This window comes from Manacus vitellinus, unplaced genomic scaffold, assembly GCF_001715985.3.
Source record: "Manacus vitellinus isolate BGI_N305 unplaced genomic scaffold, ASM171598v3 scaffold_5_pilon, whole genome shotgun sequence".
Taxonomy (NCBI): Eukaryota; Metazoa; Chordata; class Aves; order Passeriformes; family Pipridae; genus Manacus; species Manacus vitellinus.
In genome coordinates, this window is record NW_021940682.1 from 6,459,726 (window position 1) to 6,586,361 (window position 126,636).

General features: G+C 45.3%; 2 protein-coding genes across 2 annotated transcripts; one reads left to right on the forward strand and one right to left on the reverse strand.

The window, feature by feature from the left end:
• Nucleotides 1–6,012: 6,012 nt before the first annotated feature.
• On the forward strand, nt 6,013–53,920 carry NINJ2 (ninjurin 2). Its single transcript, XM_008920516.2, has 4 exons — nt 6,013–6,105; nt 50,247–50,478; nt 51,864–52,047; nt 52,917–53,920. The coding sequence occupies exons 1-3, from the start codon at nt 6,079–6,081 to the stop codon at nt 52,025–52,027; spliced, it is 423 nt and encodes a 140-aa protein (XP_008918764.2). The 5' UTR covers nt 6,013–6,078; the 3' UTR covers nt 52,028–52,047; nt 52,917–53,920.
• Nucleotides 53,921–55,842: 1,922 nt separating this feature from the next.
• B4GALNT3 (beta-1,4-N-acetyl-galactosaminyltransferase 3) lies at nt 55,843–120,735 on the reverse strand. The gene is made up of 20 exons (XM_029963392.1): nt 120,471–120,735; nt 81,145–81,248; nt 80,409–80,486; nt 73,856–73,951; nt 73,198–73,288; nt 72,235–72,335; nt 71,805–71,872; nt 71,204–71,282; nt 70,705–70,771; nt 68,810–68,953; nt 68,291–68,400; nt 67,532–67,632; nt 66,213–66,289; nt 64,610–65,615; nt 63,198–63,496; nt 62,653–62,806; nt 61,867–61,939; nt 61,268–61,421; nt 60,428–60,554; nt 55,843–59,623 (listed from the first exon to the last, which is right to left on the reverse strand). The coding sequence occupies exons 1-20, from the start codon at nt 120,733–120,735 to the stop codon at nt 59,515–59,517; spliced, it is 3,303 nt and encodes a 1,100-aa protein (XP_029819252.1). The 3' UTR covers nt 55,843–59,514.
• Nucleotides 120,736–126,636: the final 5,901 nt, after the last annotated feature.

Sequence of the window (126,636 nt, forward strand, 5' to 3'; positions counted from 1 at the left end):
TGAGCTTCTAACTCTGGGTCTCTGGGAAAATGTCATACAGGTGAAATACCACATAGGGAACTGGGCAGCATTTGTTCACAGCGTGCAAAACATGCTCGTGGCAAGATCTGCTGCCAGGGTCAGAGCCAGGGAATACTATGTTCAAGCAGAGGAATGGCAGGACAGGTATCAATACAGAAAGGGGCAAGAGGAGAATGAAAATCCTTATTTTTCCTAGTGCCCAAGGGTCAGATTCAGAGACTTTCAGAAGAAGAAAGGAGCTTATAAGAGGGAGTCTTATTTAGATGAGCTTTCCAAGATTTACCCTGGAAAATGGTTCTCAAAGCTGCCAGGCACAGCAAGGCTGGGAAATGCTGCTTAGTCCAAACTCAGATATGGATCAAGGCCATAAGCACCGAAGTCAGTAGAAATATCCACAAGGAAATTCAGATATCAGCAAGTTTTACATTCAGAAGTATCATGAAAGATGTTTTGGTAATCACTTGAGGACTCAGGAAAAAAGTATGTAGTATGGCTCACTAAAAAACCATGCAATGTTAACAACCATCATGTAATGAAGGGGGGTGTGCCTCTGTGTGTGTGTGTGTGTGTAGGCACACACATGTGTGCCTTCTGACCCACTGGTGTTGAAAAAGTTTCAAGTATGAGACTGTCTAGAGCTAAGAAGACGAAAAGAGAGCATGAAGCAACCTGTAATTTCTGTAGGCTGTGGCTGAGCTGCTAAAGGGAGGGGGTGTATGCTGGAATGCACATAACCCTTTTCTAACCTCTCACACCTTCCCGTGTTGAAGATAAGGACTGACATGGGAGTTATTTGTCCACTCGAGCTCTCAAAGAGCTCAAGGAACTGCCAGTCAGGCTGTAGTCTGACTGAGCTCCCTGTTTCTTGTGTGATATCTTCTGCTGGTGTGAATTAATATTCTTAGTTTATATTTCCAGTGCAAATTTTTGGCTAAGGAAGACAAAATCTAGCAGTGAGAAAAAGCAAGTCTGGGCTGCTAGGATTTCTGGGAATTATCAATAGCCAGTTACGTGACCTTGGACTCCCTACAGCCTGACCCACCTTCACTCTCTTCTCACTCTGACTGTGGCTTACCACAACATTTTAAAAAGTTTAGGAGTGCTAAAAGAATTTTTTTTTCTAGCATCTGTCCTGGCCTTCTGGAGGAAAATAGTGATTTTTTTCTCTCAAGGGCAGACAGAATCTTGTACTCAGTCAGATCCCACAAAAATTACAGTCTGTGCTCCAGACTCCCATTATTAATCCAAATACACAGACGATTATTCCTCTATTATTTCTCTCACTTGCACCCCTATGACCATTTTCACCTGTGCAGACTGCAAACAGTGCAAAACTCTCCAATAATTCAACAGGAAAGAGTTCAGAGAGGAACAACAGCACTCAGAGACCTGTGAAATATAACCTATGAGGAGACAGCAAAGGAATTTTTGTTTTCTTAAATATAGAGAAGACTGAACAGAGACATGATAACAGTCCTCAAAAATGTAAACGACTGCAGCAAAGAGGAAGGAAATAATCTCTCCTCTCCCACGTGGAGAGGATAAGAATAACAGCCTAAAATTGCATCAGGGACTTTTTTTTTTTATTAAATATTAGCAAAACCATTTGTGACTGTTAGGATGGCGTTACTGGGATCAGTTGCCTTGGAATTGACCCCTCTGGAGCACTTTCAAAGCAGGCTGGATTCACCTCTGTGCTAACGGGACAGGTACCACTGACCTGCTGTGCTCCTGGAGCAGGAGAAGGAATTGGTGATTCCTCAAAATCCCTTCTAGCCTTGCTTTCATATAACCTAATGATTCATTGGATAAGTACATGTTCATTTATGACCCTCTAGGGAGAATTTTAGAAGTACTACTTGCATGTGTGTGTTCTTTGTCTCTAGAGCCTTCCTTAAGATTATTACTCTTCCAAACACTGGGCTATGCTCTGTGGTTCTCTCCCATAAGAAGTGAAGCTAGTCCTGACAACCAGGACCTATAACCCTACCAATAACTGGAAGGACTAATATTCCTAAAGAAATTACAAAAAATGGGCCTTTGCCTGCCTAGTCCCTTGCCTTCATTTTGCAGTAGCATGTACTACAGCATTGCTGAGTTTTGCTCTTCCAAGTCAACCACCAGCGAAACACAGAAAATAGGACCTGGGACAAGAATGGTTGGCAGGGTCAGCCCCTGGCTGTCACAGGCAGCCGTATCAGGCAATCTTTTTGGCAAACTCAGCAAACTCCATCTCCAGTCTGGTTGGGTTTCTTGTCCTTGCTACTCTCACTGGTTGTCTTCTTCACCACATCAGCATTTAGGCAGCCAAAAACCTTTCTCTAGTTTGTAACCTAACATTTTCTCTTGGCCAGTTTATTAATTACTTCCAGTGCTAATGCTGCACTTCCATCTCTCTAGACTTTTCCAGTTTAGTGGATTTACAGTTGGCATCAGTATCGCTCTTGGTTTTCATTTTGTAAGAATAAACATGTCAAGCTGTATTCATATCCTCTCAGGGAGTCAGGTGAATGCATCCATAATTGATCAGTAGTGCACTTGTCTCCTGATATAGAGAGGAATTTGCCTAGAATTACAGGGTGCAGAGAGAGTGTCTTAAAACCACAACCAAACCACTTTTGTAATACAAGATCAAGGCCTTGGAAGAGTTAAGAAGTGAAGTTGACCTGCTAGAAGTGAAGTCGTCCTACAGAAATTCTTGTGATCTTGGATTCTTACTTAAGTTCTGCAACAAATCTGAGAGTGGAGGGGAAGAGCAGTTCTTAGATCAGTCTCCACACAGCATGCCCTGCTTTCTGCTGCCAGCTGTCTCTACTGGATAGAGCTGAAACCCAGGAACCTCAGCTCTTCTTCCCATGTCCCCTTTTGAAGGCCAGCCCTACTGGTGGCACCGGCACTGCAGCACTGTGCTTACACATCCAGCAGCAATGCTGCTTGAACCGGCTTGTCCCCACCCTCCTCCACTCCCAGCTGCTTTTTCCATTTCCCGCCGGACGCCCTCCCTCCAGCCAGTGGAAGTGTTTGTGCAGTTACGTGCAGAACCAGGTCAGGGATCTGATCCCAGCCAAAAAAACAGCCTGCAAATTTATATATATTTTTTTTTTCCAGCTGGAAGAAGTTCTTCTGTCTGGTTTCTTGGGTGGCTGCCCAAGCACTTTGGCTGGCATAAGGGAGGGAAGAGGACAGAGGTGGAAATAAGCAACTTTGCCATGCATGCTCCTCCCAAGTGAGTGTGGCTGATCCATGGAGCCTCCCCTCCACTCTCAGCCAGCGTGGGCTGATCTCGCAAGGAAAATCACACACTTGTTTTTCGTCATGCCCCAGATGCTCCCCACCCTCCTTTCAAGGAACACTGCTCTTTCCCCATCCATCTCTAGCAAGCATGAGCAGAAAGATTCTCCCTGATCAATCAACAGCCATTAGAACAACCAGGTTTTGAAGGTCTCCCACTTTTCTTATGTTACACAAAAGGCTGGAAGAGAGCTCAGGGGCTCTTTAGTCTAAAACTGTTGAGTGCTACCACTCATGTGACACAATCCCTTCTAGAAGCTGGGCTGCATTCTCTATGCCTGAGTCTTTGGACCTTTACAATGGTGCATTCTTGCATCATAATTAACAGTTACTAGAAAGATAGTTTGAAAAATTTAGTTCTTTGCAATCACATTTAGAAACAAGTATATCTAAATAAGTTCATTGAGGCACTCCTTTCTTGGGCAGCTGTTATAATCCAGCTTAAAATAAACCCACTCCCTTCTCTTCTCCCATTTTTTGGCTCTGAGCTTTGCTATTAATGACATAGAGAAATCAATTCCAAGAGAAATTTTATTATTTGAAGTTTTCTCAATTTAATGTGTTTGGCTCCTGACACTTCAAGGAAGGCTGGTACAGCTACTAATACACTTTGCAGAAAGACTCCTTCATGTTGTCCTGAGAGAGGGCAATGAGAACCTGGTTTGATTGAAATACCTACAAGGACACAAGTGTTGCCATAAGTTTTGGCTGGTTTCTCTAGTTATTCTAAGGACACAGTAAAAGATTACTACTCTTTGCAATACCTCTCTGGAGAGTATGTTAAAAAAAGAATAAAGTTCCTAGCATAGCATTTAAATATACTAAGAAGAAAAACAGTTTTTAAAAAGGAACATTGTTCTGTATCATGCAGTCCTGCCTGAAATTTTTGCACTGGTGATATTTATTCATCTGCTAAATAAAATCACAGATACTTCATTCCTGTCTGATCACTAGAAAATATTCTGTAGCTGTTTTCATGCTTATGTCACATATAGAAACTCAAAAAACTTTGACCAGCCTTCATGGGTTGTTTGCTGGAAGCCTGTTCACAAAGGACTTGCACAACATGAAGTCCTTTTAACTCCCAGGAGTGCCTCAACAAACACAGTGGGCATCCACCCAGTGTAAATAATCTATTAATAAACAATTTACAAATTGATCAACCATAACATCTTTTTATAGACTAAAAAAATGTAAATAGAGACAGGTAATTATCTACATTAACATCTGTGCAATAGTATACTCACAGAGAGTTTTTAGTTAACATACAGGTTCCCATCAGGAGGGCAAGTCAACAAGAGCAGCAGATGGCTGCATTTTGGGTTAAATGCTCCTTAAAAAAAAAAAAAAAAAGGTAAAAGCCAACAGGTGCAGAAGAGCAGCAATGAATTGCCTCTTTCCGCTCATCTCCACCTCCTTGTAGAATTCAAACATTCACTTCAGTGATAGCAAGACACAGGGATCTTAATTTTCATTCAAAAGTAGGAACCTTGATGGTGGCTTTTGTTTGTAGAATCAGCCTCATGGTCCCTGATTGGCATTCAGCCTTAGGCCAAATCCTAAGGATGAAATGAGCAGTATCCTAGCCCTGTTTTCCTGCATACTGCTAGCCCAGTCCCTAAACATATCTCACTGCTTCATCTATAAGTTAAAAAAAAAAAGCTGTTTAAGAGGAATGCAGAGAGGCAGAGAGGCTAAATTCATCAGTGCTTTGAAATGAACTTGTAGAACTAAGCACTGATATTTTCACTGCAAAATGAGGCGTTTTGCTGGGAAGCATCAATGCAACAGGATTGTCTACTGACAGACTTGTCAGCACTTTTAGGCAGGCTGGAGTATTAGAACATGCATTTGGCTGAACTGTTTAAACAGATTACTTGCCATAAATTTTCTATGCTACTGTAATTACAGAAATTCTCCTTCAAAAGCCAAACATGGCCACCTGATCTGCAGGTAGTACGGAATAGCAGCTTCTCTAAAATCTAGAGAATTGTTTCTGATTTTTCTGCCTGAGGAATCCACCTAATAATAATAGCAACATATTTTTCTACTCTGTGACTTGATTCTGGCTGCACGCGTTTCCATTCCAGCGTCATTCATAGTTGTTTTCAACTTCAGCAAAAAGCAAGATTCAATTTCAGCTGAGACCAGACATATCAAATTCAACTAAAAAAAAAGTGTTGGGGAGGGGAAAGGAAGGGCATTTTGGCTGGGGAGAAAAACGAGGAAAAGGGACTGTAAAAAGAGCGAAGTGCAAACTTTCTCTGAGATGTAACGGTGTCTTTGCTGCGGCAGCAGCAAAAAGCAGGCACAACTCTGTGGACCTCATCTCTTCATCCCTTAGTTTTCCATCCGCACGCTCCGCTGTGCGCTGGCAGGAGACGGAGAGATTGGGATCGCCGCTGTGGCCGCAGAGCCCATGCCAGGAACCTCTTGGTACACTGGCTGCATCACCACATCCCTGCCCAAGTGAGCTCATGGGGCTCAGCTGGGCTCGCCGAGGTAGCACAGACGTGTAATGAGCACAACTGTCATGGAAAGTCTAAGAGGGGCGCTTGTTCCGCGGCCGCCCGGACAATGAAGAATCGGCGTGCCACCCCCGCTCTCGCCCCCCAGCCGATGCCAAGGCGGGCGGCTGCCGGCAGATGAATAGCAGGTCTGTTCCAGCAGCTGCGCGTCCTGGTCCAGTGGGGAGAGAGTCTCCGGGAGCGCGGAGTGCTCCGCTCCCTGCTCCGTCTGCAGAGGGAGAGACCTGGGGGCAAAAGGATGGCCTCGGAAGGGGAGAACATTCAAGTGAGTCCATCTTGGGGAAACACCCCATGGGAGGGAGAAGTGGGAGGGAAGATCCCCAGTCTGGGGGAAATATCCACCGCTCCTGTCATTTGCTCCTCAGCTTTGACAGCCAATTTCCCTTGAAAACTCAGTTCTGCTTTTTTCCGCTGCTCCCCTTTGAAGAAAAACTAGTGGCAGGATCTCTGTTGTGTTCTGCCAAGAGCAGTTACAAGTCTTTTTCAAAAAGAAATGAGGGTAAGAAGGGGGATATTACTAAAAAGAGATGTTTTTTGGGGAAGGAGGGGCAGCAGGGAAAGAAATTAGCCTTCAGCTCTCAGGAGGAGGCAGCGCATACTCTACAAGCTGCAAAAATCTGATCTGCTCCGCATCTCACAAAGCCTTTCTCTGTTTGGCAGAAAGTGCTCTCAATCTGGAGAGGAGGAAAAGAAATAAATACAGCAAATACTGAGGGAGTGCAGAGGCCAGGATTTCCTAAGTAGGGTTTATAGAGAAACACAACTTCTTGGTGAAGCTGTTTCAGTTCTCTGTCTTCCTATTCTGAGTGTTTGTGTTTTTTAAGAAGGGTGTTTCTTGTGCTCAGCATGTGTTCTCATAAAGGGCAACTACCCAAGGGTTTGGAAAAAAGAAACTGTTAGAGATGAAATGGAATCAAAAGCCCAGATCACAAACACCCATCAAACCTCAGAAGTTCAAGTCCAGATCTGCACTTCAGACAACTGTGGAGAAGGGAAGAATACAAAGCATTGCCTAGGGCACAGCTTCCAGCCCTGAATAGGCTGGCATCAGGGTCCAAATTTTGCAGCCAATTTTTCTGTCTGGAATGGTCTCAGCCATCCTTAGACTTGACAGTGGGCAATTCTGTCTGGGGTCATGATTTTTATTTCTTCGGCCCGTGTTAAAGCAATTAAAATGGAAAGATTTGTGTCCTTGGAAATAATCAGGACGATTATCCTTAACTAGAAAGAAGGACTGAGACTCTCCAAAGCTGCAGAATGTATCTCCACTGAATGTGAGGTGCAGAGCAGTTTTTGAAGACCTGGGAAAACTATGCTCAATGAGAGACAGGAGTGAGGAAGTGAGGAAGATGCCCAAGTAGCTGTGACAGTTGGTAAACATGTACTCTATTTAGGATTGAGAAAGAGAGAGTTTAGTCTTTCCTAGAACTAAATAATAAGGGGGAAAATATAGAAATCAGCAAGCCAGGAACTGGGGCCAAAGGGCAGAGGTCAAGAAAATTATTCTAAAGAAAAAGTCAAATTAACTCCTTGTGTGTTAAATCATACACCCAGTGGAAAGTTTCAGGTCTATTGTGGATTTGAAATCCAGGTTCCATAGATGAAAAAATCAGCTTCACTGATTAAAGTTCTCGTAAACTTCTGAAAAATCCAGGGTTTAGGTTTTTATCTTTCAACCTATCTTGAGGTTAAGCAAAGAGCCAAAAGTGATCCTCAGCATCTTCAGTCTTTACAATATGCAAATAAGTAAGTCCAGAAAGTCAAAGGTTCCTTGGGTTGCAAAACTGAAAGGAGCATACCTGTCTGTTTCTAGAACAGGAAGGTGTGAAGTACTTCCATCCACCTCTACTCAGGTTGCCACAAGAATAACCACTCTACAAAGATTTCCTTTGTGACACCTTACAGGGAAGTGACCAGGCAGCACAAAATGTAGGTGAATGCACACAGATCCTCACATGCTTACAATACACAGTGCTAGCAGGGGAGGGAAAGAGTCTTACATACTGTGTCACATATGATGGATGCAACCCCTTAACCAAACTAGCAGCAGTTTGGTTCAGGCTCTGAAGGATGTGAGGGAATAAGCTGTAAATGGATGAAGGACTCATCTGGTTTCAATCTGCTTTCTGAAAACCCACAAAGAAGCAGAGTTGACCCAGTGAGCATCGATGCATATGGTCCTGGAACACCAATCATGCGATTAACACATGAATAGCAGGTGGCTTTTCCAAGACTCATTTATCAAGGAACAAAGAAAGTTGTGGGTACAAGGAGTCTCATGCATACCTTTACTATCACACGTAATTTGACTACAAGCCAGCCACTTTATCCCATAAATAAGACAGCCTGAGTGAGCCTTCTTTGAGCTGCTGGCTAAGCAGCCTGACTGCATGGCAGTGACCTCCCCTCGCACTCTCAAGTTTGCTCCTCAAAGCAGAGAAACCTTTTACCAGCAGCATATCTTTGGTAAGTGATTGATATTGCACATAATCTTGTAGTATGGTAGGTGTGATTTGTGCTTTGGTAACCTTGATTTTTTTCTTGGTAACTCTGACTTGTGCCTTGGTAGTTTTGAATCATTGTTCAGATGATTGTGCTGCACAGTAGCAGAGTGAACCTCGCCATCGAACTTTGCTAAGTCACACTTTTACAACATCATATTAAAACAACTTTCACAAATATCTCTGATGGTGACTCGTTAAGGGGTCATAGTTGGCATAGTTGGCAGGGTCTGAATCAGGATTCACGGCACAGAGCTGAGACAAGCAGAGGGTCCTGGCAATGACGTGACTTGACCAGTGAGAGGTGAGGGGAGGAGTGATCAGCGGCAGAGAAGAAAAAAAGTTTTTCAGTTGAAAGTACATTTAAAAGCCTCTTTTGAGTCCCTGCTCTGAGCAGTGAATGCAGAGCAGGTGTCTTCTCGGAAGTTTCCAGCTGTGGGCTTATGAAGAGCTTGTGGGAATGTGCACAGCATGCTGTGGGGTGGTAATGTATGACTCACTCCTCCTCAAAGAGCTCCTGGATGGAGTAGCAGAAACAGTCATGAAAGTTAACTATGACCCAATACAGAAGTAGGAATTTTTGTTTATAGGGAAAGGGTCCTGTGCCTGAAGTAGCTGCAGAGCACCTACAAGCATTTCTCATACAACATTTACGTGGCCCAGCTAGACAGGTAACTATAGAATTAAAACAATGTAAACCCCTGGCCTCATGCAGGAGAGAGCTAGAAAAGATTTAAGAGGGCTCTTAAGAGGACTGATCAGTCCCCAACAATTTTTGCTTATTCTGAAGCATGAGAACAGGAGCTCACTCAGCAAAATTGAAAGCCTCTGTAACAGGAGACACTCCCTTATCCAGCGTGACATCAGCCTGTGGAATTTGCCATCTCCTGGAGCAGGTTAGAAGGTCAAATATTGGAGCAAGCATCGAGAAGAGGTCAGGAGGTCCAGTAACAATATTTACAGTTATGCAAGCTAAAAAAGGTACCTTCAAATCCCATAAGCCAATAGCAGGATAAAAATAAATATGCTTTTCAGTTCCCTAAAGGCAATGGCACAATTGCTGACCAGACTACAAGTGGTATTTGCATTAGAGAGGTTATACACCAGCTCTCCATAAATGAGACCCAGGACTGCTTCTTAGCAGCAAGAGGTATCTCCCACTAATCCACTTTCTCCCTTACAAAAATTCTCTTATTCTGTGTGTTTCAAAGAGGTCTTTTTTTCCATTCTGACTTCTAGGAAGACCAGTAAAACCTCAAAGTGTGCACAGAGAGATGCTAAAAGGAAATTGTACTGAAATGGAAAAAAGCCACAGGGCTGTAGAGTAGCCTCACCAGATCTGTGCCAGCCAGTCAAGTGCTAAGAAAATATGTAAACTGGAATGAAACTATTTTAATTAAAAATAGTAATTTACCTATTAAAAGATGAAACTTTGATATTAATTAATTTGAATGATGCATTTTTCTCACCAGACATCTCTATCTGTGGCTTCTAAGTGAAACTTTCACCTTCCTCTATTAAACACCTGCCAATGATGAAAAGCCTGACAGAAACCAGCAGACGAGATACTACAGAGTACATCCTGAGATAGCTGGGATCAGAAAAATACTTTTGGGATAGAAACAAATAAAACAACCCAACAAGATCCCATCACCACTTTCCTTTTACTTTGGGAAACAAAGCTTTATAAATTAGAAGTATGGCATTGATAGAAACACTCTGGCTGATTTATCTGCACTTCTTTATGCTACTGTTCCCCCTGACTCTTGCCTCCAACCCATCCATAGAGATTTGCAGTGGGGGAGAGAGAAGGAGGGAGCCATAGAGGACGGTTCTTTTCAGCAGCAAAAGACCTGTTAAATCTGTTTAGCTGTGTACCTCAGCTGCTGCAGTTCACGATCTGGCATCTTAACACAACCCTGTTTCATTGGTGATTTAAGCCAACGTGCCAGACTTTGAATGGGAGCGACTGAGACAACATCCGCTCCACCACTCCCACCACAGCAGCAGTAACCAGGGGAAAGTCTGTGGACAGCTGAACTCAGGAACACTCACACATATTGCCACAGCTAAGTCTGTCAGAGCCCCAGATGAATATTGCAGAACAGAGCGAAGATTGAGGCTGATACTAAGTGGTTCTACAGTTTTATCAGGTTTATATTTTTATGTTTTCTTATTCATGAATGGGTGTTATGTTCTGTATAAGCGGCCGTAAGGGATGTGCGTCGGATGAAATGTCATCCCTATTCGTATTGCAAAAGAGGCTATATATTGTATGTTGTGTCTTTCTTTTTATAGTTTCTTACTCTTTGGATAAAAAAAAAATTTACAATCCTCTGGGATAAGAAGCAGAAGTAATACCTCACCATTTAGGGAATCATTCATACTTCAAAAGTAAAAAGAGTAAACAGCTAAAATAATCATTCTGGAAAACGGACCCTACACTGAAATTTTTTGGCAGAAGCTGCTTGGTGAATACCTTGAATGGAAAATACATCTGTGGAAATAAAGACAGGTTTGCAAGCAACTTGCAAGGAAAAAAGATTTTAAATAATTGCATAGTTTACTTCCAGTGCTCAGTTTTTGACCTGATCTTAGGCAGATTTTAGACAGGCAGATAAATAGCATTAGCTTCAGGCATAACAGTGTGGACTTTTCCAAAATGCCCATAAAACAGTTGGAAAGTTCCCCTTACCACTGTAAATTCCGTCTCCCACATCCCACTTTCAGTGTAGACCTGATGAGGGGATACGGCGAGTGTGTTCACAACTGGGTTAGACTTTCAGTTTTTCGGGGGTTTTTTTGTGGCTTTAACTTGTGCCTCAGGGCTATGATGCACTGTACAAGTTCCTGATTTGGGCATGTATTTGCCTGTTTCTGCAGCAACAGCTAGCTCATACTTTCTAGTGCTCTAGGACCTCTACTGTCCTTCAGTAGTTTCCTAGAATGGTGGCAGTCTCATACGACCAGCAAAGCAATGTCCCTGCCCCAGTGGGCTTCAGTAGAGTTATCTGGGTTCTGTAGTTTGGGCTTGCATAGTCTGCACCAAGAGAGAGAAAGAGACTTTCAAGAAAAAAGTCTAAAATGCTTCAGAAAAATCCATTCCTGTGGCATCCCTGTATGATATGTAATACAACTCAGTCATCAAGAGTCTGAGGAGCTTATCTCACTTTTTTAAGTTTGTTTTTAACTCAGCTAACTCAGTTACTACAGCCCTTCCAACAGGATTCCACTCCCCACTCCCAGGGGTACACTCCACCACCTGTGCTATTCATTTGGCCCTGGTAAAGCTGGTTCAGAGACCTAAGGTCAAAGAGAACTAATCACTTTTTGACAGAGTTAATGTTCTGGTTTGCTGTCCTGCAGTGGTTCCTGGGAAGATCAGACCATGTCAATGACTAGGACTTCATGGCCATGAGAGCATGTAGAGGCAACAGAATCTCTCCTTTCAGTGGCAGCCACCCCTCACTTCAGAGCAGTAATCCTAAATCTGCGTGTAACCAGCAGAAGCAGAGAAGGCCCTAACAGTAACAATGATTGCTCCCACTGCAAGATTTCAGGCTGCTACTTCAGAGTAAAGCCTTTACAGGGTTACCTAGAGGCTTGGGCAGAGAGATTCGCTGTGCCCTAGGTGGTCAAAAGACAGGTGTGAAATAGGTTCTCACACCTAGGAGCAAGAGTGATCCTATACTTTTCTCCCCCAGCTGCAGGGACTCGTAAGTCTGTGTAGCATTACCTGTGTTGCTCCCAGAAACCAGCAGCACTCACAGTAGAAGACAGACAAGTGTGACCACAGCATGCTGAGAAGAAGCAGACTGTTTCTTACAGCCAGTGCTAATCAGTCCTTTGTTATATAGTCAGATGTGGCATTTCTCCTCTCCCCTAAACGTTCCTTTCCCACTTAGGGTGATTGTTCACTCATGCCCTTTCCAAACATGGGGATAGTATTTTTCATTTCGAGGAACTGAACCCCAGGTTTTAAGGTATCTGGGTAAAGCGAGGCACATGTGGAGTTAAATATACTCTTGGAGTTAGTCCATGGCAATCAGCATCCTTACATCAGCGGTTGAGCTGGTCCCTCACACTCCACCTCATTGAGGGACAGTAAAAGACAAGTATCAATGTCTTTCTGAGGGAAGGAGCCCGGTCCTACGCTGTACACTGGACATGTCTGATAACCACAGCACAGCCAGAGCTCAGGTCACAGCTGGGAGCAAGGCCCAGGAGGCTCAGGGTCTCCCTAAGTGGGTGGGAAGGGGGTGAAGTGGCACAGGACCGAGGTGACAGGATGGTGCCTGTGCAGCACAAGGGCTTGAGGGGTTGCTCATGCCCCACTGAGAGTGACAGCAAGTCAGCATGGCTACACCCTGTTTAGAGGCCAAAGTCAGCCAGTAGCCACACCAAACCATCCTGGGATAACCCTCCTGCTGTCCCTGTGCTGCACCACCAGCTTGGCCTGGCCTGCTCATCAGCCACCAGCAGGACTTCCCTTGTTCCACCACCTCCTCCTCAGCCACAACCTTCAGGGGCACCATCTCTTGCCATGCACACGTTTCACACGTTGAGATACAGATACATCTCGCTCAAACTTGCACCTTGCAGATTTGAGAGCACAAGGAGTGGATTTTAATGAGTAATCATAAACCTGGTTAGGTCATGGCAACACACTGTTCTTCTGGCTGGCCAACAGCAAAACCTCCCACTGACACATCTTTGTGAACAGGAGTCCTCTGCAACATGAAATACCTGTTAAACCACACCTAAATCGATTTTTGCATCTTTTGACAAGTAGTCCCCCCACCTCAGCTTCGTTCCAGCCTGTGGTTGAGAGCTGAACCATGCACCTGCTTCTCTCTGCCCTCAGCTGACACACAGGTGTGTCACACATCTCCACTCATTTGGCTTCCACTAAAAATGGAAGCCTTCAGTCCAAGTCACCATTTCTCAGCACTTCCTGTAAAATATGTAATAATTTGTTATGTTTCTCTTCTGAGAACCAAAAATGGGCAGTGCTGCAGGCATACAGTAACCACACACAGAAGTGTGAGCTTCTCCAAGCACAAAAGGGCGAATGGGCATTTTCACTGCCGTTTCCCCATCCTTGGCTTGTGAGTCAAATGTTTATAAAACTGCCTCTGAAAAAAGACAATACAAGAAATGAGCTCTACTACTGTAATCTAGACTGCCTCGGGTTTGTAAACACACAAGAGACATTTGAATTGGACACCAGAATGAGGGAAGAGCCCATGTGCAGATGCTGCAAGATTCACATCACCAGTTACCATACACCTTGACACACTCCTTTGAACTAGGCAAGCTGTAATTCCTTGTCAAATTACATGAATCAGATATGTGACTCTGTAATTACAGCTGTGAAAACCATTATACTCAGGATCTTAGAACTTTCTAGCCAAAATAACCCTTGGGGAAGAAATTTCTCGTGAAGCTGCTTGGGTCAAGGTTCAGTGAGTGCTGGAAATTCTTGGGGAATCCTGCTGGCAGATTTAGAAAAATGAGAACAAGAGAATGAGATGATGTACTGGTTTGTGGATTGTTCAGGCTTTCTTTTTTTTTTTCTTTATTCCCCCCCAGTATTTATTCTTATTTGCTGGAGTTTTCTCTTGCAGTCATGTATCTCCAAAAAATATTTTGTGAGATTTAAAAAAAGGCCCAAATTCACCACAGACCGTCATTATGTGAGAAAAATAACTGCTCCTACCAATCTAAGAAGAGCCAAAGGGCAGCCAAGCATTATTCTGCAACCTATGTTTTACTAAAAGAATGTTTCTGCAGAAAATAACAACACAGCAATACTCTACCAGAACTTGTGTGAGAACCAAGTTCTGCTGCCCCTAGTTCTCCAAGCATGTTATAAATATCAGTGAATTTAATTTCACAATCTCTACGTGGAGCAAGAGGTGTTTTCCTGCCTATTTTACAGATATTAAATCAAGGCAGAGACAGCGAAATGACCCAAGAACACACAGGTGTGTGACAGAAGCAGGAAGGAAGGACTGAGCATCTCTGGATGGGTGGATTGATTCTTAATCCATTATATTTTGAAGAAACCATTAAAGATTGATTTAGTCATCAGAGACCACTCTGTTACTTCACAAAATGTAAAGAAGAGCATTAACTGAAGCTGTCAATAAGAGACCACACACAATTCTTTCCCTGCTGAATGTTAACTTCAGCATCAATTTGGGAACAAATTTTGACACACTTTAAAGAGTTTAGGCACACAGCTGTGTTTGCACCTCTGTCTTGGTGGAGCCAGAGTCATCCTCAACCACCTTGGTGTAGGACACAAACCCCAAAGCCAAAGTGAAACAAGCTAAACCACGTTACACACAAATTCTGACTCAGAATGACCATAGAGGCTCTTGATGCAACTCTTCAACTTGAACTTTGCACCTCCTTCTGGCTGAATCAAGATGAAATGTTCCTGCATGCCCCTGTGTGATTTCAGGCTGTGGCCACACATTTTTTGCTGACTGAAGCTGAAACAAGGAGGTTTGTCCTCATGACCACCATCAATTATTATTACTGCCTCAATGCAACTGCTCGAAGTAATCACTCCATCAAGACTGTCTGGGCTAGGAAACCTCCATTATTGAGTGTCTAAGCTAACCCAGATCATTGTGAAAGAACTTGTTTAGGGAATATGTCTGGACAGAGACAGAAATAGCAGCTCCTTTAGACAGGCCTTCACCCATCTTATTGCAATGGGATAATTGCTCGGATTCTTGAATATTTCTTGGCTAGTTATGTTAGCTGAAGATCTAGTTATCCTGTGATTATCAGAAGACCATGAGATATACAATCTGAGTTCTTCTTAACTTAGTTGCAAAAAATAAGGAGAACAACTATCAAATACAAATGCAATAAAAACTATTCCTGCATAACATAAGCACCCAGTGTTTTTTTTCATCTTTTGCCTATGGTGATACCTTGACTGACAATCCACACTGATCAGAGAGACATCCAGCAAAGGAATAATATGCTATAAGAAAATATAATATGCTGCTGTTTTCTTTGAACAGAAACAGATTTGAACTCCATCTTCATCTTCATGTACTAGATTCCTGGGAGCTGACTCTGGACCAATTCCTTAGCCAGCCCCCATTTTTGGCATGTGGTTGTGAAAAGGTTGCCGAAGGGAGTTGTGTCAAAGGGCTTTTACTTTGCTCTTAATGGCTCCACATACAGTCTGAAGGAATCTGAAGCGCTCACGAAATGTGGTTTCCCCTCTGGTGTTTGCTGTTCAGCTGGCTCAGCAGCTCAACCATTTAAAACCATTGTGAGTGGATTTAGCACTTGTGAAATAATGCTGGCCTATTCACATCCAGAGAGGGATGGGCAAAGTCCACCAGTACAACAAAAGCCCCTCTTACCTCCTTCTCACATGAGGAGCCAGGGTGCAATGGACTTTGAGGGAGAAAACTACTCATACAACAGGTGCAGCTACACAGATCTTGCAGGCAAGAGTTACGGGCCTATTGAAATAAAAAAAAGTTAATGTACATTCAGAAGAAGCAATGTCTTCAGCATTCCAGAAATAGGAAAAAAAAAAAAAAAGGAAGAAGAAAAAATCACAACAAAGAAGCACACCGAAACCCATTTCTCTGAGTATAGGGAGCAAATCATGAAGGAGAGAAAAAAAAAAAAGAGGAGCACAGTACCAGAAGAGAACTCTGACAGGTTGTGTTCCACAGAATCACAGACTATGCTAGTAAGCCAAATGGGGAGAACAGATATGGAGAATTGGGAGTCCTGGAGGTCTCTGTCCCCAGAACCCAGAGAAGACGGAGCTCCTGACTTCACCCAGTCCGAGCTAAGTATAGCAAGAGGTGTTTTTCGTCTCTGAGCTGATCTAATGCTCAGCTGTTCTGCTGAGACCATGGAAAAAAGGAGATAACTAAAGCCATCTCTGATGTGGACAGCATTGCAGGCATGCTGTAGATCCATATCTTTGAGCATAGATTTGAACTCGGGACCAAGCTCAGACAGGCAACTCAAGAGCAGATGGCAACAGGTGTTGGTGGCTACCAATTTAATTAGCTTTTGGTTAGTGATGTTGAGTTGAGTAGCCCTCTGATTCATTTCCAACCCCCTCCGCACTACCTTCAGCCACAAGCCTCCAGCCATCACCCTGAGTTACTGAACCGGGTCAGTCTTATGGGGGTCACTTTTTTGGGCCACGGCAAAGTGGCAGTTCTCTTACGGGTCCCCGGGAGGGGGAACAGGCCCAGGATTCGGATGCGGGCCAGCGTGGGGGTGAACTCAGGTGTTTACAGCCAGGGTGGAGCAGGGTCGTGCTAAAGTGCTTCCTCTTGCCTCACTCACACCACATACAAACAGGGACATTATATCTCCTGTGGGAGCAACTGGCTCACATTCTTGGCCAGCTGCAGGGAAAGGTGTCCCTGTAGTCACCAACAGCAAAGAATAGCTAAAAAATAAAAAGATGAGTCGCTCTGTGGCTGCAGATGATAACAATATATTCCTCTTTATTCTGCTCCAAAAGCAATTTTTTTCTTCCTCTGTTCCCCTCCCTGTTTTTTCCTATCTGATGAGAACTTGTTTCTCAACTAGGAGCCCAGTCAGTCTGTTATTGGTGTGCCTAACATCATTTTTGTATTCCTCCCATTTTTTTTGTTTTACATATTATTAAATGACTTACAAAAAGTAAAGTTCAGCCAACTGAACCTCAAAGGAGTTATGCAAGAGTGAGTAGCACTGAGCTTTACCACAACCCCTGCACATCAAACATGTGTGTCCACGGATTGATAAATCTGTTTATGAAGTACATGGTGGGTATATACTGATGCAAATATGGCTGGAGGATACTGTTCCCAGTGGCCATCCTTACATCAGAAGACACTGTCTCTACTCATATTCTTGACCTTTATGAGAATTGAGGGACAGCATTTAGACAAGTAACTCCTCCAGCTCTATCAGTCAATTCCATACAGATGATACATTTGTACCCTGCACACTGACAAAGTACTTCTTCGCTTGTTATCATCTGCTCAGTGGGTGTAATTGCAAAGCTGATTCAGCAGAAATGAGAGCAATTCTTGTGGGAAGTTTGTGTCAGGACCAGCAAAATACACAGGCTAAGAGAAGGCTGTGATTTACTGATCAAAATCTTCATATGGAAATATCTATGTCCTTTAAAGGCCCTCTTCTCCTTCTGGTGCACTGTGAAGGGCAGGCAGGACTCTGTGACTCCTCCTGGTTGGGCTGCAGATAATATTTTGTGGACCCAAAATTGTGAGAATATTGTATTTGTTACAAAGCAGCATTCAGTCTCCCCTTTGCCCAAGGCACACATATTACATACACAATCAACCCTAACATGTTGATACATGTGAGCAGAGGGAAATTCACATTCTGTACTCAAGTGCTGCAGGAGCTGAGGTGTTGGGATGATGTATGAAATTGAGGTAGGGAGGGCAGAAGATAGATTACAAGGTAAAAGGTCTTCAAAAGGCCCAAAGAAAACAAGATTGTTTGTTTCCAGGGTCAAGAAGTGAGTAAAACAATTGTAATGATTACACTAAATATTTATCTGCCTGTCAGGTAGAGATAAATATATATTAAGAGTCACTGGTCATGATAATCATATTATTAGATGGAAAGATGTTTCTTTTGCTCACCTTCCCTGGTCATGCCAGCAGCAGCATTAAATAGAGTATCAGAGTGCCCAAACAGAATATGAGAAACTGTGAATAAGAAAAGAAAGAGGCAAACTGGCATTTCTTTTTGTTGGGTTTCGTTTTGTTTTCAGGAAAAAAAAAAAGGTTGTAGTGAGCACACAGAAAATCACCACAAAACCCCAGAACTACTGCACAACATGTAGTTGTGTAACAGTAAAGCTGAGCTGCTCCAACAGGGCTGAGCTCTGCTGGGGAAGGCAGAAACCAAGAAAGTGTGATCAGAAGTGAGTAAGCTATAGGGATAAACTCCTCTGTCACTTTGTGTTAGGTATGTGTAAGTGTTTCAATGCACAACTAAAACTGGGAGCTAATATGACCCATTTCTCTGAGCCCATGCCAAGTAAAGACCATCTTGACTGCTCTCCAAACACAGGCATCCAGTGCCTACTCTGCCCCCCATGGTCCAGGGTTTTTCTTCCCCCTCCCTACATCCCTCCTCAAACATTCAGGAGTTTTTTTGGACACAGCTTTTTGGCAATCCCTTTATAAGAATCCAGCTCTGGTACACAACGTGTACTGAGTGAACTCCACTTGAAATCCAGGGCATTTGTTCTGCATCACTGGTTCCCACTTCTTTTGTCCCTTGGTCATCTTGAAGGGAGAAACTACAGGTTAAACACCAGATACAGTGACAAAGGAATCATAAGAAACTTCAGGTCCTGCAAGATTTTGTTTCCCACCACAGAAATTTAACACATCTGGCAGCTGAATGTGAACGTCTTCTTCAGAACAAGACTATATTTGTAGAATCTGGGCATTCAATTGTCAGAGAAATGGTTATTCTGCTTTAACCTCGTCCCATTCCTTTTCTGGCCCCGAGGTATTTGCCTCCCCAATAGAGTCTCCTAGGAAGGCCTCATTTGCTACACCCCTTCCCAAAGGTCTCTCAAAGCAACATCTACTCAGGAGATCTCTGAAAAACACAATTGTCACTAAGGGGATTTGGGCCTCCCTTTAATTTCTGCCATGCTGTACTATAGCTCCTCATTATAGAGTTAGGTCTTAAAGGTCCTTTGTCTCTGCAGGGTTGAAAGTTGCTGACTGAATGTCCGGGTCCAATTTTCCACCAGTCTTCCTTTAACTGGCCATTCTCAGCTATGCTAAGTGCTTGCATAATGCTACAAGATCATTTAATCTTATTTTAAATTTTGAACATGTTTTGCAAAGGGGTTAATGAGAAAACAAAACACAACCTGAATAATAAGTCACCAGAAAAAATACTACCCTAATCCTTTAATATAGAGCCTGAACAGCAGTTCTTTTCACAGAGGGAAGAGGGCTGACGTTTTTCCTAATCTGAGAATGTAATTCCCAGGGACAGTGTATGAGAAAACAGCAGTAATCTACAGAACACCCAGGAACAGTTGTTGAAAGATTCCCAGGGTGTTACTTTTGGCAGGACATCACGTTCCAATAAAACCCACTGAAAACACTAGCCTAACAACAATAATAATAATATTTTACACAGATGAAGTGCCTTTTATCTGAGAGTCACAAAAGGCTTCTGCAAGAGAGGAAAGAGCTCCTTGAGGAGGGGTAAATGAAATCGATGATCTGTAGCTGTTGCCACTGATTCACTGATTTAGAAGATAGGGGATTGTGTACAGAGTGAGAGGGTACAGAGAAAAGAGTTCACATGTATTGACAAGTTTAGGAGCATTCCTTATAGTGAACTTACACAGACATTGTAACGCATTTTTTAATGTTTTCAGTAAATCAACTGCTGACATTCCGCATACACAGTTAGAGCACCTGTACACAAACCAGGTAACCAGAGATTACACTGTGCAAATACACAAAGTACTGGGTGAGTTCGTTCACAGATACTTGACTCTAACGTGAAATTCCATATGCCATGCTTCAATTCCTTCTTGGCATGCTCTCGTATGTTTTCTGAGTCTAGTCTGGACTTTAAAAAAAAATATATATAACCATATATAAGTATATGAAAAATTATGGACTAGAAGTAAGAGACTGGCGTAGGCTGCTTGTGAAAGGCTGGAAGTTTTGGATCCAGACTTTCACTTTGTACTGTGAGTTCACTCCTGTAGGGGAACCATTCCACAGTGTGGCTAACTTTCACAAAACCTGAAGTTCTGCATCACTCTGGGCCACATACAAATCTCAGGCTATATTTCATATACCATACTGTAAGATGTTGCTTGTGGTGTTGTAGTGGCAGAACTTGCAGTGGAAATGCAGCTTCTACTGCATCGTTAACAGCTTTTATGGCTGAATTGGATTGCTTATGACTTTTTGGCACAAGTATAACATCAAATGTTGTTGCCTTGACCTTACCTAAGCGACCTTAAGAGGACAACATCTATTGAGATAAGTGGTTCATTCTCTCGGGGTCTCTCAATGTATACTTCACACAAGGATCACATCTTGCTCTTTGTAGCCATTTCTAGAGTCATCATCTCTCTTATTTCCCAGCCCAGCAGTCTCCTCAGACAGCAAAAGCTGTTGAGAAGTCATTGTCTATGTCTGGAGCACGCAGACACATGAAATTCCTACTCAGTGTTCACATGGAGGGAATTATGTGAAACAAGTCATGTTTCCTCTGTGTCATAAGGATAAAAACAATAGCAACGGAGGTTTAGTCAAGACACCCCTGGTCTAAGGCAATGACTAACAACCAGAAAGATTAGATATCACAATGGTCTAATAGCCTGCTGTTCCCAAAAGGGGGAAGCCCTGCTCCACTTTAGCCTATGACCCTTTGCTCCCTCCTTATCTCCTGCTCCCAGAGACACATCCCACCTTGTCCTTGTGCTGGCATTTGCCAAACCCTTTTCACAGACAATTCAGCTCATTAAAGCCAGAGAAAATGGTCTTCTTTTTTTTTTTTTTTTTTAATTTAGCTTAACTTAATGAGCTGGACTGGCTCAGAACAGGGTCTCAGGGAAGCCAGAATGCAAGAGAGCACAAGACTCATAGCAGGAGCACTCGCTCTGGACTCTTAGGTATAGCTAAGAGTCCAGAGCAAATGGTCACACCCATAGCTACAAGGTGTGACCCTCAGAGTCATGCAGAAGATACTCTATTGATGGTAGTTTCACTTTTTCTTATGGGTGACCATAGTTACTTTCTGAGATAATTCAGTCAAGTCAGGAAGGGGATTAGCAGAATAATTGATGTAACTCAGAAGTTGTATTTGGCTACAAATGCAGAAGAGAGAATAATTCTGGCCTCTAAGAGCTGTACCATACAATACCACAGAAGAATGAAGAGGGGCAATTAGAACTGATGACACACAACTGGAATAGCCTTTATGGGTTGAACATACCATGACAGCAAGGCATCACAGCCACTAAGAGCTGCATAATGCTTTACTCACTATCAGATATACCCACATGGCTTCCCTCTGGCTTGAAACAGCGACTATCACTAGGCCAAAACATACAGAAGCTCACCAAGCATCATGAGTCACTGCAGCATTCAAGTCCATTTTCTCTGTCCAGTTTTGCTTGCCCTAGGCCTGGAGGGTACCTTGTCAGAATCCTAAAAGAAGCTTCAGTGCCACCACTACTTTGCCCCCCCCCCCGGCCCAACACCACGTGAACTTGTTCCTTTTGGCTCTCAGTTTCTGTCCAGAGATGAGAGATGTGTAGCTGCTGTTGTTAGACACAGGTTAAAAGCTTACAAACTGGTCTCGGCAGCTGTATTTGGAAGCCAGGTCCTGAGAAAGTGAACTGCTCCCATCTTTTCAGATTTTGGTTTTGAACAGCCCTATAGTTGCGGTCAGACATTAGAGAGGTTTTTGTGGTGTTAAAAGAATGTTTTGGAATTGCTAGTCCAGCCATCTGCCCTCAAAACTTAGCAGATGACTCACTAGCACTCACCTCCATTTGTCACCGAGCTAAAACTTTTATCTCCTCGGCTTCTTGTAAAGTTCCACTCTGTATCCTTTCAGAAGCAGAGCCTGTTCTAATATGAAAGAACAAACAACGTGGGAAGTGCAGCTCAGAGTTCAAGTTTTCCAGAGCTCTCGTGTTAAATTCCGGCTGAGCTAACGTGCACGTATTCATAGAGGCATTTGCACACATAAATCACAGCTTGCTTACATCTGGCACACGCAAAGAACACACTGCTTGGCACACTGTTTAAATGTGCTGCAGCTACTGGACTGCATCAGGCCTGCAGATAATTTTAAAGAAGTTCCTTTGTAGTCAGAAGACACAAAACCTTGCTGAGTATTTTGCTGATATTCTTCACGCATCAGGCTCACTGTTGCCTACCGTTTCCTAATGAAGCTCCTGCAGCTTTGCATCTGTGGGATTGTCAAAAGGGGGGCTTTTCACTCTTGGGAAGTAGGAAAGGTATCTCCATATCCCAGATGTTATTTGTTTACCTTGCACAGGTTTGAAGCAGTACTTACAAGTGGTCACAATTTGACCAAGCTTCAATGTCAAGTAAAGCAGCTATCTAAAGCAGCAAGTGCCATGTTACCCAGACTGAATGGTTTATTGCAGTCTTACAGAAGCAGCTCACCATTTTGCTTACATATTCAGCCCTAAATATAAAAGATATAGCCAGGGAAATTCAAGCTAAAAATACCAATCTGGTGCCACACCCAGATTACTTTTACTACCTTGTACCAGGATAAGTGCATATCAAGTGAATTTTTCAGAGCGGTTTGTGAAAAATTCCTTAGTCAGTACATCAGTCATAGCTCTTTCAACTATAATTTTTTTTCCCCTGCAAGTGGGTCAAATTCCTTCTGGGTCCTAAATGATAGCTTTTGAGAAAGGAATATTTCTTTCATTCTTAACCTGTAAATTTCCAATCTGGTCACAACTGTTTTTGAGTTATGCAAGTCCAGATCTGTACTTCTTTCATAATTATCTACCATGGTAACAAGGAGGGCAGCACCATGTCTGGTCCCTCAAGCTCTGTACTTGTGCCAAAGATAACCAGTTATACTGGCATAATTAATTTTGATGCATTAATAGCACAACAGTTTTTGTATTCACCAGCCAGAATATTTGCCAGTAGGATTCAGCAAATGTAATTTAACAAAGTCCTTTCCTCTTTTAAGAGGAAGAACCATCCCTGAGTTTAGAGAACAGGGGAGGAATCTCCATTTAGGGATTAATCGTCACTTTGTAACTCCTGCAAAATTCACACTCCAGGCTCTGATTTAGTTATACACGATAACTGTGGCTTGCTAATTAAGAAAAACATAGGTATGAGCCTTCTTCTTTTAGGTTTTTAAACTGCTGATTTAAGACTTCTCTCAGTGTGAGAAGCATTTCTAAATATCCGAAGTGTGATGTAGCAAGGACATTTGCATCTCCAGCCAAACCCACAAAGGCTGGAAAGAAAGGCATGATTTACATTTAATACCTCCACCTATAACCTGGAGGACATCTGGAACTCTTCAACTCCAACCTCCACTCTATGAGAAAGGGACTTCTCCCCATGGTTACGAAGCAGATTCACATTTTGACTTTATTTGTTGTCACTAAGGGGGGCTTTAGCTTGAAATTATTAATTCCCTTCTCTGACTTGTATATGAGACAAAGCAAGAAGTATTCCAGAGACATTCCAGAAGCTGGCACTTACAAGGCCTTTCTGAACTCTTTTAAAATTTTGTCCTGGTCTTTCACTTGAGTTCCTAACAGGTACCCTGCCTTTCAGTTCACACAGGTTTTCTGCAAATACCGAGACACACTCTGTTTGTTGTGAATTGAGATGAAAATGGTTTCTCCCTCTTACTTAAGATAGACAGAAAAAAGTACTTCACTTTCTACCTCCAAAATAGACTTCAAGGAGTCCTACTGAAAGAAGATAATTTACAAGGGTCAGTCTACCATATCTGCTGGATACTAGTCTAGTCCATGAATGGTGCATGGCTAGGGTGATAGCTCATCTTAGCTTGATTAAGACAACATTTCTTCTAATAACTTGTTATTAAGAAATATGTCATTAACTTTGACTTCAGTATTCTGTAGAAATTTATTTTCCTGATTCTCTTCAGCCTGAACTGGGTTTGATAGCAGTTCTGAATTATGAAATTTGATGCCAACTTTGACTCAGTTGCACCAATAGCCTTTTTCTTCCCCCAAAATTTTGTTCATTGCTTTATGCTACCAAGCCTTGCTAATCCCTTTGTACCTGCAGAATTTCCTCGTAAAAAAAAGAAAAGAAAAAAATTACAAGCACACGTGATGGCTGGCTGTACCAAACCCAAAGCTTCCAAGAACACTTGACAGCATGGAAAACATTCAGAGATGTTGAGTAAGAGGAGATGGATGATAAGCCTGGAGGCAGTGGCAGCATGGGCACAGGAGCACAGCACGGGCAGGGGCAGGCCTGGAGGCAGCCATTAGGCAAATAAGGGGCACGCAGCCTTGTCCCCATCCTGAGGGGTTCCACAGGGAGCCACGTGACGCTTTTCCGATTGACTTTGATGAAGGGATGCTGGAAGTAGATAGTTAAATCATTTCAGCTGGGGCATCCTCAAGACACAGTAAACATTCACAGAGGAATGGTCGACTCCTTCTGTGTCCTCAGTGTCCAGACGCAACAACTGGCTGACTGAAAACTTGTTCTAAAGATGATTGTGGTATGTGGGGGTGACTGGGGTGGGGGAAAGGTGGTGGGGCAGCAGCGACTTTACTACTCAGGAACTTTCAAACACGTCTGTAAGACCTGCACATTGCATAACCTCCTGCCACGGTAGCAGAAACAGTTTGGGGGGGTCTTTGGAATGGAAAGAAGTGAATAGAATGAAAACTATTTGTACTGGACACTACTGATAGATTTCATTATGGTCTTTCTCTGGGATCCTGGATTCTCAAAGGAAAAGAATTGCCAGGAAGGTCCTTTCTGTGTATTTCTCCAGGCAGCTGCAATAACTTCTTTTGTATGGAGATGTCATTTCCGCAAGGCAGTGATTTCTTGGTCAATTCAAGGATATATCCCAGAGAGTACAGACTTGCAAGCTCTCCAGAAACGCTAGGAAGTGCAAATGGGGCTGCTTGTTCATTTAACTGTCAAATATATAGCTGATGTAAGAAGTGCCTTCTCCATTTTCCTCTCCATTTCTAGGTGTACTCCAAGGGATTAAATGCAGTTTTAAAAGCACTTATTTAAAAGCACTGCTCTGCTTGCAGTAGTAGCCACCTCTTACCCTAGATGTAGCTGGAAAACCTGAGACCCACTGAAGTGATTTTGCTAACATTCCAGTGACCTGCCTATCCACAGGGACAGGGTATTTTTGATAGCAAGCCCTTAATTCTTCTTTCTGTAGATCCAGCTGGTCCAGAGAGCCTGACATCATTTGACCACAAAATATAAGATGCTAACCACCAAATTTTTGCCAGAGCATAATTTCGTATCTGAACACATTAAAATTTCTCTTGGAATCAGAGTCCACTATATATGCTATTATTCATCAGTGGCATGCATTCAATGTCTCTATACAATCAGCCAGTAGGGTTTTTTTTCTGTGGATATATTTGCCAAGATGAAAACCCAGAAAAAATTTAAACCATTTCCAATGTGTTTCCAAATCCTGGACTATGTTTTCTGAACCACATTGTTGAGTTGTGATGTAGATTAATGAATATTCTCCTGAGCAGCTGCTATTCAAACAGTTATTCTCTATTTTCTTTTTTGATTATGATCTGTAAACCATTGCACATGAGCATGATTAAGTGGGACTACACATATGGACAGTCTGGGTTCGTTACAAAGCAAGTCAAATGGGCAGTTGTTTCTTCCTTTCTAGAATGATTTTATAGTCTTTTTTGGAATGAAGAGTACTCTTGAAACAAAAAAAGTCCATCTTTTCAAATATATGCTGGTGTTGCTATGGCCAATTTGACAACTGTGACATATGCATATTTCACAGGAAATTTGGGGTTTTTTTTGATTTTGTATTTTTTTCCCCTGGGCAGCTCAGTGTTCTGAAAGAGCTGCTGATGAAATATTGAATAAGCATTGTTAACATTTACTTGCAGCAATATAACAGCTCAGCTATAATTTTTTGTCAGAATAAAATCTTGATATGGAACCATTTTCCACTGGAAAAAGACAGTTCTGATAAATCTTCTTGAAACTGTGTTGAGAACACCAAAATCTGTGAAAGTTTTCCACCTAAATGTTTCAGAATGAAACACCTAATCTTTTCACTTTGTAATAGCTCTTTGTTTTGTATTTGATTGTCCCGGTATTTTATGTTACAAAACATTTAAAATATTGTTGGAGTGGTTGAAACATTTTCTCTCAACATAATATAGATATTTTCCAGTTTAACTTTTCTTTCCCAGACAATTTTGAAGCACTTAGCACCATCCCTCCAGATCAGAACAAAATAAAGAGAATGTAACTGAATAATGAGTGCATATTACGCACTCTCCTCTGGATCCCAGCCACACAAGGTCTGGACCAGTTACAGCTTTCTGCTGAAAAGCTTGGCTCTTCACCTCAGGCTGCAGGGACTCAAATGCTCAGCTTTGGACATTCTGTAGTTAAGACTTCAGTGTAAAAGCACTGGCTATCACAACACTATCTATCTACACTCACTGGATTCTGTAATTCTAGTACTGTAAAACCCACTGAGTGTGTGGTCTTAGTAAACACAGAGAAAATTCCAAACTCTGTAGCAAGATATCTTCAACAAACAATTTGCACCTATAATACACTGATTAATAAAATAGAAGAGTTCAGATTTTATGAGGTTGTTATGTGGAGGACTGAGATGTTCTGCATAAAATGCTTCCCTTTCTTGATCTTGGAAAAACAGAGGAAGACCTAAAAGCAGTCAGTTATCTACCATGTAATTATTAATTATATGTAACTATTGGTAGAGATGCAAGTTTTTCCAGCTGAACAGTACAGTTTTAACTTCACTACAAGAAATTCAGTGAAGGTTGCTAGGACATGTAATTGAGGTTGTTACAGGTAAATTCTGGCAAGAGTTGTATATTTACCAGCCAAAACCAGGTACAGCTCACACTGTTCCAACATATACTAAGAATCAACCCCCTTCTAATCTGTTCTCAAAAGGTTTATGTCTTCATAGAATGATTAGTTAGGGTTGGAACCCTCCCTGCCATGCGCAGAGGCACCTTTCACTAGACCAGGTTATATCCAGCCTGGCCTTGAACACTTCCAGGGATGGGTAGTCCACAACTCCTCTGGGCAACTTTTCCAGTGCCTCACGGCCCTTGTAGTAAAGAATTTCTTCCAAATATCTCATCTAAACCTACCGTCCTTTACCTTAAGGCCATTCCCCCTTGCCCTATCACTGCATGCCCTTGTGAAATGTCCCTCTTCAGCTCTTTTGTGGCCCTCTTTAGGTACTGGAAGGAGCTCTGAGGCCTCCCCAGAGCCTGCTCTTCTCCAGGCTGAACAACCCCAACTCTCTCAGCCTGTCTCCATAGGAGAGGAGCTCCAGCCCTGTGATCAACTTAGTTGCCTCCTCTGGAGCCATCCAAACAGGTCAAGACCTTTCTTGTGCTGGGGACCCCAGAACTGCAGGCAGAGTCTCACAAGAGCATTGATGCATTGCTTCAGCTGGCTTCAGTGTAGAAGAGTGAAGCAGAGGATTGTTTAGGGTCAGGATTTGACTGATAGTGACCATATCTCTGCTGCTGTGTTTTTATGCAGATATCTCTGTAGATGTTTGTAATCTACAGTTTGGCAGGGCAGGCTCAGCTGCAGCACAGCAGCCAGATGGATTTTGCATGCTGAAGTCTGACCTCCAAAAGATGTCACTTGTACTGGTATGCAGTGGGCTCTCAAGTAGTTATTCAAATCTTCGTAATTCATCACTATTTTCAATTTATGAAGAACTTATTATGTTCATGGAGCCACACTTATGACATTGCTCTGGTGTTCTTGGTTATTCACACACTTGAGAGATCCTACAGCAGGTCATGTAATGCCAAGGCCAAGAACTGGACATAACACCTTCAAGTGCTGTTACACAGTTGTGCTCCCTTGTGGTAACCATGAGAGGGAAAGACAAATCAAGGAGATCCTTCAGGTGGTTCAATAGCCATCCAGCCCGTCGTGCAACTGCAATAGCATTAGTATAGTTCCACAGCCTTTTCAAGGGACATAAACCTATTTAGGCTTTGCATAATCCTGCTGACAAACCATTTACATCTTTGGCCTTTCGTTATAGCTAGGTGAATCAATTCAACAAAAGAAACTTCTGATGTCAGGACATAACCAGATCTGAATGATGCACTGCCTTTCTTTAACTCCGCAATTTATTGTCTTTTAAAGCCATGCTGGATTATTTATAGAGAGGAAACCAATAAAAGATACAGCTATGTGGGAGAGATTTTAGAATGTGTGCTGTTCTCTGGTAGGAAGCTAAGCAAAATCACAGAAGTCACTTCAGGGAAAATACAGCTTCCTTAAAAAAAAAAATCCAGTACTAAGAGAAATGTACTTTGTCATCATCACATGGCAAGGTCCTTATAAGCACCCTTGGTTTTGGAATCTCTTAAATTTACACTTTTTGGCATCAATATCCTGATCCCACAGAGCTGTTTGTACAAAGATGTTACACAGGCTACTTGGTTAAATTCAAGAATTGACTAAGTCTAACTTTACCTGCAGTGTCATAGATCGATAGAATAACTGCTATATCAGCACTAAAGCTGACTCAAGTTTACCAGTGTACAGCAATACATTTGAAAAGTTTAGGAAGAGAAACAGATACTTATGAGTCCTTGGGGATCACTGAATTATTCAGTGTCACCTTCTGTGTAAGGCTGATGCTGTATCACTTCTCTGCTTCTATACTGAATGCAGTAACTGGTATTTGACTAGAGCACATAAAGGTGTCACATCTCGATTTAAACACTTCAAGAGATGGAGAATTTACCCCCTTTCTTGGCAAGTTATCTTGCTGTCTTCATTTTCAATTTAAACTTACCTCAATTCAGCTTCCTATTACAGGGGGTTTATATACTTTCTCCAGCAACAATACAAAGTTGGTTTAATACCAGATGGACTCCATGCTACTTATTAAATCTGAATTAAGCTTTCTTTTAAATAGGATAGCTGGATCTCTTTCATTCACATCAGGAGACATTTTTTAGTATTTTCATATTTTGTATGGCTTTTTTCTGTGCACTCTCCAGATTTTATGGATTTCTCAGCTGTGAGCAAGTTTTTCATCTTAATGTGATATTAAACAATATTATGAACACAGCTCTGCTCCTGTCATCACTGTAGAACTGCCATGTCCCACAGCAAGCTTATGTTCAGCTCCATTTCCATTAGGATCCTTAAATTCATTTCTGAAACACTGCCTTCCAGTTGTATCATTCTTGGTGCTCATAAGCTGTATTTCACTGGTATTGTACCTAGCAATTAATAAAAAGACTAGCCATGAAAATGGTTACAGTAACCTTGATCTATTATTTCGTGCCATATCAATGCAAACTGGCCTGGCAAAGTTCCCTGGCATATGACCATGTTGATTAGAATTGAATTACTCATACTGCCTAAACTGAGGCTGGTTTCACTTTGTGACACACAAAGTTAAATGAACTCCTCTTGCCTTCCCTGTCTCCACAAACAAATATGAATAATTTTTTGTTAAAAAGTATTAGTCTTAGTTGCTGCCTTAGCCATATTTGTAGCCTCATGGCCCCCATGCTGTCCTCTCACATATTGTATTCTCCAGGCCTAAAAGGGTCTTCTGTAACACTTCTTTTAAGCCTGCTTTGGGCTCAACAAAAGGCACAGATAAAAATACTGAACTGCCTCAGCAGCAGTCAACAGATCAATCCTAGTTTGGATGGTTCCAGCTCTAGCACTCAACATCTGTGCCAAATCCAGCTATAGCACCAACTAATTCTGGCCAACAGGGCACATCCCTGGGGCTGATAAAGAGCTGCAAAGGGCAACAAATCTGGCAGGGTATCATATATCACAATGAATATTTTCAAATAATATTTTCTGAAAGAAAAAAATAACGCCAAAGAATCCAAGCCTCACTTCACACTGGGCACAATATTGTCTAGTCCCTTTACTGCCCTGCTAGCTGAATCCATATCAAGCTTTCTCAATATTCACTCACTGCTATCAAAGAAGCTGGGCCAGAATTATCCTGGTCATCTTGCTTTGCCTCTCTCTGAGTTAACTCTCCTCTAGACTCAAAAGTTTCCTTATTTCTCAAAGACTTATTACAAGTTAGCAAGAGAAAGCTGTGCACCTCATGCAGCTCTTTTGCTTATCTAGTGCTGTTTAGGCGTGCTGGGGTTTAGTTTTTAAGCCTTTATGGTTGTTGTTTTTCATCTTCCATAGCTACTTGGGAGAGCTGGGAGGTACTTCTGCATTCCCATGATGCCTGATTACATCATCCTAATTCTTTCTAAACACAGAAGGGAACTGCTGAATATTTCTGCTGTTCCTGAATCATTAAGACTTTCACCATCTTCTGCTAAGCAAGTGAGATATACTATTGTTAGAAATGATTTTATTGCTGTCATCCTTTAAAAAGCCTTACTGTCCTTAGGCTGCAAGGTAGAGGTTTCTTTTGCTCCCTTTCAAGTCTTTCCCCTCTTTATATTTCCACAGGCTCTAATTTACATAATTGCTGCCTCCTTCCTCTTTCTTCTCCTCTTCTCCATTTATCTGATATATTTTTAATAGCTGCCTTTACTTCCTCACTTATTAAGGAGGTGCCGCTAACCAAAGATGTCCTTATTCATGATTATGAAATTGCGGGTTTTAGTCATCTAGTAAACTTTCCTAGAACAATTTCCAGTTTTCATTCACATTTTCCTGTCTAAGTCTCACAACTTCTGTCTGAGTTTCTCTTCCCAACCACTTTCATTCACTGTTTTTCTGGTTCCTTTGCGAAATAAGCCAATGGGAGCATCAAACACAAGGCTAGACAGAGATGTAGAAAACAGACTAGACAGAAAATCTTGTGTCTTTCCTTGGGCAAGTTAGAAGCAAGATGGAAAGCTCTTGGTTTAACATCCTAACAAGAAAAAAGGAGATTCTTTTCAATGTCTCTTCAGAATATGCTGGGCTATGGTTCAGTTCCTGTTCTCATTTAGTCTAATTACACAGTCATTACCAGGAGTTACTAAGCTTGCACTGGCAGTCTCTTTTCTAGGAATTAACCAGCTCTACTCAGTTCAAAAATTATTGGAAATATGTTTTAGACATTATTACCAAAGAAACGAGAAGCAACCGGGAAAATCAGATTAAAAAAAGACTAGAAGTTCAAAGAAGCTCAAAAATATTGACTAGTTCCTCATTCCTATTAAACCTTTCAGAAGCTTTTGCTTTATTAACAGCAGTGTTGGTTAAATGTGCTGTCAGTGACCTGTGTTAGACTGGGGAGTCCTGGGGTGAAAACACCAAGGCAAGGCATCAGCTTGCCAGATATTTAGGAGTACCTCGGTGAAAGATGCAAAATGTGTAGTGTCCCCAAAAAAACTAAACAAAGATGAATGAAGCTGACTGGTTGATGGTCCTCCTTCCTGTTACATGCTGTAGTTTGGGAATCATGAGGAAACAAAGAGCAAGTGTTCCTGATGATACAGAAGTTTATTAGAACCGAAAGGGCTAATGATTATAAGATTAGAGTCTTGATTACAATTGAGCACTGGTTTACCAAAAATGTGGTAGGAATACAAAGCTAATTCTTGGTAGACTTTTTTTTATTTGAGGGTAGGTATAATAACACATAACAAAAGGAGCATCTAACTATGTTTAAGCACAACTCCTAAAGAGTTTTTCTGGTTTTGTTTCTTTAGGTGGTGGTTTTTTTTGATTTTCTTGTTTGTTTTTGTTTCCTTTTTTCCCCCTCCTTTTTTCCCCCTCCTTAAATCAAATCTACTACAATAGCATGAGGGAAGAGGAGAAAACAGAAAAAAGTTTTGGGAATATAGTCTTCCTAATAAACATTATACAAACTTGGCTCCAACATTATAGCTGCTTACTTGATTTTAGTACTGCTACTTGTGAGGAAATCGAATAGTTAGAGCAGAAAACAGGTATAAATGTCTAGTAGCTGGGAAAAATTAAATCAGAGGGAATCAGGGCTTTGGGGTATGCAGCAGACAGGGATCTATCATGAGGAAAATGACAATTGTCAACCTTAGGAAAAGACTTCTTCATTCTAGGCATGTTACTGTTACTTCAGGCCATATAACTGATGCAAAGGTTGAGATTTGTGTTTCACATATAATATTACAACAGAAGTAATTCCAGTGCAGGTATAAAAAAGTCAATTTTTTTCCATCAAACTAGCCTCCTCTATTAGCTCATTTTAAAGTTTTAAATCTCTTTCCAAACTAAAATAAAACCCATACAGTTCTATCTCCACTGGAGTTCAATTTAGTTATCCTGGAAACACGATGATGAAATGATATTGCAACTACTTCTCAGTTATAGTGAACCAAGAAAGTTTTTGGAAAAAAAAATTGTTTAACTGGGGCAGAGAATAGAAGCAGCTACTAAATATTTTACTACAGAAAAAGATCTGGAACATACACAATTTGGTGCAGTAGATTTGGTTTTTTGTGCTATTGGCAATTCTTTTTTAAAAATTAGGTCATTTCTTTTTTTTAAAAGAAACATTCCTAAGTAGCATTTGTGGAGATTATACTACTGTTAAAAAGTGCATTGCTTTCAAGCTGCAGTGTATTTCACATCCTACATATATTATTTTTTCAACATACAACAGATTTGTCAAATTGGAGTGGCCCTATTTAGTCTCATGTTTACAATTTTCTGTAGTTGAATGTGAAATTAGAGCCATCAAATTGTCATCATTCTCTAAGACACTGTTGCTTGGCACTTTTTTTTTTTCCCCCACTTTCTGTTTCTTTACACATTGTTCAAATCATGGGAAAATGTATCTAAACATAAGTATTTGACCTTTTTTTTTCTGGGAAAGACTCTCTTCTACTTCAGAAATCTTATATCTTTATATTTCTATCTCTCTCTATATATATCTTCATAAGGTATATATATTGCTTATTATATACCAAAAACCCAAGAACAGATACTGTGGATGACTATACAACACTTGTTCTCTATCCTGACTAATAGTGATTCATCCTTGCTTAGACTTTGACATTCATCTTTAAAACACACCCGAGATCTCTAAGATAAAAATAAATCTCTGATGGTGGCCAAACATTGCAACAGGTTGCTCAGAGGGGTCTTAGAGACTCCATCCAGTGATATGATCCCAAGGAACACCAGGTGTCTTCACAATTGGCCTAGTTGTGAGCAGAGGATTGGACCAGATGACCTCTAAAGACTTTCTACAATTTCATTCTCTCTTATACATGAAAACAAGCAAAATATGTTCCAAAGTATTCTCTTTTCCACTCTTAAGAATTGAGAGAGAGATATTTTTTAATGGTCTCCTGTTCAACATACATGCCCTAATATAATGTTTCTGTCAGGACTACTGGCTTCTCCAGCTGTGCCAGGGAAAGGTGACTGTTTGCTTTAGTACCAGGAGCACCAAGGCAGCACCCCTGGGTTTGAGTTCCATTGGCAAATGGAAAGCCGTGCCCTCCCGTGCTGGGGTCGTGCACTCTGGATCGACCGGCGCTGGCGTCTGGGGTGACTGCGGGGCCAGGCAAGGTGAGGGCTAAGAGCAGACGTGCAATGAGAGCTCATGTGGAAGGCAGTGCTGATGGACCCCTGTGCTGAAAGCCTCAAATATGCATGCTGCTGCTTTGAGTGGAGGATTGCTCTTCCACGAGACTGGCCACAGAGGCATCCTCCCCTTGACAGAAATACCGTTCTTGGGTACGTGAAATAATTATGAGATGAATATGAATTGAAAGTGCACTTCCTCTTGACCTACTTCCCAGGCAGAGAAGCACAGCTTGATACCCTCCTGTTTGGAGAGGTAAAATTATCTCTACATTCTCTGGGCTCTGCACAAGCCTCTATTGTTTGGTACCAACCACATGGCTAATTATCGTGCCTAAGATGCAGTCTCTTATAATGATTTCCTTCCACCTCCTGTCAACACCCAGGCTGACTAACCAAACTGGTTTCTTGGGAGGGAAGTGTACCTGTTTACCCCGTCAATAAATACACCTCTGTTTTGTTTGCACGGTGAAGGTAAACATGCAGAATGATAGTGTAAGCTGGCTTTGGGAAAGTGGTTGATCATTTCTGGGGTGCTCCAGGTCTGTGTGCATCATATTCCCTCCTTGTTAGGTGAATAGGCCTTTCTTTACTCACAAGGCTGTAGGATGCATCTTTTTATTTCACCACAAAAATCAATTACATGTTGCACTAATACTAGTGGAGTCTGGCTGGGTCCCAAGTCCCACAGCAGCTCAAGGGACAAGAAAGTGATGCCATTTGTGTGACAATCTCCTTGCTTGAAGGATGTAAGCTCCAGAAATAGAGCTTTTGACATAGGGGCCTTCCTATCCCTTCAGAGAAGTCTGTGGCTCTTTTTCTGGTGTCTGTAAGAAAGTACAGAGGATGCCCCAACACAGCTCTTGCTGGCATTTCAAAGCCACCAGCTGTGCTGGCGTTCTGGGAACTTTACTGCAGGTCATTTCCTTCTCCTGAGGAATCAATCCACAGTTCTTCCCTCAAAAGTAACTGTTTGAAAAGGGAGAAGCTGCTGGGATTTTCTGCCCTAGATAAGCACCCCACAAAGAAAAAAAAAATAAAAAAAAGAAAGAAAGAAAAGTATAACAGAAAAATCTGTTTGCTGATACCTAAAAAAATCATGAACTGAGTGAAACTGTCATAACTGATGACTTGCTGTTGCAGGGTATGAGCACAAGCACCAAATGTATAGAGAAAAGGAAGTTAAGTGAAACAGCAGACAGCAGGCTGTGGAAATCCCTAAATTAGCAAGTCAGTAAGTCTGTGCAGCCCCACATGGCATCATGCAGTTGTACCAAGTTGGACTGGAAGCAGTAGAGAGCAGGGTGTTGCCAAATGATTGCTCTGTTAATCCATAACCTGAATAAACCACACAGAGATAAGTGATACGATGATGCATAAATTGACAGAACAAAATCTCAATTCCAGCTTCACAGGCAGAGGTCTGTAGGTCACAGCAAAGAAAATTTATACCAGGAAAGAATCTGATCACGAGTTGCGTTGTTTTTTTCCCACGTGTATACGACACCAAAGATAATAGCTTTTGCTGCAAACTTCACCCAGGATGAATTGTGAATCAGTGCACATGAATCACCTGCCAAACCCTCCACTGCGTCAGTGATAAGAGAATACAAATTCAAAAGTGCAGGTGCCATATCAGCAGCTGGAGTGGAGCTGACAGCGCAGCCAGAGACAATGACCATTCCTGAATTCCTTCCTGGCCGCGGTTTGAATGTTTCGTCTCACTTTCCACACTAACATATGACACATCTGAGTGATGTGACCTCTGTAACAGATCTGAATGTCCATCTGAGCGCTCTCGGCTTGTCAGTGGTAATTTCATTCAGTTTGAACATCCACAGTTGCTGCTACAGTCTTAGACATCACTAACTAAACTGCTCACAAATACCAGGTGTGTCCAGTGACCAATTTATAGTTCCAGAGTTGTCTAGTCTCAGAATGATCTGGGGGGATTTTTTCCCCTCCCATGTACTGATTTAACACTCTCCCTCCAGAAGACAATTCTGTTATCAGCAAGGATACTGAACAGGGAAACTCCTTGACCGAGATTAATTCACAGGAAACAGATTCAAAGGCATTGTTTTGGTTGTCAAAGCAAGCACAGCTTCAGCTGAACTGGGCTCCAAATCTCTTAATTTATTTTTGCAGCCTAATTAAATGCATCTTTCTTAATTAATTAATTACACTAGAGAAGATTGCCTCAAATCCACACAAATACTGAAAGCATGCCAAATCCAAAGCCAATAGGAGTTATCAATCAGCACCTCTGGCCAGACACCCACACCCCTGGGGCTGCCCACTGACTGCCTGCTCCTGTTTCCCCCTAGGGGTCAGTGGAAGCTTTCTTCCCCACAGCTTTCAGTAGGAACACAGCTGGCCATCGAGTCAGGAACATGGCAAACAGGTCCCTGGCTGAAGCCAGTTCCAGGCAAAAGGCCATTCCAGAGCCATTTGCTTAAATGTTTCTCTGGCTCCCCTGATGCAAAACACTTCCTGTGACACTTTAGATATATCAGCATAATGAAGCTTGGGGTTTATTTCCACCCACCTCCTTTCAAGGGACTAAAAAGACCTCAGACAGTATAATTTTCAAAGGGCAGTATTTTCCTGCACTGTGGCTCAGAACAGCTGCCTACACAAAGTAGTGTGGCTGAGAAGTTCCCACTGGTTATACTAGAAGTTCCAGCCCTGTTGGGCTCATTAAAAGGAACAATATATTTAGCTTAATGGTTAGGAGAGACCGCTATTAATTTTGAAATGGGGGATTTACAAATCAGTTATTGCTTCCATGAGCGAGACAGAATGTTGAACCGGATGGGTAACAGCCACAAGGTCTGATGTCCTGCTGCTGTGATCAGAGACAAATCCATACAGGACATCTTGGCTCCACTAGCCAGGCAGGAAGCAGAAAACAGCCACCTGATCTTCCTCCCCACACATCTGCTGTCTGCAGAGCCTTCTCACAAGCACAACTTCAGCCACATGAGCTTTCTTAGTAGCCCGTGAATGCTTAGTAACTCATCTGCATTCAATAACCTAGAAAGGCCTCAATACTTTTGGAAGCATCAAGCCCCTTTCTCAGACTCACCTTAACAGTCTATTTTTGAGATGTGGTTCCCCAAGCTTTTTCATCTGTGCCTTGGGGTAGAAAGTGATGGTGTACGTTCCTTCTCCCACCAGATCTGAGACAAGCAGACCTTCACCATTTAGGGCTATACAGGAAGACTCCTTTCACAGCACAATTTCTCTAAATCACTGTTTTAAAATCTGAAATAAGAGAATGAAGTTTATGCTTGCTTTCATTCTGTGTGCTATCAGCAAGTGAGGTTGCACGGAATTTAGGTTAAGGACAATTTTACTTCTAAAACACTCTTTAATCTGATCTTTAGTATTCCTTTTACATAAAACTGAACAGCCACAGCAACAGCTGTATGAGAAACTGAGCCCAAAACATAATACTTCTCCAAGCTCTACTGTGGTGCCCTCCTTGCAGTGCAGGGAAGAGAAATTTAAGACTTCAGGAGGCTACTATTGACATTCAGGGCATGTAGTGTTAAAGCAGGAGAGACAGTTTTAACTGAAGGGAAATTTTATGGGAAGAATGTGTGTCAGGTGGTTTGTAGCCACTATTCAAAAGAACACAATCTAGGGCTACGACAACCATTAAAAAATATATCAGATTTAATAAGGACCAGTTTTACACGCATGACCAACTTCTGAAGTAGTCCTTTTTACAGAGCTTCCCTCCCAAGCTTTGTTGCAAGCATTTCTCACTGTTATCTTCCAGTCACAACTTAGTTCAGGGTTGCGTGTGTTATTTCAACACAACATGAAAGCATAAAACTAACTCTAAAATAGATGATTAGTAGGAGGAAATGGATGAAGAGAGAGCTCTACAGTTACTGCATACTTCTTTTACTGAATGGATTCTTGCAACACTCTTCTTGAATGAGTTACATCAGCATCTTTGAAGACCAAAGAACTGTGCTTTCTGAACTCTTTGCCCTTAGACTTCAATCCCTGCTGTGCAGCTGGTCAGAGGAGTTTCCAAGTTATTCAATGCACTTTTGCAATACTTCCTAACCCGGGACTATCTAGAAAGCATATATAACCCCTTTTAGTCATAGTTACATCTAAATTCATAATCCACCAGAAGAAAAATTGCCAGTGTATCAGCAGAGGCATAGGAGAAACAATTACACTGCAAAAAGTCTTGTTAGTGTCTTAATGATTTGCGTTTATGACTGAGCACCACCTGCAGATTATCTCATCCAATTTGGCCATTTCTCCTGTTCCCATCCCCCCAGAAAATCCAGAGAGCAGATCCTAGAGTTTAGGAAGATGTGCTGATATAGACTTTACAACTGGGTGCTGCAACAGGGGACTCGAGATTCCAGAGCTGAGCTCCTGAACCCAGCAGGACAGGAAGGTGGCAGCAGCTGGAGCAGACACCAGAGGGAGACAAAACTCTGGAGCCTCCTAACACAGAGGGCAGGGGGCAATAGCCCTCCCACTGCATCCGTTCACCACTTGGTCTCAGAGGCCAACACAAAGTAAAAAGCAAACCCAGCAGAGGTCCTTTCATCTCCTGCTGAATTCCTGTATGTCTCATCCTCCTCATTCGACTTCTCCTGAAATATCATTTCACCTTATTCACACCAGCATCCCCTAGCTGAAGTGCAACTTGCTGATTTTCTCACATAGTTCCCCTCTTGTGCCAGTGACTTATGATTTCAGTTTACCATTAACTACTTAATCCAGTTTGCCAGCAGGAACAGGCCAATTACCTACTATTATGAAAAAATTCTGTTCCAGGCTCTTCAAATCTGTCACTTTGATCTTATAAATTATCTTAATGATGATGTGTTCAGGGCCACAGTTTTAGAGTATAATTTAATTTAATATTGTGAACTTAAGTGGTGATGGCCAAAGATAAGTGTTTCCATTGTTTAACTTCCATTGAACTCAGTGGAAGTTGGACAGGGAAGCCCCGGTACCATTTTTCAGAAGTGGGAGATATTACTGTCCACCAGCTGTTTTGTTTCTGATCTCTGCCCAACAGCAATTCACAATTTATGTTTAACATATCGATATACCAATGACCATTTTTATAACCCATTTTATAACCCTGAACTTGGCGTGACTAGCTCTTGCAGCACCATCAAGCTGCACTGAAGGATAGAAAGAAAAAGGAAAAACAGTCTCATCCTATGAATTCTTCTGTCAACATAGCAAGCTATAAATGCAAACAACAGAATGACCCCACCCTTGAAATTCCTCCAGGAAGACAAGGGGAAGCCAAACTTAATATTTTTAATTACCAAGGAAAACCTTCCATTCTTCTATAACCACCTTAAACCTCCTCCCTGAGCTTTACTGTACTGTATCCTAAGGCAGGGCCTTGGCCCAGCTTTCAATTAAATTATTAATAGAAAAAATAGAGCCAAAGTTTCCCAACTCAGATCCCTCAAGTTGTTAAACTCATACAAAGCAACACGACACTAGATCCGCTGATTTCAGATTTTCCTCCCGTACCCAAGGTTTTGGGTGCATGTTGTGTTGGATCCTTCCTTTGTTCCGAATGTAAGAAGGGTTCCCTTGCTGACCCAGTTAACTGTGTCCCTGGGTCCAAGTTGTTTCTAGTGATAACAAAAACCTTGCTTGGGAATGCCAGGTCCCGTTGAGCCTCTGTAGGGGCTTAATTTCAGACCTTGGAACCCCTGTGTGACAAGGAGATCTCACTGGGCCAGGGTGGGCTTGGAAAAATCTGCACCAGGGGAAAAAAAAAATAGAATCAAAGAATGGTTCCTTGCCATCTTTTTGCTGTCCCCAACTCATTCACTCTCTCCCACTGTCAGGGTCAGCCTTCTGAAGCAGCCACCTCCAGGGACTTGCACGGGACATGAGAATACCCCACAGAGTCCAGTGCTGCTGCCTTTCACAATGGGACTTCCCATGTGGGCTGATGTGTGAGCCTGGGCAGAGGGAGATGGGTCTTGCACAGGGCTAGTTTCTTAAAGAATAAAGTTCAGCAAAGAAGCAAATGGCATAACTGCTTAGATTGGATGCTGCCAGTTTACTGTATAGAGACTGGAATTTGCACACTCCAGTAAGAAGGGCATGGCTGGGACACACTTCCCCACATCAAGGTGGTGCAGAAGGATGATTGCCCATTTGTTCTGTGCCAGCTCATTTCCTTGGCCATCAGAAGGTGCTAGAAGAGAGAAGAGCTCCCAGAGCCCACACCACGAGGTGATGCAGGGGAAAGAGGGCGAGTAACTCAGCAAGCATCAGGGAGAAGGCTCTTTTGGGGACTTTAAGGAGACCAGCGGGTTTATACATAGAAGGTAGTCCATGGAAGTTGCTGAGAGGGACACCAAAATTGAAGGAATAGACTCGCTGTGAACAGACATTTTCTTTTTAAAGTTAATATCTCACCCAACCATTTCTCTAATTAAAAAACTCCCCCCCCTTTTTTTTAGCTTAACGTACTGTTCTCATATCTCCAGTTTTACAAACTAGACACTTTTTTCTTTAATCGTGTGTGCCCTTTGATGTGAGGCGATTCCATCTCAAGGTTTTGTCTAATTCGAGTTTCTGTCACATATGGCCAAAAAAACAAGTTGTGGCACAAAACGCACCCTGACCCCATCTGGATTTTCCTGTTGGTTCAGATTCACGTAGCTTTAGCTAACAGCAGCGAGACTAAAGAGAAACCTGAACATTTCCTGGGCAATATCACCCCCAAAACACTGTCTGTGTCCCCCAAACAAAAGACATTAGATGTGCCAATGAAAGAGGAAAATGGGAAAGGAAGAGCCAAAGCATGGAATTACTTGATTCCAACAGTGAGCAAGGACTCAGCAAGGTGCAGTTTGAAGAAAGGGAAGTAATGCTGCATCTGTCAGAAAACTAGATCAGATTCTGGGTTACTTCTGTTGCAGCTGCCTGTGTGCTCCTAAGCAAGTTCACACCTGTCATAACAGGACACCCATGATGTGATGAGGTGTCTGGGTGCCACTTGAATCTGAAAATAGAAGCATCCCCTCCTTGTGGGACATACCCCTTGCCTCTGCAATTGAGGTGACTCCTTCTTGACTTGAACTACAGTGACAACTTTTTCTGAAAGACGAGAGGAGCAAAGAGCCGTTGCGCTCAACACCTTACCTGCTTACAGGGTTCAGAGGGGCAAAAGCTCAATCTCAGCTGCTCAGAAGGGACATCTAAGACTCTAAGGCATTTTCCTGAGTGTGTTCCATTGCTTTATAGCTCTGAACTTGTGAATGGTTCCCACCAGATAGGTTTAAGGAGGTCTGCCAATCACTTACATGTTCAAGAGCTGTCTTGCACAGCTAAGCTCACTCTCCTTTGTTACCTTTGGAGAATGCCTAAGGAGACATCTCCAATGGTCCACGGGATACAGGTGAAAACCAGCTGCATTCCCTAGTGGGAATTTTTTTTTTCTAGTATCTTCTTGATTCAGTCTTGCTTCATGCTGAAGCAACGCAGGCCCAAACTGCTCAGTGCTTTGTCTCTCAAAGAAGGATTGAAACTTAATCCAGTGCATATGCATGGCATGTGCTAGAGTGTGGGAGAGACCAAAACCCCTGAGTTCCACTGTTTATGGATGCAATGTCATCAGCTCTGTCTCTGTTGAAACCCTTGGTCATGTTCTTCCTTTTTTCCCACTTGGATTCCCACAGCTTCTTTTCCATGGAGAGCCCCGAGCACTCAGAGGGTGGCCAGGGGCACATAAATGCCCAAATCTACAGATGAACCTGAACTCCAGTGCCTTGGAGAGAGGTTTACCTGGGAAATACTGTGAGATGTAAATCACCCTTGGAAGAAAAAAAAAAACACAAACCCTACCTAATTTCATCAGCTTCAGTGGCTTTACCTGCATGATGAATTCAGTCCATGTGTATTCTGTACACAACAGGCACATATTGCACTTCTGCAGTAGATTTTGGCCCTCTCTCTCTCCCTACACATCACCCTATGAACATTCTTATTAATTTACAGATGGGGAAAACTATAATCCAGGGAGAGCAAGTAGGATGCCCTGAGCCACACAGCAAATGACAAATTAACCTTGGGCTTCCTCATATGAAAAGCAACACCAGGCCAGGGCTGGGTCAGTTTTGAATACAGAGTTACAGGTCACTGGTTTACAGGACACAAGGGACTATTGCTATATGCCTGCCCCATTCTAAGACTTTTCTCTCCCCCCCTCCTCCCCCAAACATCTGCTACAAACCACAGTCAGAGGGGAATTGGACCTTTGGTCTGATCCAGTACAGCTGTTACCATGTTCCCTCAGTTTTAGAAATCAACCTGACCCCTCAGCATTGGACACAAACACCCTTAGACTTGGTAGAAGTTCAATTTTAGGACCTTGCTTTATGAATGTTTTGTATTAAAATGATTTATATGAACACATTTGCTCTTTGGATCTGGCAGCAGCCTGCGATCAAGCCCAGCTTTTCTTAATATTTTGGGCCATAAGCCATCCAGCTTGGGGATTTATTCATCTTAACGTGTTTAGCTTTGTAAGCACAATGCAGTAGTTACTGTTGTGCCTCCCGGCTGCTCTTCTATTTTTTATAAACTCATTTTCTCTGCTAACCTACTTTGAATTTTTTCTTGTAAAGCTGTTTTTAGTCTTCCTCTGCTTCCCTCCCTCCCCCTCTTTTTTTTTTTTCTCTCCCCCAAAACACTGGGATAAAACTGCTCTGGGCACTAAACACTAGTGACTTGAATAGGTTCCAGCTTCTGTAGCCTGACTTTGGAAATAATTGTTCCCACTAATCCTTTTGAGTGCACTCCCAATTCCATATATTCAAAGAGCTGTCCCCCCCACCACACATACACACCCAATTGCTTCTGTTCAACAACCAGAGATCATGCATCAGCACCTTGTAGTTGCTGGTGCCAAGCAGTTCTTGAGCCCCAAACCCACTAACTGCTTCTGAGCTACAGATGAAGGCTCCTCCACCGCTGTCACTGCCTTTCCCACCTTGTCCTCATCCCAGCTACCTGGAAAAGAAAAATCATCTTCTATTCCAGCTCAGCCCTGCAGCCTGCCAGTCGATTCCTGGATCCCTTCAATTCAGTATCATAAATACACTTAACGAGGGAGTTTAATATAGATTTGGTAAGACAGTTATTTGAGCGATACATAATTTATGTTGCCCTGTAGCATAGGAAGCCTTGAGTGGAGTCTGAGAGTGAACAGATTCAAGAAACTCGCCAGACAGCAGAGTGCCAAAGGGGGAAAAGAGTGGGGGAGAAAGAGGAGACAGCAACCCAGGGAAGGAGGTGCATGAAGCAGGAGAAGAGCTCAATAGCAGAAAGAAGCGTGAAAGACAGACAAGGTGAAAGGCACAGGGTGAGAAAAGAATGGAGAAGGAGAGAATAGAAGAAGATGAAAAGAGAGAGGAGAAGCTGAACAGAAGATGCAGTCGGGGCAGAGAGTCTGCAGGATGAATAAGAGATGAGAAGCAGCATGAAAAGGGAGAAATAAAGAGCAGAGCATGCACACTTGATGCGACAAGCAGGTCTCTGCAGGCTGCGAGTGCCGCAGCCAGCCGGGAAGCAGAGCCGACTGCCGTGTCAGCCGGAGGGCAAGGGCAAGGAGAGGCGCCCCGGCTCTCATGGGGCTCTGCTACCTCGTGACTCACCCCCGCTCCCCCTGCCAGCCACAGCCAGGGGACTGCCTGGCTTCCCTACCCACTTCCAGCCCCTCAGCTCCATGCGGTGTTAGGTTTTGCTGTTATCCTCCTGCTCTCGTGTGGCCTCATTTCAGGAGCTGTAGGGAGAATATGATGCCAACCTTTCAGCTGGATAAAAAATTGGAGAGGCTCTGCTGGTAGTCTCACCCAACCACACGTTCATCCTTGAGCGGCTGTAGTGTCCTACTTTGGCACCCCTGGGCTCAAGGATGAGCTTAAATGCTGCACTATGGTGACACCTCTGCCCGAGGGACTTCACCAAGTTTTCTTGTAGCTATGAGGTGAGACACAGGAGGCAGACAAAGCAAATGGAGAGAGGGAGTTTGGTAGACCAGAGAACACAAACAGTGCTTGTCAAGCACACAGGATCTGTGCCTGCCATTTGCCTAGGTTCCCACTTTGGAAAAGGCACTGCCTCTCAGCTCCTGGAAGTCACATTTTGGTTGGAGAGCTTTCATCCAAAGTAGTTAGTGTCAATTAGCTCTCCATTAAACTCAGCAGTGACCTGTCACAGAAGTATGGGAAAACCTCAGAGACAGACCTCCATTAGGACCAGCCTGGTACATGGAAAGATACTAGAAAAGCACCCCTGATGTATTTTCTGGAATTTATGCAATATGAATCGAAGGTAACACAACCATTTGGCTCCGAATGGGACCCCTAGTGAGCAGAACAGATGGTTATATTAAAAGGAAAAAACCCTAAGCACAACTGGACTAGTCAACAGCCTCCACAGAGGCTGAAGAGGGGGCCTGGCCCTGAACACTCAGTTTTCCTTTTGCCTGCAGTATCCATGACGAGGTTTACTATTACTTCTGTTCGTGGAACGCAGCCAAGATACTTGCTGTTGTGCCAAACTGGAGAAAAACAGCCTCTGCCTCACAAAGTTTACAGTATAGCTGGTATTGACCAAAGGGCTCCCTGTGTATCCCTTCTCTTGCACACGTGTGGCTGTGCATGGACCTGCTTCCCTGCCTGCAGGCTGGCACATACAGCTCTGTGAGGGAATTCCAACCCTGTGGGTGAGCAGGCGTCGGGCCATTGCTGCTCTTCCTGATGCTGCCGCTCTCTATGCCCAGGCACGAAGGCCAAAAATACTTAAATTCGCTCCCTTCATCCCAAGTGAAGTGGTCAGGAGCTGCAGGGAGTCAGCTTCCCTGGTAAAGAAGAGTAACTAATAACTGTGCCCTTAAAAGCAGACACAGTGATGGAGAGCTGGGTCTTTAACCTCTCTGCTTGCTGCCCACAGAAAGGTGACTGTGCTCCTCTCCTACCTTGCAAGATGATGATGATGACATTCAACGTGCTTTAACCTTCATCAGCTGATGTTTACAAAGTATTTCTAAAGCTGATGAACAGCCAATACTGTGGAAACACCCCCCGGGTTTTCCCTGGTGCTGTGTGTGCTCCCTGTGAGCAGTTGGCTGTTTATCATCCGGCATCCCCGTGGCGGGAGTCCCCACACTCACCCCTCCGAGTGCACAGCCTACATCCATGTCTCTGTTTTCTTTGGCATTCTCCAGCATTCCCCTTGGAACAAATGGCCAGTAATACAGCTTCTACTCAGACATCCCCCTCTGACAGAGCGCTCCTACGAAGAGGATTATCATTCTCATACTTGTGAGCCCCATGCTGTCCCACTGTCTCTTTCAGGCTGTTCTCCCTTGGGGATGGGGTCACAAAACCCACAAAGTACACACAGATTGGCAATTAGATCTGCTCTCTGATTTATTTGTATTTTCCTGCCCTGAAAAACCAGCAAAACTGCAGGTTTTGTAGAAATTGTCCGAGAAAGTTTAAGAAAGCTCTGTGCTCCCCTCGGCCCAAAATCTGCCAGCTTTGAAAGAAATATTTAGATGAACCTCCTCCAAAAGTTTACAGAAGAAAGGTAGCTATTTCTTGTAAAAATAAATGCATAATAAACCCCAAAGAATTTCTCTCGAAAACTAATTTTAGTGTAAATTTTTCAGGTAGTTTCAGTGAGCTGTGGAGCTCAGCACGCCCTCTGCTGCCAGAACCAGGTTTCACAGGCCCTGAAACCTGCCAGCTCCCTACAGCAAAACCAGAGATCAAGTTCAAAAAGGAATTAAAAAAAAACCAAAGACCAACAACCAAATCCACACTCGTGGTGATATTCATCCTGCTTTCTCCAAGAATTCCTCCAAAAATCAAAAATAACAATAGAAGTGAAATTGGAATATTTGTGTGTGTGCATGCTTTGAGCAAGAATTAATCCTCTGACTTATAAAACATAGATGGGTGCCTCACTCAGTCTCTTTAGGGATCTGTATTGCTGTGCCACGTTTACACAAAAGCAAATGGAAAGGGGATTTGCCTGAGGTCAGACTGAAGCCAGCAGAGTCTTTGCAGGGAAAGAGGCTGTTTCACATGGAAAGCCAAAACATCCAAAAATGGGGCACAGGAGATCAGCTCCAGCACCAGTTCATCCAGCACTGTTGCATGACCGGGATGGAATTTTTCAAGTCCCAGTTTCCCTGCTCTTTAAGAGTGGGCAATAGTGACAGATCCCCATCTTGGGAAAGTGCTGCTTACTGGTAGGTGCTGTTTTCCAGCAGACATGCTGGCTCTGCAACAACGTTTTCAAGATGAACTTGGTGTCTGACTGCCAGATCCAGGTTTCCTTTCTTTGACACATTACAGAGAAAAGGCAGTGATCTCCACTTTCCCAAGGGGAACGCTTTCAAAGCGACTAGAAAGACACCAGCTCTAGCCTGATGACATAAATCACTTTGATGAGCCTTCAGGTATGTCCTGTGACTTGACTTAGGGTTCTGTTTGCCAAAAGGGAATCATAATCTCCTCAGTGATCCCACACAACCTCCCACAGCTGTCTGGCCAATCCTGCTACAGGGAAACCCAAGTTGCTTGTGAATCAGTTCCTGAGCTGCAGCAGTTTACAGGACCGAACTTTTAAACAAAGCAAAAGCAGAAATGGTCTTCAGAAAGCTGTGCAAGCATTCTGGCAGCCAAAAAAAAAAAAGAGTCACAACCACACATTCAAACCCCACAGACACAGTAGTTCACTGGTGACAGCTATGGTACAGGCATCCCAAGCAAATCCATCCCCCTGCATTAATCCAAATACCAGGTCTCTGAAGACTCCTGGTTTGTTTAAGCCTCTCCTTATTTGAGACATCAGGCTTCCATTTCTAGCTGCTGGACTAGACAGAACACTGAGGGCCAAAGCCATAAAACCCCTGGACTTCTCTAACTTTTCCTTGCATCTTAAGTGCGTCATGTGCTGGAGTGTGTCAACAGAAAGGCAATGAAGCCAGTGAAAGGACTAGAGCACAGGTCCTATGAGGAGAGGCTGAGGGAGCTGGGGTTCTTCAGCCTGGAGAAGAGGAGGCTCAGGGGAGACCTCATCACTCTCTACAGCTCCCTGAAAGGAGTTTGTAGCCAGGTGGGTGCTGGGGGGCCACCCATCACAAATCTTAAGCTACCCAAGTTTAGTGTCCAGCTTTCATCATCCTTTATCCTTTTGGCAATCTTTCTGGATCTATCTGGACTGAGAGAGCTTTGAATCTGGAGTCACACCTTTTCCATTGCAAAGGTTTCCCAGTTCCAGTTACTCCACATAGGAGAGCAGTACCTGCCTGTGTTTTCATGTCCCAAACAGGAACATGCTGTCATGCTCATCCATGCAAGAGCAGCCCACAGGAAAGCTGTCTATTTTCATTGCCTGATCATCTGGGACACAGAGCTCAGTACGTTGCAACTCTGCCCCATTTCACACTCCAGGTAAAGGAGCATGGGGGCAGCTCAAAAGGAGGACGTGTTTTCATTCAACAAGAGCTCCTGACTTGCTTTATTTTTCTCCACGTAAGCAACTAGAAACAGATGTCTCAGCCTCCTTGTACCAGTCACTCATTTAACAAAAGCTCTGTCCTGTTTGTACAGCGTCCTTGTTCTCGCACCCTTAACTCATCATTACACAGAGATAAATTATCAATGCTCAGCCTTGTGATGCTGCAAGGAAGAGGGCTGATTCCTCAGGAATAAGGAAAACAGCACATGAGAGGGATCAAATCACAAACCTTGCACCATTTCGTATTAGCTCCTCTCTGTTTCAACGGGATCACGTGCTTTCAGGCCAACTAAGAGGCAGTAGTACCTCAGTAAATATTTTTAAAATGTGTTCACAGGATCTGACCTTTTGCTGGCCTCCTTTCCTCAAGATGCAAGATGCCTCTATGCTGCCCCTGACACCACACTGTAATGTTTAAGTCTTGAACACCTACACACTGCCTTGGAGTTCTTTGCCTCCTTACAGTATCTTTTAACTTCTACCTTCCACAGCAAGAAACACAAGCTTTGCAAAAGAACCACTTAACCACAGTAATATCACTGTCAGAAACTGCAAGAATTACATGTTTTAAGTTATCATATTAAAAAAAAAAAAGAAAATCACCCAAAGCCCTTTTCTACCCCTGGCTAGCCACTTCTTAGTGGCATCAATAGGTCAGAACAGACACAGTCTTTCCTGCTCACTTTTTCGTACGTGGCTTTGTCACATGAAGGTGACCACTAGAGTGGGGCCACAACCCCCTTTCAAAATTGAACTCCAACTTCAGCATCGGACACACAACCACATAGAGTGCTCTCCCAGGATCACTGGTTTTGCTCACACTCTCCTGGCACAGAGAAAGCCACTCTGGCACAGGGATGCACAAAGAGACCCAAGACCACAGCATAAAGCACCTGCCATCACCCTTCCCTAGCATCCTGCCTAGAGCATGGAGGAAAGACTACATTTTATACTTTACATGGTACAAAGAGATGAAAAAAGCACTTACCATTTGATGTAGGCATTTCCAGCATGCACCTCAAGAAATCTCTCTCACCACTTTGAGCAAAAGAAGGCCCCTCAGGCCCAGCCTGGCCTTTACCTCTGGTTTTAAAGGGTTCCCATCAGACAATGCTGAGGGCAAGGCTGCTGGTCTTTACTGCAGCTGACAGGAGGCTGATTACCCAGAACCAAAGTCTGTCTGATATATCTACGTGTTGGGGTTTTTTTCTTTTTAAGGTAAGAAGAGCATAGCTTGCTGCAGACAGATCCAAATCTTTTGTAATTGTTGCCTTTGCTGGTGGTTTATTACCAGCTTATGATGCTCTGGGTGAATTGAAAACCATCATCCACTTTTCTGACTTTTTGGTTTTTTTCATCACTTGGGTCAAGAGAGCTAACAGGTGAACTCACTAAGAGAAAGGCAGAGAAAAGGTGGATGGCTTAAAGCAGCCAAATTACCTACCTCTTGCAATTAGATTAAAGGCAACCAGGTGATTTGGCTCTTACAAATAGCTGTTTCTTTCCACTGACAAAAAAATGTGCCTGAATGATTAGTTAAAGTCAGGTGTGATGGATCCCACCCCTTGTCTTGTTTCATTTCGGTGCCTGGTGTTCTGAAGAAATACTGCCCTTGGTTTCAAAAATGAGAAAGTGGATCATCCCCTCTGCTCTAGCACCTTGTCTGAGACAGAAGCCAGCAAAAAATGTTCAGAGAATCATAAATCTCTTTAGGTTGGAAATGATCTTTAAGATCATCAAGTCCAGCCATTAACCTAGTACTGCCACGACCATCACTAAACCATGTCCTCAAGTGCCACATCTACATGTCTTTTAAATACCTCCAGGCATGGTGACCCAACCACTTCCCTGGACAGTCTGTTCCAGTGCCTGACAAGCCTTTTGTTAAAGAAATCTTTTCCTAATATCCAATCTAAACCTCTCCTGGTGCAACTTGAGGCCATTTCTTCTTGACCTATTGCTTGTCAATAGGACAACTGCTTGTCTTAAGAGACTGGCCCCCGCTTGGCTGCAATCTCCTTTCAGGGAGTTGTAGAGAGTGATGAGGTCTTCCCTGAGCCTCCTTTTCTCCAGGATAAACCTCCCCAGCTCCCTCAGCTGCTCGTAGGACTTACTCTCTAGAACCTTCACCAGCTTCGTTGCCCTTCTCAGGACTCGCTCCAGCACATCAACGTCCTCCTTGTAGTGAGGGGCCCAAAACCAAACCCAGCATGCAGGATATGGCCTCACCAGTGCCCAGCGCAGGGGGTTGATCCCTTTTCCAGTTGTGCTGGCCACACTATTTTTGATACAGGCCAGGATGCCACTGGCCTTCTTGGCCACCTGGACACACTGACAGCTCATGTTCAGCCAGCAGCCCCAGGCCCTTTTCCGTCAGGGAGCTTTCCAGCCTCTCTTACCCAAGTGTGTAGCACTGCATGAAGTTGTTGTGACCCAGGTGCAAGACCCAGCTCTCATCTTGTTGAACCTCATGAAATGGGCCTAAGCTCATTGATCCAGCCTGTCCAGATCCCTCTGCAGAGCCTTTGTATCCTCCAGCAGAGCAACACTCCTGCCCAGTACAGTGTGGCCTGCAAACTCGATCCTCTCATCCAGATCACTGATAATGACATTAAACACAATACCCAACCCAAAGAGATCTCTCTCTAACCCCCTGTAAGTTTGAGGCTTGTCTGTGCCCTGAAGGAGGAGAATTTAATATTCTTTGCAAAACCCCTGGCTTTGGATAATCTATGCTATTGTAACTCTGGACGAGCTTGTTTTCCACAAAAATACCCGGTATGTTTTTAACCTTGCTGAGCTCTTGATCACTGCAAGTATCTTGTCCCTATTAATACCACGAGGTGGCTCTGAGGGGAAACTGGATGCACCCAACACGTTTAAAACGCTCAACTTTGACTCCTTCCCAGGCTTTCTAGACAAACCCCAAGGAGGAGGCAGCACCCTGTGTGGCACAGATGTGTCTGCTGGTTTAGTGGCATCACCAGTTCATGGGATTTCTCCTGTCCCCCCAGGGCGTGAATCCTCATCTCCGGATCAACGGGCCGATGAACATCAACCACTACGCGACGAAGAAGAGCGTGGCCGAGAGCATGCTGGATGTGGCGCTGTTCATGGCCAACGTCACGCAGCTCAAAGCTGTGCTGGAGCAGGGGCCGTCCTTCCAGTACTATGCCACCCTCATCGTGCTCATCAGCATCTCCCTCTTCTTCCAGGTGATGATCGGGATTCTCCTCATCATCACTGGTAAGGCGGCCACTGAAGGCTGTGCACCCTCGCAGGGCGCTGCAGGGGCAGAGAACCCCATGGCTTGGCTGGTGGGGGGGTGGAAGGGAGAAGCCTCTTCTCCCAAATCATTCCCTTCTGGCTCCAACCAGGGCTGCAGAAGGGTTGAAGGCAGCTTGATGCAGGCGGTAGGGAGGTCTGTGTCACTGCTTTTCAAAGTGCTGAGCTGGTTGTTTTTCACTTGCACAACATCTCTGAGCACAACTCTTCCTTCGCTTTCCCACTGCTGACCCTTGTCACAGTGAAAGACCTGGGTTTTGGCCAAGGTGGGCCATTTGCTGCCCTTGCTGCTATATGCTCTTTCAAGTAGCTCCTGCAGACACTACATTTTAGCCTTGAGCTTTTAGTCTCACTTGAGCTGTGACTTAACAGAACAACTTAGGTAGAAGTATTTCCTGTATTAACCCCACTTTAACCAATTCCGCAGTGCTCCTAGTGCCCTACAGACAGTATATTAACATCAGCATTTCAGACAGGCTTTCCCAGTGCTCCGTCTGATACAGGAATTGCTATATGTCCACCTCCAACACTGTTCAGTATTAAAAGCCTGCAGAACGCTGCATTTTCCTGTATATCCTATGTGGGCTTTTATGTGGGACAGAGGATTGAAGGCTACGGGACATCCTGTGATGTGTTCCTTCCCCCGCCCCACATGCCACAGCCTTTCCTGGTGGTAGCTGTGGTGGATGGAGCCAGATGTGAGGAGAAAGGGGACAGGGGACCACAGCTGAGAGCAGGGAGCTACAAGGCTGCTGCTTACATGGGTTATTGGCCAGAAAGCCTCCATAAACCTGAATTCCTGTTGTCTAAACAGGTCAGTGTCCATCAGCTAGGGATGATCCCATTTATGTACCCAGATACCTTCTGGTCTGTGGGTGAGGAGGGGGTTGATAGCTGTGTCAGATCACATATATGAGATCTGGGTGGCAAAGAGGAACAGGCATCCCCACCCAAGTACAACATTGCTGACCTTGTCTCTCATGTCACACAGCCTTCCCTCGCCATGTCCCATGGCCATGCAGTACAGGGGGCATGGCACACGTCTGGCTCGTGTGCAGCAGTAACTTGGCTATTTAGGGTTGACCCACTGCAGGGCCACGGCACCTCCACAGCAAAACAAATACATGACATTAAAAAAAAAAAAGTGTTTTTCTCTGCTCCGTTCTTCTACATCATCTTAGAGCAAGTTGTGGCTCCTGTTAAATTCCTGGGACTATTCCCCCTGCTCTGTGGCCTCAGTGCCCAGGGGCACCATGGACATTCATCAAGCAGGGAGGGCTTGTAGGGGCTGGGGGACTTGGAGTCAATCTGCAAACCTCCCTCTCTTTTTGCACTGTATCGCACAGCTCGTTTGAACCTGAATGACATTGCAAAGCAACCCCGCCTGAACATTCTCAACAACGCTGCCACAGCTCTCATCTTCATCACAGTCATCCTCAACATCTTCATCACAGCCTTTGGGGTACAGAAGACTGGCCTCTACCCTAACAGGAATTATCGACCTTATTAAGTCATGGGGCACGGAGTCAGGTAAGAAGGGGTGAGCTCTCACCACTGCCAGCCCCTGGGAGGGCTCTCAATTTCAGAAAATATCATTGTAAGGTGGAGAAGGTAAAGATGCACAAATTAACAAAGCCTGTCTAGAGGCATGTTGCTGTCCCACAAGAATCTGGGGCCACTGAACAAATTCCCTCAGTGAAGCAGGATCTCTCCTTTAAAGCAAGACCACCAAACATCCCATTTTCTGGGATTTATCAGCAGCAAGTGGTTTTTGGAAGGCTGCAGACTTCATGCTAGACACAAATTGCAGTTGTGGATGGGAGCTAAACTGGGGAAAGAAAATGCATTCTGGGAGGTATCCAGAGATGGCAGCACTATTAGCAGAAGAAAAGGAATGTGCTGGTTAGGCCAGGGTAAAAGAGCCCTTCTCAACAGCCAGTGTGGTTTGGCAGGGACTCTTTTAAGAATCCAGTGCTCATTTTCAACAGTCTTGTTAATAAGAGTCCAACCACATGCCTGGGTTCCCATGTCAGGTCAGTGAGGGAATGGCACGTTCTTAGATCAAAAGAACTTTAGGTCAAGAAGTAAAGGTCACAGCTCTTGCTAACATGGCCTGCAACATGTAAACACAGTTTAAATGCAATATACTGGGGCAACAGCCGACAGGAAAGCTAAATAGACATATGATATGATGAGGAAGGATGCAAAGGTCAAAAGCCTCTATAAAAACACTGCTTGCTTGGGATCCAGAAGGGTGCAAGTGCTGAAGAGCAGCAGCCCACACGTGTAGGGGTGGTCATGGTATCGAGTGACCCAGTATGCTGTGACTGCTCCTCTCTGGCTACACAGCACAGAGGAGCCCGCCCTGACCTTACTGGCATTTCTTATCTTCCCTGCAGGATCTGAGGAGTGCAGTTGGAAGGAAAAGCTCTCCTCCTCTACGTCTTCACTGACCTCAGCAGGAGCCCATTGACAAATCCAGAAAACTGGGTTAAACTTTCGAAACTCTGTGTGTGTCATGGTATACTGGCCCCCTCCTGTAATGCTTTTGCTGTTCTGAAGGGGTGGAAACATCACCTTTCCAAGCTAGAGCAAACTTTGCAAGGGAATAGCAGCAGGTACATGGTTTCAAAGCACAGTTCTGTAAATCTCATCTCTTACTGCTTCACATATTCAATATTGGCTCATTCGGTAGAGAAGACTGAATGATTTACTTTGTAGGCTAAATAAATAAGAAGAGTCCAGCTTCTTTTTTTTGTCTCAAACGTAAGTCTCTCTCCTTAAAGCAATTCTATCTAATAGTTTACATCCCGAGTGTTGGAATGGGTTTCTCACATTAAAAAAAAAAGTTCTCATGGGAGGACAGAAAAGTGTGTGCACGTCAACATAGTTAAACCAGTTCAAATGTTTTCCTAGTTGTTTAAAATTAAATGCAACACAGTTAAGAAAACAATCAGGTACTTTCAGCATCGGAATATTAGCAATGAGAAAAAATACTTATTATGGTCTGATGTCATCATCAGGGATCTATCAGGAATGATGTCAGAATGGCCTGACAGTATTTAGTAGAAAATGAAGAAACATTATACTTAAGGAGACAGTCTAGACTTATTGCCACAATGAGAAATGACAGTTACTTCATTAAATAATCACCATTATAGTTTAAGGTCTTATCAGTAATACAAATGTTTTTAAATATATTGATTTTATATTGGTAATGCTGGAAATTCCCTTGTACTAGAACAATTTGTTTCCTTAAAAAAAAGATCCTTTGAATTAACAAGTTTTGAGATTTTTTCGAAAGAGTAAAAATTTTTGATTCTAAATTTAACTTTGTAGTCATGCTAAGAAATGGATATTTTAATAGCCTTGTGTAAACCTGTTAAAACAATTACATGCTCTTCTGATTATTAAATGATTTTTTTCATTGTACTGCAAAATCAGAGTTCAATATGGATTTTTAATTTTGCATATCCTTGCTACCACTGAGACAGAAATGCCATGAAAACATCCTCATAGTGGTCTTGAGGAGCTACTAGAAGTGTCTGACACTTAGAAATAGATACAGACAGATTTCATTTGTATTCTGTATTTGGCTTTACAGAACTAAATTTCACTGTAAGTCACAGTTTGTGCTTTTTTCTGAAGAGGGTGTGAATGACCTTGCTCAGAAGGTGGTGGGTAAGGCCACGGGCCAGCATCAGCTGGTACTTGCAATTGACTTTTTGGCAGCTGAAGGAAAGTTGCATAAAAAGAGGAGGGTGGAAAATACCAGTTATGTATTTACCAGAATTTAAAGTGGCAAAGCTGAGCACGGTCTGGGATTTGTTTGGTGAAGCAGGCAAAGACTTGTCCTCCACTTTATCTGGGGGATGACAGGTCTGCAGTGACACTGGATTTGCTGCTTAACTCAGTCCTTGCTCTGTGCCAAGACTGACAGCAGACAGGGGTGGATGTTTCTGGGAAGCCTGTTATCCTGCTCTCCTCCAGAAAAAGGCTTCACTGTAGGGGTAACCAAGCCACTTGTAGGCAAAGCAAAACCACAAGCTAAGGGCTCTCAGCCACTACTGGCCAGCTGGGTTCATGAAAAGGTAAAATGTTATGCATTCTGTGCGCAGATCCCAAACCCTAGGGCTCATTGCTTCATGGAGCAGGAGGCAAAGCAATTAGCATTGATGACTGAATGTAAAGAGAGGGGAAAAAATAAAAGGTTCAGCTGGGAAAGAAGCAGTGAGGGGAATTTCCTTACCAGATCTTAACTTCATCATTGTTTCAGAGAGCTACTACATCAGGTATGACAGTACATGAGGCCTGCCTGAGCAGAGAAGGTTTCCTGTCACTCATCCCAGACAAGCAAAAGACTGGCAGCACACCAGAATATTTTTCCCCCATCACCTTTAATAATAATAATTTCTCATTATAATGAAATCACACTCATTAGCAACCTTGGCTGCCTTTTCCCCTCTCCATGTCTGACTCCATTCCTGCCAAGCTTTTGATACTCAACACACAGCTGAAGCAAAAATGGGCCAAAATTGAATCTAAATAAGCAGCTGCTGTGAAAGAGTTGACCTCTCATTTGTGTAGACTGTGCCAAGTACCAAACCTGGGTCTAGGCTCTCACCTGTGGTCTTCTCCAGCAATTTTCCTCTGCTTGCAAGGAGGACCACTTTGTTTTCCACATTCTCTATGATCACATCACACCTGTGCTTTGTTCAGTGTTTCCACCTTGTTCCACATGACAAACCCAAGAAGACAGGAGAAATACTGCTGTGTTTCCATCCCACTTTCTGCAGACCTAGAGAGACTGAAACAGGTCTCGCTCCTGGCTAACCTTGCTTGCTGCATCTCCCACTCACTTCCTGCTGCAGAGTTCTTGCTGCCTTGGGCAGAGAGTGATCTGTCTCTCTGGTATTGCCTATGCTTTCTGTTATATGAAGACAGAGGAGCAACACCTGGTTTCTAATCCCTGCTGCATGGTGATGTGGTTGCGAGTAACACACAGACAGAAGTGAGCTCTTGTAGGAAGACAATGTATTTATAAAACATGAGGGAGAATCTGTACATCCCCCAGCTCCAACAGAGAGGTGGCCCAGGAGTTGTCTTGAAGGCACAGAGCCACTTTAAGGCAGGTAATTCAAAGGTACAACTCAGATTCTCAACACAAGGCATCTGTATCTAAAAAACAATCAACTTCAGACATTTGTAGGCAATAAGAAGAGATGTTCATACTGGGCAAACATTAAGACAATGACAAAACAAATCACATTATAATTTTCACACAGAACATTTTGCTCAGAATAAAAGCCAGCCCTTCTTCGTTCCCTTTGCTGACCTGCAAAACAAGGCCCAGCCCCACAGTTCACAGTCCTGAAGACAGAGTCACATTTCTAGGCAGAGCCCCCTTGCCCTGCACTGCGTACTTGGGGGCCCAGGCCCCAGAGCCTGGTCACATCCTGCCCCAGGGAAGGTCTCCCTTGAACCATGGCCCATCATCTCCCCAGCCAGAGAGCTTCCAGAGCAGCTTGCTCCTGTCTGATGCACGGAAAATCCCAAGCTACTGACTTCCTCCTGCCTTCGAGGCAGGACACAGCCAGGATGCATATCAAGGCCAGAAACTCGGCACAGCTTCCTAAAGAGATCTTAGCGAGAGAAATGTGATCAGCTGCTGGGGGGAGTCAGCTTCATGGCCATGGTGAAGCCAGGTTCCCTCTCCCCTCTGGGAGCTGTGCTGGACCCAGAGATGATGCAAGACATACGACGTTAGTGATGGGGCAAACCCCTGTGGTTCTGGTCTGGCCACTACCCTGGCGGGCCATGTCCTTTCACTACATGGCTGTGGGACTACCTGCTCCTGCTGGGCTTCCTGCTCTCCCTGCCTCTGTGACTCTGCCTGGGGAGAAAAACTGCATGCAGGTTGTTTTGGAAGAGGGACAACAGCCCCAGAGCAAAGCCCAGCACTGCTCCTGCAAGGTTTGCTGCTGGCTGGCAAACTGAGAAGAGTGTAGCCCCTCTCTCTCTACCTGCACTGGTCTTTGAGCATGTGGGTTGGAAGACAGCTTTTGTCCCCATGGGCTCTCCAAGCTCCTCCATGGAGACTGCCAGCTAGTGCCAATTAGTATTAATCACGTTTACTACAGCAATGCTTAAATACCAACTGAGAATTCCCACTGTGGTAGAAAGGGAAGAACATTTGAGATGGCAGCTTTGACAGCAGGGACACTGGCCATCAGGAAATGGGACTGAAAACCACTAACTCCTTACATCTCCACCAAGGAGCCCTCACGAGGTAGTTCTGCTTGACACTGGCCTGGGTTACAAGGTATGAAGGAAGGAGCACAGTCTCAACCGAAAAACGGAGGCAAAATCCTCAAATTCTGCTGGCAGTGCTGCAATGAGCGCTGCTTTCCAGTCCACTCTTTGATGACTGTCCTCTCTGGTGGGGAAGAGGAGCTACTCATATCATCATTAAGGCAAGTGAGTTACCTTCTGGATACACCTAATTCTTACCAGCACCTGCAGATGAAAGCTAGCTGCTGACTTTAGGTGCTGCAGACCACATCTACAGCCAGATGTGAAAGCACATGGTACAAATAACCCTTCCTCCCTGTGCATGACTTATAGGCTGCCACTGAATCCATCAGCTCTCCATCTGCAAAATGGGCATCATGCTGTTCTCAGCCTGATGGGGCCAGACAGCTGGTCCTGCTATTGCCTCACTGCGTCCCGGCATTCGCCCTTCCCGATAGCCTCTCCCCATTCCACAGGGATTGCGTGACAGAGCCAGCCTGGACAGGCTGTGGAGGTGCAGTCCTGGAGCCTGGAAAGCAGCTCACCTGCACTCTCGTGGGGCTGTTCCTGTGTTTTGAGTGAAGCACAGGCTCTGACATGCACCGAGAGCATGACTGACACTGCACATTCCAGGCAGAAACAGAGCTTATTGCAACATTGCATCACAAGGCCCTGGCCTCCTAAACTCCTATAACACTTTTTTGGAAAAAAAAAAAGAAAAGTTGACTGTTGTCAGCCTGTTTCCTCTCACCTCAGCTGCAGTGACTAATTTCTTAGTATCTACATGGGTAAAGTACTTTCCCTCAATAGGAAGACTGCTCTGGCTTGGGCAGATGGCTAAGGCTGCCTCTTCTGGGATATTCAGTGTCTCCATTCTGGCAAACGCTCTGTGGAGTCAGAGACACAGCTGTCTTTTGTCTACTTCTTACTATGGCTGCACACTGCACAGCAAAACTTTCTTCTATCTGGTTGCCTTTTTCTAACTCCATCAGTCACAAAACCCAGACTGATGCAAGCAGATGATTTGACAAGATTTCTATCTCACGTGCCAGAACTTGCACGTTCAGTTTTCTACAATAGTGGAACTTGATGGACTTGTCAAGCACCACAGAACCAGTAACAAATGAATGACTCCATCAGCAAAAAGCAAAAAAAAAAAAAACAAGTACCATGTCAGCATTGCTTGTATTCTACATACCTCCATTACTCACGTCTCAACAACTCCCCAAGAGCAGCATTCTATGTCACATTCTCCCCTCAAGCTTGAGACCAGTAGCAGCCTTTTTAGGATGGTACGGGGACCACTGGAGCTCCAGTGTAAAGTCCTGAGTGTGCTGGGATTTCTGGGTGTATATAGTCTTCTAAAATGGTTACAGGGAAAAAACAATCTTGCCTTGCATTAACAGGAGTTTTAGGGGATGAGAATTTCCTGTAGTGTCAGGCCAACTGTGGGCTCTTTCCACAGGTCTTGCATCAATGACAGCATGGGTCTGCCTATCCTTTTATTCACTCAACCCTCTTCTGTCCTCACCATTCTTTACATCCAGTGCACTTGCTAAGACCTGAGGCCACCTCCTCTGTATCAGGCCAGAGCTCCCAGGGCTGTTTCAGAGATGAAGCACCAAGAGCTGTGCTGGTTCTTCAACCAAGAAGCCTGCATAAGAGTCTAACTAGGACAAGACACAACTGTGAGGCCATAACTTATTAAATTAACTTTTAGATGCTGCATAAATGTACAGGATTTTGAGAGCAGAATACTCTGTCTCCTCTTCTGACAAAATCACAATATTTCAACTACTAAAATATTGCCACTTCTTCCCTGCTAGGGTTTCCCTGATATTATTTAGGACAAACACATGTCTGTCAGATAAGGCTGCAAAGTTCCTCCTGAGATGCCCTCCTAGCTTCTCTGTATAACCCCTCCACTATCCTCAGGAAGTGGATCAATAATTTAGGTGGAATTGTAACATCACCCCCACCAGCTCGCCCAGCTACAGGCAAACATGGCTCTTGGAAGGGAAATGTATTTGCATCTCCATCTATGGCCCATAATTTGCTGAATATGAGCACAGTTTTTCATAATGACTAAAGTGAAAAGCACAGAGAAACGTCTAAGCACCAGCAGCCTAAAGTGCCTATTAGCTCCTCCATATCCAGATTTCCTTGGGTCAGCACATGGGCATGTGGATGCAATACAGTCCAGAGAACTTTGGTCCCCAGTCCAAAATCATGGATACTGAAGAGATAGGGAAGGAGGGGAAATGGGGAGGGTTGTGGTTTTTTCTTTTTTTTTTTTTTTTTCTTTTTTTCATTCAAGTATTGAAAAAGAAGCTGCATTGCTCTAAATAAACCATTCTGGGCTTAGCTGGGATTTGTGTTTGTTTGGTGCAAGACTCAACAGGAAATATGGCACCTCTCCCACTGTACCATCCACCAGACTGCACAGCAGGAAACGTGAGTCCTTCCCTTGTCGACATCTCCCCCGCACACCTTCCCAGCCAGACGTGGATCCCACGTCTTGGATACAACGGCTCAGAAGAGAAGCTCCTGCTCCGCCAGCCTGATCACCCCTTCCCTGGCTGTGCCATCCCATCAGAGGGCTCTGGAGGCAGAGGAAGAGTTTGTGTGCTCGGCTGTGTGCCTCAGTAAAGTGCACATCTAGATGAGATGGTGGACGGTGCCGCCGAACAGCTGTGGGGTTGAAGGTTACAGTGTCTTCAGCTGGCGTCGGTTCCACATGCCCCGCTTTGAGTGAAACCAGTGGAAAAAGTTTCTCAGGCAGAGACGCTCCACTTCCAGCCCAGCCTGTAAGATTCTGGCAGAAAGAAGGGTAGACTCAGAGAAAACTTGATCGCAAAGATACTGGGGGGGGCTCAGCCCCAGGAAAACTCTTTTAAGTTGTGCTGTTGACAAGAGACTACAACTCTTGGATAGTCCAGAATAGCTCAGGGGTATCTCATACCCATAACCAGGCATTTAATGACACTTGGTGAGTGTTTATGCACCCTTGAGGGAAGGACTAGTCAGGAGTGCCTGCACAAACCAGGCTAGGAGAAAAAGACAGCTGGCAGCACAGGACTGCTCAGGATGCTAGTCTTTTCTGTAGTCAGCTGTCAGAAAAGACAGGACAGGGCCCAAAGCCTAGAACTACAAACCCAGAGGCCTAGGATTTGTCCAGCAGAGATCCCTCACTACAAACTTCTTGGAAACTGTAACTGTACCTTGTGACCTTTAAATGTTTCTCCAACAGTTGGTCTTCTGGACAATTGCTAAATGATATATGGGAAGTCTGAGCGACCCAGACTGTGTGCTGCACTGCTGGAAGAGGACAAAGCCTTCACAATCACCAGTGCCTGATCTGCATGTGGCCAACCAGCAGTGTGGTACTAAGGCACCAGAAAATGGCTCTTCTCTTACTAGTGGCTGTAGGAGAGTGTTTTGTGTCTCCTGTCCTACTAGGTTTGAGGTCAGGACAGGCTCAAAGACTCTCCCTCACCGATCGAGCTTATGGCAGCAGACATCTCAATCTCCTTATAACCCTACTCCTGTGGTCACTGGTCTTCCAAGATCCAATGGGTCTCCCTTCCTGAGCACATGAACAATGACAGTGGATGCCTACCTGTCCAGGAGTTCCCAGTCCTCTCCTCCCCAGCGGTCCCGAAACTCTTTTGTGTTCATGCCTCCAATCTTGTCCAGGTCAGACTTGTATATGCCCAGGAGACCAAACCCGTTCACCTCCCAGTAGCCTGAGGAGAGCACAAAAGAGGCACAGGTATGTTGGTGCTTGGAACCATTGATGACTCCAGCAGAGATTCTGGAGAGAGACTCAAACTACTTTCAGCATGATGTTGACACCAGAGAGTGAACTCAGCAGCAAGGCAGAGCCAACCATTCCAACCAGCTTTGGAAAGTGAGAAAGACTTGAGGATAGACAGCATGGGCTGTCCTATCAACTTGTTAGCAGAGCCTCCAACACCTCCTGGCCTGTCCCAGCTTCACAGAGTTGCCCTGTGCCTGAATGGCTCCGGGTGGCCACCTCTGTCTAAAGAAAATCCCATGCTAAGATGATCTATGCCACTTTCCCCCCTCTGACTTGGGTTGGTTTCCCTCACCCCTGCTCTACCAGCTCTCCTCAGGACAGGCTGTGCCCTCTAAGAAAAGAGAGAAATGGACAGAAGGGAGTAAAGGAAGGGTTTTCCAAGGTCCTTAAATCCATAAAGAGCCCCAGGAGATGACCAGGAGAAACATCATACAAAGGGCTCTGCTAGCTTTTTGATCTCAAATTCCAGGTACTTGATGCTGTTAAACCACATCTAACACACCCTCACTTTGTGGACCTGGAAGTACCTCAAGCTTCAGACCTCAACAACACCAGAGGAACAAATCTAGAGGTGGCAGACATCCTGCTTCTTTCCCCATTCCCCAAGGTCTGAGCCAAAGAGGCTCCACTCCCTCTTACCTTCAGGCCACTGTGGGGACATCCCGCAGTGCAGCCTCATGACCATGGGTGCAAAGGCCATCTTGCCTTCCACACAGTGCTTCCTGATTGAATCAATGACTCCAGCTGGGAAGTGGATGTGGAGGTCACACAGGAAGATGATGCTGTGCGGGTCCTGGAATGAACCACACCGGTTGGGAAAAAAATAGATTGACTTTCAGTAAGTCTTTCTTGAGGAGCAGGAAGACAGAGATAGGGGAGTCAATTAAAAAGCCATTTGTTGCTGCATCAGAAACTGAGGTCCTAGAGGCTGGTAAAGCAGCCACTGAGTGGCTGTTCAACGATGAATGTAAAATACCACAACTATGACCTGGCAGAGCCAGTATCACAAAGCTGCTACTGCTGATTTCCCTCCTGTCTGACAGTCCCAGCAGGGGGACTGAGAACCAAACAGAACACAGGCTCCTCAGAATACAGGGTGAGACCCTTACTCTGGAAGGACAGGAAACATATCCACATTTGATCTAGTCTGCCAAGCTATTCCCTTCCCTAGAAACAGCGTGTACAGTACCAAAAGTAATGATAGCACCAGTATCCACCCCAAGGGTGCCCAGACTTACCGTCACAAGGTCTATTCCCGCCTGCAGCCCAGCAGAACGCTCGAAATTCCCTGTCAGCTTCAGGTACTGGTAGCTGGGGGACAGATGGGAAAGTCAAGTTCAGTTCCCATGTGCCGGTGGCACAGGAAGCACCACGGGCATCAGGCTGTGGAGCTGCCCTCACCCCGTGCACCCTCTCAAGGACGAGGAAAGCCTTTGCTGGGTGAGTGCACAAGTTTAGCACTGTTCCAGTTCCCATCATGCCCTCAGTCTTCCTCCTTGTGCAGCAAGGGGACGGCAATGCCTAGCAAAAGTCTTTTCAGCTATAGTCCAGTCTATTCTAGGACTAGACCTGTTACTGGTGTGTTAAGGAAATGACCAGCCAAGGCTGGTTCAGATCAGGGTAGGGTAAGCCAGACAGTTATTCGAGCAAGCGGAGTCCCCAGAGGCCTCCACGCTCCCTGTCCTATTTCTCACAGCTTTCTTGTCTGTCCCCCATCACTGTGAGACTTGTTTTGTCTTCTCTCTTGCAAACTTGAAAATAGAGACAAATTCAACAAATTTGGCTGGAATACTACACTAGCTATTGCCTTACACTTTTATAACACTGTTCCACGCAGTACATGGTGTGTATGCACATCATGATAACAACATATTCATGTGTATGTGCAAGGTCTGAGTGGATGTTATCTTTGGTTTTCCAGCTGCAGCAGGTTGTGGCTGGTCAACACACAGAGACTGGCAGAGGTGCTGTGTTTGCAGTATATGTATGTGAGTGGTTTTTTTGTGATCAAGCAGTACTCTCACCTGTGCAAGGTAGACCTTTTCAGAGCCTTCTCTACATCCATGTCATCGCTGCTGTAGTCTGTGATGATGATGTTGAAGTTGGGATCCTTAGTGACTTGGAACAGCTCTTCCATGTCAGAGATGAACTGCAGCACCCAACGTGCCTGGTTTTTCACTGGTTGTATTGCAACAGGGAGATAATCTAAGCAAACTGATTTCAGTGATGGTGTTGTTTCTCAACAGGCAAGGCTTCTTGCCTCCTGTCAAACCCCAATAACCTTGCAGGGATGCTGAAACAGGCCCAGGCTGAAAACCTGGTCCAAAGAATCAAGGAATCAGTGCGGGTTCTTTCCCACCATGCGACAGGAGTTTTCTTTGAGCTTACAAGCCATGGAAGTTTGGGCCCTATAATATTTCTGAGGGGGTTTTACTTGGAGAGAACAGAAATTGGAAGTGACCCAAATGAGATGGTAGAGACTGGCCCAGGTTCACTGTTCAGGACTGCCCTCATGGGAACCGCCCACCGTGCCATCCCTCGGTGTCCTGGGGAGGCAGGCTGTCCTTACCTGGCACCACGAAGTGAACCATGGCGCGGTGGTTCCAGGAAAAGCCCTGAGGCCAGCACAGCTCTGGCTCGTTCGCCACAGCCATCAGGTGCCGCCGGCGACCCCACACCAGGCTCCTCATCTTCCTCTCCTCCTCCTCATTGCCACCAACTCCCTGCCAGCCCTGGGCAAAGACGTACTCGGAGAAGCGGACAAGCCGCCCTCCCTGCTCCAGCAGCTCCAGCTCCAGCAGGTAGCGGCTGCCCCGCATGCGGTCCTGGCGTTTCTCCACGTTCACGATACGCTGCAGCTGGAACCGCCTGTAGGAGATAGAGCTGGCATGGGCATGTCCCCTCTACACCAGCCCTGCTCCCACCTCCAGCCTGTTCATCTCTGCTAGGCTCCTTCCTCCTGGCTAGCACAAACCTTTCTGTCCCCAGCTTCCCCTTGCTTCGCTGCACTGCTTCCAAAGTCCCATGGGAAGGTTTAGCACCTGTTTCCTAAATCCACAAGCATGTGGGATTAGACCTGGGATTCCGGCCAAGAGAAAAATATTTGGCAGGGGAAATGAAATAAAGGTGACACAGAAAATAACAAATGTGTCTGAATGATTGTAGGGCTGGTAGTAGTGAGTGTACTCAACACCACCTACAACGATCTTGGCACAAGGAGTATGTTTGGGCTAGTGAAACTGGCTCATGACAGCTTATCAGCCAAGAACATGGAGGAGGACTGAGCAATCACACAGCAAAAACTGGAGTGAGCTTTAGGTTTGGAATGGCCAAAACTGGATGAAATGCCAGATCATGCCCTTTCAGAACATAACAAGAGTTTCTGCTGTAAAGTTGATGCTTGCCAGACAAAAGCTTGTGTGTAGTGATCAGTTACACCTGACTGTGTAACAGTGTGATGTGACCCTGAAAAAACAAATGTGATCTTAAGATGTAGCATCAGACAGCAGGGATTGGAAATTCATAACACCTATTCTATAAAATATCTAGGAAACTGATTACTTATGTCAAGGAAGATTAACTCAAACTGAAACCTGCATGGAAAAGGATTGGTTAAAAAATTATGGAAATAGACACCAACCCAACAGAAGAGTCGGGAGTTGGATTGTTTAGCTTATGGAGGCTCAGAGGAATTATGTCTGTTTGCCAGAAAGGCAATCAGGATGGTAAATCTTGAGAAGAAAAAGAACCATATCAAGACCATGTAAAAAAAGAGCACCAGCAAAAGCTGGCACCAGTTATCAGCCAAAAGAGGTATATTTAAAGCCCAGTGTTTTACATAGATTCCTTGCCTGAAATCTTATTTCCCACATGTAGTTTATCCTCTGATTCTCACTAGTTACTCACATGACAGGCATTCTCTGTGCAGCAGGGTATACCAGCTCCGGGACTCTGTCCCTTGGTTCTCTCACTGTGCCTTACCCTTTACTCCTCTGGTTGAGCTTCTTCAGGAAGACACGTGTAACTTCCAGGGCCTCCCTTTCTCTTAGCAGCAAGTTTCCTGATGTGTTGCATTTCAGGTCAATCCAGTCTGTGCGCAGCATATGGAAGTCCAGGTTGCTCGCGCTGAAGGTCTGCTCCCAGTTCACTGCCTGGTCAAACACTGGTACGTAATCAAAATCCTCCTCATCTTCCTCCTCTGGCTCCCCATCCGCTTCTTCCTCTTCGTCTTCTGCTGCCACAGGTGCAGACTTGCCCTTCACAGGAGATGGCACCTGTACCTCTCTTTCGTCCATGTCCCCACCATTGGCTGCCTTGTGCTCAGCAATGTAGGACTCCACTTGGTTCAGCCACTGGGGCAGCCCAGGATGGCTGGGGCTGGCAGTGCTCACAGAGCGTCTGCTGGCTTTGCCAGAGACTGGGCCTCCTTTCCTGGCTGGCACGGTGCCTGCTGGCTGCAGCCCGTCCTTGGCAGTGCTGAGATCTCCTCGAGGTCTCACCCCTTTGGGAATTGTGACCCCTGAGTCCCTTGGGTGGCTAAAAGACTGCTGTCTTTGAGACACAGTCCTAGAAGGAGGGTTTGCCCTTCTGACAGGCACTCTCCCCTGGATGGCCCTGGCATGCTGCAGAGGGCTCCTGGAGTTGTCTTTGACACCAGCTTTTAAACGGGGTCTCTTTGTTACTGGGTTCCCCTCCATGCCAACCTGGCTGAGGCTTTGGTTAGTAGAGGCCAGCACGGCTGATTTGACACCAGACCTCTTTGTCCTTCTCCTTTGTATCCCCTCTCCTATGTTACTGCCCATTACTGAGAGGAGCCGACGATGCTCCCGGAAGGAATAGTCCTCGTGGATATTGTCCCTACCCAAAATGCTGCCGGGAGGGTTGCCCAACAGCTCTGCCTTCACTGTGCCAGGGTGCTCGGCGGGACGGGTACTCTCCGTGTCCTGCTCCTCGTACTGCAGGTCATCCAGGTTCCCCTCCTGGGAGCCTGCAGGAGTAATTGAAGTTACATCTCTGGCATCTTCCCACTGCTTTCCCTGTCCTAACCCAGGCACTCATCCTGCTGGGGGCAGCTACTTGTTGCCTCACCTCAGTATTGCCCCTCCTGCTCAGAGGACAGGGATGCTCTCACACACGGGATCTGTGCTCCTGCTAGCACCAACCTTCTCAGCACCTCTTAGCCACCACTGCCAAAGGCTGTGGAGGTGTCTGGCTTTGCCTTTAGCTGTCTTGTCTGGCCTCAGATTTGCAAGGCAGGTGTGAGCACCGGCTACCATGATACAGAGCTTTGGCTCTGTTGCTCCTGCCCATGTTTTTGCTAGAATTACATCTCAGATAAGCTGTGGGCCTGAGAGGTAGTTGTCATGTTGTCTCCTACAGCCCACTGTTTGGTGACCTCCCAACCTGCCCTTGAAAGAAGTAAAAGCTGCAGCAAAAATCTCCTCCCAGACACAATAATCTGGCAGGAAAAGGCTGTGACTTCCTTGTTATGGAAAGTCAACAGCTTCTTTCAGCTGCTGCTGGAAGAACACGCGCAAAAGTGACAGGTGAAAGGATCTTCTGGCTGTGACACTAGGGCCCCTACCTGGCTGCTCTGTCTTTTCTCCAGAGTCCAGGCTCTTCTCTGGCCGATCCATTTTCATGTACTTGTAGAATCCGAATCTGTAGAGGGAAGAACAAAACACAAGTTTGATGAAAGTTACTTTGCCCTTTCCAAATAAATAATAGCCATTGCTTCAGAGGTGATGATCCATTACTCCGGTTACATCTACCCAGCACCTCTAGATCCTTCTTTCCAAACATCATCACCATCTTTCAAATCTTTGGGCAAGCAGATCTTACTCTGCAGTGCCTAAGACATGCATTTTCCTTCCTTATTATCTCAGTCTCTCAAGAGATTTTCTCATAGGTGCAGGAGGAAACCCCAGTATAAGTACCCTGAAACACTTCTTCAGCCTCCCTTAAACTCCTCCTTAAAGCTCACAAATGCAAATTATCACGCTGCAAAAGCAGCTCAAGTAGCTGATTGCAGTGATCTCCCTCTCTCTCCTCTTATACCACTACTGCCTGTGTGCTGTCCTCATATGCCTGTGCTTCAAGCTTTTGGGAGGGATTTCCAGGGGTGTTTCCCTCCATATGTGCTTAATGCCAAGCAAAATGGGCCCTCTGTTCCCAAATCCAGTCGCAGTACAAATGAATTGCCAAAGTAATAAACCTGGGTGTCACCTTCCAGCCCGTGGTAGCCACCTATCCTTCATTATGAACCACGAGTCTCCTCCCAAACTCATGCCATGATCTGTTGTTCTAGCCCTCAGAATAGTCCTGGAGGGTGGAATAAGATCCTGAACACAGGGAGGCCACGATCAGCTATCTCACTGGTAAAGTGATTTCTTATCCTGTAAAAAAGTCCTCCTGAATGGACAGGAGTCCTCATGAAAAGTGTCTGTCTGTTATGGGGGGAGCATGTAAGTAGCAGTTCTCTTGTGGGGCCACCACTGAGATCAAGGCCCCAGTGAAGCTGAATGACATGTATTTCTTCCCCCAGAGAGATGCCTGGTGGTGAGCACGGTTTGGCTTTCACAGTGATAGCTTTTAGGAGGCTCCAGCCACTGTCAGGCAAAGTTTCCTGGGAATACACTCCCTGATGTAGTGAAACAAACATGCTCTGACTCTGTTGCTGGGTTAATAGTGCAAGAAAAGCAGAGGCAGTTTCCCCTTGAGACCTAAACACATTTTCACTTAAGTTATCAAAAGAAACGATAAATACTTTAATATTTTGCGAGGCTTAGGGAATCTTTAAAAATTGAGAGTCCTACAGAAGTGAGTATGAAATTCCACACCAATTCCAGCCTTCAAACCATCTCCTCCCTCCCTTCTACTAAACCCACATTTGCAGCATCCTACCTTTCCAAATAATAAGGGTTTTCCTGATAGAAGCATTTGTTTTCTTTTTCCATGTGGCTCAGGCGGCTGTAGTCATTTGGGTAAACAAAGGATAAATGAACCTGAACAGAGAAAAATAAAGTAAAACTCATAAATGCCAGACATCAGTCACAAGGTAACCCAGACATAGTTGCAGGGTAACCAGCCCTTTTTAAAGGGAGTAGGAGTTGCTCACTAAATCTTTGCCTCTCCAAGGCATGCAGTAGCAGGCTGTGAGAATGGAAAACAGAAGGAAGCATGCTAGGATATGTGCCTGGGTGTGTCTTTTCCTCCCTTTCTCAGCATCTGTCTGTCCATCTCTGTAACTGTGAGCTTAATTCAAATAACAGAGTGAGAACTAGGCGGGAGAGAGGTGGCCATGCCCTCCTGAAGAGATGTCAGGGGCTTTAGTGGTACAGTTCACCCCACAAAGAATGAAATCCTCAGCCACTGTGAGGTTCTGTGTGAAGGCAAGCTCAGCTCTTTGGTTTGAGGCCTGAGTGGCTCTGTAAGACACACACACACTTGTACCCTGGTGAGACACATGAGCAGTGCACAGCACTCATCTCCCTTTCCTTGACGTTGCCCTCTGGCACGTACTGAGATGCAGAGACCCGAACACATGATCAGATCAGCCCAGGAGCTTCAGATCGGTGGAGAAGCCCCGTGGTTAATGGGATCTCTCTCTCCTTCCTCCTTGTGTTCCCCTGGGCAAGCACCTGCTTAAGAAATAAAACTTACAAACTGGAGCCCCTGGTAGCGCTGCAGAGGAAATCCATTCACCAGGTAGCTGGGCTTGTAGGGGCAGTCGGGCAAGGCTCGGCGCACACGGGACTTGCTGAGCAGAGGCACTGGGAAGAGGAAACACATGGGCAAGTGCTGCAGGAGGAGCCCGGCTGCAACTGATGCACCAGCTTAGCTACTTCTGGCCCTGGTTTTTATTTATCCGTGTGAAATGGTAACAGACACATAAAGCAAACCTTGCACAACTCATCTCCTTACATCCCTCTAAGGTACTAGCACAAAAATATTATGCCTGGGGATGTTGTGTGAGTTGGATGTCAAGAAAGAGGAGCTGGGTTTAGTCTGTGCTTTGTCTCCTACAGCGACTGATACTGCAGCAGCCCCTCTCTTCTGCACCAGGAATAAGAAGACATGGCCTTGACAACTGTGGTGTAGGAGGACGATGCTTCTCAGCTGTGTCACCACACGTGCTGTGACAGGCTGCAGTTACCTCCTCAGCTGCTTTGCAAGTCTTACCTTCGTAAAGAGTGTCCCGGGGGTCAGGCTTCAACATGTCAGCCGGGTGTGCCTCGCTGCCTGCGCTGTCAGCAGGCCGGCTCCTGTGACTGGCCAATGTCTGCGGGATATGCCCGACCTCATCCATCTTTAAAAGCGTCTCGTCTAGAAACCAGAGAGAGAACAGAAGGGGGAGGAAGGGCTAATTTGTCCCTTGTCCCAAAAAGCACCTCTCTCCAACGTCAGCCTTTCCCAAATGGCTTTGCATTCATGGCACTAATGCTGTCTCCGGCACAGCAATGCCTAAATGGTGCTGATCAGGAGCATCACTGCAAAGACACTGCAGGAAGGAAAGGCTCTGACCCAGAAAGCTGGAAATACAGAAGCTGTGGGGTAGGAACATGGCTGTCACTGAAAGCAAACACACACAGGGATAAGTTATGGAGGAAAATGGCCTCCTGTCTTGGACGGACCAGCAGTGGTGTGTTGAAGAAGCCCCATGCTGGCAGGAATTAATGGATGCCTCTGTATCATTAGTATTGCATTTCTTTTAAAAGGAGATAAAAAAGATGAATGGGAGGAAAAACCTGAAAAAACCTTTTCCACCTGTGCTGGAAAAGGATCAGGACCCCGGGGCAAGGCCTTCAGTGGCTGAGGAGGATGTTACTCCAGAAAGGGAATAAAGACCCACAGTAAGCCAGGAGCAATGGGAAGCTCAGACTCAAGACTGATTATTGGTTACATTTTTTCTTGGTGCTGCTGCCATGGGACTTCATGTCTCCATAGATCTTACTCTAAAATGAGGGGAATTGAACAAATATCCATGAGGGAAAAAGCAACATGCTGCCAAGGGCACTAGTGTGCAGCTTTTGGGTACTGAACAACACATGAACCCAGAAGGAATGGGATGACATGATACAGCCAAAGGCTAATATGGAAGAGAGAAAAACTATATGGGCAGAAGGTGACAGATAAAGGTGAGACTGCAGCACTGTACCTAACCACAGAGGGATCTTCTGGGATGTCAGTCTTCTATTCTACACGGAATTAATAAGAAGAAAAGAGAAGAAGGAAAAAGGATGAAGATGGAAGACCTAATGGAAAGCCTAGTCCTGGCCAAATGGCAGGTTTCAGAAAATACAGCAGCAGGTTGTAATCCAAGACATAGCAAACAGATGTCTCGACTACATCAGGGAGTCTTCCATGCACAGAAGTGCTGGCATGGAAAGAACCCAGAAACATTGGAAGGCAACAGTAGTAGATATGGAAAGGGGGAATGCTGGCAGAGGAAAGTGATGCTGACAAAGCTAGGTAAGGGTAAACAGGACTAAGGAGTTCCTTAACTGATAAAGGCATCACTTGATGTGCTAAGAAGGGTTTACAAAACAGGAGGGACTGGACTGATGTGTTTGCTGCAATCCAGCAACAACTTGAAGAGGCTTGAGGCTAGTACAGAAGAAAGCAGCATCTCCCAATATCACTAGTGTATCCTGCTGTGTTCAGGACCCAGAGTGAAATCCCCTGGAAGTGCTACAGTGGCCCCCTCCCTGGTCATGTCCAGCTGACAGCACTTCCCCACAGCTCCCATGCTGTGGGCCTCACATTCCCCCTGGCTCTCAGCAAGCAAACTCCATCCTGTGTTACTCTCATATCTGGAACGCTTCTCACCCTTGCAGACTCTTCTCACTACCTCTAGACTTCCCTGGAATAACGTTCCAATCTTACTTCCAATTCTATTATATATGAGTCATACCCTTGTCCAGAAGTCTTTCTCCTGACCTGTCTCCACCTTTTTCTCCTAATGATCTGTATGCCTGGTATTTGCCTGGCTAGACTATGATTCATGGTGAAACACCACTGATAAGTTTTGGAAGAATGGGGAGGTGCTTGGGAAAACCTGTGATGAAGATACTTACTAGCAAAAAGGGAGAGGTATTGGGAGTCAATCACTCTGAACTTCGCCTCTGGGTCATTCAGTCTCCACTGGAACAGAGAAACACATTAAAATGAAGTGCTTATGGAGTTAACCAAGCCTGAAAAAAAGGAACAGGCACAAGATGTTTTTTTCACCAGATGGGTTCGCAGCTTTCCTCTTTCTCCCTGCTATGACTGAATTTACCTAGCAGCAAAAGACCAGGAATAAGCTGAGATCCCCCAGGACAAATCCAAAATGGGAAAGGACAAAAAGCTGCAATGGAGACCAGAGAGGGCAGAACTATCCCAAGTAAGCAGAGGAAAGGGTCCTGACATGTGGACAGGACTATCCCTCACAGAAGTAGGTAAGGGTTCTGGAAGGGATTAGATACATCTCATGCAAGAGGAGCTGAGGCCTGGGAAAGGAGGGGAATAGTTACAAACATCATTCCCAAGCTCTATGGGGATATATATACAGTATCATCATTTCCACAGACTCACTGCTACTTCCACATGGTCTGTTCCTCTGTCATCCTGCTTGTGCAGCACCTCAAAATAGTACCTGCCTGCAGCTGACAACCTGTGAAGAACAACGTGTCTGTCACCAGGAGCGTTTAGGAATATTTCTTAGCTTGTCAGCAGACAGTGAGTGGGGAGCAACCACACCCATGAAACAACCTAATTCTCAGGGTGAACGGGGTTAGGGCTGCCAAGAAAATCCAGATGCTGACAGTGAGATAGGTAGCTTTCCCTGTGCATCTGGAGCACTACAGACCCTTCTCAGTTAATGCTGAATAACTCCCTTTCAGTCTCGCCTGCTGGGTTTTGGCCTCTGGGAAACCCAGCCAATTCCAAGGCAGGAAGCTTGGAATATAGTTCATATAGAGGAGTCTGGATCTGCTGGTGGCTGCTTCCTCTGAGGAAGAAAAATTAAGTTTTGCATTCCTGCAGTAAATCAGCAAAGCTTTGGTAATACCTCAGAGTAATCCCTTTCTCTATATTGCTAAATTCTCCAGGACAAGCCTGGGTTCCTTTTCCTCATCCTTGTGATTTCCTGGCCATGTGCAAAGGTGGCTGGGAGCAAGGGACTTTGCTCACTCACCTCACCATCTTTGACTGCTGGCTGTGAAATTTCCCAAACTCTCCTGGTGCAGTCCACTCCTTCCCTGTCTGTGAAGAGATGGAAGATGCTCTAGTTAACATGAGTTTCTTCTCTTCTAATTGCACTGAGAATGATGAAGAGGGAAAATTGAGCTCTCTCTTCCCTCCAGTACCTCCTGGTAAGTTGTCTGTGAGATCCATCTATGGACAGACTTATGTCACTTAATCATGAGCAGGGGGCTGCCAATATGTAACTGGCTTAAGGTATGACATGTCATACCCATCTGGCATCTGTGGTGGCGTTGTCTGTAGTTGGGCAGGAAAAGAAACTTGAGTAGTCCAAGGAAGTATGTAAGTCAAGTCAGGAAGGTCTCCATTCCCACAGACACACTAAAGCCTGGATAGAAGAAGCCTTGTAGCATGCACAGTACCTTGCCTACACTGGCCAGCAGCTGGAGACCAGAGGTCTTTTCATCTGGGCTCAGCCAGAACTCGGCATTGTCATCCGCAGCAATGGCAAACTGAAACTCCCCTGTTGAGAGATGGAGGCAGTGAGTAGGGCTTTGGGGTAAGGGCTCATGCACAGAACAGATCCTGCTCCTCTAAAATGCTGTCTTTGCCCTTTTTCCTGGTGAGACCATAGTTTCCCTATTGATAATACCACCCTCACCCCTTTGAGCATCTCTGAATTTTCTAACTGAAAACAAACTCTACAGATGCATCTTGTTAACTGTCCTTCCTGCATCGGCTTCATCTGATGTCTAACCTGGAAAGCTAAGAAGTCTATGCAAAGTCTTACTGAATTCCTATTTTGGTTCCAGAGCAATTTTTTTGTGTGAGATGCTGTGTTTGGATGGAGGAAAGTGCACGTGGAGCCACAAAGGGAGTCAGGGGTGCTTGAGTCTCACTGTTCTGGGGATGGCAGCTGAGGGCCAGGGGACCACGAGAGGCGGGTGAGCTCTGGGCAGACACATGCAGCTGGCTGATACAGATGTCAGCTGCTGTCAGATGCTATTCATGCACCCGGGTAGCAGCAGGGACATCAATGATGTCATGTACAATCCCGGGCATGCGAGGGAGGGAGGGGAAGTTCAGGGATTGTTCGTGCCCACACACACGCCATGGGGCTGTGCATTCACGACAGCATTGTTATTTATCTAGCACTTCCCATCTGTTTTCTCCTGTGCTTTTCCTTTCCACCCTACAAGGGAGGCAGATGTGTTCCCACCCATGCCAAGGCCACGGTTAGTCAGGCACGTCACCCACATGAGGGACCAGGCATTGGGCTTGCCAGGGTGAGGTACGAGCGGTTCAGCACCGGGAGGGGAGTGAGGGAGGGGAGGGACAGGTGACAAGAGACGTGAGCAGTGGCACAGCAGCCTCAGAACCCTCACCATTAGTGAAAGGATGCAGGTAGCCAAATATCCGGAGGCCATAGTTGGTCCATTTTGGGGACACAGCCAACTTCTTCAGTGTAGTTCGTGTCTGAAGTGGAAGAAGAAAAAAAATTACCAAAATAATTTTAGATGTGACAGGAAGAAGGGGAGATATAAAAGTCCTGAGACAGGTGGGTAGAGGGAAGTACGAGGTTTGCTCTGAGAGGATGGGCTACAGTGTGTGATGGAGGCAGAGAGAAAGAGCAGGCCAGATGAGAACTGAACTGGAGCAGGTGCTGCTGTGGATGGGAGAGCTGCATGGGAATGCCATTGAGATGGTGGGGACAGGATGTGGCATTTGCTAGCTACTTGGAAGGAGAGTACCAAATACAGGGCTCCTTCACCGTGTGTCCAAGGCCTAGCAGGCCAGCATAAGAAAAATGAGCCTCCCTTGTGCAGCAGAAGAGCTGCCACCCTTGACACCTTGTGAAAATCTCCTGCTCCCTCAGCAGGAGGACAAAGGAAGTGGTTGAGAGGGAGGTGATGGATGCTTATGAGCAGCAGGACAGACAGATGATGGATAGAGATAGGGACAGGATGTGAAGGGAGCAGGGGTGACCCAGCTGGGAAGCAGAGCTGGGAAGTGTGGGGCAGCAGGTGTCATGGTCTTACTTACGTGAGGGAAGAGGGGGAAGTGCAGGTTTTTCCTGAGCTGCTCAATGGAGCCGCCGCACCAGTCCTCGAACACGTGCAGATTAGCCTGGCCCTGGAACTAGGAGGCAGAAGCAGGGCACCATGAATTGTTGCATCCCTCCCCTGTGTGCCTCCCCTGTCTTGACAGCCTTGGCCATGGCCCCAGCACTGGAGCACTTGAGAGAGCGAAGGAAGATGCCACTGCTGCGATGGGCTGGTCTGAAGGAGACACAGGTCCAGCCCCCCGTTTCTCATCTGCTGAGGGTTTGGGGTTGGAACACATGACTGAATAGCACCAGGAAACTGTGCTAATGCTTGGGACATCTCACTACATGGCTAGGGTTCACTCCATTAAGGAGGTGTTTAACCAGAGGTCAGTGCTCTGAGACAATACTGTGGAACACACTGCAGGGTGGCAATAGCCCCCCATGATGCAGCAGAGAAAGTGTAGGGTCCTACATTCTCCAAGAATGTGTTTTGGACTCTCTCACCATCCCAGGGCTATCTTCCTGACCTGAGGAAGAGGGACACACTGCAGGGGTGGGAGGGAGATGCCAGATCACCTTCTCAAAGCATGTCTTGAGATGTAAAGCTCATGGAGGACAGTGGGGACAGCGAGGCGGAGGCTCGGCAGGTGGGGGTGCAGATGTCTGTCCCCACTACGCAGCCACTCTGGTCAGGAAATGCTGTCAGTGTCCAACGGAGGCCTGGAGCACAGCTTTGTTGGGAAAAGCTTGCTGGCCACTGTGGGACTGCAGCAATACATTCCTCAATGGACAAACTTCCTTTTTGTCAGAGCCATTCGGAAGGGAATCACTGTCTGCCCCCCAGCAAAGTCCAAGCTCTCTGTCTTCGACCAGTGGAGCTGGGTGCTGAAACCCTCCTCACAGTACTGGCACCCAACAGTGGAGAATAAATAGGCTGGAGACGGTAGAAGCTACCTTAGATGGCGAAATGCTGAAGAAAGGAATAGGTTGCCTTGGGACTGGGGAGGTTTTGCAGTGGATGTCTTGCCTATATAAGGGCTATGTGAGCAGGGCTGGGGGAATGGCCTGAACAGCACCCAAATGTCTACAGATGGCAGCAAATTCTTAGTTTTCACTGGGGAGTCTCCAGCAGGGCTGCAGCAGCACAGTGGAGGAGGGTCCAACCCCTCCGTGCACTCCTGGCAGAGGAACTGCTTCCTGGATTTATTTTTCCCAGGATGGTGCGTTGGAGGTGCATTTTGAAATACACTGAAGGAAGGCTGCGGAGCAAACTTGGCTCAGCACCAGTAATGCTCCCTGTGAGCTGTGGACTTTAGTCCTGCACATGAAAGCCATTTCTGTATGCCAGGCAAAACACATCACAACCACTGCTGTTCTGGAGGGGTCTCTCATCAGCCCTCTCTCACTGGTGTCTGCACTGCCAGGGCTTGACAAATGTCTGCAAGCCCATGTCTACCCCCACTACTACCTCCTTCTCTTCTGACATCCCTTAGACTGGATTCTGCCAGACGAGAGGAAAAGCAGCAAGACAAAGTGGACGTAATTCCCCAGAGTGATGCATAAAATCGTAGCTTAGACGCACAGAGGGCTCAGGGTGATGGATGCAGCCAAGAGAAACCCAGGACTCTGCAGGAACTTGCGATACTAATAAATCACTGCAAGCGTGACAAACATTGAATTGGAATGTAACTGCTGTGCAGTCCCATGCCCCTTGGCCAAATCCAGGTTCACACCCAAGAGTCTTACACTACTTTTCTCAGCCAAATCAAATAATGACAATTGCTGTTTCTTATGGAACATGCAGTGAAGTGAACAGGCTGCGCTCCCACAGCGAGTCACTGCCAGAAACAGTCCTATGGCAGTCTGCTGCTACCTACAAGTGATGCTGGTTTTTCTTCTTAAAGAGTTGCTTGCACACTGCAGATAGCAGGCTCAGAGCCCTGTGAAACGTAGCACAACACTCCCACACCGTGGAGAGGCTGGCACTGCAGTCTGCTCCCGCCAAAGACAGACCCAGGGGATACTCCCAAAGCTCAAGACTGCAATGGAGCTGGGCTGGCTTTGGCATGGGGTAGCCCAAATGCAAACCCAGATATTTATTAGAGAAATCCCAAAAGACTGGCTAGACTTGCTCAAATGTTTGCAGAGGAAACTTGGACCACTCCCACTGCAATACAAGATTTTACTGCAGAGTTTGGCAGGATTAGGGAGAGGGCAGCCTACTAAAAAATAAGGCAGACACTACTATACTAGGTACACCATCAGTGGTGAAGGAGGTGTTCCCTGGGATTTGTAGCCTGACACTCCTGTCTCCAAAGTCTTTACGAAGTATTCTGGCAGGAGTTAATGAGATCACTTTGCCATCCTGTGCTCAGACTTACTAGAAATAATTAACTGGTAAATAATAAGTATTTCTTGCATGCAGTTTCAGAGTCTTTTCTAAATCAACAGATTTTTCTCCTGAGTTACAGTAGCCTAACTTACTTTCCGCTGCCTCCAAAAGGGAAAAGAACATTATTGACAGATAAGTGTTGGCTGCCCAAAGCGCTGCTCTGGGACTGAAAACTGAGCTAGGCTTTAATTTTAGGGCCCCAGAAGTCATCAGTCTAGCAGCTGTTTTGAAACCCTATCACCTCTGTCCCTCCAACTCAATCCATGGCTGTCCATTGCAGGCAGCTGAGAAATTCCTCTGTTTGCTATATGTGTCTCCTCTGGAATATGCAGTAACAGTCTCCTGCTTGGGGCTTTTGCAGATTGTAGTTACAGATAAGCATCACCATCATTCCCAATTCATGCACACAGAAAAGTCAATGGATTTTCTAAAACATGGCTACTAAGTCTGACTTCCCAGCTTAGAACTACCTGGCCCTTTTTTTCAAAGGAATGGAAATTTAGGACCTGGCAAGCGATAAGACAAGTGCCCCTTAAAAACACCTGCTTTGCAAATTCTGGATAGACTGATTTGGCCAGAAGCAGGAATAGAAGCCAAGAGTATGGGTTTTCAATGGGAGTGTTTTTACGTGACCTGTGCCTTCCCATTTGGAGGGCAACCCCTGCTCCTCAGCTTCCTCCCTGTCCCAACCCCACCTTATGCTGCTTATGTCCACCCTGGCTGAAATAGCAGCACTGCAAGAACCCAGCTCAGATCCAAAACGGGCACAGGTCGTGCACCAAGGGCACCGTCAGCACAGGGTGAGTGTGCCCAGGAGCTCATGCACAAGAGCTGTTCTGCCCAAGGAGGTCTGTGCAGGTCGACACCCTCCGGAGCACAACACCATGGGCACACAGTGACCCAAAGGAAGGGAGAGCTGGACCCTAACAAGTGCAGGGAGGGGAGAGCTGGGACAGGCCTTTGCTTCACTGCTGATGCAGTGGCCTCCATGTCTTTTTGGAACGTGGTTGGTCTCTGAGCACCAGTGCTGACCCTTCCTGCTGAGCATGCTGAAATAATGCCTGCCTGCAGCCCTGGCTTGGTATTAAGAGATTTTAGTATTTCTGCTTCCTTCTAGTGAGAAATTTTAGATTATCAGCCCCTGCTAGAAAAACAGACCATAGAGGAGGATCAAGCACACAAGAGCCCAGACCTCTCTTTCTAGCCCAAATCCTATCATATCAAAACTGCCTGGAGGGGGGTGGCACCACACACCCAAGGGCTCCTGGTGAGCAAGGAGCCCAAGGAAGAAAGGTCAGGGCAAGCAGCAAAGCTGGGAGGATTGCAGCAGCAGAGACATGGCCTGTTGCCTTGTAACTGGAGCTGGATGGAGAAGAGAAGTCTTTCCTAATTTAATTCTGGGTGGCTCTGGCATCACAGAGGCAAATCAGCTGCGTGGCTGCACGCAGCCCAGGGAATGCACAGCACCGGGGATGATAAACAGGGCACAGAGAGGGCCTGAGCCTGGGAAGAAAGGCGACATTGTGCTGCCAACTAGAAACTCCTGAGTTTATAAGACTCCTCTGTCTCTGCAGAGTGGCTGTGGCCCCTCCTCCTGCTTGGCCCAGCTCCCCTGACTGGGTGACATTCAGCCTCCAGCAGCTGGGCTTGGCTGCACGCTCTGCTGTGCTGGGCACTTGTGCGAATCCATCAAGACAAGTTAGTTACACAGGCCCCCTCCCTGTCTGGATGGGCAGGAGTGGGCAAGGAAGGGACATCAGCAGGGACAGAGCAAGCAGCAATAGCTCTGTCTTTCAGTCTTCTAATGAAAGGATGCTTTCTCTTAGGGCAGGTTCGGTAGCAGAACAATACCCCAGCACAGTGCTTTGGTTTTGTACAGCACCTATGCACCTATACAAGTGCTGCCTGCAAGGGGCTGCGCTCCTGGACACCCCTCACAGAGAGAACAAAGTCCTGAGGCTGTGCAGACATGACAGAGGGGAGGACATTTTAAATGCACCCCAGTGCTTTCTCCTCTCAGAGCTGTACAGAAGCTTTTGCAGAGGCAAATGAGAATGATGAGGCTAACCAGGTTTTTCTGAAAATCCTCCCACCCCACAGCAGTGTCAAATGGTGACACTCATGGTCCCAACAGTGCAGTTTTGCCCTGACAATAGCCAGGCACCTTTCTGAATTAATTAAACAAGACATCCGACATCTCTCCACCCTGAGGAGGCAGTGGGAGATGCTGGAAGCTGGAAGACTTTGCTGTGGTGCCTGGAACCGACAGTAAGGGTAGGGACCATCATGTGCACAGGCACCTTGAGGAGCCCAGGTGTGAGGCTGAACCCTGCCTTCCCCCAGACACAGGGTAAAAATTCATTAGGGGTTTCCTATGCGCACACTTTCCCGCCACGTTATCCAAGGCCGAAGACTTAAACTGCTTGTTTCATATCCTGAAACTGAGAGGGGGGAAATTGAAACCTGCCTTTTTTTGGACATACTGGCTTGCCAGCTCACCCTGCAACCCTGTTAATTATTTATGTTTGTCAGGAATATATCTCTCTATTCAAATAAAGCCCAGTTCCCTGACCTGTGTCAGGCAACCTGGTGCCCCTCACCCCAGGTATCAGGCTGCAATTAAGTTATTACAGATGCCACAGGGAGGGCACAATGGTATTACAGACCCTGGGTAATTAATTTGGGCAGAGTCACAGAAAAACTTAATCCCTAGGTCAGGAGAAATTTCAGCCAGTGGTTAAGAGGACAGCAAGCAGCTCTATACAGAGCTGTGTCCATGGATCCCTCTCCATCACCTGCAGCTGGTGCTGGTGAACTGCTGGCCTCTGCAGTCAGGGTGACTCTGCTGACCCTCTGGGTACAGACACTTCCTGCAGCAAGGGCAGGAAACGTTGCCTTATAGAGTCAAAGAGAAAACTGTCCAGGCCACAGCATGTACCTCACCAGCTGCATCTCTAACCCAGTGAAGGCTCATTGCACACCACAGCCGCCTGCTCTCAAGACTTCTAAGAAATCCCTAGGAGGGGATCAGAGACACAGGGCAAAGCCTCAGAGAAGCTGGGGGATGCCATGCAGAGCCTGCCATGGGAGAGGGGAGCAGTACATGCTCCTGACACCCCTGTGCACCCCTGGCCTTCGTGTCCCACTGGTTCTCAGCCAGCAGCTGCTCACCTGCGAGGCAGCCCTGCCTGCACACTGCCCACACACTGCCTGCACGGCCCTGCAGCCAGAGGAAGCCCCCAGGCTCCAGCTGGAACCGGCACACCAGAGCCAAGGCAGCAGAATAGATCAGTAGTCTGGTCTGGTTCTGGGCACTGGAAGGTGACTGGTGCTGGCTACTTCCAGGAAAGCTTTAGCTCATGCTGCGGGGACATGAACTGCTCATTGCAATGCTGGAGGGACACACTTTTCCTCCATCACCAGTGACAATCTCATCCTGAGCACAGGGCCAGCAGCCGGCTCGCTCCACAGGGGAGCTGCAGAGGCCCTTTAATTTGTGCAGGTCTCTAATCACCTTGAGGAATTTAGTGAGCCAGTTCCATTAGCTAAATGCCCCCAGGCTGGTGGGCCTCTCATTAGAAGCAGGTTGCATTGCTCCCTTATCTGAAGAGGAATGATGAGATAAGGGAGCAGGGGAGGAAAGAATAAACGAGGCATGAAGGAAACAAAGGGGGTGTTTACCTCAGTCTGTAAGGGTCACCAGAGAAGGCCTCTGTTCATTGAAGTGTCACTGAAGTGGAGAAATCTCTATGTATGACACACAGGGGTTGGATTGCAAATGCCAGAGCAAGAGCGTGACACTTGTGCGTGCCACAATCATGTATTCTCTTGTCGAATGCTTGGCCCTACGCACCCCAGACCTGAATAAACTTCACTTTTCCGGAAGGCAGTGGGCTGCCTGCTCTCAGGGAATTGTAGGTGGGTGCTTGGTGCCTTGATGACTAGTGCAAAAACCAAATTATCTGGAATCTGGACACACCTGTCTTTCCAGATGATTACTGAGGTCTGTAAGTGTCATTAAGCAGAGAGGGGGTGATAGGGGACAGAGCTCCCATAAAGTGAATTAATTTCCAGGCAGATGTCCCTGCCTTACATTCTTGCTGTACAAGTCTCTAGCTACACTTCCCTCATGCAAAACAATGGAGAAAAGCACCCACCTCTGGCAACCATGGGACAGGGTTGTCCACAGCCGCATAATTTGATTTATTCCTCCCAGGTCTTTGCAGCTCTTGCTTCTGAAATACAAGTAGAGGAAACTCAAAGTAACCCAATAAATGACACAGCACTGACATCTAAACAAGAAGGCTCAAACCTGGTTACAAGAACATATGAGAAAATAAAACAAGTTCTCAAGCTCCCTTTCCAAAGGACAGGCCAGTTATCATGGCCATAGTGGGGTGAAAATGCTTGTTTGACAGCACATTTCAGGTGAGCTACTGAGGGAAAAGGACATCAATACTTTATAACAGCTTGTTAACACAGAGTTAAAACTTAGGTCATTTTCTGGTGGTTTTTTTTCCCATCCTTGTTTCAAAAATGTCCAAGCAATAGTTCTTCCAACACTGCCTTTAGGCAAAAGTACCAAGACGTGCTTCACTAGAGAGCAGCAAACTCTCTCCTGATCTTTCATTTCTGCTTCTGTCTTGCTCATTGCTACCTTCCTGTGCCACAGATCCAGTCAGCTTCAGCCCACTGCTGTGGCTTAGTACATCTAAAATAACTTAACTGACTGCACTGGAGTCATTGTACATTCATATTGCTGTGAGTCAGCTCGGATTTTGCCCCGTGGCGAGCTCTCTTTCCTGCATGAAGAGAGAGCTGTCTCTTGGGGCCAGCATCAGAAAGGAAGGTTTGCCCTTGTAAATGTTCAGAAGGCATCCCAAATCTCCTCACCTGGTGTCCTGGCTCCTGTGGATAGTAAAACTGAAGGCTTGGGTCCCCACCTGGGACATTGGTGTCTGACTGAACCTTAGCCAGTTCCCTCCAGTTTTCATATCCTGTATAGAGGAAACAGAAAGAGGTGTCAGAAAACATCTAATAAAATAAACCACCACAGTTATCAGAATAAACCAGTTCTTTCCAAGGCTGAGAGACCTCTAACTCTCTGAAATTGCCTGGCAGAGACCAGGAGTTGTTTATGCTACTTGGAGTTGGCAGACCGATACGGAGAGAGAAATTGCCTTTATCTTCCTCAAAAGCTCTTCCCTCCTTCTTATTAATACTTATATTAAAGATTCATCATAGTTTCAAAACACGTCAGAGACTTCATTAATCACCATAGGACTGGGAACCTCTTTGTAGATTACTCACATAATCCCAGTGGTCAAACTAAAGAACATCAATTTTTATTAACTAGCAATGTCAAAGAAAAATAAGACAATAACTAGATTACTAATTAATTTAACCATCAAAAGCATATTATTCGTATATATTATTATTTTATTTACACAGTAAAAGCTATCAATCCTCTCTTCTTGAAGGAAATTATGGCAAAGAATGCTGCAATGTCTAAAATATTAGCATCCCCTCCCCTCCCAGTCTGCTCAATCCAGAGGTGAGGATCAATCTTGATTTCCTTCTACAACTCTGGCGGCCTCCTGGGCTTAGAAGGGAAAAGATGAGCAGATGCAGCATAACACTGTAGCTCCCTGTGACCACTGCCCATGTCACTGATAAGACAGTGCTGGTGAGCAGAGCCTCCCAACAGTGCTTCAGTGGCTCACACCATGTGGTTTTCAGATTTGATAAACACTTTGGCACTTAGTCAGCAACTAACCAGCCTGCCAGCACCTCAGTGCTGTGCCCACACCACATGACAGCTTCATCATGAAGGGCAAGTGCCAAAACCTCCACAAGTCCTAACCCATTCCCAGCTGGTTGCAAACCAACTCAACATCCATGTACCAAGGAGCAGAGCCAAGCTCTCTACCCACTTTCTTTAAAATTGGAAATCATCCTCAAAGCTCTGGGAGGTCGAGAGAAGTTGGCTGTATGTAAAGGGAATCATCCCATCATCTTCAAGTCCAACAAACTTAGACAAATGGTCTGAGCCCTCTGCACCGTTCTTGCAGCCAGAAATAGCAGGAACATGCTCTGAGGATGAAGAACAGCCCACTTCTGGGGAAACATCTGCATACCCATCTTCAGTCAACTCACTCATCTTCCCCTGGCCAATTATTGCACCTACAAACTGAGTTGAAAAACTCTGTCTTTCCTTACTCATGAATCTGGGTCCTATGGAATCTGGCAGAGGTGAGTAGAAAAGTGAAGATGTTGAAGCTGCCTCCTATGATCTGGTGACCAAAGGGGACAATTACTGAGAAGAAAGTGCAAGAAGTGTGGAAAACATGAAAGTGGTCACAGATACAACGGAGAGACAAGACTCGAGACAACTAGGGTGTTCTGCTCTCCTGATGTGGGCGTTGGCTTGGATGTGTGAGTTTTGTTCGGGCCCCCTTAGATGCTGAACAGTCACAAATTTCTGATCTAGATCATCCCATTCCCAGATTTTGATTTGAAGCTATGCATTTCAGTTTATGGCTAAAAATATCAACATCAGCATTTATCTTCTGCAGAAGATTTTTCAGTCAGACGCTGTGTGATTAATCTACTGATTAATGCAGTCAAGCACATCTTGTGCTTCAAGGACTGACTGCCATGGGAAAGAAGGAGAAATTCTGGTGTCTACATAATTTTATGTGTAACTGGTGAGTTTCCACATTGTTCAGAGCAATGAGACAAAAACCACTGTTTGTGAGTGTCCTGCAGTTGGACACATGGTCCCACTTGGAATGGGGCTGAAACAGACTTTGTAGTTTGTGTGAAATTCAGGACTTGCTACTTTGAGGGCTCATCATATTAGTGGGAGAGCACAGCAGGTTGTTTTTGGTTTTTTTTCAGAAGGGAGACCCAGAATCATAGAATATCCTGAGTTGGATGGTACCCACAAGGATCATTGAAGTCTCACTGGCTAAATAAGGGAGGAACCAAGTAAATCAGGAAAAAAATAAAACAAGGGCAACAAAAGTCAATTCAGCCCTAGACATTCACTGAGTGAGGACGCCGAGAGAGGCAGGTTTTCTTCTTTTGTGCAGGGGGGAGAGATTATTTGGTTTCATTGTTAAACTCAGCACTTCACTGCCCTGTGGAATAAGCTCTGGATGAAGCATTGGGAACCTGCTTTTCCTGGGAAGAGGATGTTGGCCACCACAGGCAGCCACTCTGGCTGCTCCTGCCCATGGTTGGCATGGAGCCTGCCTTGCAGCAAACACAGAAGCCTGGCTGCACACCAGTGCCATGGCTGACATTTCTTTGACCCCTGGAGAAGAGAAGAAAGGGAGGCAATTCTCTGTGTTGCACAAATATTTACCTAACGCTTACATCAGCCAAACATGGAAGAGACAAAAGAACTATGAATTAATCTGGAGGCAGTGATTTCCTTGCTGGGTATAATTTGTGCTTTGGCAAGTTAATTCTCCAGTATGGTAGGAAATGATTTTCAGAAAATAATAGGATAAACCCTCCTCTCAGAGAGAGTTCTTGGCACTCCAGTTCCTTCTAAAAAGATTGGCTTTTCCCTAGCGATCTCCACTGGACACACTGGCTTTGGAGGACCTGGCTTTGTACGTGCTTTCCTCGCTAGGAGGAGAGGGCTGTAGAAAAGAGACAGATCTCCTCCAGCTTCCTGCAGTCAGAACACCTCCAGAGGCCAACTGCTGATGAAGTTTTTCTCCCCAACACAGGTCACAGGATTCAAGACATTGCCTTTCAGGTATGTATCCACTCCTGTGCAACAGCTGGAGAGTGAAGCCGTTGGCTACATCCACTGCTCTGTCTCAAGAACATCTGAGCAAGGTTCAGCCACAGGTTCAGCCTGTCCTCAAGCTCTCCATGAGCACTGCTCAGCAGCTCAGCTGGCCCAAGCACTCCCTTGATGGCTATTTTTAAGTCAACAAGACTACGCCTGGAAAAAAGCAGCAGTCTAGAACTAAAATACCTCAGCAAACACTTCAGTGTTACCAAGAAGGAACGCCAGAACTATTAGCTTTGATGGTTTTGCTCCAGCCCCTCTACAAAACCAGTTCTGGTTAGGATGGGAAAGGGCAGAAAAAACCATAAAGTAGGAAATCAAAGGCCTGGGAATAGCCTGTCTCACAGTCAGGTGAAGATGTTGGTCCAGGTTTTGTTGCCATTAGTCTGTTAGACAGATGCACCAGCCAGCTCTTGGTCTTCCTCTCTTCTGAGGATCACTTCCCAAAGCATTTCCCATCACCTCCCAAAGCACACCAGTTGTTTACCAAGGCTATTTTTTCACCCCAAACACCTCCAAGGAAGGCAACACTGACGCAGGCACAGCTTGCCAAAAGCAGCAGCCAGCCTTGCTGCCACAGACTCTGCCCTCCTTGGCATAAGGACCAGCCTCCCCACAGCCACAACGAGATGATTCAGAGCAGTGATTCACTCAAAATCCATCCCACAGGAAAGAAGGGTACATGGCTTTCTGATGGGCCACCTTGCCCAGCCGAGCTGCCTGGTGGCTACACAAGCACCACAGCACAGTCCAGAGAGAGGGATGTCACTGTAGCCAGAGCAGTATCCATGTTTCCAGCACTCTGCAGTTGCACCATGCATGGTGTGACATCAGATCTTCCCCTTCCCCATCCCTGTCTGCGACGGCACAGCAGGCACCAGGGCATGGTAGATGGGGAGAGTTGTACAATTTTGTGCCGAGACTGATCAGATGAGCAAGAAGACATTCTCAGAGACACTGTAGAGGGACAGAAGGGCAGATAGGTTCATGGAAATGGCAGGGGTTTTGCCCAGAGGGCATCCAAATTGTGTTTTTTATCCTCACTCCAACCTCCAGAACATTTTCCCTATATCTACAACCAGGCACTTGGCTGACATCCTTTCCGCAAGCAGATTTGAACCTTTCTTTCTTCTTCTGTGCTCTGGTGGTCCAAGGTTCAAGCCTCATAGGGATCAGCCAATGCCCAGAACCACGAAGGTTCTTCTTCAGGGAAAAGTCACCCTTTTTGTCCCTGTTCCCATCAGAAACATCTGGCAGATGCCTGATGAGGACCCAAATGCCCACCAGGGTTGACCCTCAACTGCCCCTCTGGATTCAAGATGGGAAGCCCCCAGTACTTGAGCTTTCTTCTGGAAATAGAGGCAGGTGAACACAAAAGAAAGGCAAAGAAGTTGAAGTGGAGACTGAGACAGATGCTGCATCCTACAACAGAAACCCACACAAGAGGCAGCCGGTCTGGAGCCAGTTGCCCACAGAGCCAGTGAACCAACCATTAAGAGACAGAAAAGCTGTAGCAAGAGAAAATAAGATGAAGATGATTCTCGACATGGCCCTGGTCAGGGCCCAGGGCCATGTCTGCCTCTCCTCAGCTATGCAATGCACTTGAAGCCCAGCTCAAGAGAGAGAAAAAAAAAAATTAAAAAAGCAGAAAGCCACAGCCAGAGATAACAGGCAGCAGTACCCAGGGAGCTATCAGGCCTCGGGGCAGGAGCGTGACCAGAGCTGCTCTGTGTATTCAGAGATTAGATCCACCAAGCCACTGTTGTGCCCCGGGCCCCAGACAGCACTCGATGTTTCAATTAGCCTGCAAAGGTAGCTGGCAATGGTGCAAGGGGGAAATCCCAGCCTCACTCAGGTGATCGGTTTCCCCTCTGAAGGATGAGATTTGATTACTCTGCTGTTGTTACTGTTGCTTACATAGCTGCAAATGCTATTAACACCCACATAATATCCAGCCCTTTTGCAACCCTGCTAAATGATTTTACTCAGCAGCCTCAGGAAAGAGCAGGTCCACTGGTTTGGACAAAAAGCATTTTAATTCTTATCTGAGATCCTGTTCCTCTTCTTTTTGTTGCCAGGACAGGGCAAGAAAAAGACTTGGCAGGTATGAAGTAGGGTTATGTTCTTCATTACCCACAGACTCCTCACCATGGCTTTATGTTTTAATCCTCTGTTGGATAGTCTTATTTCTCCTCTTATTCTGACTGAATATTTTCAACTTACTGTTATTTGACAAGACTTCAGCGTGATTTGAGGTCTTTCTCAGTATCAGTCCTGGGCTGAACAGGTATGCAGATGCAGTACCCAATACCCCCAGATATTACCACTATGTGCCTCACAAACATACTAGTCCAAAAAATGCTGGAGAATGTTGCTTAAAACTGAACATGACACAGGAGCTGAACTCAGGGAGCTATTTGCAGTCTCACACACATATGCACCAAGCCTCCTGCCCTGAAAACAAACCTCAGCTCCACCTCCTGCCTCAGTTACCCTCATTTAGATTACACCCCCCTCACAGAGGCAGTGCACTGGGAGCACCTTCACCCTGCCACATGATGCTATGCACCAAAAGCAGTGAGGCTCTAGTCCAGCAACAAAATACTTCTGGCCAGTGAGATCATGGGGACAAGCTGCCATGCTGTGCTATACACCCGAGGCAGCACGGATTCATGGCTGCAGCCCAAAAGCAAACATCTCCTTGTCATCTGGCCCAGGCAATGCTGCATCATGCTCTGGGGAAGAGGATATTTAGAGAGTTTGACACACCTTTCATGCACCCTGACCAGAGCAAGCCCTACTGCAAGTGCCACACCACAGGGGAAGCAACACCCACCTCCTGGTCCATCACACACACAAAGGCAGCCCCACAACACCAAGCGTAGAAAAGCATAAAGGTGTCGTGTAAACTGACCTTCTAGAAACAGAGATGTAAGGGAGGGATACAGTGAAAAGGGACAGCCAACAGTTTCTGGACATAAGGGTGAGTGAAGGTTAGGTCAAGTCACGAATCACAGACAGGGTCAGAGAAACTACCAAAAAACCCTCATTCAAGGGTAGACCCCAGAGATTCTCTTTGGTTACTTATTTAAGTCAACAAAAGGCATAAGCAGAGATGAGTGAACTCCTTGTCCTCAGGTCAAGATCAGAACAACACTCCTGGAGTTAAAAGGATTCAAGAAGCTATGAAACCTGATGTTACAGAGGGAGCCCTGCAAACCTTTCCATTTCTGGTTAATGCAGAACCCTGCAAATATGACTGTAGGGATAAAGCACAAGTTAGAGCCCATGTGAGCAGAAATAAATTACTCCATTCTTCCTCCAGGTACAACTCTGAGTCACTGCTACGTGAATGGCTTTGCAAACTGACAATAAGCTGCAGAACATTAAAAGTACGTGAAGTTTGATGGAGGAACAGGCAGAGCACTGCACTTGAGAAGGACTGGAAAATGAGTAGACATAACTACCCAGGACACTAATGTAGTCTCACTGCCAGACTCACCCACCAAATAGTACCTTGCTGCTGTTGCCCTCTAGGTACAGGAAATCTATTTCATGCAGCAAGGGAGGAACTGACAAGCAATGCTTGGGGCACTAACAGGTTTTGTGGAAAATATAACTCAAATCTTGCTCCTGCCACTAAAATTTTCCATTGCCCTAGTTAAATCATGAAATCCACTTATGCCGCAAAATTATCCAGCAAATATTACCTGCCTCCTGAAAGTCCAGTGAGGATACACATATGGAGATGCAGAGCTGGATTTGAGTGAGAAAGCCCATGATGTTCCTGGCACTATCCTTCAAAATTATGGGGCTGAGCTCCCAAGTCAGCTCCAGAAATGCCCCTGTTTCAACTAGAGGAAAACAACTGCCAACTATTGCTTACCTGCACTTGCCATGCTGAAGGCAGAGGAGGTTCAGGAGTTCATGCCAGTGTGGAAGGGGGCATGACCCGCAGCCAGCTGAGGTGCTGGCCACAGAGAGCCCTTTGGCTGTGCCCCTGTAATCCCCCGCCCAAGGTGACCACTGCCAACAAGAGCCCTGTGTCCTCAACTGCCCATCCTCACCTCTCCAACTCTCTCTGCAACTTAATTCCTCCTCCGCTTCCTCTCTTCTGACTCTGCAAAACTGCACTAAGGAGTCCTGAAGGATTAGACTGGGGAAGAGGAAAGAGCAGAGCACTCTTGTTTTTCAGGGCTAGGAGGCAATATTGACTCAAATGAAGATTGAGCAGAAGAGCACCTACTACTGCTTTCAGGAACATAAAATAAAAGACCATGATTTTGGCACTTCTAACTTCCATGCAAAGCAGGAAGAAATGTTTTCTACTCTGCTACTCTTTTGCAGTATTCCATGGGCCCTCTTAACCACATAAAGCACATGCCAAAGCTTTTGAATCATAAAATATGTTTTCAACATAGTGGCCATGATAGCTGTGAAGTTAAAACCCTTAACTGCTGGCAAGCTCAACTCTTTAATTTACAGAATGCATGGCAACTGTCCTGCAATTATGGTGCACTTGTCCCTGAGACACTGTGCTGCACACAGGCTGATGCTGTATCTGCCTCTTTGGACAATACTGCCATCAAAAGCAGTCTCTCCATTTTTACAGTCTTCATGCACAGCAATAGATTTCTCAAAACAGCTACAGTCAGTGTCAAAAAGGGCTGATTCCAGGCCCAGCAAGAGTAAAGGTATTTGAGCAGTTCTCACCACAGTCTCATACTTACCAAGCCAGGCTTCTGCCAGTCATTGTCTTTAAAACACAGGATTGGCATCAAACCATTTACTCATGGGAGATCAAGATTTGGTTTGCTTGAACTTCAATACTTGCAGAGCTTGGAAAAACCAGCAGGTTGTCAGAGAAGCACAGAGTCGGGTGTTTTTTAGACAAGGTTAAGTTTTGATTTTTATTCCTGCTTTTAAGATCAAAATAATTTGCTCCTTTGTGGACTCCAGTTTCATGCTTTTCTCTACCTTTTTTTTACCCTGCCTTTTTTTTTTTTTTTTGTGAACTGTGATATTCGGCATTATTTTTGTTTTAAAATACCTTTAATCCTGGAACATTTGCATGGGTTTCTAACAATTCACTCCCAGTGACCACATCCTCAACTGCTGACTCACACCATGCAGTCTGTCTTATTTTATTTTTAATAAAAATAATAATAACAACTTAAAAAATTCCTACCTAAACCTCAAGGTGATTAGCATGAAAAGCAGATGTTCCATCTGGTTATGATCACTGCAAGTGGTATTCCTGGCACTCTCCCTTCATCTGGAGGCACTGGTGAAGCCAAGCCCTTACAGACACAAGAGGCAATAAAGGCCTGTTCCATTGAGGTAACAAGTTAATTAAAGTTAAAGTTTGCCTCAATTTATCTGTACGTCAGCGCAACAAATCATACACAGGGCACCTGGAAACACACCTGGCAGGCTTCCTGCCTACTTTAATTCATATGTACTGCATCACCATTAACAGCAGTAAGGACTTCTTTTGCCAAGAGAAGCATGTTTCTAAATGCTCTCAACTATGGACCAATCTGTTGATGTCCATGGTATCCGCACAAATGCAATTAATAGGAAGCAACATACGTAGGGAGCTTCCCTCCCCTGAGCACTGTGAGGTACCTAAAAAATATATAATGAAAGAAAATGGCAATTCTGTGCTCAGCGGTCTTTGCCATCTGTTTTTATTTCTGCAATGAGACTGTGCCCAAGAAAGCTCAACGAGGTCATCCATGAAGCTTTCAGGAAGCTTTGGTAAGTGCATTTTTGTCAACTGGTCCAAACACTGCAGCACACAGACTGCTCAAAGAGCTTTCCAAGATTTATTTTTTTTACACAGGAGCTGTCTAAGATGTGAAGCTGAACATCAACTGAGCAACAGACCTTCAAGTCAACCCTTGTTACTGCTTTACCAAACATAGCTAATGCATTATTTTTTTATCCTGGATGGGGATTTTCCTCTAAAGACTCAACAGTTTGCCACTTCCATGTAGATGCAGTATTCCCAAAATATCTGCTTGCAACTTGATTTTCAGTCAAGTTCAGTGGAACTTTATGGTGTAGACAATGTCATTTGCTGCTTCTGTGAGAAAACCCCCACACCTTATTTATTTCTCTAATTGTCATTTCTATTTGCCATTTTGCTCAAAGCTGTTGTAGCCATTTTCCTCCCCTGAATTCACCCACTCCTGCTGAAATGTGTTGTTTCCACAGTCTCTGTGAGCACTGCAACAAAATTATTACCCTATTCTATTGCTTTCAGCAGTGACTGGAGGCAGTCTAGGGATGTCACTAAGGCAAGAGAAAAATTAAGATAAAGAACAGGCTGGGCAAACATCTGCCAGAAATAGTGCAGGTAGCATTGACCTCACCTCAAGGCAAGGAAGCAAGCTGAACCAACACTCTTGCAGGCCACTCCAGAAACACTTTACTATTTGTTTAAGTTTGCCTGTGTTCTTGAGCAGAGCAGAATGACTGTTCTTCCCACGGCTCTGTATGGGACACTCTACTCTGACACCACCCAAAGACAGAGACACCTCTAAATGGGGGACAACACACCAGTTCTCCAATAGCTATGCTGAGGGGTAATCAGAAGAGGTCATACTGATGAACACAAAACCCAGAGAAATATAACAAGTCTTTAAAAATAACAAAGAGGAACTGAGTGCAGTGGCTGAGGTACTGCTTTGATATAGCTTTCTAGATATGTCAGATTAGAAACAATTTGATGATTGGATTTTGAGTCAGATGAAGTTCTTCTATTAATGTTAACATGCTTTGGATGAGGCTCTAAAACTACTCCAAGAATGTCAGGAACTTGGATGCAATCCCTGTGTGCAAGTTTATTTCCACAATTCAGATTCAAAATTCAAAACTACGACTTTTGGTTCAGACTTACATGTCACATAGATTGGTTTGGGTTGGAAAGAACCTTCAAGATCATCTAGTTCCATCCCCTCTGCCATCGGCAGGGACACCTTCCAACTAGACTAGGCTGGTCAAAGCCTCATACAGTTGGGCCTTCGACACTTCCAGGGATGGGGCATCCACAACTTCTGTGGGCAACCTGTTCCAGTAACTCACCACCCCCACAGGAAAGAATTTCTTCCTGATATCTAATCTAAATGCACACCCTTTCAGTTTCAAGCCATTCCTCCTTGTCCTATCACTACATGCCCTAGTCAAAAGTCCCTCTCCAGCTTTCCTATAGGCCTCCTTTAGGTACTGGAATACTGCTGCTATAAATACAGTTGGATGGTGATTAAAATGGCAGCAAAAACCAACTGGAATATTAGAATATTCTTCAAGAATGTCTGAAATTTTTCAACAGATGCTGACCACACCAAATCTATGCCCAAAGCTTCATTTGGCCTCTAACCCGAAATGTCTTCAGCTGTCTTTGCAGAGGAACTCTGCACGCACCTCTCACCTAACACCAGCATCACTAATTAGCAAAGGTAAGATTTGTAACACTGATTTCCTCTGAATTCTCAACAAATGCCGACTGTTAGTCAGGGCAGACAAACATAAGATGGACTAACATTTTAAGAAGTTACAGAAAACCCTATGCCTTTAAAACCATATCAAGCCTCAGAGTACTAAGGGGCAAGGGCATGCTTGAGCTCCTCCATGACACAGGCTCAAAACTCACATGGACAAAACAAGCTGCCAGTCCTCCCTTCAGGCATCCTGCCTCCAAGCAAATGCCTGCTGTGCAATGGGATGGGCTGCAAAGCACAGACACTTGCTTCTGAGACAGCTTTATTTACACAACATGGGTTGCTAGGGGGAAAAATCAGGGTTGTGTAAACTCTCTTTATAGAACTCTTACACAATGACATAATTCCAAAATATCAACTTCTGAAATACTGTTTTTCCTCTCTCTTGACTAAATCCCACGTCAATGGCTTGCTTTGGGTCTCTAATCAGCCTGTGCAATACAGTTAACAAAAATCACTAAGGAAGTGGGAACCAAGAGGAGTTCACAGGAACTACTTTTTGTCTCGTGGAATCATAGAATATTCTGAGTTGGAAGGGACCCACAAGGATCATTGAATCCGACTCCTGGCCTTGCACAGGACAACCCCAAGAATCCCACCATGTCCCTGAGAGCCTTGTCCAAACGCTTCCTGAACTCTGCCAGGCTCGGTGCTGTGACCACTTCCCTGGGGAGCCTGTTCCAGTGCCCAAACACCCTCCAAGCTAACCCTCCACTGAGATCAAAAAAAGGGCCTGTATTTACAGTTACCCTAGTTTGCTAAATCACCCACTGTCTTTGAGAGAATTTGGCATAACTTAACCAGTTTGCTGAATATTTCCAGCCTGCTAAACCAGGACAGACACCACTCACACTTGGCACTATTTTTTTAACGTTGTGTGTTTCAATTTAAAACTTTTTAAACAAGACTTAAGAGATGCCACAGAAGGAGAGGGAAGAAGAACAATTCAGTTTGCTCTGTAAATGTGCTCTTAAAACTTCATTGGTTTTGAGCATCCCAGGGCTCCTCTCAGCCCCTCCGCTAAACCAGACCCAAACTCTTCCCCTAGGGTCCTGCAAACCCACTAGAGTTGGAAGAAGGATGATGATGGAGGAGGGATGCCCCGGGTGGCAGAGCCGGCGTCCCCGGTAACCAAATTCGCGCTGTTGACATGCAAATTCTGCAATGGGCCGTGACTCCCTGTGCCGGTCTGGGGGATTTACAAACGTCCCAAAGATGTTTGTTCCCTGATCTAAACCTATAAAGCTCTTACATGCTCAAAAGCTTGCAGGAACCTCTGAAACTTATGGACACAATCACTGGAATTTATAAGTACCGAAAATTTTTATAAAGGTATTAACGGCAGGATGATTTCTTTAAATTACTGCAAACAATGTGTCTTAAAAAGTCTTCTGTCGTCTTGCTTGCATGTGGAACATTATCCTTGAACTTTCCTCTAAAGATTCCAGTGTGTTGCTATAATCTGTTCACAATAAGCACATTTGCAGATGTGCAGACATATAATTACAGGAAGTACAAATAAGACCCCGGTGTAAAGCATGGCACAACTGAAAACCAGGGAGGTTTATGATTCAGGTAGTTTAAAAGACTTTTTAACAGTTGATGAAGAAGACTCAGTTTGCTTTAAGAAAGTACATGCAACAATAATGTCTGCACTTACTGCAGAAAGAGTTGAAACAAAGCAACTATTCTGCTCTTAGTTGATCCATAGGCCTATCACTGAGAGGGGTTTTGAAGATGATGGGAGATCTTTCTTCTGTGAAGCACCAGAGATTGTTAAACTGCATGTCTTATTTTTAACTGATTTCAAGTGTGGATCCTTTATGAAGACTGAGTGGAATGAGATTGACATTCTAAGGAAAAAATCCTTATGTACTATAGCTCCTGACCTTCTCTCCCTGTATTGGGAGTTATTGCACATTGCTAGAGTTTTTGTCTTCATTGTGATGCAGTTTAAATACATATTATCTGTTTGAGAATTTAGAGCTGGGAGTTGGAAACTCAAATTCAAATGCTTTAAAGCTGCAATACAATGCTAAAATTGTGCCATTGCTGTAGGTTGTAAATGACATTCAAGCTCTACTATAAATTTAACTCATTCTTGTGGTTTTTTTCTGTATTAATAAAACCTGTGTGATAGGTCAAGATTTTTTTCATTCTGCCCTAAATTTCATAAAACTAGGGCAACCATTTCTACCGCTCTTTTAGAACTTCCAGGGAACCAAAAAATTAGTTACTGGGAAATTAGTTCTGCTAAACTTCTATCCCAGACAGAACAAACTCAGAGCCACTCACAAGCTGAGCAGCAGCTGAACTTTTCAGAGCCCAGACTGCAGGGGCCAGCCAAACGCTGCTGCAGGGCCCCTGTTTTCCACAAGCAATTCCTGCCACCAGCAGGCATTCCTGAGGGCTTCCAGGAGGTGATCCTTCACCCAGCAGGAGACAGCCGGGTTAGTTGCCTTGGAGCTGGGCCAGCATGCCTTACAGAGCTATCTTGTTTCAGTGGAATATTTCACTGTGCTGCAGCTTTCTACCAGAGCATTAAAATTGCCCTGCCAGCTGCTTAAGGTGGCTTGAGAAGACTGATTGCAAAATTATCATTTTCTTTCCAGTGCATTGGAAATTTCCATAAGTCAGGGAAGAGTGGTTTCTACTGCCCAGCACTTGTCCAGTAAATGCCTAATGAACTTCAGGACAAATGAAACCATAACAACTGTCCAATCTGCCTCTTGTATAATTCAGTACAGGAAGCTCACACAGTAATTCCTGTACTAGCTCCAGAATAAATATCCAGTGAAAATGCCATCTGACACGGGTTATTTACATGCTGACCTGAGATTTCATCCAAATTCTGTTCTCAGCTTCTTTACTAAGTTTTACTGACCTATTCCACAGCCTCCTGGTGTGATTCCTACCGAGTTCCACGGACTCTGTTCACTTTCAGTCCTTTTCCACAATGGTACGAGCGCACCGCCTTATACAGCTTAACCACATATATCAAAATACCCATTTCTAGCATGTTCTGCCAAAACTGAAGGCAAGTGAAAGCAGCTGTCCTCTCTACTGCATTTTGACTAAAGTTGTTCATCATCTGTCCTTTATGTGCTTCTGACCCTGGTAACTCACAAAGTTCCAGGTTCTACATAACTAGGAGAGAGCATCAGACCTCAGGTCTGGCGTCCTGAAACACTACAGTAGTTTATGTACTACACACTGTTTTATGGGAAAAGTTCTCAGTGCAGTGTCTCTTGGGATGGAGATGAAGACTGTGTGGCTGTGACTTCTCAGGCTCCAGAAATAGCCCAAGACAGTTCATTCTTCATTATTCTTTTAATCTGTTTTTATTGCATGCTAATACAAAAGCACAGAATTAGGTTGGACAGGACCTCTGGGAACCATCTACTCTGAACCCCTGCTCAGAGTAGCATCACCTAAAGCAGGTGTTGAATACCTCCAAGGACAGAGACTCCACAGCTTCTTTTCCTGTTCCAGTGCCTGACTTCCTTTACAGCAAAAAAAAAAAAAAAAAGCTTCTCTTATATTTAAACAGAATCTCCTCTGCCTTGGCTTTTGCCCATTGCCTCCTGTCCATATATGCCACTGAAAAGAGTTTCTCTCTTTTTTACTTACTCCCTTCTATCAGGTATTTATACACATGCACAAGATCTCCCTGAGCTTTATCCTCTACAGGCTGGACAGTCCCACCCCTCTCACCCTCTCCTTGTATGTCAGATGCTCCAGTTCTGTAATCACCTCCATGGCCCTTGGCAGGACTCACTCCGGTGTGTCCATGGCTCTCACCTGGGGGGCCCAGAACTCAACATGATGTTTACAGATGTCACATGTGGGCTGAGCAGAGTGGAAGGATCATCTCCCTCAGTCTGACCTAATGCAGACCAGGAGGCTGTTGGTCTTTGCTGCAAGGCCACAGTGCTGGCTCATGGTCAGCTTGTTGTCCACCAGGATCCCAAAGTCCTTTCCTGCAAAGCTCCCCAAGGCTGTCTCCCATGGGATTCTTTGAAGCAGGTCCCTGAACATGGCAAAGTCTGCTTTCCTGAAGTCCAGGGCTGAAATTTGCCTTGTTCCAAGTTAATTCCAGTCTGTTCACCACAAGGTGAACAGGCAAAAATAACTTGTGAAACTAGTTTTAAACCAGCCAGCCATCTAAATACATTGATAACTCTGTACTCCAAAAGTTTACAACTTCACTGCTTTTGGAAAATCTGCCTGTAAGTACCTTGGAAGCAGAAGTCCCAAGGGAAAGTGCTGGGATTTGAGCCAAGCCACACATGTGCCTTTTTAGAAGTCAACCTAAAATGGCAATGTAATTAACTACTTCAGAGTTTGCAAAATCACTGTGAGCCTTGCTCTGTCATCCTGTGCTCTCCATCTCCCCATTAGAAATCCACCTTCTTCACAGCAAGTTTCGAGTCAGTGATCAAAAATCTCTGTGATCCTGAAAAATGAGAATGGAGGAACAAAAAAGAGGAGATTGAATGCCAGAAGGAACTATGAGAGATCTTGTAAGCAAGTTGATTCTTCATGTCCTCACTATATTAATGAGGTAAGAATTTTTTTCATTCAAATAAAGTAACCACAGAATAAAAGCCAGGCTACCACATCAGCATTTCCCAGGATTTATAAAACTTGGAGAGCAGAATGTAAATCCTGTTTGCTGCAGGATGTTAGGGCTTTGTCTATTATATTTCATAACACACACAAGTGCCACTGTTAGACATGCTCTTCTGCTTGGAGAATTGATGCCAAAAATGATGCAAGGGGATTTTTAGTAGTCTATTGTCTGTGAGCTTATCCATCCAAAAAAGTCCTGCTGTGATGGAATATTCTAACAGGTAAACTGGCAAAAACTCAAAATTGCTCACCTCTGCCAGGTTCCTTTCTTTGCTGCTCTGCCTTGGGTCTCAGTATCAGTTAAGCCAAGTGGAAGACCTGGTGTAGTGCATGAAATGGAGACAGCACCATTTCAGAATGGCCCCACGTGCTCTCGTACACCTTTGTTCTTTTAGCCGACATCAGGAGTGACAATTGCACAACATATATCACACACTGGATTTTTACCTGCTTTAAGGATCTGGGCTGCTTGAGTGAATTTTACCACACCTTTTTTTTTTTTGCAATACTGACTGAAATATTAGGTGTTCATTCAGCACTGGTTTAGACATCACTGCAAAAATGGGGCTTTCATCCTGCCTGAAAAGCAGCTGTTTTGATGTTTGAAAATTCAGCAACCCTAAGAGCAGGACCCACGAAGGGACAGGACAAACATCGTGAAGAGTAAATATGGAATGAGCACAAGTCATTACTGCACCAGGATCAACAGGGGTGCATTAGCCCATGAATGCAACTGCATTCACACAGCTGGTGAAATTCAGGCATGTCCTGGATGCCAATATGCTCTCCTTGACTGTTCCCCAATCAACATTTGATGGTGAGAATAATGCTAACCTGTTTGATTCACAGAAGCACTGTGAGACTCAATTATTTCACTTTCTAAAACACCAAAAGTTACAAGGATGGAGAGTCCAATTCGCACTCAGACTTGTTACAGAAATGCTACTGGTTCTATCTGAAAAATCAGGCCCTGGGCACTCTGAACCTCATTAGAAAAATGAAAAAAATGCTTTCTAGTAAAAAAAAAAAAATCTCATCTCTGCATCTCTGAAGCTGGCAAAGTTAGCCTCACTGGGCTTAACTTCAAACGCTTATAACTTTGCATAATTGGGAAATATCAGAATAAAATTTTTTATGCATCTTTGCACATGATCAAAAGCACGACTGTCACAAAACCAGAGACACACAGCATGTTCCAGACTCTTGGTGATATCTGGTCCCTAAAGCATTCAGTTGCTGTAAGCAACCCTTGTGGAGCCATGTCCTTAATGAATATTTTTAACTATTTTGGGTCATCTCAAATAAAAGAAGAGTTTAATTAGCAACTTCATCCTTGCTACAGACTATTTGAGTCACGAAAAAACAACAAGAAGAGCATGCATGATTTTCCACCAGACTCTATACAAATTTTTAGGATATTTCTAAAATCGAGACCCACAGCTAACCCCAGAAAGTCTTACAAGTCTTCTTTATAAAATTTGAGCTCATTTATGCTAGCAATGTGATGGGTTCTCTTTATAGGTAAGCTCTCACCCAGCAACAGCTCAAACGACAGGAAATACATCCCAGGCATAACATCATTTTAAAATTATTAGCGAACAGGAAAGATGACAGAAGAGAAAAAAAAAAAAATCATGATTTTTCTAACAACTCTGGAATAACAAGATGACTGTCCAGTTGTTCCCATCTCTTCTCAGCTGGCCTCCATATGCTTTTTATTTAATTTCTTTTGCCCCTCATTCCCTTGCCTCTCAGACTCTTACAGCCTCTGACTGTTTTGGGGGAGAACGCAGACCTTCCTATCTCCCAGCGAGCCCCATGAGCCTCCTCCTTCAAGCTCTCTCATGTTTCCTGGTGAGCTCTGTCTCCTCTTTCATCATCTGCCTGCAAGTCCTGCCCCAGTCTTACAGCACTGGAAAGAAATGCAATCCGACAGCATTAATAAATGATAACTGGTCCCTCCTCTCCCTTTCATCTCCTCTGGCCGTAAGCAATCCGCCTGCTCCCAAGGCAATGCATAAGCACGGGTCAGGATGTGGTGCTTCCATGCCAAGCCTCAGGACTGATGTCAGGACAGGTTGCCATCTAAGCAGGTTGGTGACCAAGTCAAAATGTTGCTCTCCTCTGCTGCCTCAACTTCCTGCTGACACCTTGAGTGGAGAACAGCTGATGGGTCCAGCTTGAGGGACAAGAGGGGCTTCCATCCATCCCAGAGGACTTCTCCAGCAGCCTCCCACACCCTCAGAGCTCAAGGCACCACTACATTTTATCTGGAGACCCCAGATTGCTCCCACCTCCATCGTAGCTCCCGAGAAATCAGTCGCCACTCCCTGGTCCTTCCTTGCTTGGCTCCCAAGGCTCTTCTCAGAAAAGCCCATCAGATTTTGTGACTCATCCCTCACCCCAGGGTAAAGCTAAGAAAACAAGCAATGATGACAGAGAAAAGAATAACTGTCATACGAAAAAAATTTATAAGCTATTCTTCCCACCCAGGATTTCCCCCTCTCAGACATGAGAAAAGCAGCAATTAAACCATTACAGCAGGCTCCCAGAGCCCCAGCAAGGGTTGAGTGTGATGGACACCAAATGGCCCCTCTGACTTCTGACCTGCTACAAGGGCCTGGGGAAACCCTTAGTGCTCATCTCCTTACAGCGTAGGGTCACATCTCTTGCACCAAGCAAGTTCTTTCTCCTCCCTAGTCTGACAAGATGTAGCACCAAACTCAAATAAATTGGTAGGAGCGGGGAAATCCTGGTACTTGTGAACCCGAGACAGAAGAATAAATCCCTAGTGAAATCCCAACTGTTTCAATGCCATGAGCAAGGCAGGAGCTTAAGAGGAGCACACTTGTTCAGTGACACAATGTGCAGACTTTAATCAGGACCCATGAGATGCCAAAATGCAATTCCAGTCAGAGGTGATACAGGACAGCATCTCAGTATCCTGTATTTTCTCTCTTCTAGTAGCTTGCTCCCGTTCACTCAGCTTTTAAATCAAAAGGATGTTTTCTGACCAGTGCTGCTGCAAACCACACACTGAAAAACCAAGCCAGGTTATTTTTTACTCTTTAAAAACAAAAACACCACCCACCAGGGATTTTGTCCAGTGGTCAAAACCACCCAGCTGCTCATTTGTGTGCACAGCTGTATACAGTTTGTATGGAGCTGTACAGCCACGGGAGCGGAAGGAACAGAGCAAAACCGAGCTGCCACAACCAGCAACAGTAAAAAGATTCTTTTTACCCTCATCTTCCCAGTAATTAAGGTAGCTTTCTTCCAGTTTTCTGGGTGATTGAACCACCCTGGAAGAATCAACCCCAACATATTTTCAACCCATGTTTTGGTTTACTCAGAGAGGGCCAACTTTTAAATTGCTTCTTACAAGCATTCACAACAGGCCTGGATTATCTAAGAGCAAGCCTTAGCCAAATCAGGAGGGGAGAAAAAAAAAAAAGAAAAAGCAATGCCCATAAAATGAACTGTTGCTAAATAACATCAAAATCTCCTCACATGTATTTGATCTGCTCCTGGAAGTTCCACATGCAAACACACAAAGTGAAATAAATATGCTAAATTACCTACTGCTATTTCTTCACTCAACTGTAAGAGCTTCTGCCAGAGATACAGTTCCCCCTCATGGAACAGAAACCGCAGAGGCCCGCCTAGGGCTACCCAGGAGACAGACATGGTCCAAACCTACTGAATGCTGCTGGTTTCAATTAGGGACCAGAGCTGGTGTTTCAACTTAGTCTTATAAAAAAGAGTCTATCTGAAAAGAAGCAGCACAGTACCTCCCTGTGCAGGAAATAAAAGCCTTACGTAGGAATTTAGTAATTAGCAGATCACACCATTGGTTCATCCCATCAGATAATCCACCTTTGACCAGCAGCCAACATCTAATGTTTAAAAGGCAGAAGAAAACAACCTTCAAAAGTACCTTTAGCTGTATTACTTACAGAGAAAAAAAAAAATAAAAGTCCTCATGACCTACACAGTCAGCTTATGCCCTGCAGCACAAATTGTGATTACTCTTTTCTTATCGTGCATAGTTGCAAGTGTTACCATTACTCATAAAATTATCCAACCCTTAAAAAAAATTCCAGCCACACCACTTGCATCACTGGCTGCTGCAGCACCAAATAAACTATTCTGAAAGTACCCAGCACATATACAACAGACTTATTTTACAAATAATGCTTTTTAAGTTCATGGTGTAACTCCCATTAAATGGTATGGTGCTGAAAGAAACCAAGAAAGAGACTGATTTCATTTCTAGAGCCACTTCTAAGTCTGCTGTAGGACCTGCTTTAACCTGTCTCTCTTCATGGAGGGGGGGGAAAGGTATAGATATCTTACACAAGTAAATCCTATCACAAGTAAAGCTGCCTCATCCTTTGCTGTTCCTTCCCCTTGGTCCTCCTCAGACCTCATGATACCCCCGAGCATGGAAACACACAGAGCTAGCTGCTCTGCTCCAGACAGAGATGTATCTGGGTTCAAGGGAATGTCATGCCTGTTTATGTTCCTTCCATTTTTAAAACAAAGCCACTCTGGACCATACTGGCTTCAGTCCAGTGGGAGCCCTACCACTGGCTTTTGTGGGCTTAGATCCAGCCCTCGGCCTCACTCTACTTATGTTTTGATGAGCTGCAGCAAGCAAGGCAGCCAGCTTTGTTGTACAGCCAATTTTTTGTCATACAGACTAGTGAGTGACTCCTGGGTCGCTTTTCCTCCTGAGCAGCCCCTGCGTGACAATTTTTGAAAGAGGTTTGCTTGTGTTTTTCAGTTTCAGGTGAAAGGTGTCCAGTTTCACTGTGGCCTTTCCAGACAACTCCAGTAACTCAGAGGAATCCAGTTATGCAGATGAAAGATGTATTGGTTTGCCCATATCAAATCTCATACAGCCTGACTTTAATTAGCTCCTTATGGCCTGGTTTTGAGCTCAGAAATGCCATGGTAAATATGGAGTAACTCTCCTGAGCAGCAGAGCTTGGGCCCGATGGTGAAATTCTGACCTTCTTTTACACTCCTGCAAGGGCTGGCCAGTAAATGCTGACGAGAGCAGCTCCAGGCAAAACCAGACCTCCAAGGCCCCAAAGCCATCAAGTTCATCCACGTTCAAGCAGGGTACTTCCTGCAGTCAGGACCTTGCTGTGGCATCCTCTCTTCCCCTCCCGTAAGAACTCTTCGGGGTGAGACTGCCTTGCCTAAAGACAATCCCTGGGGAAACCCAGGCATTTCAACCCAGCTTGACAACAGCACAAAGGACAGGAGAGTGAAGGGTGTCCCACTGTGGAGCAGCTGAAGCTGGATGTTAGTCCTGCGAGGTTCAGTTCAGTGCTAGCAAGTGCATGAGGATCTCTGTGGAGGTTCACCTGCTCAAACTGGGGCTGTGCTCAGCCCACAGACTTACAGGGCTCATGAGCAGCTCCCTGCACCTTCGTGTCTTTCAGGGCACAGTGATGCCAAAAGCCACTGCTACATGGACATCTTTGTGCCACTCCAGTGCTGCCTTTGTACATCAGCATATGATGTTACCACATTAGTTCATCCATGAGGGATGGTGTTGACCTGCTGGCTCAGACTGTCCTCACCCAGCTGCCCCAGACCTAGTCTTTTCCCTTACCCACTAGTCCTGACCACTGCAGTTGTTTCCTTGTATGCTTATCTGTAACCCTAATCCTAGCTCATGTTCTGGCTATTTCCTCTTGATCCTTGGTCCCTTTGCAGCTCTTCCAGGAGATACAGTCCAAGCACAGCAGCCTTCTCTGTGACTTCCCCATCAGTGCTGCTGGCCATTTCACTTGTTTGAGCCCTGTATCACCTACAAACTCTCCCCCCAAACCATGCCACTCCAACAACGTCAATCTGACGCATCTGAATACAGGCCCCATCCAAAGTAACCAGCACTGAAATGCTCCTACCAGGTCTGCATGGTTTTTCCAGGTTTGATGGTCTGCACTAATAACAGCCAAGCACAATCTGGGGGAAGGCAAGAGCTCCATTTTGCTTTACCAATCATCTCCCCTTCTCACAAGGCACTGCAGAATCAGCTGCAATAAGCTGCACTTTGCTCTGTTTGAGGTCAGTAGGACTTTTGCCACTGATCTTCAGAGAAAAACCCCTTGGCTTATCTGCTTCTGCTGAAGGATATGGATAGGTTCCTGGAAATGCTGTATTATGGTTTATGCTGGTACCCAGTCCAACTACAGCTCTTTCTCATACCACAGTTTAGCCAAGTCCTTCTTGATTAACCAGTTTCTTACTCCACCATTGCCAGATCCCCAAGCAAAGCTCACAGGACTGTCACCAGAGTCCCTGCAGACTTTTGCCCAGCAGTGTTGTGATTTGCTCAGGCCAGGTATGTGGTGGGGTACCACAGAGCTACTGTTGCTTACTGCCACCAGCAGCCCACAGCTGCACGAGGAGGTTTCCAGAAGTTGCCAAGAAGCCCAGATGACCTGATAGAGCCAGCATCTTCCCTCAGATAAAATACATGGATAAAAACAACCGTGTGCACATGGCCAGGAGGAAGTGTTCTAAATCGTGGCACAGTCCACATGATTGTTATTTGCAACAGTTGTAGAGCAGGTGACAATTGTTCTGTAGGAACAAGGTCTGATATTCACTTGTACTTCTCTCTGAGTCATTAGAACTAGGTAGGTCCCCAGAGACCAGCAGCAACCCACGCTGAGCAAGGAGGGTGGCTGGGGTCCAGATTCATATCCCTAATTTCCCCATTTCCACCCATCTCAGCCAGTGTCACCTGCTTCACACCCAGTTCCCATGGCCACAACTTGTCAGCCTCCCCTCTGCAATGTCTCCAGCACCATAATGAAAGGTAGAAGGGCTTTGACATCATGCATTTTGACATATTCACAAGCACCCCTCCTTCTTTTTATCTTATATTTCTCAGGCAACACAGAGAAGGTCCATGAGTTCCTGGGAGCCAGGAGAGCAGAGAGGCAGCACGCAGTGACTGACACCAACTCCCTGTACAGACCTTCACATCAAAGCCTTCCTGCAGGACAGCTACTAAGTCAGGCACTGACAGGCTCTGCCAGGACAGGAAATCTGGCAAATGCCACAGAGCACCGTGGTTGCTGAGGAGACCCTCTGCACAAGTTCCCTTCAGCTGTGGACAGAGCAGACCTGGCCCTCTCAGTGCACCAGCAGGACAAAACTCAGTTTGAAGTTTTATATCAAAAAATTGGGAAAATTTTATACAGAGGAAGGAGTTGGCACGGGATAGTGTGAGAATTTGAAATGTAAGTGCATGGTTGCAACCCTAGAAAGGAAACTTGTAAGTGCCATGGCCATGTCATGTCTTATTTATTCCAGGATCTGACCTCTCACATACATCAACATCACTCTCCACCTTAAAGGAAGCCAGAAGGGAAAAAGACTGTAATATACAGCAAGCTGTGCAGTCCCAGGAGTTTGGCAGGAGAGAGCAAGGCTTTCAAGGTCATGAAAACATGGAGAACACTATGAAAGAGCACTAAGTAGGTGAGGTCAGCAACATGCAGGTACTTGCATGCTGGGGTGGTCAGGTATGTATGAAGAGGAGTTAATGTATGGGGAGCACATCTACACACCCAGAGAGCACCGAGAGGAGGTGGGTGGACAGCCTCAGAGATGAAGGGATGGAGCCTTTTGGCAGGAGGACAGATGTTCTGCAGGGAGGAGCAGAGCGATGCGGGGCTTTGGGTGTGCCTCCATGCCAGAGTGGGTGGGGAAGCCGGGATGAAAGGAAAACTGGTGCAGCAGCACAGAGGAGCGTGTGCTGCAATCATCGGCACACAGGCTGGGGTTATCCAGGTGCTGCTGACTTACCCTGGGCAGGGAGATGGTACAGAAATTGCAGCACACAGCTGTGATGTGCCTATGTAGGTACAATGGTGCCTTGGGACAATTTTATGTGGGAGACAGCAGCACCTACTAGATATGTACTGTTTACTGAAGTCTCTCACCTGGGGCACTTTCACTGCATGAGTATCCTACACAGAGGATACTCATGCTTGGCTATCACCATGCATGAGGGAAGACAACAGGAGAAAACCTATGTTGACATGGGACCAAATCTGGAGGGAGAGGTCATTTAACAGTGCCTGAAACCACTTGCTCCTCTGGTTGACAAGTGTAGAACACGGCCTAACATTAACCCTAATGGTAAAACATCAGAGTAGAGTGTGCTGAAGTGTCCCACACCCTGGCTCTGTACAAAGAAAACACTGCAGCCCGCAAGGCTTTTATGCAGAACAGTAAAGTATAGTAAAGCTGGTGTCAAAGACGTGCCTCTGGCCTCTAAAACAATTCACCAAGCATTGTCAGCAGGCTGTTTAAGAGCAGCAACACACTGCTTTAGCTGCCAAAACCCTCACCTCACCTCCACACTGTGGCCTTCTCCAGTTCAGAATGAGGAGGGAAGAGCTGCGACTAGATATTCATTACAGATCAGCTCCATGCAGGCCACCTTGGGTCAACAAAGTGCAAGTAAAACTGCCCTAAACTAGCTCAGCTGTCTGCCACGCAGTGGAGCTCCACATCAAATTCCCTGGCTACCTGAAACAACACAAAGTGAAGTACAGGTGCTGCAATTCTTCTATTGGGAAACAATCATTCTTAACCTGGAGCAAACAGGTTTCATTAGATGTGCTCAGCAAACACAAGGAACACGGTGCTTTTGGAGCACAGGACATTTCAAAGGTGCTATCATGAGGCTATCTTGGTACACAGTGCAAAGGTTAGACCTTTGTTTTCTTGGGAGATTCAATTGCTAGTTTCTGGACTCTGGGCTGATTTGGTAATACTTAAGAGTCCACAGAGACCCTGTGTATGTGGAAAACGTCTTTAAGTTTTGAGATACATACACCTGCAGAAAGTAAAGTTACAGCCATTTCTTTACAAAGCTACAGATACAGACAGTACTATCACACATCTTTTAAATAATAATAATAATAATAATTTTAAAAATCTGGATTACTTACAAAGGAATGCAAAGAAATGCACACAGGAATTTGTACAGTTTCATTTAAGCCATATAGTGAAATGACAATCCCAAGCACCCACAACAGACATAGCTAGTAAAATCCTAAAGCATTAGAGAAGAATCGTAGCCTAGGTGCCTGCAACTGTACAAATGTATCTACTACATTCATGAGAAAAATCACTGAGGCCTCATCCCTCTGCCTTGTCCTCAGAGCAGCTCTGCTAGAACTGCTGAGGTGGCCAGAGCTGGACAAGGGCTGTCCTGAGTGCTTGCTACCAGCACAAGAGGTGACTCAAATGTTTTCCTCCCCACTCGCTCTCTCATTCTCTTTCTTTTTTGCTTTTTTCACTTGTATATGCCTGCTCTGGAAGATCCCCCACAGCCATCAAGCACTGCCTGGTTTGAGGACCAGCCCAGTACATCATTCACCTGACCCATCCTTGTTCCAAGGGCCTCTACCCTCAGCCAAGCAATGTATGAAACCCCACTCTCCCAAAAAAACGTTTTTCAGTAATTAAAGCCTTAAGCTGCCTTTTCATCATATCACTCAACTATTAGAGAAACACACCCAGATCTAACATCACAGGATACGGTGGCCCTGCTCAGCCTGCTAATGAACCACCCAGAGGGAAGAATGCCAGGTCACCCACTTGAACCACTCCAGTTTCAGGGTCTGAGACAAGAATTATAAGCAGTCTTAAGACTTGCAGAGCTCAAGAAAGGCATCTCTGTGGATTTCAGCAGCTTAACTTTAGGAAGAGATCTCAGCAGACCCTGCAAATACCCATCTGCAGAGGAGAGGCAGCAGAATGTTTAAAATCCACCATTGGAAGAAACTGGTTGCAGAGCTAAATTTAGCATAGAGACATAGGGGCATGCTCCAAGCCATACTCCAGCCCTCCTCCCTTTGCCAAAGTTCTGGCAAAGCATGCTGTTCCAGCTTCAGGGAAGCACTGGTCCCTTCCCAATGCCTTCTCTAGGATACAGGGGGAGGCTCCAAGCTGCATGTTGCCTAAAGCACTTACTGTCACGTAGCATCTTCCCATCAGCTCTGCAGGGCCTTGGGCAGGGGTGCTGACAGCCTGACTGGCACAGACAGAGAAGACAGACTGCTCCTGGACAGCCTCAGACAGCAAAGGCAGACCATTTCAAGTGGCTGTCTGGTTAGAAATTAGTATTATTGCCAGTAGTCAACACCAGAACAGAGTTCAGCAAGGGGAAGTGAACACAAAAGAACAATTTTCCCCACTTCTCAGTAAATCATGATTATTAAGGACAAGGAGGTCCCTCTCATTGTTACCAGCAAGTGCAGGAAAAAGCCACTTTTCCACCACAGAACAGGATTCAGCTGGGAAAAGGCAAGTCCCATCCTCTCAGGCTTGTGAGCTAAAGTGACACAAACACAAATGGCTTAAGCCCTCGGCTCCAGCAGTGCCAGTGCTCCACAGGATGACTCCAGCCACAGAGCCAGGAGCTACCAGGAGTGTGGGATGCCAGCATCAGGGAGAAATCTTGTACTAGAGGACTTGGCAGATCTGTGTGAAGGGGAAGGAGGAAGACACAACCACCTTCTCCCCCAGCCTCACAGTAAGTCTGCTGCAGTGGTGCTTTCTTCACCTTGCTGGGCTCCAGGCAAATAAATCCTTTCCAGCAAAAACAGTTGCCCTGAACAAGTCCTCTTGCAGCTGTAGGAGCCATATTTTCCCATCTATTTTATACTTTGCCTTTCTTTAACCATGCTAAAAATACCATTATGTCCTTCACACAGACAGTCCTCATTCGACCTCCAGAAGGGAAAAGGAAACTCACTTGAAAGTTTTGTTTCCTTTACTTCACCAGAAAAAAATCAGAGAGGCACTTGCAGGAGGGAGGCACCTGTGCCTGGAGGTGAGATGGGAGCAAGGATGGACCCTGCCAGTGTCTCATCCCATCCAGTTCCTGGAGCTCTCTCTTTCCCATACACGTTAGGTAAAGGAGAGCTGGCAGAGGCTAGCATGCACCCTCTGTACACACCTCCAGACACAAACAGAGAGGCCACTGTCCAGGTTAGCTGGTCAAATGCATGAGACAGAGCTAGTGCAGCTGTCCCAGCTGCTCTCATTTCACTGCTATTTGTAGGAAAAGGGGAACTTCACCTCCCTTTCAGCAGGAACCAAGAACCTGCCTTCCTCTTTCTTTTTTCTTATTCCTACAGTTGGCTCAGCTTTCCCCAGCAGCAGTAACAGCCAACCCTTGATGGAAAAACAGAAATCTCAATGCAAATCTTGTTTACATTTACTCTGACCTTTATTAGGCTGTCAAGGGGTGCTCATTTTGCTCCACCACACCATGTTGTCCCTCAGACTGCCTCCTCCAGAGCTGTCAGGACCAATAATGTGCAAAAGCCAGGGTAGTTTTCCCTGCAATGCTCATGGTTTGCTGTTGTGCTGCCCTTGCACATACTGCAGAGGGCCTTTCCAAAGGACTTGGACAGAAGGAACAGGGTTTAAGGTAACAAATCCTCATCTAAGCTGCACCCTTGCACCCATTTCTTGCTCCGGGCTGTGCAGTTCAGGCAAGTGCAATGCATGAGAAAGGTCAGAGGTGCGACCTGTATTCTGGGGGCCCAGACAAATTCCTGCCACTGCATTACACACAATAGCAAAATTGGTTCTCAAAAGGCAGGGCAGCAGCATGCCTGGGGAAGCCAAACCAGCAGGGCTGTACCAGCAGAGCAGGCTGAGTCCAGCAGGATAATGAAACATGCTTTCCCTCTGCACTGAATTCATGTGGAAGCTAGTTAATACTTTTCCATTCACGGACATTAAGTATTTCAAAAGGATAATAACAATTGTCGTCAACACCTTTGACACTGAGGCAAACTGAGGCATGGGAGGCTGAAGCAGCTCATTCTTAAGCCTCGGCTGTTCAGCAGCAGAGGTAAGGATGGTGTGCACCCCTGTTTGCCAAAACCTGTGCTGTAACCACCAGAGCACAGCCCCTCCTGGAGCCCACCCTGTAATAGAGAGCAAACAAGTTCTCATTTAGGGTGAGGACTACGGGGGCAGTGAAATCTTCAGCAGCTTGTTCTGGCAGAGTGGGAATGGTGAATAAAGTAGCTTTCTTAGGGCAGCCAAACCCCACATGTGCCCAGAAAACCTTTCCACAAGTGAGGACACGCCTGCAGCTCTGAAGATGTACAGGAGCAAGAACTGGCCTCCCTGGCTGTTTATATGATATTCAAAGGGAGACCGAGAAGGAAACAGAGCTCTGAGAGTCAGGATTTCCTACTGTGTCCCAAGACCATCCTGGCAATGCCCTGTGCTCCCCACTGCTCCAGCATCCTCCCAAGCACCCCCACGGCAAAGCATCCCCAACCCTTGCACGGAGTCCTCCGGAGAAGCCAGCAGGCACGCAGGGTGCACTGTGTGGAGAGATTTGAGGCTGTTTTCCTCCCTACCCCGCCAGGCTCAGCTGGGTCAGACACAGCACTTGGCAAGAGAAGAGCTCCCAGCTAATTTTAGCCTCTGGCTCTCCACCCAGCAGCAGCTCAGCTGCTATGGAAAGCTGGGCAGCACCGAGGTGAGGGCTGGGAGGCGCTGCCTTAAAATGGCCCACGCGACCACACGCTGCCAGCTAAATATAAAACAGTGGCGGGCAGGGGGTGCCATGCTGACTTGGGCTGAAGCAAATCCCTTCCCCACTGCCAAGAGATGGAGTAAGGACAAATTTCAGCTCCCTGGGATCTGCTCCCAGACCCAGGCAGCACTCACGAGACTCTCTGCCCAGAGGAATAATTGAGGTTGTAAACTTGCAATAGGATCCCATATTTTACATATTTTTGGACAGTTCTGGAGCTGGTGCACCTCGGACGACAGTGTGGCCTGCTGAGCAAGCACTACTTTGCAAACACTGCTCATACGACAGCCTGGCCTGGCTCCTTCCCATAACAGTCCTTTCTCTACCATGTTGCCTACTACAAAATGTTTATCCAGGGATGGGATGCTTTCCCTGCTGAGTTTGCAATGTTGGAGTCCTCGCTGTGGGAGTTGGTGCTTGGGGTGGGAGTTGAGCAGGGCGAGTTTTCCCCTGAGTCTGGATGCAAACTTGCACTGGTTCCAGCAAATAACACCTATCCCTCTGTGCAAGAGAAAAACACCTAAAAGGCATGGAAAGACGGAAAGGGAGCCATGAGGATTATGACAGGAGCAGCAAATTCAGAGTTTCTGGATTAAATGTTACCTGACTGTGGACCATAGGACTATGTGCAAACCAAGCCTCTTTTCTTTGATTTTCAGAGTGCCTAGAGAAAAGGGATTTCACAGACTTTGCAAACAAAGAGGGACACGAGAAAAATTCCTGACCACATTAGCAAATCCTTTTTCTACAGAAACAACTGGCAAAGTGCTGAGCCTTTGCTAGACACCCAGGACAAAACAGGTAACCATACTCTGCAAATACAGTGGAGCATCTGCAGCAATGAGCACAATGCTCTACAAAGGGAAACCAGATGTCTTGGCAGACACCCACCACAGTAAAAAGCCACCATGGTACTAATTTTCAAGGCACCAAACACTCGTATGACACCAAATACATTCTTAACCATCCTGGTAGAGCTGCTTATAGTCCCCACCAGCTTCTGTAATTATTATCCCTGCATTTTCCTCCACCCTTTTTAAATATAAGTTAGCAGTTTACTCTGTGCTCTCTTCTTTCCACATCTCCTCTCTTTTTGATTTCTGTTGATTCCAGCCTCTCTGTTTCACTGAAATCCCAAGTACTTGCTTCTAATTTAGCCTTCAGTTCCTTCCCCCATACAACTTTTTAGTGGCCATTGGCATTTTCTGATTACTCTGTTCCAACACTCACCTCACTATGCCCCATTTCTGGCCACTTCTTACTTTTGTTAAATAATTCCCGTCATCTGTATTTCCATATAATGCTTCTTCTCTTCTGCTGGTCTTGTCTTTCACATTTCTTTCTTCCTCTACTTCTGCATGAGGTGCAAAACATGCTAATAGTTCTTTCCCCTCCTTGATGACAGGTGAAAATAAAATTTACAAAGAAACTAAATTCAGGAAAAAAAAAATAAAATAAACCAACTAATCATGCCAGTTGGGAAGCATGGAGTTTTGGGACAAAGCATTCAAGAAAGAGTACTGGAAGACCCAGAGTTAACTGGCAAAGCACTTACAATTTGCAAAGCAAAGGAAATCAGCTGCATGGCTGGAGCTGATGGAATGCAGACAGCGATCAGACAGCACAGACAAACTGAAATAATACTCTCCAGACTGAGGCAGGGTACAGTAGGAGTTCAAAGAGAGAGTGCATCCTCCCCTGCCCCACCAGCACACAAAAAAGACCCTCTTCCCCACTGCAGCAGGAGGTTTGAGTCAGTGAGACACACCTGGAAAGGCCCTGCAAGATCTGCAAGGAAGGGTGGCATGTTTGGAGGAATCACAAGCGCAGAGCACGACTACAGGGGCCGGAGCAGCTTTAGCATCATCTGGACTCCTTCAAAGTAGAAGCTGGGATGAAGATGAGGGCTCAGAGAGAAGAGAAAGGAATGTGAGAGATAGAGGCATTTATTAGCTGCAGACTAGGTGCAGGTGAGCAGCACCATCCCAGCAACAGAGAAACTGCCAATGGATGAAAAGGTACTGGCAGGAAAAGCAAATGAAATTCAGGCTGAATGGTGGTAATCTTAGCTCCACTACTGGAGAAGGTGAACAACGTGAACAAGTAAATACAGATGATCAGCTACAGCCAGTAACTACAGGGGAAAGGAAAACACCCAAGACCAAGGTTAAATTCTGTCAAAATGTGGTCTCACAAGTGTTCCAGTTCCCTGGAGAAGCAAGAACCAAAACAGCAGAGACAGATTTAGAATACATCTATCCAAGGATAAATAAGCTCCCAACATAGAACAACCCGGAGCAGTACAACTGTCCTTCAACTCGCACACCTTACAAAGCTCTTCCTGACTGAGGAAGTGGCTGAAAAAGAGCTGGATCAGGAAAGACTCTGGGAATCAGTGACAGAGATGGGGCAGCCAAGGAGTCTGAGCAGAGCGAGGTGATGAAGCAAGCCCTGACAAGCTCCTCCTTAGGCCCTGAATAATTAAACATCTGTAATAAAGAGAGTTTTGCCCCTGCCTGTGAGGGGAGAGGAGAATAATGGTTGATACCAAACCACTTTTGGGGCCTGAGGTGCTTGCAGCTGGTGGTCCAGCCAGCACGTGGAGACAAACCAAGCATCAACTTGGCAAAACCTTTTTCTACAAACCAACATTCAGGCTATGTTAAGAACTTAAATTCCTTCTAGAACCCATACAAATTTAGATCCATGCAGATATTTGCTCAGGCATGGTGACAGTCCTAGAGGATCATCACCCGAGGCTTGGGAAAAGTTAGACCTGCTGGGTTTACCTAAAAGGGACTACCTAACCTAAATGTCAAAAAGGAAAATAAAAATTTAGAAGTGAAGCAGTTGGCAACAGTAATACCAAGGCTGTTGTCAGGGTGCCTGTCTTAAAAGCAGCAGGAAAGGACACAGTGATACTTGGAATAGTGAATGACATCAGACAAATTATAAATGCTTGGGGAAAAAAAAATGTGTTTCAGAGCTAAAGCATCCTACAGGCACAGGGTTTGAGTTTCAGCTGAGAAACTGAAAGAGAAATGACGAAGGCTTGGCATTTTGAGAATAAGTAGTAATTCAGTGATCCACAGCCGACACACTGGTTGGTTTTTCTGTACAAGCCTCTTTTACAAACTGAATATAAGCCTAAGAGAGAGATGGTGATTTCAGACACTTGATAGCACAGCCCACACTGCCTGTTTCACAGGTTTGGGTGAGAAGGAACCTTAAAGATCATCTAGTTCCAACACAGCCTTGAACACTTCCAGGGATGTGGCATCCAGAGTCTTTCTGGACAGTCTGTTCCAATGCCTGACCACCCCCACAGCCAGGGGCAGTTCCCTCAGCCTGCCCTTGAGTACCCCAGCCCCACACCATCTTGAAGACCATGGGCTGGGCCCACATCCCACACACCAGTGTCCTTCTTGGACTGGGGAGACCGAGAAGGGACAGAGGTGTCCAGACACAGTTGCCAAAGTACCAAGTAAGAGAGAAGGAAATTATTTGTACTGTTCTTTTGGTTGCTTTATTGTTATAGTTTTAATTATTGCCAATATTGAAAAGAAATCCTAACGAAGCAGCCAGACAGAGGCCAAGGAGGGAGGTTCACAAGCCCTGGAAGTGGTGGGGTTTCCTTACACTCCAAGGTTCACCCTTGCTCTCTAGTTTTAAGAACAAACCTTCTCCTTGCTTTAGATTTTAATAATGCATTCATTCTTAACATCTTGGCTGGGACGTTACTTTGAATTTCCAAGTAGATGCAACAGCTCCCTCCCGTTGGTATGAGAGTACAGGCTATGGGTCACAATCACTGTTCACAAAATTTCCTCTGAAATAGTCATGCATCGATGTTTTCAAGACATAGAAGTCGTCTCCCTTTGCAATTGCTATTTACTCCTTATGTTACACAGATAATTCACCTCTGGAAATTATAGCTCAGTCAGGTTTGATGGGAATACTTGGTTTTGGCAGATTGTTGGTTAATTTTGCATTTTTGATGGAAAACAAATAAAACACTCCCAGCTGGCCTGCTTGCAACCAAACACGGACTGTGGCAGCTAATGCAGAGCGAGCTGCTGCAGCAGGTAATTGAGGCTATTAGTACAGGGCGGTCTGGACAGGATATCCTCAGCCCATTATAAATTTTGTTCTGCAGCTCAGATGGGGTTAATAGCACCCAGACATGACTACTGCAATTTTACAGAAAATTACATTACGAAATATAAATAAAACTAATTTAGGAAGTGAAGTATTTATGAGAAGGGCTGGAGATATCCTAACTAGGCTCAAATGAGCGGCACTGCTGAGGAAGCTGTCGGAGTTGCCAACACCAAATACAGGGGCCCAGTCAGACAGTCCACACCAATGACACAGAAATAAGTGGCCTCTTGAAGCAAGGTAGAAACAGATTTATCTAGAAGGGCAGGAAAAAATTCACATATCATTAATGTAGATTATCCTCACTACAAGAGAACTCTACCAGGCAATTCTGCAGCCATCACAGGTGATTACATAGATGAAATATTTTTACAGGTAAATGGAATATAACAGTATCTGACAATGAACTGTTGTTTAGTGTGTGTGAATTTACACAATTTCAGTGAAACACAGACTTCCATGTAAGCCTACTAGTTCCTAATTCTCCCAGTTCAGAGGGTTAGAGGAAAAGAGCGTTACAAAGACAACACAATCCTGTTATAGTTAAGTCTCTGATCCGTATTCATTGTTTTTAGATTACTGACCAGCACTGGCTGTCAACTTCCAATTAGTAAAAGAAACCCTCAAGAATATTTAAACTGTCTCAAATCAACATCAAGGTCACTGAGGTGGAAACCAGGAAGGAAGGATAGCCTGGGACTTACCATTTGCATCTCTGATGGCAAACAGTGACGCAGAAAAGGAAAAATATCCCAAGATGTGACTTTTGCCACATAAGGGTATCAGATAGACCTACAATGTAAAGCAGTAGGTGACAGCTTATCCCCTTTGTTTTAGAAATTGGAAAAAACCCACACTGACCTCTTTTCCCCATCAAAATTAAAAAAAAAAAGTCAAATGGGAAATAGTCACAGAATGCTGAAATAACTAAGGCTTAAGAAATTATAAAAACAGAATGAATGACCTCTTAAGAAGGTCATGATGGTTCAGGGTGACTCATAGGTCCACTCGACAGTCTTTGGACTGTCTGAACTTATCCAGCATCCCAAAGACTATTTGAATCTCATTCTTCTATGCAGTTGATTTAAAATATTTATTATGGCAACAGGAATTATTTTTCTGTGACGTCCTAGGAGAACTTAATGGCAGCATTATTCCAGACCATCTAAACATCTCAAAGCATAGAGAACTCTCTCTGGATCAGGAATATCAAAGCCTTTGTGCTTTGGCATGGGAAAGTCTTCTAAGGAAAACAGAAACACCGAGCTGCTCTGGTCAAGATCCCAGTGTATTTTGGCTCGGCTGATGACACACACAGACTATGAATTTCTAACATCATGAAAAGGATAAGTATCTAAGGACCAGATTCACAACTGTTTCCACCCATGGATCTTTCTGAAATCTCACACCACATCTAAATGAGACAGCTTATTTCCTTTTCTGGAAAGTCCTTCTTCGCTATTACTGCAAGCCCAAGAAAAGCAATTGAATTGGGAAGCGACTGGAAGACGGAACATCAGCGCACAGCAAGAACAAATAGGAAAGGGCAACGCAACAAAATATATAATCCCATGAACTCCTGAGGCCAGTGCTGTAAGCACTGGAGAAAGAAGCCCATCTTTACTCCATTCCCCACTGCCACAACCTACAAGGCAATCCCTGCCCTCAGGAGAACATCCTGCCTTTTACCATATTGCAGATGTCAGTAGTTTCAAACCACCAGATGAAAGCTGATGTCCATCATCTCTGAGCACCACTCTTCCTTCACATCTGTCTGAACTTGCAGGTGAGAGAAGGCAGAGCCTTCACATTACTGTATCACACGTGGAAACACATCTCCAGAAGACAATAGCATTCCTCTGCCAACCCCACAGTGCAGGGGAGATGCACAGGAGGGCCCCCCTCTGAGACTGAGTTATCCTAATCCAGTCCAATTCAAGACAGGAAGGTGTGGTGCAGGAATACAAACTATTCTGGCACACCACTACACAAATCTGTCACAGGCAACATGAGTACATAAAGAGATGGTGCAAGAGTTTATTTATAATAAGTAATCTTTGCAAATTACTTGGGAATCTGCTAGGGCCAGACAAACTGTGGGGCAAGTTCCAAGAAAACAAACACTTACCTGACTTCAAGTCAGGTGGTGAAAAAAGCCAGGTTCACAAATTACCTGCAGTACATGCCCCAGCAGCAGTGAAAGGATACACTGACCCAGGACAAGTATGGGATAGCTGGCATGAAGTCTGGGCATCCCCTGCCTGCTCTGTCAATGAACCTCACAGCCAAGCTAAAGAATGATCCATATTGCTCTCGGTAGCCCTGGATGCTCCACTGAGCCTGTGATAGTGGTCCGTGCTATGAATATGGGCCTGGGGATGTTCGCTCCCTTTACATACACTAGTGCAGAGCAGGATGCAACAGCACTTCTGATCACCCTCCAGGAAGACTAAACTGGCCACCTGGAAGTGAAAAATCTGCCCCACCTGCAGTGCCCATCCTGCAGCTACAGGCCCACAATGTGCTTTGGGGATCGGGGTTGCTTGGCACAGGTCCTTGTGAGCCAAGGTCTCACCAGTGCCTTCAAAAGTACAAAAACACCACACACAAACTTCATGGTACAGACACTTCCTTCAGTCAGGACAAGGTGCTTCGGGGGTGATAGTTTAACTCTTCCTCAGCTTCCACAGAGTGGAAATAGATACTTCAGACACCACTGGAGAGCCACATGGTCCGATTTCTCGCCGTGTGCACTAAGTAACCCTCAGAGCAATTCTCTCTGCAAAAGAACGATACTGTGCATGCACAGGCAAGTCACCTCGCGTGTGAGCGATTGCAAAAGTCAGTCCGTGTGCATGTGAATGAACCTGTGCACGTGAATGAACCTGTGCACGTAGGTGTGCTCCTCTTTATGCTTCTGAGAGTGCCTGGGCATGGAGGTGAGAGAAGGAAGCTGATACATTACAATAAATGACCAATTTCAGCTTCCTGCCAGCTCCTTCTCTCCCACAAACACACGCACCTGTCCATTCACACCAACACCTGGGGCAGTTTTTAGTTTTTAAGCAACTCGCACTGCTCCATAGTAGCCTGGATGCCTGAAGATTAGAGCTCACCGTGGTGGAGGGATAAGAAACCAATGCTCTGGGAAAGGAAAGGGACACTGAAGATGTACATACTGCAAGAGTCTTGCCAAAGGACTTTTTTATTTGCACATCTCCATGGTTTCTTCCAAACCCCTCCTATTTCCCGCTTCAGAGAGTGGGAGTGCACACTACTGAGGTAGAAAAGCAGCAGTCTGAGAATCTAGAAGCGAGACAGAAATCACTAACACAGTCCAAGATAGGAAGATAACATACAGTGTTATTTACACACAACAATAAAATGTGGAGGCACCAGGGTAGGTTGAAGCAGCCAAGAGAGGCAGGTTAAAGAATGCCCCCCCCCCCATTCCTTGTTCCTACAAGCTGCACCTCCCAGGATTCTAATCTAATCCTGCACACCCTGCTTGTGCCTGGCTCAGTGTAACCCTCACACCTGCAATAAAAGAAATCGGTGCAAACAATTTATAGACTCCTGAGACACCATGGTCTTTGCAGCAGAAAAAAACCCAGATTCTGCACAGCAACGGCTGGGAATGACCTCACCTCCAAGTTTCCTCAGGGATGGGGCTTGGGTTTTACTACGTTGACCCAAGATTTTAAAGCAAAGGGGGATCACTGCACATCCTGCCTGCAAGCACAGCTCACTTACACCAGCTGGGCTCCCTCAGAGACACACCTTTCTGCTCAGGTGGGCCAGATGAGGCACTGATGGGCACAGAAGAGAACAACAGAGGTAGCAGGAAGAGTTGCCTGACCCAACATCTTTTCCATTCAAACAGCATTGCAGCAGCTCTGGGAAGTGGCAGTGCCTTAGAGTGGGGGGTTTTCCCTGGGGAAGACCTGTTGCTGCACTTGTCCCTTCAAGCTCTGCTGCCAAGCCAGGGGCATAACAGCAGCAAAGGCAGGGTGTAGGCCTTGTTCTCAAGACCTCTGTGCTTTGCTGGTGTTTTCTCCCTTGCCAACACCTCATTCACCTTTGAAATAATAAAGTCTTCCCATCTCCAGCATTCACTTGCAGGAGCAAAGTGTGCTGTGCAGCAGCTTGCAAAGATGAGAAAAACATTCCTACTGGAGAGCCCACTCCACAGAGGTTAGGGCCTGTCAGCAGCAGGAGTAAACAGACTGTCTCCAGCTCCTCCGGTTTCTTGGCAGGGAAGCTGTATCCTGCCTGTTACAACTTGTTTTGGATGACAACAGGCCACATCTCATGTGAAGAGGGTGCCCATCTTCAACTCACATCAGCCTACTTGTTTTTCTTCACTCAGCTGTAAACATGTTTAAGATTCCTATAAATACCTATTGGGCAGCAGACCAGCCAAACATGCTCAATTAAGAGAAAAAAAAAAAGAAAGAAAAGGGCAAGCCCCACAACAACAATAGAAACATGGAAACACCCTCCTGCCCATGAGAGAACAGTTCTGTCAATAAAGCTCACAAATTTTTTTCTTTTACCAGACTGACTGCTCATTTTAGCATCACCTTCAAAGGGAACCCATTCTATCCTCTGTCCTTCTCCATCCCAACCTCCCTGACAGCCACAAACAGCCCAGATCAATTTTGTCCACATGAATCCCAACCCATGGTGTACACCAAGCACAAGGTCTGCACCTCAGGCTGATCCCTCAACCTTTGACTTTAACATTACAGCAAAGTGAACCTCACACCAGAGCCTGCCCCAGCACATGGGGATGCAGCATCATGGATGCCAAGGGATACCGACAATTACGGCATATTCTCCTTGACTCCTTATTCTCTTTTATCCAAACTATTTATATGCTTGAATTTGTTGCATAGCAGAGCTGCACATACATCAAGGAAGGACAGCCAGGGCCTCAATTTTTAAGCATCACTTACTCAAACACACTCACCCCGACCATCTGACATTTGCTTTCTCCACCACTCATCTGGAGGGTGAAGAGGAGGAGAGGAGCATAAAGCTGGGGAGGGATCCCTCATGCCTAAAGACTTGCTCTAAGGCACTGACTTGGGAGCAAGGGGGTATCACAGGGGCTTCTGCTCCATTCCATGCATGGCTGAGAGGAAAAGGAATATTTTCTGACTCCTTATAGCCTTTCATGAGGAAGACTCACCTCTCTGGAAAAAGAAAACATACTTAGCTTTCCAGATACTGGCTGTTCTATTCTACAATGCCTTTTAGGGAGACAAGAAGAAACTTCATTACAGATACAGGAGACAGAAACAGTTATCTCCTGTAGATCTCCTTCCAAGTTCAGCAGCTCTTCCTCTTTCTGCCCCAATGGAGAAGCCTCTTAGCCTTTTGCTTAGAAGAATTACCCAATAAACAGCCTTTGTATTTTATCATTAATAACTGAGGAGGCTGTTGCATCAGATAAGTTGAGGTGGCAGCTCTTGGTTGGTCCCAAGTGTGATTTGCAGAAGGGTTCTCACCTGGGACATGCAATGGAACACAATGCAGAAACAAGGGGGAAAGTATTAATTGCTTTGAGAGGCACTCCCTCCTACACTAGCTCCCTGGGATCTTTGGAAAGAGTCACCACGTGGAGTCACAAACACAGCCATCCCTGTCCCCAGAGAAGAAAACATTACTTAGTTTTAACAGGCAAAAGAAAACAAATACTATTTGTCTTTCGCTCGGATTTCTGATTTCTTTTAAAACAAAACAGGCTTTTAGAGGTAGTAGAGCAAGAGGAAGGGTGGGCAGGGTCACGGATTAACCTTCCTCCTGTTAGCAGGTTCCAGGATTCTGGCCACAAGGCCAAGAAAACATGGCCACAAGGCCAAGAAAACACGACACCAAGTGCCCAGTGTGACCACAGCCCTCCAGGATGCTGCAGAGCTGCGAGGCACTGCCAGCTGGAGGGTTTCACCCTCCCACCCTTTCCAGCAGCATTTTAATCCTTCTGCACGCAGAATGAGCAGCAATGTCTCCGGTGGATTTGGGAGAAGCTGGACTTTTATATAATTGAACTTCAAAGTAATTATTTTTCTCATCTTCTGTTTTAGTTGCTAATAACTGTAATCATGTCACTGCTTTCCATTTCAATGTTATAACAGAATGACTTTTGTAACAGAGATGTAAAAATAACCCTGTCTAAAAGCAAAGAGGAAGAACCCAATTCATTAAAAAAGTTGTTTGCTCTTGCACATCTCTGCTGTCCTCATGCTCTCTGCCCATTTCTCCCATCCCCTCCACCTCCCTTTGCATTGCTGGCAGTAAAAAGACCATCACCTGTACAGCTCCAAACACCTGACTCAGCCCCTCTCCCCTCATAACCACTATTTTAAATACTTCTGAGTAGCTTGTTTTCTCCCTTGCTGTACTACACAAGTCCTCTCTACACCTGTACAGTCTTGTCTAAGGAACTTTGGAAGGGGTACTGGCAAAGTGGAGTACAGTAAGAGGCTTGGTGAGATGGTGCAAAAGATGTAACTCAAAGTAGACTTGTAGTGCAACTCATCTTCTCATTTCACCAGGAATGAGGAATTCCACCAGGCACAAAAAGCAGATTGGAACTAGAGGATTTATCCTAACCAAAGAAATCAGATTTGTTACCCTGCTGGAATAATAAATGTATGATTTTAGCCTTAACATCACATATAATACAGAACAAATTAACAAGTTGAAGTCCTGTAGGGGACTTTGTGGGAGTAGACATTCATGGTACTCCCCACACAGCCACAGTCTAAAGCTTTAAGACTGAAACCAAGCCTGACTCATAGGAGTAAGAATTAGGAGGTTTATAACATGTTAAGAAGGAACCAATATACTGGAAAGTATTATTAGTTGAATACTCATGTCAGTTAAGAAACTATTATCAAATTAGATTAACTCCAAGCACTGCTATTCTTTTAAAAACAACACCAACAGCATCATAGGCTTTTAAAAAAAAGTGAGACATTTGAAACTTTCCTGTAACCGTAAAAAAAGGAGAAGCATAAGAACCCACAAGACATTGATAAAAATAACTGTTTTCCCATACTTCGGGGGGGAAGGGAGGGGGGGAAAGAAGCTCAGTGCACTTCGCATCATCCCCGCCGTTCTCCTCAAAGTTTGCACAAAGCGAGCCCGTTACTGGGCGGGCGGTGCGCCTCTCCAGGGTATGCATTCCCTCCTCCTCTGCATACACTTCTCCTCGCATCAAAGCGATATTCAAAGCATCTCTGCTGCCTTCCAGATTGGCACCGAGAACCAGAGGCACCTCAAAGCCCGTGTCTCCGGGCTCTGCAATTCCAGCACGGTCGCATTTGGACAGGTCTCCCCACACAGAGCGGGGCGAGAGCCGACAGGCCAAAGGCAGGGAGTGAAACCCCCAACGCCCGTCTCCATCCCGGGGGACAAAGACCCGCTCCGACCCCCGGAAGCAGCGGGGCTGCGCTCACCCCTCGTCCCTCCCTGGCCTGGAGAGGGGGCTCCGCACCGGCTCCCGAGCGGGACGGAGCCCCCGGGGCCGCGCCGGGCTGCGAGGGACGGGACCCCCCCTCCGCCCTTCCAGCCTTTCCCCGCCTTTCCCCTCCTCCCGCGGCGCGCCGGGGGTCACTCACTGCGCTCCGGGCAGCCCCGCCGCCCGCCGTGGCCACCAGCTCCAGGTAGGCGGCCCCAGAGCCCCAGGCCAGCGCGCCCAGGGCCAGCAGCAGCCGCAGCAGCCGCCGCCGCCTCAGCCGCGCCAGCAGCCGGCCCCGCATGGCGCCGCTCAGGGCGCCGGGCCCCCGCCGCCCCGGGACATGCCGCTCCCGCGGCCGGCACCGCACGGCGGCCTCGGACCCCCCGCCCGCCTCCGCGGGGCGGGCCCAGGTGCGGGGCGGCGCCGCGCCCCCGCGGGGCAGCTCCCGGGGCAGCTCCCGGCCCGCTCCGCCGCCGCCCCCCGCACCTGCCTCCGCCCCGCGGGGCCGGGCCGGGGGCTGCGCCGGCACCGCGCTGAGGGCCGGGAGCGGGGACACCCCACCCGAGGTCTCCGCTCCTGCCAGGGCCACCGGAAAGTCGCCTCAGAAGCGAAGGGGGCTCCCAACCCTCCCTCAGTGCCGGCGGGAGCATTGGGGGATCCCTCCGGGCAGAGGCATTATCATTTCCCGTCCTCCCAGCGGAGCGAAGCAGGATGAGAGAGGGCAATTCAAATTCACACAGTTATTACACGCAGCTGAATCCATCTTAAAGCGTCTTTCAGCTGGTGCAACAAGTGTATTTGCTTGGAAGCGCTTTGCTCTGTGAGGAGGAACGGGGCTCGTGAAGTCTCCAGACCCGCTTCCCGAAGCAGCTGGCTGGGCGCGATGTTACACTGTTCAGACCCCCGCAGGGAGGATGTCGGAGGCCCATGGGAAGGACAGGACCTTCCCTGGGTGAACGCTGTGCTTCGTTACACATCCCGAGCACGCTTTCGAAGTGACTCTGTCAGAGTCCCTCCCGTGCTGTTGATTTCGTTCACATCACCAAGGTGTCTCGGAGGATGCAAACTGATTCCTCCGGGGTGAAGTGAAAGTGGGAGATGCTGTCTGGGATATACATCATGCGGCCAGCAGGGGAGCCAGTCCAGAACTACCCCTCTCCAAATATGTGTGATGTGAGTGTTGGGCCATTGGCAAAAACCGTTTCCCTTTACAGCTCTGCTCCTGCAGAGATGCAGCTCCCGTGCTGCGTGGAACCATGAAAAGAAACCCTTTGGCTACAGTTAGTTTTGAAAATGCGTGCAATAATGACAGACCTTTTTTTTTTGTGTGTGTGACTTTTTTCCACTGGAGCCTTCTAAAGTGGGAGGCTCCTTAAAAGAACACTTGCTGTTATTTGGCTTAGAAAACGTGCCGAAGGCATTTTAAATGGCATTGAGGGACACGGAACTGTGGTGTGAGTCCCAGGAGGGACAGGCTGACATTGGCAGAGTGCCAGCATCTCAAGTGTTGCACAGACCAGGAGCTGAAGCAGCATCCGTAGTCCCTGGCATCAAGTGCTGTACACTGTGTTCCCAGCATCCAGGCAGCATTGAGAGACACTGCTATTACCTGTCACACACTGGGATGGACCAACAGATGATGGATTTCCTTTTTATGAATGTCTCACAAAGGTTGCAGAGCTATCTCCCCTCTCTTGATTAGGGAAAGCACATCCAGAGAGTTTTACATCTCAATGCAGAGGTGGAGAGACATGATTTTTCTGAAGTTGGAAACAAACCCCATGGTGAGGGAGGCTGGTGAGTGCCTCCATCCTTGGGCTTCCCAGCCTCCCTGGGACAAGGTCCATTCTGCAGGTTTTGAACTTGTGTTCCTCCTTTCTACCCCACTGGAGGCCACAGATGTACATCCACCATCTACGCTTGAATCATGGGGGTACTTCCTCCAGTACAAACAGAAAGGGCTGCCCACAGCCAGGCCCCTGGTACCCCCACAACTGAAAACAGGGAGCTGTGCACCACTTTAATCATTGGAGGGCAGGAATCTCAGGAGGCCATGACACTCACTGCTAGAGTTTTTTGGTGGAATGTTGGTTTGGGTTTTATCCAACATGAGAGAAATAAACCAAGTTTTCATAGTTGTTCCAAAAAAGAAAACAAAATACTAAGAAAAATGTGTAATAAACACAGATCTAAATTAAAATTTATTTGCCATTTAAAGAATGAGAATTGAATGATGTATTCTTAGCAGGAAGTTGTCTGCATTTCTTAAATGAACAGCCTTATGCTTGAAAAATTACAACCGCACTTTTTTGGAAATTTGTTGCATATTAAAATAAGTAAGCACATTTATTTCTACTGAACATGGTACTAAAATGGAGGGAAGGGAAAAGCAAAATTAAAGGCTAACAGTAGTATTGTTGACTTCTAAAGAAACAAAGTCTTTTCCCTGATAGAACTATGCTATAATGAAGATAGAGAAAAGCTCTTGTCTCTGGAGAAAAAATGAAGAAAATGACTATGGCATGGTGATTTCTATCTGTTACAATATAGTTACAACAGAACAATATTAAGGAACAAAATTAATCTGAATGTGTAATAAATAGTGAACTCAGGAATTTGAATAGCTATACACTGTACTTAAAATAACTAATTTTGGACCACTTACTCATTGCAGAAAGCACTGATGTCCAGGAGTAACATTACCACTGACAGTAGTGTTTTAAAACCACCTCACATAAATGTTATTATCTCAAGTCTACCAGCAGTCTTATATTCCCAAATTCTCAAGCACCCCAAGACACATGAGTGCATGCCCAGATGGCCACATCTCTCATCCTCACTGTGTGCAATATGGTAGCAGTGGAAACCACAGTTTATAATAATCCTGTATGGTGGGATTAACCCCATCAGGGAAAGAAACAGCTGGAATCAGTGCTGCAGGAATAGGATCTGTGTTGTATGGAGGTGACTCAGGGAGCTGGCACTCCTGACAGACCACCCTTGGATATAACAGATCACTGCTGGCTTCAGAACACACCTCTCCCAGCCTACCCTGAATATGCATTTCAAAGAATCTGACTCTTTGCCAAAGGAGCCAACTGGAGTATTTTTTTTGCTTTGTTTGAGCTGCTGTTTGTTTTCCACTTTGGCTATGTTTCCTCATGATAAAAGCAGCCTTTGATACAAGTGCAGCACTTAATGCACATCTCCTGTTCCTCCCAGCTCCCCTCTCTAGATCCATCTCTGTACATCCCTGCCTCTCCTTGTTATGCTTTTGCTTCTAGTTATCTAACAACTGTTTTTCTGTTCTATAAATTACTTTTAGCTCCATGCCAACAATCCTTTCTCTGTAGGCTCCCCAAAGGTTCAATTATCTGCCACTTGCTCCTTCCCTTCTTTTTTCTTGTGTGATTTTCAACACTAATTACAAGCTCCACACCAAAGATACCCAACTGTCCCTAGAGTTCACCATCCCAGTGGCTCCACACCCCTTTTCCTGGCCTCAGCCATGCTCTGAAGCACAAACAACAATTTCATCTCAACACTCCTCATCGAAATGGCTCAAAGGCAGAAGTGTTTCTCAGAGGAAAAGGCAGTCTCTGAAGACACAGTTCCCCATTATCTCCCTTTTTGGCTCCTCAGGAATGGACTGGGCTCTAAAAGGCATTACTGGTGGAACAATCCCAGAAAAACCCCTGTTAATGCCACAGTATTAACTGTAAGGGAATCAATGCGGTCCCACAATCAACAACCCATTAGCAAAAGGACCTCCTTGCCACGTTAAGTTGTGCTGATACAGTGAGTTTTGCTAAGGTAGTTATATTTTACCAGTACAGTTACACTGTCAACATTTGTACCAGCTGACCTGAGTTGGGTTTTGAGACTTCCTTTTGCTGTACACACGGCTGTGCTCCCTCAGCGCTGCCTTTGACTGACATTGCTCTCCTACAACTTGCCTGTCTGGGTGGAAAGCCTCATTCATGATTCTCTCTTTTCACTGTGTAACTCTCCATAGGTCTCAAGCTCCAACTGTCCAGATAAAGTTACATAGAAATGGCTGCCCTTCCTTTTCCTCAGTAAGGAGGGCACATTTTCACATGAACTTGACCCAGTACCTCTAGGAGCACCTTCTGATTGCAGGTCCTGTCCCAGGAGTAGAGCTGAATTACTTCCTGCACACCAGAACAATCTCTTGACATCTAGAGCACATTTTCACTTGCAGAAAGAAGTTTTTATATACTTTAAGCTGAGAACTTTCAAAAGACTTTCCATGGTTTATATATTTACCATAATGAAGGATGTATCTATGTATTCCATCATTTTGGAAATACATGTTTTCAAATCTGAAGTCTTGCCTAAATTTCCTCCTTTCTCTGTCTTAAAAGTACTAGTGCTTGGTTTGTATTTTAAGTGACTGTGCTCATCATCCTTACTTTTCAAGAAGTTCCACAGTCACATAATTAGGGACATAACAGAACAGTGCTGATGAACAGCATCCCCTGTAGATATCTGTCTACCCAAGCTAGGATTGAAAAGGAAAAACTGTTTTACTGGATGGTTTAGAAGCACTTATAGTGAAAGAAAGGCAATTCAATCTCTGAATCACTACAGGAGAATCGAGCACCTCCTGGATGTGCTTCACCAGGATAAATCCAGAGTTTTTTATTAAAATCAAACCCATTTCAACAACAAATCCCTTCATGCCTGTGCAGTAAAATCATTGTCTTGCTTTAACATTGAAGCACTTCTGTGTTAAAAGCCTTTCTGAGTTTTCTGAATAAAATCAAATAATCTGTATTACACATTTGTAATCTGTCCCCAGTCCAACAGCATCGCAATCCTTAAAAAATGCAATTTAGACAGTGTAAGTGAACAGCCAATCCCATTGAAGGCTCTGTTTTTAAAGCTGGACTTCTGGAGCTTACTTGAAGGGCAGCTACTCTAACCCATATTCAAAGATGCCCTTTCTCCAGCAGTTCATTTGGTGCTAAACGGGAAATACCAGAAGTCCACTCCACTCTTCTCAAATACTTGAGTTACAGCAGAAATATTTCCTGCTAGTGAGTTAAATTCCAGTTACCTCTGATGGCCAGCTTCAAACAGAAAGTCCTTAACTTTTGATGCAACTTAAGAATCAAAACAAACTCTGCTCTTTGTGCCTGAAACCTTACGAAGAGCCAGAAGGGATCATTGCAGCTTCCACCTCTCACACTTTCTACACTGTATCCAATCATGTTTTGGTGCATAAACCCAGTCCACAGGCTAAAAAATGTATATACTTCTACAGCTAGACTTGCAAATTTAACAATAACTGTGTAGGGACTAAAAGGGATATTTTCTTACAATTTAAAGCAACTTGAAAACATAAATGCAAAATACTGCAGAAAAATTAAAGAAAAAATCTTTAAGTGTCCCTTGTCTACAAATGATCTACGATGCCACTTTGAACGGGGACAAATGGGACATCTTTATTAAAATTTTGACCAAGTGGGTACATATACATTCTAGTATATCAAACTGAATGTGTTTGTGAGCTGTCATTAAAAGTCTGAACGACATCACTTTTCATGAGTATGAACAGAACAAAGTACACAGGCATGTTGCTCCCAGCTCGTCTCAGAAGAAGTATCTACTTATCAAAGAATTACTTCCTGCCCTACATACAGAGACATTTCAATTCCAGAATATCAGGCTGCCTGGAGAGTCCATCCATACTGGTAAAGTGTGTGTGTGTCTCCTGCTTACATAGGCAATTTAAATACAGCACATACTATACTACTGTTTAGATTTATTCTGACACCTGTGAGAGCTGTTAATCTGCCTTTCTAAGTGCAGTCACAAATTACTGCAGATTGTGGTACAGGAAGATCACAAGGGATTTTCTTTAATTTTGGGGCTTTTTACCTTGTATAACCTTGCTGTGTAGGGTTAGCTGACACAGCAGACAGTCCTATAATTAAGGCAACTGCATGAATACTAAAAAACTCCTACAAATATTGCATATAAATACATCATAGGTTTGAAGCCAGAAGGAACTACTAAATGGTTTCCTGTTAGTTCATGTTATTATATTTCATTAAGTTCTAATGTGTCCAACCCGGTAACTTATTAAAACAAGGTACCTTCTCCAGAGGTGAAATAATTTTTTTGATTTGCAGATAGAGACAGAGAATTTGTTACCTCCACAACTAGTTATAATGAG

What these genes read in the sequence shown, in the direction of transcription:
- NINJ2 (XM_008920516.2), top strand. Translation starts at nt 6,079, where the DNA reads ATGGCCTCGGAAGGGGAGAACATTCAA. An exon ending in CGGAAGGGGAGAACATTCAA is followed by an intron (nt 6,106 to 50,246) that starts GTGAGTCCATCT and finishes CTGTCCCCCCAG; the next exon opens with GGCGTGAATCCTCATCTCCG. An exon ending in GATTCTCCTCATCATCACTG is followed by an intron (nt 50,479 to 51,863) that starts GTAAGGCGGCCA and finishes TGTATCGCACAG; the next exon opens with CTCGTTTGAACCTGAATGAC.
- B4GALNT3 (XM_029963392.1), bottom strand. Translation starts at nt 120,735, where the DNA reads ATGCGGGGCCGGCTGCTGGCGCGGCTGAGGCGGCGGCGGCTGCTGCGG. An exon ending in TGCTGGCCAGTGTAGGCAAG is followed by an intron (nt 71,873 to 72,234) that starts GTACTGTGCATG and finishes ATCTCTTCACAG; the next exon opens with ACAGGGAAGGAGTGGACTGC. An exon ending in CAGACCATGTGGAAGTAGCA is followed by an intron (nt 70,772 to 71,203) that starts GTGAGTCTGTGG and finishes TCTCTGTTCCAG; the next exon opens with TGGAGACTGAATGACCCAGA.